This window comes from Oratosquilla oratoria, chromosome 42 (assembly GCF_046742065.1).
Source record: "Oratosquilla oratoria isolate Oo_2021 chromosome 42, ASM4674206v1, whole genome shotgun sequence".
Lineage (NCBI taxonomy): Eukaryota > Metazoa > Arthropoda > Malacostraca > Stomatopoda > Squillidae > Oratosquilla > Oratosquilla oratoria.
Window position 1 is genome coordinate 9316961 of NC_134818.1, and position 122409 is coordinate 9439369.

Here is a 122409-nt window from a genome sequence, read left to right on the forward strand (position 1 = left end):
AGGGAACAAGGTGGGCCATGTTCACCCAAGATTCCTTATTCGATGACAACATAGCGTTATCCGTCTGCTAATATATGACGCCCTAATGGTTACATGCTATGTTGCAAACATAACTCACAATTATTACTGTGAAAAACAATACATATACATACATATATGTATATATATATATATATATATATATATACATATATGTATATATGTGTGTGTGTGTGTGTGTGTGTGTGTGTGTGTGTGTGTGTGTGTGTGTGTGTGTGTGTGTGTGTGTGTGTGTGTGTGTGTGTGTGTGTGTGTGTGTGTGATTCACCCTGGTCTTTGGATCACGTATTGGACTCGTGATCGACAGCTATTTCCCTCCCGGAAGTGAGCTCAGAGCTCGCATGACCGATCTATGGGTAATGCTGTGACCTTACACGCACACGCAACTCCCCGCCCACGAGATTTGGAGTAACGACTCGAAGCGCAGCGATACTGAAATTATTTCATCCCTGCGCAGGATTCGAACCCGGACCGCCGTAGTGACAGTCGGGGACTCTACCAGCCGCGCCACAGAGTCGTATGTGTGTGGGGGGGGAGGATGAGTCAGTTGGTAAGAGTGAGATATGATCTACATCTAGGCCGGAAGGATAAAGGGGTAGGTATTCTTTGAGGCCAGGGCGGAAGCCCCACTTCGCCCCCCAAAAGGACGGAAGTAGCAGCCGGGTATACGCTGGCGAGAGGAAGAAAACAGCTGGGCAGGATGGGGAAGCGTGTAACAGCTGGGCATGCAACATAAGGCGTGGCGTGGCCCAGCTCAGATCTTCCTCTTCCTCCTATCCCCCCACCCCCCCTCTCTCTATGGCCTACAAGACATTCAATGGAGACGTTGAAAAAGGTTATTACGTGAAAGGGAAACATAAAACGCACACAATGGAGAAGAGCTGCGATGAAGACGACACCCATTGTTGATTCCTTTTTATCATTAAATTTCTTCAAGGTGAGGAATAGTCCTCTCGGGTTGGGGGGTGGGGGGCGTCTCAACGTGCGTTGGGAGATCGGGGAGATGTGGGAGGCATGGGGGGTACTATACATGTCTAATAAAGAAAGAAAGGAATAATCAACTAAGGTCTATGCTGCAATTTACATATTTTATGCGAAGCGTCGGGTGAGGAGGGAGGGAGGGAATAGTTAAGAGGGTTGCTACAGGTAAATGAGTTGGGGTAGGGCAGGTTAATCGAGTACAATAGAAAATGGGAAGGAAACGTAAACAAACATTTGAAAAAATGAAAACGGGAGAAAGACGAATGATGGAATAAAAGATATGGAAAGGTGAATTTAGACGGAGAGTAATATAATATATACCTGGATAAGATGTGCGAACGTAAGAATGGGAGAGGGAAACGAGAACAAGATAAAATGAAACGAAGAAGAGGTGAAGGGAGAAAATTAAATAATGAAGGGACGAAGAGAGGGAGAAACGAAAAGAAAGGAAGATGGGAAAAGAGAAGAGATGGGGAAGGAAAAAGAGGAAGTTGTTGAGCAGGAGAGGAATACGCCACAGACTACACCGTTTTCTATGACCAAGTGAAGACTCCTTCACCACTGTTGCCAAATGGCAAGTTTGCATTTTCTCTTTTTCAACGCTTTACGTTCGTTTGTTCAAATGCCCTAACGTTCTCTTGGTGTTCATTACTTCGCCAGGAAGACCGACTTTACAGATTTCGTTCTGGTCTCTGCCAGGCGATTTTATTTAGCTGTGGGCGGAGCCTCGCACCAAAGTGAAGGAGGAGTAAAGTTCGTCTAGGTTTTTCAGCGAAATACAAACACGTCTTTGTTCACCCGAACACAGCGAAGTTAAAATTGAACCGATTTGAACATGGACTGCCAAAAAGGGCACAGGTGTCACAAGTGGCAGAAAAGCCGACAGGTAGGCCAGCAGGCAAGCAGGCAAAGAAAAGGTCACGACACTAATCATTACCCGAGGCGAGAATGGTAGTGCAACCTGCACAGGGGCGAAGGTAGGGAGAATATGAAGGAGGAGGGGAAGGGAGGGAGGAAGGGGGTGGAAGAAGGGATGAGGACGAATCGGGAAGGCAGGAAGAAGGGATGGGGGTAAGAAGACAAAGGGGGATGAAAGGGAGAACGTGAGTTGGAAAGGAAAGAAGAGGAGCAGAGCATTCAGGGTCTGCAGTGCAAAACATTAAGATGAAGAATGCAGATTCATCCAGAAAGCTTAAAAAAAATCCCGGAGTTCAATTCATCCAGAAAGCTTTTACAAAGAAAATAAATTCCCGGAGTTTGTAATCAAACAGTGCAAAAGGCGGAAAAAGTAATGGACAACCGTCATCAATGCAGTGAACCAGCCAATAGGATTATTCTACCAATCAGTGACACTGCCATAATTTCTTTTGGGTAGTAATTTGTCCATCAAACATGAAACACCGTGTGATTGGTCGGTACGGAATGTAACTAAAATCTCTATATATTAACTGTGTAGAACTTTTTTTTTTTTTTGCTACCTCCCTTGTAAGGGGGAAAAGCCTTTGGTATATGTATGTATGTATGTTGCCTCTTTCCCTCTTATAAAGGAGAGGCAAGCACCCACTCTTCACCAGTCTGCTTCTTTGCAACTGATATGATTCTGATCAATAAAATATACTAATATCTCATAAATAATGGAGGATCCCTTTTACATATTTTCTTCCTAGTTGTCATCCAATTCTGTCTAATTGTGGGAAATTCAGATCATTTACAGGTTAGAAGTTATTTTGATTAACAGATAAATGGTGGCAATTTTCTTATACAGTACATATTTTTCTCTACTAACCAATTCTAACTGGCTTGGGAAACCCTTACCATTTAAGAAAGTTTTTTTTTCTGCTACCATATCTGGTAGCAACCATTATATTCAAATACAAATTTTTATATTCTATACAAGTACATATACATACCAAAAGGCCTTTTCCTCCTTGTAAGGATGGTGGCCAAGCATAAACCTACCCTGCATCTATCATCCATCCAAAAACCATTCCTTGTCCTTCCGATCTTAGTACATCATGGATTATGGATTACTCGTGTCCACTGCCAAGCTAATTACTTCAAAAACAATGCAACAAGACTCACCAATTAAAAAGCAAGGCCTCACAGCCAGAGCTGGTGTGTCATCACTGTTTCATTGTATGGTGACCCACCCCCATTCATCTGCTCAAGAAATTTATGGAACAGGGAACGTCCCCTTTGTGCTGTGTCACTTTCGCATCCATTTACAGTCACTCTCCATTAACTCCAATCTTTTACACTGTCTCTTCCTTGCTCAACAGACATTTCTCTTGGATCTAATGCCCCCTTCACCCCATCCATCCACCTCCTCCTTGGTCTTCCCCCCCCCCCCAAGTTCAATTCATCAACCTCTACTTTCCTCACTCATTCTTTCCACATACCCAAACCATCTCAGCTCTCTTTGACCAATCCTATCTGATAACTTTCTATCCCTGTTCTCCACTTCACCCCTACATTTCTCACTCTATCAATCCTCATAACACTCACCATATTTCTCAAACATTTAATTTCAAACAATATTTAAGTTTTTCCTTTCTCCTTCCTTCAGATTCCATGTCTCTGCTCTGTGCAATGCCATATATACAATGACTACCTCATAGTCTCATCTTTGTGTTCATCCCCACATACCTCTTTCTCACATACCTTTTCAACCCACCCACCAGATGTCGACTTCCTTCCTCTAATTTATAACTTACCTCCACCTTCATTCCTCTCTTCCTTGCCACATGTGACCCCAAATACTTTACACTCTCCACTTCTTCCTGCCTCTCCCCATCTAACCTCACCTCCAGTTCCCCACTACCATCACTGTATATACATCTCATCACCTCACTTTTGCCCACCTCTACTTTCAATTTTTTTCTTTCACACACCCTCCCAAATTCCACCGCCAACTGCTTCAGTCTGTTTTCTGATTCAGTCGTGTGTGCAGAGTCATCTGCAAACAATAGCTTCACCTTCCACTTCCTTCCACTCTCACTCACCAACTCAAATCCCCTGCCTAGCTCCATTTTTTAACCCCTCTCACCATCCTATCCAAACACATGCTGAATAACCATGGTGACGTTATACAACTGGTGTAGTACTTTGTAAAAAAAATTTAATAACATGTAAACCAAGTGAAAGCTAACAAAATAAATTAATTAGTACAGCTCATGGTCCCAATTATGCCATAATTTACATATCTAACTTTATTTCTGGCCATTGAAATATAAATAAATATATATTTCATACTGACAGTGCATGCACACTTTCACATGATCCTCAATTTAACAAGATCCTATTCAGGCAGATACTCCTCTAAATCTTCCTAGTTAAACTGAGTTGCCTAGTATCTGCTACAACAAAATCTATGAAATACATCAAAGGCAGAGGCGGAGCATGCCAACAGGAGACCTTTTGGTACTAATGTAATTGTACCCAAAAAAATATCAACATATATCTGTGTGAAAAGTGACACCAAACTACTCATCTTTAGAAAATAGCATAATATAATATAATAAAAGGATATCAATGGTCTCTTCTAAGTCTTCCAAATCCCACTCAATGGATCTAAGTGAATTGCGGAGTTCAGTGTTGGTCCAGTCAAGCTCTTCCTTGGATGTGGCAACAACACAAGTGCCTCCACCGTTGTCCTGAAGCTCACCCCACCTCTGGTACAGTCCACGCGTCTTGTTCAGAGCCTTGCACACCTCACTAAAAGAGAAGAGAACAGAATGTTGACCATAATGCCTTTGTAGGTAAAAATGATGATGATGATGATGATTCGGTTTAATGCTGCAAACTCCCCTATCAGGAGGCTAGTATGGTGCCCCTTACAGAGTACTTTGCAGCATGAAATTTAGTAAATCAACTCTCCCACAGCAGAGTTCGAACCATCATCACGTTGACCTCTGTTGCAAGCAGTGATGCCTTAACCTGTTCGGCCAGCAGGCATCCATAGACAAAGAAAAAATAAATAAAATAAAATAAAATACTTACAATATGGCACATAATTATAGGTATACAAGAAGAGTTTGGTACAATGACTATACATATCATCTGGTAAAATCAATCAAAACACTGAAACAAATGCATCGAGTTTTACTGACTGGCTGGAAACATGTACTACTCAGCATTGGTCTTTGAGCTCTCTCACAGATCCTTCAGAAAAGAAACTTTGGACTACTGTATACGTTGTATTAGTGCAGATTTGTTTCCATCACTGGCTTGGAGGAAGAGGAGGACAGCAATTGCTGGTTGACAACTTTATTTACATTACATACATATACATATATATGCCAAGGGCTTTTTCCCCCTCACAAGGGAAGTAGCCAAGTCAAAAGACATAATTCCACTCCCACATACTCCACTCTCATTCACCCCCCCCTCCCTCTTTTCTTGGCTCCTCTTGGATGATGGGTCATCCCTGCATCTTGCCCATTCCCCCTGGGTTTGAAGCAATGCAGCAAGACAGCACATGCACAGCTGTCTAATTCTCAGAAAGAGAGAGAGAGAGAGAGGAAGAGAAAGAGAGAGAGAGAGAGAGGAAGAGAAAGAGAAAGAGAAAGAAAGAGAGAAAAAGAGAGAGAGAGAGAGAGAGAGAGAGAGAGAAATTTGACATTACAAAGTTGGGGGAAAATAGTCACAGTTCATAAACATTTTTGGCCTTTTCTTATAAAATAAGATGACAACTGATGACTGCTTCCCTCCTACTAATACTGTACAAGGAGTCATTGACACTAATGTCCCACACTTATAAACACATAAAACATTGTAAAATTTCTTTCAAGAGAGATCTCTAGGAAGACCCAAAGACTGTCACAAGCTGCTGTGCAGCTGTGAGTTGCATTGCCTGTCAGTGAAACTTGAAGCAACAGTTATTATTACAATATCCAATTTCATTCCACATAAGATCAGAGACAAATTGAAAGAAGTTAAATCTATGCTTTTCTCTACGTGCGCTTTGACAATCTTAGACGAGTAACTTTTGAATACAAGTCTTATAATTATACAAGATTAACTTCTAGGAGCTGAAAAAACCTTAATCATGATCTTACTTGACAGATGAACAGTACAGAAGATCAATGAAACTGGAGCCTCGGCGTTTAATCATGTAATGAATACTTGCTCTTCTGGTAATTTTTCTTTTCAGTGCAATACTGTGATCAGTTGGTGAGGAAGATGGAGCTATGGTAGCCATTGCAAAGTACTAACACCTTCACATTCAACTATTTGATGATGTATCACAAAATGAAATACATATGGGTCTTGCAACCACTATTACACCACATTTTAACCTTTGAATTGTGTAAGAATGAAAACATTTTGTGATATATAAGGATAAGAAATCAAACAGACTGACAATATCTGTCAACCTATAAATATACTTCACCAGCAGTTTCCTCTGGGCACTACCTGAGAGCCGTGATGTGCCCTTGTCCCCTCGTGTAACTTGGATGAGGCATACAGTACTACAATAAATTCCCTGATTCAAAAAATCCCCTTTTAAAAGACAATATCTGAGCCTTTTCTAAGAGTAGTTTACGACATTATATCAAATCAAATAAAGTATTATTAAATTTCAATATATCCAATGTATTAAGTTACTATTTGAGTACAATCATACTCTTTGGATATGCTTGAAGAGGATCAAAGCTTGTGGTGGCAGCAGTAAGTGTTGTGCATTATAAATTATGCTATTAAACTATATATACTGATATATATATATATATATATATATATATATATATATATATATATATATATATATATATATATATATCCAAAAAAGGTCACCACAGTCTTTAATGACCCATGTAAACAAAAATGGCTTCTCTCACATGATATCTATTGTTGGATTGATCTTCCTTGCATTTGAAAACCCAACCAATATATTCTTTTTACTCTTTAGCATCACAACCTCATTCTATAGCTGTTATGGACTGTAGCTTACGTGCATTTCTATTCAGAGCCATTAAAATGTCAGAGGACTCAGAAATCCTACAGAAAGACTTGGGTAAAGTCTACAAATGGGCCATAAATAACAACATGAAATTTAATGGAGACAAGTTTCAATATGTTAATTTTAGCTGTGGTAGAAACTCTAAAAGAAGCTATCTGGATCCAGACCAATGCAACAGATCATGTTCAAAACCTAGGAATTACATTTTCTGCAAGCTGTGACTTCACTGAGCACATACACAGAGTAATAAATGTTCTCAATTAACAGGCTGGATATTAAGAACATTCAGGTCATGAGATAAATTTACCATGCTAACTCTTTGGAAATCCCTTGTTTTGCCAAGATTAGATTACTATTCACAGCTGTGGAGCCCATCTAATGCAAAAGATATTATAGAGTTAGAAAAAGTTCTAAGACATTTCACCAAATGTATTGAATTCCTAAAAGATCAGTTATTCTGAAAGACTAAAATCTTTGAAACTCTACTCTTTGGAAAATATTAGAAAAACAAATACCTAATTTGTCTTATGAAATACAGGAATACCTCACTATACAATTGAGTTGTGTTCCCAGCTGACTGGTTGCAATGCGAAAATTTGTATATCGAGGTGGGTTTTACATGTAAATAGGGGGGTTGTGTTCATGGACTCTGTCAACCCCCTCCTCAATTTTTGCCTGGGGCTTTCACAAACACCCAACATTTGTTTTACCTACTTTATAGCACTCAGTCGTATAGTGAGGTATTCCTGTAGTTGTATCAGTTTCAAACAGAAGAGGGCATAACTGTTTAGTACAATCAGTGCCCAAGGTTATAGCTTCAGGTGGAAAGCAGTGAGATTATTTAATTGTGTTCCAAGATACATCAGAGATATGACAAATTGTTATGTAGAAACCTTTAAAATCGAGCTGGGTGAGTTTTTGGTCCAGTTGGAAGATAACACAGGACTCCCAGAAGGGCAGAACTCCCTAATCATAGTAGAGGAGGCAAGGTGGTGGACATTCCGTGATGGCCCAGTAGATTGAAGTAATCTACTGAACTACACCAAATAAGTAAATCCATGTTGATAAACTACCCGTCCACAACAACAATACACTACAGTGGTGATGCTACAGATTAGTGCATTCAGCCTAAATACTAAATTTCTTTCCGAAATAATGAAAAATTGTCACTGTTAAAGGTCTACAACATTAAAATTCCTTACTACACTCAATGCACATCATACCATAAGACTTTTTTTTTTCTGGATATGAGAAAACAAATAAACACAATCACTGGAAAAATTAAAAGAAAACTGTCTTCTTCGTATTCACTATCATTGTGTATGGTACACAAATATTTCTGCTACATAATTTCATTTGTTACTATTTCCAATCTGTCCAACTGAGAATGTGTATATAATTTTTTGACTTGTCAATTAGATTACAAAGTTATTTCAATTTTCACAATCTATTAAAATTCCATAAACAATATTTTGATTAAAACTTTACCACTAAGTCATTTTTCTGTTTCTTTGTCTACCCATACACAATAAATACAGAGTTCATTGGCTCTTCAACACTTCTCTATCACATTCTTAATTTGAAAAAAGTAAGACACCTAGAATCTGCACTTCAAATTAACCCAGTAAATACTAAAGTTTGTTCAAGTGGAAACCATTCCACACTTGTCTATAAACAAAGGCTACACTGCCAACAACAAACTCAAGCAACCAGACTGCCCAACTCGCTACATGCCCACCCTCTTAGCAGATGCAGGTGATGAGGCTATCTCCTGCATAACAATGAGCCTCCAGGTAACCCAATATGGACCCTAGTAAATACTGGTGGTCAGTCCAAGCTAAAGGGGAAGTTATTCATGACAGCACACAGTTTTACAATTCAAGGTGTTAATAGCATAATTGCATGAAATATTTTTATGCACATCAAAGTAATTTTAAATATGTACTGATGAACAACCTACAATTTCTTTCAATCTGGGGAGTAGTTTCTATAAGCTACTTTAGTTACAGATAACAAGAAATCACCATTCAAAAAATAAATAAATAAATAAAATAGGTTGTATGACTAATATTTCTGATAAAGAACTCAAGATAAGCATGTCAGTATTTCCTGCCTAAGGAAGACTATACCATGGAGTTCATTTTGATATGACCAATTTGCTTTACATAAATAAGAAATAGTTATGCATACTAGTTTACAATATCAAAGTTCATATAATTGAGTAACTGTAAAATATGAATAAGAATACAATACTGTACTGTATTGTACTGTACCAGAAATTAAAATTACATATACAATACCAGTTGTTCTAGTACCAGTAGTAACATAATGAAATGCTACTAAAATATTTGGGAAAAAAAAGCATAAGATCAATTTCATGTCTCAAAAATAGCAACAATAATAGTTAAGATAGGATAAACAGATAAAAAGCAAAACAACTACACAGGGCTCTGCACTGGCTACCTGGTCCCCAGGGTCAGATTTAATGATACCCAGCATGGCGGAGGCAAGGCTTGAGCAAGCAAAACAATAACTCCCAAGTTTTGCAACCATGCACTAGTGTCTTGGCACCTTTATTTTCTGACATGGACTACTACCACTTTGCATATATGCATGTGTGTATGTTACAAATATATATGAGATGTGTGAATCACCATGGTCTAAGAATGAGTGTTGGGCTTATTATTAACAGCTATCACCCTCCTGGATGAGAGCTCAGCTCATATATAGATTAATCTATGGATAATACTATGACCTAAAATGCACATAACCATCCCCTTGCTCAAGGACAGTATTGGCTACTTTTCTTCCTTAGCATGAACACACAAAATGTTTACATACCTTATACATTAGCTGCTCCCTACACTTTTTGAATTGCCAATCTGTGATGCCATTAGGCCCCAGGGCTTTCCCACATCTGTTGCCTACAGCAATTTTTCCATGTTCACATCACATAATCCCATATTTACAGATACCCCTTACTTTTCTCTCTCTCTCTCTCTTAAAAAAAAAAAAAACTCTTTAGTACACACACTTTAGGTTACTACTCACTATTTCTACTTGTGCTTTGGCATCCTCATACACTGTTCCAACCTCTTTCAACCTTGTGATTCCTTCCGTGCTTAAGTTTACTATTAACAAATTTGTAGAACAGCTTTGGTTCATCTCTACATTTGTCAAATCAAAACCTCTTTTTTCATCTTTGTATACTTATTCCTTATCTTACACTTTTCCCTCTATCTAACAGTTCCTCTCTTTCCCCACCTTTCCCATGCTCTATCTCTATTTCTGCTGAATTACATCTTCAGTTAAACCATTTTTTTTTTCAATTCTCTTCTTTTCAGTCTCATTACTTGTTTATTCCCAAATTGTAGATATTCAAAAAGATGTTCCATTTATGCTATATATCTTTTGACTCTTAATGCCCTTCAACCCTTTCTTACAAAAAATCTCCTTGGTTCCGTAAAATCTGTTTTCTTATGTTGGGTACTCAATCTGTATGACTCCCCCCTTAATTTTACGTTTCCTGTAATTGGCTAGAGATGCCTACAGCTAACCCTTCTCCTCAACCCCGTTTCGGCCGTGGCATTCCTTTGGGAGATGGGACTGCTCGGACAGACAGTCTATGGAACAACAACAACAACCCTAACATTGCCCTTTTGAGGCTGGCACCATTACTGTGGCCAGAGGCAGAATAGTAGGCACAATTTTCACAATTAACCTCACCAATGCCTGAACACCTAACCTCAGCTACCATATCTATTCTAAGCCTCCTAATATCTACCAATTTGCTTTACATAAATAAGAAATAGTTATGCATTCCTTGGTGACCAGAGGGAGAGCCTGATAAGGGTTCAACCCAGGCCTGGCTCAATATGTTCATGCCTTGCTTCCACCACACTAGTTACCTGAGCTTGGTGGATTCTATGGGAGTAGGTTACAAGCCCACCTCCACCCTTAACCTCTTCAATATGCGTCAAATTCTTGCGGGCAGTATCAGCTGCTTGATGTGCAATGATTCAATGATGCACCACAATACTTGTGTTATGAAATATAAAGTTACAGCTGTATTACTCATTCTCTTTCACTCTGGATATCAATAACCACAGAAAATATGATCAAGCCAGTTCACAGAATATAGGAGTCAATAAGCTACAACTACAAAGTAAATATAATCAAGATGGCAATGCCAGTATCCTCACGCCTCATGACGCCTACATAGGCATCACTGTATGGAAGGGGTTAATACCAAACCTGGATGCTGCCACAAACACAGATATAGATTCATTCTCCCAAAATAGACCTATGAGCTATGAGGATGCACAATTGATGTCTCAGAACCTCCACCTGCAGTCCACAAACAAGCATCAAGTCAGCCATCCACCAGATCTTTTATTGAGACCTTCCTGGTCGGATGCCCTTCAGCTTACATCAGAGGTTCCCAGCTTCCCACCAACAGACAAGTATTCCAGTACTTCCTTTATCTCCAAAGTTTACCAGAAAATACAGGGAAACCCATGGTTCAAGACCTCGCCTATGAAATGGTTGAAGCTATCATCCCATTCTGGCAGATGGCTAGGATCAAGACGATGACCAGACAGAACTGCATGAAGCTCTTTGTGAAACTCCATGACAAACACTGAGCACCGATGAAGAGCAAAGGAGGAGCAAATGACTCTGGAGGAAAGAGGAGTGCATTTGCCTTGGAATTGGACAGCCTGTTTGACATAGAAGCTCCAGATGCTGTCCAGGATATAGAGAGCAACAGATGTTTATCCAGGAAGAAGAGAGATGAGGACATGATGTTCTACCAGGACCAGAGGATTGAGAGGAAAGGTTGCATATTGGGTCATGACAAGATCTTTGAGACAAGATCCCAGCAACATGTAGGTTGGACTGAGAGGCAAATGCAGAGGCAAGAACAAGGTAATCATACTTTCATACTTTTACTAATCGCACGAGGTTGAAAGTTTTACATGCTTACCACATTGCATTATTTTGCAGTTTTACAAGCTTACCACATTGTATTATTTTGCAGCTGCAGCAGAACAAAAGCTGACTACAAGGAAATGACTGAGCTCACAGTGATTGTTCTTGGAGGCACACCTCCCCATGGGATTCACTAGTCAACCAGGGGCCATTCAACAGGCCAGATGAATGGCCAGTAATTTGTATTCCATGAAGATGCTGTTTTGTGGCCAGCTTGAGTATGATGAAGAGACTGTTGCAAAGCTGGAAAGACTCAACATCTTCCTGGCGCTGTTCTACACACCAATGTGGATGATGTCAACAACTGCTGCAGATGCTGCTGTGAATGATCTTCAGCTCATCCAGGAGATGTTGAGGTACAAGAGATAAGACCCAGAGGTTGCTGAAGCAGTTCTTCAGAAGATGGAAAATCACAAGTGGTACTTGACACAGGAGGTCATGTCATTCGCGCTCTTCAGCAGCAGGCTGAGTGACAAGCAGAAACAGGGCATTGTTGCTCAGCTGCATGCCACTCAGAAGCCAGACAGCCAAGACCACACTAGTAGATATCATTGGTCTGGAATCCCACCTCCTGTTAGACATCCTCAGCATTGGACCTGACTGGCCCCTGGATCAGGTTGAATCATGGCCAGAGAAGGAGGACTACAAGAAAGCCTTGGAATATGTGATAAACCTCAGAGTAGTGAATGACATCCCTGAGCATGGAGCTAAAATGATGAGTGATTTTGCAAATGTCATCACCACAGATCCCAAGCAGAGGGAATATCTCCTCCATGCTATGAATTACAACAGACAGTGCTTCAAAAGCTTCAAGAAGCAAACACTTAACAAATGACTGTGTAACATTATTTTGATATATATAATCATGATTATTTTGGTACTTTCAGTTGATGGTTTGACTTGTTGCAAAATTACTTTCCACTTTATATGATATACGTCAAATGTATGGAATTTTCTATTTTTCTGTAAATATTATAAATAACAGACAATTTCTATACAGTGTTAATCAGATTGTACACATTCAAAAGGGCATTACAAATGCTTTAATTTGATACGTATTTTGTTGCTCTATCTTGCTCCATGCAAAAACCATGTCTCCAGGTTAGCAAAAAAGTCAGGATTTTCAACAATTTCATATCTATTAAAAGTCATGGGAAAAATTAATCAATTCTAACAGTTAATATATGTAGAGTAGATCCTGCTCGTTCATTTGATACCTAATGTGTTGCTCTACCTTGGATATATAAAAAAATTATACCACAAAATATGCTTAGAAATGCCTCAAAATTGGCCCTTTTGGCAAGAAAGATAGCAAAAAACTTAAGCCTCCATACGTCCTAGACAAAAAATGGATGTGACTTTTGACTTTTTCAGGTCAAAAGACATGGGAAAAAGTACAGTAACATATGAAAATATGAAAAAGGTTTTTTTTGAACAGGTCTACTCCCATACCCACACCCACCATAGAACATGAAAAGGGGAGACTAAACATTAGATTTATGACCCAACACAGGATTCACAGGTGAGTACACACATCCACCACATTGACACTAAGGATGACAGCCACTGGCTGTATGTTTGACTCAGGGCAAAAATGACTCAAAAATTCAAATTAGACAGCTCAACTGGTATGCTTCTACAAGCTAAGGGGGAAAGGGTAGTCATCTTCTCCTGAATTAGGGACCAAAGAAGTGTACTGCTAGTCCCTGGGAGGCACTTCAGTATTGCTCAACCACCAGGAGTTCCATTTCCCAGCTCTGTTGGGCACAATGCAAACACATAGATTTGTAACCCGTAATAGGATTGGATGGTCTGTATCCAACACAACCTCTTCAATGATAGGAAACAAGAAGGAGAGTTGGTTTGGTCACCAACCATATAATGGGAAGTTAAAGTAGCTCTTCCTGAATCTGGTCATTTTATGCCTACCTAGGTATATTGATCCTACTCTCCTCTTCTTTGGCTTTCTCATTTCAATCAACTGCTTCTAAAAGTTTCTTATTCTTTTTTAAAATTCTCATGTATCCCATCTTCATCTCTCACTTTTACACTTGCACTGAGTCACTTTCTGTCTCATTCCTACATCTCTTAAACTCCTTTCTAATCTTCTGTTTAACTTAGTCTATAGCTACTGGAATATAATCATATAGGAGTCTTCTTATTTTGTTTATATGTCCTCATTTCATCATAAGTTGTAAGAAAGGGGTTTTGAAGCAAAACCTAATGTTAACAAGTAATCAGTGATATCATCCCACATATTTTCAAATCCTAATCTTAATGCTTGAAAGTTCAGTTAACGAATTTATCTGATAGCTATCAATTTTTTACCCCAAAAACCTAGAATTCTAAAAAGAAATCTCATATTCCTATAAGAGCATGCTTTCACAGCACAATATCTTTATCACTCTTATCTTATCCATACATGACATTTTTTAAGATAAGAACATCTTTGTATGAAATTCACAGAAATTAAGTACACATCTGTCTACCAAGTTAAGACTTCTCCTCACAGGTTGTACAAAAACTACAATAAATATCAATGACTTTGTGACTGTAACAAAATTATAAGCAAAAAACATGGCAAATGTGATGAATCTGCACGGACAAATGAGTGAACAGCACAAGGCTGCATCACTCTTCTTTGTCCTATCACCCCTTGCAGACATCCAACCTTTCTTTAACTTCTTCCAAAAGCTGCAATATATGCTCTAAAAGAGTGGCACTCCTTAGACTCTTAATCAAGGTCATCTCTCTGGATATGATTTTGAAAGGAGGGTTGATAACTGGTATACATTCTATGATATAAAGTAAATAACTGTTTTATCTCAATTTATATCAATAGCTAGTCACTACATTGGTGTTCCATAATTCTGTGTTGAAGAAGTGTAGGTATGCAATAAAGCTCAAAGTAAGACTTAATATATTCTATCCATGTGGCAAGACCAAGATCATGATGAGTTTTTGAAAGAGGATCTAAGTTCTCCAATACAGGTGCCTTCACCACAAGATAATATGATCAAAACCAAACAATTCATAACTCTGTATATTATTCTCGAGTCTTTCACCTGCTTCCAGTTTTCTACAATAACTGAAATTAATCTGTTGTCCGAGTCTTTGAATACAATGTTAATCACTGTTCTGCTGTCTTACATTTACAAGATGGCTGGCAGATTCTATGATGTTATGATATGCAAGAAACTAAATTGAGCTAAAGGTAAGGATGTATTTAAGACTTTCATGGATTTGGAGAAGGCATATGATTGGGTTGACAGGAAAGCATTGTGAGAAGTGTTTTAGATATATGGGAAAGCTGTTGAGAGTAGTCAAAAGCTTTCATGCAAGTAATATAGTTTGTGTTAGGGTTACAGAGGGAGTGAGTGGTTGTTGTTATTTCAGACCCATCTCCCTGAGGAACACCGTGGCTGAAATGGATAATTGTGTACAATGAAGTCTTCCATAATGTGTTGTATAGTATCAGGTGAAGTGTTGCATTCTGGAGAGTTATCTGTGTTGCAGTCATCCAGCTTCCTCTGGTAACCTAGATGGGCTGGATAGTGGCTGTACTGCAGTCTGGTCAGGTGGACTGTCCTTTCAGGGAAGAGAGGTTTCAGGGGGATGGATGTTAGTGGGTCAGGTATGCAGCAATGTGCTGTCTTTCAGTTTGTTGATAGAGCAGTGACCGATATAATTATGGGTATGCTTCTGGAGGCAGATGTCTGGTGGTTGCATAGGAAGAGAGTATTTGTGATTTGTGTGATATAGTTATTTGGGTATTGTTTTGATGTTTCTCGGCATGTGTGGGTGTTCTGCCATATAGTGTAGTAGGAGGGATGTGTTTGTGAAAGCTGTAGAGAGTATTTGTGTGCCTCATGTCAAGATGATCCTTGACTTTGAGGACTTTTGTTTCCTAGTGTAGATGATCTGTAAGTGTTGTATCTGTGGAGCCTGTAATATAATACCTACAGTGGTTAGAGGTAAAAGTGGGACTGTGCCAGGGTTGTGTAATGTCACCATGATTGTTCAATATGTATATGAATGAGGTTATATAGGAGGTAAATTTGAAAGTCTATAATTCTTCAGAACCAAACTTGACTACATTTGCATAGCATGGTTGCCAACAATCATGGCAATATAGACACCTTACAAACTATACAAAACAAAGCATAAAGATACACAACTATCCAAACAGAACAGTTGTGCATAAAACCATAATCCAAAATCTTCCCCATGAAAAAGATAGGTACACAGTTGTGCAAGAGCCCTCAACTCTATTTACTAATCACTCTCATTATCAAACAAGCAAATTAATTGAATGTAACAAAAAAGCTACACTGGCAACATACTACCTCTACTAAAATGCACCCTCTGTACCACACAATGCAGCCACACAAAAATACAATCACCTTTAGATAAAAAAAACAAATTCTTCAAGACCAGCCACCAAATGCCTTATTCCATCTACCCAACCCCCTACCCCAAGATATCAGCGTCACACAAAAATCCCTCATAAGAGATGCAAGAACCACACTAGCACACTTACATTAAGGCCATTATCCTGCATTAAATATCAAAAGAGAACAGGCATGACTACAAAAACAGACTGACCAATATGCAACCATCACAAAGTGGACACCAAACATCTTATTCAACACTGCCCCACCCAGACAACAAAATATCTATTCCTTAAGTGATTTATGGACCAATCCAGTAGCTATTGCCAGATACCTGGGAAGAAAGACATGGGGCAATAGACTGAATGACTGACTGATATAGCATACCGGGCAATCTTAGATTGCACTGCCTTCAAATTGTGACGGGACAGTTTTTTGAACTGTCTGGGTTGATCAGAATAACATTTGATTGGTTAATGTCAGCCAAAATGTAGATGATTATGTTGCTTTTGCTACAGCAGGTCTGGGCAAAAACAACACAAACATAAACAAGTACACCTCATCCAATATTTACCATTTCCACTTTCATGGGTTCACAAATTTTTTAATAGGGTTTGCTTTTAGTGATTTAAGTCTATTCCAGTGGTGGTTCTTTGATTATGGCATAGAGTTTGTGGGGCTTCAAAATTATTTGCAGAAATTCCACATTTGTGTGTGTATGTGGGGGGGGGGGTGTCCCCTAACCACCACAAATGTTGGAGGTTTGATATGTTTTTTTTTCTTCCTTTCTTTCTTGTATGACAACCCACTAAGTATTTTGTATTTGTGTCACCTGTGATAAAATGCGCATCCTGAGGAAACAATACTGTCAATCAAGAAATTAAAATCACATTTCTATCACTATGTCAACAATGATTCTGGCGCATTCCAGTGGTGGTTCTCTAAATATGACATGGGTTAGTGAGGCTTCAAAATTATTTGCAGAAATTCCACATTTGTGGGAGGGGGGGGGAGGTCTGTATCCCCTAACCACTACAAATTTTTGGAGATTTGATATAATGTCTTTTTTCTTTCTTCCTTTCTTTCTTTTTTTCTTCCTTTCTTGTGCCATAACCCACTTAACTATTTTGTATTTGTGTCATCAACGATGAAATGCACATAGTTGGAACATCAATGAAACAGTATTGTCAATTGAGAAATTGAGATCACATCTCTATCACTGTGTAAACAATCAAAACCAAATCAGTATAATCTATTATGACAGTATTCTTTAAATTTCACATTATATTTGGCAATATCTATCCTATCCTAACTTAAACCAAACTAAATCAGAGGCCTAAAAAAAAAAAAACAATATGAAGACAATCTTGGCCACAGACTCAATTTGAATCTAAAAGTTTTTAAGAATCCTTATCAATACCAAGAATTATCTATCCTGGTAAATTTTTAGAAATGCACACCTATGCGATATAGCAATAGAAATTTCAATATTAATTTTGTAAATTATAATACAACAACATAACATACATTTTTCTTGGCAGAAATCAATAACAGAAAAAGTTGCTAAAAGTGATACACAAACGAATATAGCCACTGCAACTGCTTAAGACACCATCTTTGTTTTGACAGATGCAGAGGTCGAAGAAATTAAAGTATGATAAATTCGTCTATTCTAACCTAACCTACTAACCTGCATTTAGTAATGCAGCACCTATAATCCAAGGGGTCATCAGGGTCACCGTTGTTGTCTTCAATCTCTGAATCTATCAAAACAAAGATGGCATCTCAAGGAGTTGCTTCAGCTTCATTCATTTCTGTATCGCTTTTAGCACTGTTTTCTGTTATTAACTTTCGCAAAGAAAAAAGTATATTACACTGATTTATTATAATTTACAAAATTTATATTTAATTTTCTAGTTCTATATTGCATAGGTATGCACTTCTAAAAAAAATATTCCTATCCTAAATTGATAAAATACCAACTGGCTTTTTTTTTTTAGGGGGGAGGGGGATTAAATTAAGGCAAGAGTATCACCACCACTTTCTGACTTCAAGTGACCAAGGAAATCCACAAGATTATCAATACATCATCACATTAATTTTTTCTTTCACTACCTAGTATTAAATGCAATTTTAATTGACCAAACATTATACCACAAATTAGATTTTAGCTATTTCTTGTTTTTTTTTTATTTTGCAAGTGTATGTATAGGTACAATGATACACTGCATTAAAATTGCAAGGATGGCACAAAAAAAGCACAACACTTATTTCCATTGAGGTCCTCTTAAAAAACAAAAATCCAAATATATTTAAACAATATTATAATTAAGAAAAGACATGTTAAATCATAATAGTTACTTAAACTAATAATCTTTGACATGACTCTTTATGGAGACAAAGAAACAATTAAAGAATATAGCTATGGTCAAAGCATGTAGTAACAAATAATAGCCTTTGTCACAACTCATTATGTAGAGAATAAAAACTAAAGACACCTATAGTGTTAAACAAATAAGATTTTGTAGTATTAATTATAACAAAAAAGAAAATAATAATAACAATAGAATATAATGATAATAATGATAAATGGGTAATAGTGATATTGATAACTTTGGACCAATGAAAATAGACCAAGCATTAGGGTCACTTTCCATTTCATTTGATAAATGTATTACAAGCTTCTAAAAAATTTATTAGATTGTTAGGCTACAAGGTTAAGTTTGTTTAGGGTGCTATTTGTTAGTTTTCCTGGCATTAGATGATTAGAAAGCACAACATATAAGAGGGAAGAAAGAAGGCCTCTCAAACATATCAGAATTTTGTTACGCAGACTTTCTGGTTAAAACTTGCCATAGTGGCTAATCATAAAGCACTCTTTACAAAGTGGCAGATACCCTCATCCCAATTTACTGTTTATTCCACCAAAAACACTCATTTGGTGAAAATAGCATTCTATGCTATAATCACCATAATATCTTCCAGTATATATCCAAAGACTAAAATCTAAAGGAACATGGAAACAATTTTGAATAATGCCAATGACTGACCCAAAACCTTCCGAAATACGTCACTCCTTCAAGTACACAAAAGTTTATATCCTTCAAGGTCATATTTAATTAAGTATCCCAAAACAAGTTGCTTCCTTCATTTCACCTATCGAGGAATTTGTTTACCAAAGTCATGGTGACTGAGATTATTTTTCATACATCGAACACTTCTTTTCGACATACTAACTCTAGTACATTTATGAAAAGTCATCACAGTTCTTGATGTGGGCTAGGTAAGACGTGTGACGATTTAATAAGAACCTACCAAAATTCACCACTTGGGGATTATGGGAATCTTATGATACACAAATTATCCATACTTACTCTTTCACAACAAAGAATGGGTCCTCCAACGTCATATCCTCATATGGCTTTGAAAATACCTAGAGTTCAAATACTGTTTTACATCCGTCCGATGTTTATCAACTTCAAGAAATGAACTTTGCTCAACACAAATGTAAACATTGAACTGTTCCAATCATCGGTATCATATCTTATTGAATATATCCTACAATATTTATATACCATAATATTTTTGTATGTGTATCATATTTATATATTGCACAATTTTATATAAAGAATATTTTACAATTAAGCAGGCAATAGTAAAAGTTAAAACTATAAAATATTTACAAGACTTTAAGTTATTTGGGCAAGTGAATAAAAGTATTACTTCCCATTTTCATTCATTTGATTTCCAAAGACAGGTGTAATACAGGTGTAGGTTGTCTTAAATCAGTATCCTGGAATCTTTACAATTTTTATTGTGGTTTACAATAGATAATTTAATTGTACTATGTATGACTCCTAAAGGGAAGTGACTAAAGCTAACTCGATTAACCTCTTCCGCATTGAGGGTACTTTTCTTTCCCCTGCCTCCAGTCCTTCTTATCTTTATCTCTATAAAGTTAGTGAATGTAAGAATATATGCACCACAGGCACAAAAAAAAGTTTCCTGTTAGAGTTCAGTGTAATGAATGATTTAGAATTAAATAGAAAACCGCAGTGTTGAAGTATAAAAATAAGGATAGGCACCGAATGTACTATATTAATTATTTGCTGTTTTAAAGTGTTTGTAATGAATAAGATCATGATCTATGTGCATTGCAATGGGAATGGTTATTGAGGGCATGTATTTCAAGAGGAAACTCGGGGTTATGGGGCAATCATAGTTAGACCTGGCTTTCATAGATTTCGTGTTAGCAGGAGAGAAAGAGCGGAATGTAGGAAAATAAAATAACAGTCGTGCGCAAATCTTATTACTGTCAGTGAGGAGCTATACAAACTACACGAAGAAACATGTATTCCTGAAGCAACAGAAGAAAACCTGATCTGGATTTCCGACCAATCCTTATCGATGTTGCACATATTTGTAGAGAAGACAAGAATTAAACGCTTCCTGTGCGCAGATTCATACTCTTCGTAAAAAAGCATGGGGAACCTACAAAACTGCAAGAAGCTCCTATGGCAGACAGTCCGAACAAGCCATACAAGCCCTGGCACACTATGACGGCATTAACACCCGATTCCACAATTTCTTTATCACCAAGCAAATTAAACATGAAAAGTAACTGATTCAGCAACTGAAACAATCCCCTAAGCTATTTCACCAGTATATTCGGAGCAAGAAAGTTGGGACACCCTCGGTTGGCCCTTTGAGGATGGACTGTGGTGAACTAACTAGTGACTGTACCCTGATGGCCAACACCTTTGCCTCTCACTTCAGCTCTGTATACCCTAGACAATCCTGCAACAATCCTTCTCCGCACCAAATCTTCAATGGGACTATGGACAGAATTTCCCTAAATCTGGAGCAAATTCAGAACAGGCTCAAGGCACTCGACCCAGACTCCAGCATGGGACCAGACGGCATACATCCCACTCTTCTCAGATCCTGTCCCGCTATCGTTCTTCCATTGCTCCTACTATTTCAAAAGTCTCTCACCATGGGAAAACTACCAATGGACTGGAAAAATTCCACCATCATACCGATTTTCAAGAAGGGCTCCCGCTATACTCCACTTAACTACAGACCTATCAGCCTCACATCTGTCTGCTGTAAAACACTGGAACGATTTATCTCTGAAGCACTGTACAATTTTCTGGACTCTAATGGTATTCTTTCAAATGACCAATACGGATTCCGCCAAGGCAGAACAGTCGATGACCAACTACTACTTGTACAGTATATAATGATGCCACTGCATGGCTGGATGCTGGATACATAGTCGATGTTGTGCTCTTCGATTTTAGTAAAGCCTTCGACGTAGTCGACCACTCTATACTCATAGACAAACTGAGACTATTGGGAGAACACGGCCCATTGCTGTCATGGATCATAGATTTTTTACTTGGTCCCACAATGCAAGTCTCAGTTTCAAGGTTTACCAGCTCCTCCAGAAATGTCCTCAGTGGGGTCTCCCAGGGCTCAGTCTTGGGCCCCTCTTGTTCCAAGTGTACATTAACTCCCTGCCAACATATATCCAATAAAAATGCAAATTCTTCGTGGATGATATGAAGATCTACCTAAAGCTACGAAGAGACTCCAGTTCCCCTTCAGCCGAAGACATAGGAATCTGTCAGAGGGACATAGATACAGTATACAGAGTTGCTGACTCCTGGGGCTTGCGCTTCAACCTGGACAAGTGTGCTGTACTACGTTGCCAAAGAGGCTCAACAGACCAATCCAGGTCCCCAGCATCATTATATAATGGACACCACCGCCCTCTCTATTGAGACTGCACATAAAGACTTGGGTATCACAGTTGATTGTAACTTTAAATTCCATACTCATATTTCAAAAACCGTAAAGAAGGCAGCAGGTCTAGCAAATGACTTACTAAAATCAACACTCTGTCGTGATAAGGACTTCATGATGACCCTGTTTAAATCCCACATCAGACCACTGTTGGAGTTTGGATCCACTGTATGGAACACTGGATACCTAAGTGACCTTACGCTCCTGGAATCTACGCAACGCAGGTGGACTAAACAAATAATTGGAATGGCAGAGCTTAGCTATGCAGACCGTCTGCTAACTTTAGATATTTATTCAGTCCGTGGCAGATTAATCAGGGCAGATCTCATAAAATGTTGGAAAAAAATTCACAAGTAGTCCTCTATTTCACCCCAAGATCTTTTTTCCTTATTTCCAACAACACACACCAGGGGTCACAGATTTAAGCTAGCCAAACCCCATACATCTCTAGAGTGCAGACGTAGATTTTTTAGTGTTAGATGTATTGACCTCTGGAACTCCCTGTCTGATGATGCTGTTAGCTGTGACTCAATTACATCTTTCAAAAAACACCTTCACATACAGGTGGGCCAAACACTCTTTGAATATGTTGATTAATCATTATCCAGATATTCATTCCTAGCTGTCTACTTTCTGTGCACATGGCACACAACTCAGCCCTTTACCCTGTACTTTTCTACCCTGATATCGAACAAGGGCTGGCGTGCCAGCAAGATGTGGGCTATCCCTGTGTACCCAAAGCTTATCTCCCTCGAGCAGTATGCTGGTCTAGAACGGGGTGGCCAACGAGGTGAGTTAACCAGGTGAGTCAGAAATTAGATGGAGATTCAGGCAGTGGCGTACATAGTGTGTGTGTGTGGGGGGGGAGAGTGTAGCCCTGGGCATCCAAATGGGTGGGGATCATCCAATCAGAAAGATTTGTGGAAAAGAACTGTGGAGTGAATATGTTGAATGTGGTGCAGACAGGGGTGCACAGTTGGCACCCCTGCACGGGGTTAAAAAAGTCACGGTGTAGGAAGGAGGGCCAAGGACGCACGACGAGATACGCAGCAGTGTGTGTGTGTGTGTGGATAGAGAAGAAGCAAGGGGAACTTTAAGTAGGATTAGGATTAATCTAGGTACTGGTTTTAGGTAAAGTAGATCACAAAGTGAGAAAAGTAAGTGCGTCAGGTGGATTAAAAATAGAAGAAGCAGCCAGAGAACCGGGAAACCACAGAAATCAGGTAAGTGATCAAAAAGACTTACAAGAACTTAATATGTTTTATTTACATCTAAATCGAATATAAATATATGTTTCATTTGTGTTTACATATTCAAAATATCTTCCTTTCTTATAATATTTCTCAGTACTAGGCCTTATATGTGAATCTTTGGGATATACAGTGAAGGAATTGGCCCTGGGCGTCACCAGACCACTGCACGCCACCACTAGACTCAGGGCTCCAAAATGCCCGGCCAAAAGACTGGATATATACCTGACCAGCAACTCCAATGTGGACACATCTGACTTGAGACCCCCGTTGACATTTACACCAAGAGGACCTGCACTCTTATGAGGGTTGGCATCACACCCCAGTATACCCAAGAACGACAAAGACCCAGCTACAGAGTCAAGATAGTAGGCATAGACTTCGAAAGCCAGGGGCTTAGCAATGCTTAAAAACACTCATCTCGATCTTCAAACTACTCTGAAGCGACTGCAAGAGAAACCAATTAGAACCGGCCTGCCAACGCAGAAGTTGTAGAAAAAGGCTACTGGAGAACCTGACGACCGAACCCTCAGCTCCAGTCCGCTTTCAGAGGATCGACAGATCATTCCAGACAGTAGTCCTGGAGAAGCTTCCAGTCCTGATAGAGACCACAGATCTCATCAGCATAATTCCAAAAGTAACGAGCGCTGCCCTGAGGTTGAAGTACAATTCACTATCCCAGATAACCCCTCTCACCCCCCCCCCCCCGGCCACTACCATCGTGAAGGTGACCTGGGCCAGGAATACCCTATCAGCCTCAGTGAAGTGTTCTGTCATGGGCCCTTTCGCTATTTGCAGATACGTGTTATAGATGCCAGAGTCAGCGTCATACAACCAGAGTCCATTTCTTTTTATTTTTTTATTTTAGGATCTTCGGTGATCATTAACAGACATCTATCAGATCTATGTCCAGTTCGAGACAATCCCGAGACCTCTATTATTGTCTGCGGTGAAGTCAACGCCTACCACCTGGTCTGGGGCCTCACACAGATCCGCAAAGAAGAGCAGTAGCCCGAACAAGTTGAGAAGGCCTGTGACCACATCATCATAAACACTTACAAGTCATCTTATATCTGTAGTTCGGGGAAAGATATTACCACCACCTTGAATGCCATCGCAGCCAAATCCATCTAGGTCATCCGCCTCTACTAAGCCAGCGATCACCTGGCAGCCATGTAGGACAATGAGGGAAGGTATCAGCAAACATTCGCAGTCACTCTGGCGTGACCAAACATTGATTTATATTATCTTAAATTTCCCCCCGTCCTTCCTTACTGTGAGGTTACTGCCGCCAACATGTAACCATAATCTCACAGATTACAACACAATGGAAAACTACACCACAACATATATACACACAGACCACCAACCTCTTCCTTCACGTGACCAAACTGTGAAGTACCCCTGATTCCTAAGAACACCTTTTACTCATACACAATATATTATGTAATTTAGATTAATAACCATAATATATAGATAAGTAGAAATAACTATACATTCTAATTATTGTAAAATAAAATAGTATCCAAAACTTGTATCACCAAAATAAAATGTAAACTATTTATAGTCTGTCAACTGTTCAATATGCTGGAGCATTCCACCAACAAAGAGAAGAGCTGTCAGTCTTTAGGTGGAAAGCAGGCCGGGACGGTCTGCTGGTGTACTCTTTGACAATCAGACTTTTAAGAAGTCTTGTGGTCTTTGATTTATCCACCAAAAATAAGAACATTACACTACATGAGGTCAGATAATTAGTCGTGGAGTCGACCTCACCAGGCAGGAGGTAGGTGAGTGACCGCGGCCGGCCGACTACCACCATAGGCCGCTCCTGATAAGGTTTGTTCGCGCTTCGCGCGTGATTGGCTCAATCGCACATCGCTTGAGCCGATAGTTTGTATGAATAGCCTGTGATTTTGCTAACAAAACATTCTGGATTTAACCGTCGTCTTTATAAAACCTTACCTGTAGACATGCCGCTACATTTTGGTTTTCGTAATTGTTTCATCTTGGTGATCGATAAGCATTCCAGATTTACGCCTTTCTGTGTATTGAAACTTCTGCGTCTACTGTTATGAAGCATGTAATTTGTTTTCCTTATTTGGTGTATTGTGAGATGTTCAATTCAATCATGATTCAGCTCTTATGTCTAACGAGTAGACATTTTTTCATTCGAGAATCTTAGCTACAACCCGAACAACTGTCTTCAATTCTCAAGGAAATGGACAGGTGAAGCACTACAATGACAACATCTAGAAGAATATATGTTTAGCACTGATTTCTACAACTCTTCCGACCATTCACTAGGAGTTTGTTCTGGATGACTCCCACCATCTAATCCAGTCAATATTGTTAACATCAACTAAAACCTCATGAGCTGTTGTTCAACTTTCTGAGGAAAAGAGCTTCTGGATATACTACATCAGTGTTGATCATTGGTGTAAAATTGACTTCATTGAAGTGTCATGTATGGGTTAACACGTATGAACCTCTGATCAAAGATATTCTCGATGTTAACCCTAGCTATGCTCATGAGACTTCGTTGTGGTCAAGAATCTATGTTTTCTCTTTGCCACTTTGCTCATCCAGTAGATAAAGACCACTCTTAGATTTATGAAGTCATATTATATTGTTCTGGACAGAAGTTCATTTCTATTAGACCTGTTGGGGTCCGATTCACTTTCTTCAACTATGGTGATTCCATCTGTTAGAATGGCAGGCTATCATCTGAGAAACATTACATTTGAAAAGAAATATATTGATGGGTCTTCATTGAGAAAACTTATTATAGTATGGATTACCAAACTACCAGCCAAGGAAATTACAGTATATTATGAACAGGGCTGCTATAGTAATAAAAGGTGTGGCAAGACGTGACAAAATTTCACGTGCACTAATAGAACTTCATTGGTTTCCTATTAAAGCTAGAATTATATTTAAAAATTGTGTTATGGTATACCAGATAATTAGATATGAGAAACCAGATTATTTAAGACAAATGCTAGAAGATTATCAACCTGGACCAGCTGTATCACTTAGAAGTACTTACTTACTTATACTTTTGATTAATTCCGTCAACTAAGGACACAGTTGAGGTGGACCTCCACTGCTGCCAGGCAGATCTGCCCCGCTTCTTTCAATGAATGAAGAGTGTAGGGAGTTTTTGTTTCCACCGGGATAGCCCGGTGTAGAGGGTAAGTCGGGCACTGTTTTCAGTCATTTGTCCAACCGATTCTTGAAACTGTCTGTGGATATGCCTGTCAGGTTCCTGATACTTTTGGGAACAACGTGAAATAGGCGCGCCCCGTTGTAGGTGAAACTGTGGTGAATAATGGTTTTTATTCTTTGTGATACACCATCTGTAGTCTTGATATAGCAGTGGCGCCCGCGTCTTGGATGGAGGTGCTTCTCTAGGCCCACATTTGGAACACATTTTTCCAGGCAGTTCCAGCAATGAATGATGATACACCTCCCTCTACGAAGAAGTGATGATCCTTTAATGCTGGTTGAACCAAGATGTAATCTTCAAATGGGATTTAAGGCCTTCAGGATATCTGCCCCGGACTACTTAATCGACTTCCCAGGTGATAAAATAAAGTAATAATGATAATAATTTCAAGAAGAAATTGAAAACGTACCTGTTCAAGACATGCAAATAGTGAGTTTTATAAAGTGTAATCAATAACCAGAATGATGATATAAGGTGTGACTCCAGAGCGTCGGAAAGACGGAGCGGGAGTCGAGAATAAACATACAGAAGTAAAAGTAAAAGTAGTATAATTGTTCAGAAACTGTCTGCATTATATGCAGGTTCTCCTACCCACCTGCCCATTCTCATATGGAGGCAGATCCATCTCACCGGAAATGAATATGGAATATTCTCGTGTACTCTCCTGTAAACTACGCCAGTAAAGATCATTATGCAATATATAATTCAGCATATTAATTCTTATACATTTTTTGCGAGTTAGCATTATACGACAGTATATAAAGGTAAGAAAGTTCTTTAGCAGTGCTAACAGTAAAACCCGCCAATCTGTGTACTGTAAACAGCTGCAACTTGTTACGGTATTAGTTGGTGTTAATAATAATTAAGTGTAAAGAAGTTTAGGACCCGTTATTGAACAATATGGATGCAGGAGAAGGTAGGGCCTAGAAGACGGATGTTCTCTTTGTAAATTATGATGTACTTAACATGTGGGTTTTGTTAATATGTAAAAAAGTGCGGTACAAATTCAAATCAAACCAAGTCCAAGAGCCACTTTCAGACCTTGGCTTGAGAATATTTTACTCTTACGTGATACCTTATGTTGATTTTGGACAGTCGACATCAGATGCAGAAACTACCTCTGTATCCTCAATTTGGCACTGAATGTATAGAATGAGGTGGTCCAGTCTGTTCTATTGGGACCAAGTCTGGTATGAACTAATGAAGGCATAGCCATAGCATAGGAGGTGTCTTCAATTTTCTGGAGGAAGTTGTCAGTTCTTAAATACTATTCTGCAGACTGACATATATCTTACACTCTGAGGAAGACTGTTAAGCAGCTTTGGCCCTGTCCTGCTGAAACTGCTAGCCTTGAGTGAGTTTAGGCTTTTAGTTTGACAGCAAGTTTTAGGACCTTTAATATAGCAGGCTCTTCTTCATGTCTTGTTAAGGCTCAGGTACTAGACCCTCCATTATAAGGGCGAAGAAGCGATTGATAGATGGATTTGTCATGTAAACATCTTATTTTTCTTTTCTTTTTTTATTATTGTTATAATTATTATTCTTTATTTTGTGGTCAATATGGTATTTTGTATACTTCACTTAATCTTTTAGCATTAAAGCTTGTTCTTATATATTTCTTCTGATATTTAATATTAAATTGCTTAATCTATTGAGTAAACATGCTATTTGATCATTCTTGTGTAATCCTTCCATCATTGTTGATTATGGTAGTTATATCACTGTAGATTCATGATTATTTAAAGATATTCTCTTGCTTTCAGAATATGATCTAGATTCTTTAGTTGGCATGTTGGATTCTGACATGGATGAAGATGTTGAAGGAAGTCGAGAAAAACAAGGGGATGTCGATGATGGAGATCTTGAAGCACTTGCTAATTTGGTGGATTTTGAAAGTGAAAATAGTCCAGCAGTTGAAATTAGAGGAAGACAAAATGGGACTAAAGAATCACACATAGAATCACAAGAATTAACAAATATTAGTTGTTCTGAGCTGGGGCTGGAAATGTCTGATGATGAATGTGAAGAGACCAGCAAATCAAAACCTGCCAAGAAATCAAAAATGTCTGCTTTTGGAAATGCATTTGTTGGATCTAAATTTGCTACTGCTTCTCAAGAATCTGATGTGGATCCTCTAGAAGCAGAAATACAAAAAATGGAAGCTAGAATGTCAGAATTGAAAAACAAATTAGCAGATAAGAAAAGGTTAAGTTTAGACTCAAATGATTCAAAAAGAAGATTTACAAAGCTTACCAATGTTCAAGAAACTTCAAAACGGCGGTCTCGTCAGCTGTCAGTGAATGAAAAAGCTAACCTTTTGAAAAGTATACATGATAAGAAAAGTGAACTCCATGCTGGTGACACAGATTCTGAAGATGATGAAGACAAAAGAAATCCATTTGAGCCTCATCTAACTGATTTTGGCAGACATATCAAGAAACGCATAGCTCATGATCCCAGTGCGATGGCACCCTCTGCAGTTCCAAAGCCTAAAGAGTTAGTAGATCGATTGAAAGGTGCAGGAACAAGCAAAGCAGGATGGAAAGATACATCAGGGTCATTAGTGGGATTGAGAGGTGCAGCTGAAGCTGTATCTGCTCAGGATAAGAATGTTTCTGTTGATAGCTTTTCTGGCATTAGAATTATGTAAGTATATATTCTTTTTTCTTTTTTTTATAATTCTTTAAAGAATTACTTGATAATGAGAAATAAGCATACAAATGTAAAAAATATTAGGTTTATTTATTTATGATGAAAAATTAACAATTTTCATTATTGTCAGTACATAGGGTATCCTGGCCCAGCTTAGCAAACTAAGCAACTGTTGGGGGACTATTTAATGAAAATTTAACTTCTTTCTGTTTACTTGTACATAGCATGAACTCATGATCAAACTATACAAGCTCAGTCACTGCTGCATCATGCTCACCACCATGATGGGCTTCAAAATTAAATTTTGCATAGGGCCCTGCAAATCCTAGAGCCAGCTGTACACGTAAACTTATTTGTAGGTTAAAGAACATATTTATCAATGTTTTGCATATCAGTGGTATTAGTTTTAAGTGTGTTATTGCTTGACGTAAATATTCTTTGACAGCTTGTTAAACATTTTCAGAAACCCAGCTGTCTCAACTGATGTCATGAAAGAAAGAATGGAAGGTCGGAAGATGGTGCACATGTCTACCATACCCCTCCATGTCAGGGGTGGAGAAATTGAAGGGGACTGGGTCACCATTGGTGTTCTTGTCTCCAAAACTGGGCAGAAAACATCACAGAAAGTAAGGGATGAATAATAATATATAGATGCATTCACCAAAAGGCCCCTCCTCTTTGTATGTTGGATGGCCAAGTCAGAGCATACACACCCAACACCCATTCCACATCCATACAAAAACCTCTTCATTGTCTCCCTTATCTAGGCTCCTTGCAAATGAAAGGTCATCTCTCTTCCCTGCCTCAGTGCCTGGGTCATATGCAATACAGCAAGCCACATCACCTCCACAGCAGGGCCTTACAGCTGAATCTGGCTCCTTCCTACTGCTTCATTCTATAGCTAACCCCCTTCACCTACTTTGGCATCTTATAGACCAGACAAGAAGAAATCTCTATAGGTCACATTATTTTTTCACCCATTTACAACCACTTTTAATTCACACCCATCTTTTGTCCTTTCCCTTGCTTAATGCTTAACACATTCCTCTCCATCCACTTCTGCTTTATGCACTCTGCTTATCTTTCCCATGTGCCCAGACTATCTCAGCACTCTGATCCACCTTATCTGCCAGCTCTCTCTTACTACCCCTGCTCTCCACCTCACCTTCACATTTCTCACTTTATCCATCCTTATGATACCCACCATACTTCATAAACACTTAATCTCAAACGTATATAGGCCCTTCCTTTCTATCTCCTTCAAAATTCCTTGCCTGTTCCACACAGTGCTCTAGGTATAATCACTCATTTGTAGTCTCCTCACTGTGTCCTTCTCTGCCTGTCTCCCTTCTTCTCTCCTCCCTCTCTCCTGTCATTTCTTCTCCCATTACATCAGTACCATTTGTCTTTCATCTTGACTCCCTCCCCCCTCACACATTCTCTTCACTTCCCTTGAAAACATTTGTTTATTTTCAAAATTCTCCATGAAACACCTACCCCACTTTACATCCACGTACTTCTTGGCCTCTCTCACCTTGAATTTTGCTTCCACCCTCTTTATTATCTACCTCTCATATGGTTCACCCTCAAGAGACTTTCTTCTATACCATAAATCCACAACATACAGCATAATGTCTCTGTCAACCCTGGTATATGCCTTCCCCATTTTGCAGGGCCATCATTGATCCTTAAGGAATTGTATGATAGATGAAATATGAAAAATATATTCTGAGTGTCATTTAATACTCCATTAAAAGAAAAGTCTTGTATCATTGAAAAAAAATTAATCCTGTCCCCTTCTTTTGTTATTAATGATATTTGGTATGGTTTATAACCATTGCAGGGTTCACAATATTCCATTTGGCAGCTAAGTGATCTGAAGGATTGTACTAAATCAGTTGGTCTGTTTCTATTTGGAAGTTCACATCAGCATCTTTGGAAAACCAGCATTGGTACTGTTGTAGGCATCCTTAATCCACAAATTATGAAAGAAAGGTAATTCTGTTTATTATGTTGCAGTTGGTTGCTAGTATTTGTTTGATGGGGCCATAGTGTAAGGGAGTGTTTACTATGACACATACAGAGCATGTTGACGAGATCTTTCAGTCTGGAACAAAATACTGTACAGTAGTTGTACCTATGTGTGGCAAAGCAAATAAGTTTATCAGATTTCTTTGATGCATATGTACTTACCAAAAGACCCTTACCCACTTATAAGGGAGGTGTCAGAGTCATAACATATACTCATCCCACACCCATCCAGTATCCATATGTTACTCCTCCCATCAAGTATTTTCATAGTCATATAAACTTACACCTTTTATTTTTACAGACCAGGAGAGAAGACTTCCAATATAATAACATTATCAGTTGGCAATCACCATGCAATAATGGTAATGGGAGCCTCTAAGGACCTTGGTTTGTGTAAAGGAAGGTAATGAGTGTTGTTTTCTCAAATTAAGAATTTTTAAACAAATACATATTTTGATTCATATGATTCATAATGGTGTTGGTTGTTTGTTTAAAATAATTCAGTCACTATTTGCTTTCCTAGGACGAAAAAGGGGTCACAGTGCCATCAGTATGTAAACAAAAATACATGTGAATTCTGTATATATCATATTCAACGAGAATACCAGAAGTCTTCTGCCCGAAGAGCTGATATTCAGTCCTCTTTCACAAGGGTTGATCCTCGTAAGAGACTGCAGGAGAAGGTACTTGGAAAAGAACAGGTAGGTAGTTTAATTTTGCTGTACAATAGTTTACAGTGAAAGAAATGCCATGAGAGACATTTTAGTCCATGATTAGGTTTGATGCACAAATAAAGAAAAAGAAATTAGTTCATGAATAAATAAACAAACACATAACTAAACCTGGGGAAAAAATACCACTTGAGAGACATTACAGCATATTACTTGGTGTTTACCCAGCTTTAAACTGTACTGTGTTCCATCACTTCATGTAATAGTCAGTTTCATGTAAAAATTAACCACCTACCTGTAGCCAAAGAAATCATGAATATTTTGTTTCTATCTATATACCCTCGGCTCTAAGGACTCCAACTGTGGGTAGGTATGGATTTATGCCTTTTGACTTTGGCTACCTCCTTTGCAAGGGGGAAAAAGCCCTTGGTGTGTGTGTGTGTGTGTTTATATATATATATATATATATATATATATATATATATATATATATATATATATATATATATGTATATGCTTGTAACCACGAGGAAAAATAAAGATCGGAATACTGAACGTTTTCGCCTATTAAGACATTTTCAAAGTACTTTGAAAATGTCTTAATAGACGAAAACGTTCAGTATTCCGATCTTTATTTTCCTCGTGGTTACAAGCATAAATCTTTATTCACGTGTTTTATGTGATTACTGTTGCATATATATATATATATATGTATATATATGTATATTATATATATATATATATATATATATATATATATGTATGTATGTATGTATGTATGTATCTTTATACCAAAATGCATGTACCCTCCCCTTCTCATCCATGCAATACTTCATATACTTAGTGTAATAGTTTACCCTAATTTTTTAGGACTCCTTATCATATATGCAGCCAAGTACTATACTAATATACCATTACATTTTTAAAATAGTTTCAGACACTGAAATTTGATAATGATCTTGGTATTATCAGATAAGTTACAGAGTAAATAATATACTAAAAATATTCTGTGAATTATATAATTTCAGGTATTCTATGGGGGACAACTGTTTGTTGGGCAAATACAAGGGTCAAAGAAGGTTGCAGGAAAACCACAGCCACAGGCTAGCAAAGGAAAAGATATGGCCACACTCAGTTCACTTAAACTTAAATTAAAAGCTGAAGAAATAAAGGAAGAGGATAGAAAAAAATCATTTGTACTGAATCACATGGACACGAAAGAAATAGATGCAGTTAAAGATATGGTGCAGAAAAACAATAGCTTGTGAGTAGATCTATCAATTTATTCATCTGTATACCAAAAGGGAGATAGCCAGCCAGATCAGTTTTACAATTAGAATTTATTTTTGCATTGGGATATTTGTATTTTATTAGTATTTACTTGATTGTAGTTGCTCGTTCTAACCGTAATTTAATTTTAGAGGCGAGATGCTATTAGCTCCAACTCCTGGGTCCAGGAATTTACTTCGTCACATGGTTAAGGAAGACACGCAGAAAAAAGTAGAGGCTGGTGTTATCAAAAGTGTATCAGCCAAAGATTTGTTGAAAATGACACATCAGCAGGTTCAACAGCAAAAGAAGAAAGTAAGTGGATGGATTATTTCTTTTTGTCTTGTTATGTTTTATGAGAGTAGTAGAGCCTGTGTTAGAATCAGAAATGGGGAGAGTGAGTGGTTTGAAGTAAAGGTGGGACTTTGCCAGGGATGTGTTGTGTTGCCTTTGCTGTTCAATTTATACATGGATGGGGTGGTGTGAGAGGTAAATGCAAGGGTGGGCTGGGGATTGGAGATGGTTAAAAAAAGTGGAGAAAAGTGGGAGATAAGCCAATTGTTGTTTGCTGATGACACTACATTTGTGGCAGGATCAAAGGTGGGATTAAGGAAGTTAGTAACAGAGTCTGGGAGGGTATGTGAAAGAAGGAATTTGAAGATAAATGTGGGTAAAAGTAAGGTGATGAGATATACAAGGGGAGAATGTGGCAGTAAATTGGAAGTGAGTATTAAGGGAAAGAGACTGGAGGAAGTAGATAGCTTTGGATACTTGGATGCAAATGTGGCAGGAAGGGGAGGAATGGAGGTGGTAGAATGTAGATTGAGGAAAGCAAGTGAATACCTTGGGGAATTCAAAAGTGTAATGAGAATAGACGTATGGGAATGGATGCTAAGAGGAGACTGTATGTATGATTGTGCTGACAATATTGTATGGGGCAGAAACATGGAGCACAAGAGAGGAGGAATTTGGATGTGTTTGAGATGAGGTGCCTGAGAAGTATGATAGGGTTTACTAGGCTGGATAGAGTGAGAAACGAGGATGTGAGGAGGAGAGCAGGGATGGAAAGGGAGTTGGGAAATAGGGTTTATGAATGAGTATTGGGATGGTTTGGACACATGGAAAGAATGAGTGAAGAAAGATTGGTGAAAGAGGTCTGGAAGGTGGAGGTGGAGGGAGTGAACATGAAGGGGTGACTGAGGGTGGGATGGATGGGATAAAGGGGGCACTGGGAAAGAGGGGAGTGTCTGTTGAGGGAGGAGGGGAGAAGGTGAGGGATAGTGGTAAGTGGAGAATGGGTGTATAAGGATGCTGCTGCGATGCATGGAAGTGGGTAAGGGATGGGGGGGGGGTGATGGAGTACATGTGAATGATATTTTGATGCAGCCCAAAGGGATTTCTCCCTGTCTTCTCTTTTTCTGCATGAGGTGATGGAGAGGGGGGGGGTTTGCCGATTAAATGAAGCAGCCTTGCTGTGGATGTGCTGTATCTTTCTACACTGCTTCTTACCCAGGACAATGGGTGAGATGCAAGGATGACCGATCATTGAGAAGGAGCCAAGAAAAGAGGGAGGAAGGGTGGTGAATGGAAGTGGAGTATGTGGGGATGGAACAGGTGGGAGTGGATTTTATGCCTTTGTTTTTGGTCACCTCCCTTGCAAGAGAGAAATAGCCATTGGTATATATATGTTATTCACCCCTTTTATTCTGGCTACTGGTATGTGATTTTATTCAGGCATGTTGCATACAAACAGAGTCAAACTTACCTTTAGATAACCTGTTTCATATTAAAGAACACTTACCCTTATGTTTTGGCTGTATTCAGGCAGTTTTATTCACTTATGTGGCATCCTTTTAGTAAGTATAGGGTTACTGCATTATACATTGCCAAAAAAAAATTGAATGGAAAAGATCTTGTGTCTAGTTTGTTAAAGTTTGTTTTTAATGCTGTATAGTAAAATTACTCTGTGGAGATAATGATTTGTTTATTTTATTTATTTATTTATTTATATTTTTTATTTTATTTGTATTTATTTATTTATTTATTATTATTATTTTTTTTTTAAGAATTTTTTTATTTTTCATGTTTTATATACTGTGAAAAGTACAAAGGCATGTTATATTGTACTGATTCATTATTTATTACTCCAACAGAATTCATTTTCTAAACTGAGTCAGGCCTTTTCACCTCAGCTGGGAAGGGGCTCAGAGCCAGGTCAAGAAATAGACCTTGATATTTCACCATCAAGAAGAATTGATCCAGCCAAGGTGAGTATCTGTATTCTTGTTTGCTGAAGATCTCAAATTTTACTATTTCCCCCAAGTTATGATTATATGGTTTAATGTCACTCACTCCCCCCTATCAGGAGGTTAGGATGGTGCCTCTCACAGAGGGCTTTGTAGCATGGAATTTAATGAACCATGCCCTTGGTTCAACTTTGCCGTTGGCAGTTATGAATCTGTTTCAAATCTTGAAGCCCTCTCTAAGAAAAGGGAAGCAAAATCTTAAGGCAGGATTTGGAGGCAAGGTGAAGGAAACCAGGTGCTGCCTTACAACGTCTATGTGGTGACTCTGGGCTTAATTCCCATTCAGGAATTGATGCTGAAATTGAGACTGGCAATGTATTCAGTTAGCGTCAAACTTTCCCCTACTTACTGACAGTACAGGAATATCTCACTATATAACCGAGTTGTGTTCCCAGGTGACTAGTCGCAATGCAAAAATTTGTATATTGAGGTGGGTTTTACATGTAAATAATAGGGGGGTTGTGTTCAAGGACCCTGTCCCCCTCCTCAATTTTTGCCTTCTGGGGCGTTCACATACACCCAACATTTGTTTTACCTACTTATAGTACTCGGTCGTATAGTGAGGTATTCCTGTAACCTGATTTTTCAAACTAACAGCAACATTCTTTCAGTGATGGTGGGGCTGGGAGAAAGTGATCTTTGGAAGCCCAGTCAGTAAATCTTGAGGCAGAAGTTATACTGTTTTTAATTAATTTGTTTACATGTGCATATATTTGTTTCTTTACTTGTTCTTTTTATCTGGCCTCATTATTTACCAAGAATCCTTCTCTGGCATAACATAACATTGTAATACCTATTGGATTGTAAGGGAGAGATTAAAAACTTTTGTGTGAAAAAATAATTTTGTAAGGACACACTTGTACTATACTTTCTGTAGGCAAGAGCATTGGCATTATTAAAGAACAGTGGACGCCTGGAGCCTAAGAAACCAAATGCTGTCAAGAACAAAATTAAGTCTCAAGATCCTAAATATTTAGAGAAAATAAAAAGTAAATTGCAAGTTACATCTGAAGAAGGTAAGAAAGGTAGTTAACTAGTGCTGAAAGAAGTAAACCTTGAACTAAAAGTAAACCTTATGAATATGAGTAATTATATGCGTGTTAGTCTGACACTGGAATTTTTTAGCAAGGTATTTTGTTATGAATATTCCATGTAAATTCTTTCCTTGTCACTGATCCTAAAAAGTTCAACCAGATGTGTTTTACAAATGATGTTCTTTTGCTACATATAATCTGTTACAAAGGATTACAAAGGTGGAGCATGCCGACAGGAGACCTTTTGGTCCATATCTATGTTGGATGTGAAAAAAAAATCATAATGATAATAAATGAATAAATAAAAACTATAATAATGTAAATAACAAATAAAATACATAAATAAATGCATAAGTATAGTTAAATAATAAACAAACAGGTATATAGATAATAATAATAAATTGACATATAACTATTATGGCCAGCTTATTCTTATTTTACAGAAGATAACAATGGTAAGAGAATGATCAGTGAAGGAGAAGGTGATTCTTCATCCTCTAAGAGACCCAAGCTTGGTTCAGTTAATGTTAATTCAGAAAAATTTAAAGCAATGATGGAGCAGAGATCTCGTCACACAAACCTAATAGATGTAAGACTTATATTATTATATTTCCATTGCTGTAATAGATATTATTATTGGACAGTATCTTAGGTCCTTCTTCATGATATTTTGATTTTTGTATATAATTATCATATTCAGGAGTTAGATTAATCTAGATATCGGTACAAGTAAAACTAAGTTGGAAATATTTGTTCTTCAGCAAGTTGAGAATGAGGCGATGGATAAGTATTACATGGGTCTAGAAAAAAAGGAAATGCTGGAAGATAAGATGGCAAGCACGATGGAAATTCCTGTAACAGCTGTGGCATGTGTTAAGGTAGGCACCTAGATATATAGTTTTCGTTTATTTTTTCATTTATCTATTTATTTTTTCCCACCACATTTTCACCCAATTATCTAAAGCCATCCACTTCCTCCAGTCTCTCTCCCTTTATAATCACTTCCAGTTTGCTGTCACATTCTCCCCTTTTACATCTCATCATCTTACATTTATCCACATTTATCTTCAACTTCCTTCTGTCACATACCTTCCCAAACTCTGTCACTAACTTCTTAATCCTTCTCTGATCCTGCTACAAGCACAGTGTCATCAGCAAACAATTGGCTTATCTCCCACTTTTCTCCACTTTCTCTAACCATCTCCAATAACCAGTCCATTACCCTTGTGTTTACCTCTTACACCACCCCATCCATGTATAAATTGAACAACTAAGGCTACATAACACATCCCTGGTGAAATCCCACCTCAAACCACTCTCTCTCCATTTCTGATTCTAATACAGGCTCTACTACTCTTGTAAAAACTTTTGACTGCTCTTAACAGCTTTCCTCCTATCCCATATATCTGCAATACCTCCCACAGTGCCTTCCTGTCTACCCTGTCATAAGCCTTTTCCAAATCCATAAAGGTCCAAAAATCATCCTTACCTTTCCTAAAGCTTTCTTACATATCTGCTTTACAACAAAAATCTGATCCACATAACCCCTACCTGTCCTAAATCCACACTGTTCCTCACCAATTACTCCCTCTATTCCTCTCCTAATCCTCTCAATCAAAACCCTCCCATAAGCCTTCCCAGTTACACTCAAACTGATCCCTTTGAAACTACTACTCACACTTGTCCCCATTTCCCTTGTAAAGTGGAACTATACATGCACTCCTCCAGTCCTCTGGCACTCTACCCTCTTTTAAAAAAACATAAATAACCTCACCAGCCACTCCACCATCACTACCTCCCTTTTTTAGGTATTCCATATGACACCCATCCAACCCAGGTGCCTTACCTGCTCTCATCATCTTAACAACTGCCTTCGCCTCATCTTTTTTTATTTCTCCTCCATTTTCCTCACTCATCATTGTAATTTTCTTAGTGCTTCCCACTGCAATTACCTTTCCCTTTCTATCCTCTTTCACATTTAGGTAGAATTTAGATTGAGAGAAGCAAGTAAATGCCTTGGGGGATTAAAAAGTGTAATGAGAAATAGACATTTGGGAATGTATGCTAAGAGGAGAATGTATGAAGGAGTGATTGTGCTGACAGCACTGTTGGGCAGAAATATGGAACACAAGAGAGGAGTTTGATTGTGTTTGAGATGAGGTGCCTGAGACATATGATAGGGTTTACTAGGCTGGATAGAGTGAGAAACAAGGAGGAGAACGGGGGTGGAAAAAGAGTTGGGAGATAGGGTTGATGAAAGAGTATTGGGATGGTTTGGACACATGGAAAGAATGAGTGAAGAAAGATTATTAAAAGAAGTATGGAAGGCAGAGGTGGGGGAGTGAACATGAGGGGATGACCAAGGATGGGATGGATGGATGGCATTGGGAAAGAATGAAGTGTCTGTTGAGGAAGGACGGAGAGGACAGAATATAGGGATGAATGGAGAATGGTTGTATATGGATGATGCTGTGATGCATGAGGGGGTGAGGGTATGTGTGAATAATAATTTGACACAGCCCAAAGGGATTTCTCCCCGTCTTCTGTTTTTCTGCATGAGGACAGAGAGGGGGGTTCCCATTAAATGAAACAGCCCTGCTGTGGATGTGCTGTGTCCTGCTACACTGCTTCTGGCCCAGGGCAGTGGGCAAGATGTAGGGATGACCCGTCATCCAGGGGGAGCCAAGATAAGAGGGAGGGAGGGGGTGAATGGGAGTGGAGTATGTGGGGATGGAATGGGTGAGAGTGGATTTTATGCCTTTGTTTTTTTGCTACCTCCCTTGTAAGGGGAAAAAAGTCTTTGGTATATGTATTTTTTTTTCCATACATATATACCAAATTGCATTTTTAATCTTTATAAAGAGTTACAAGGTTGGATAGAGTGAGAAACAAGGTGAGGAGGAAGGTATGGATGGAAAAGTAGATGGCAGATAGGGCAGATGAATGAGTATTTGGATGGTTTGGACACAGAAAGAATGAATGAAGATAGTAAAAGAAGTGTGAAAGGCAGAGGTGGATGGAATGAACTTTAGGGGACAATCAAGGATGAGATGGATGGATGGGGTAAAAGGGGAATTGAGCAAGAGCGTAATGTCTATTGAGCAAAGAAGGGAGAAGGCAGGAGATAGGGGTGAATGGAGAATGGCTGTGTATAGATAATACTGTGATGCAAAGGAAGGAAGGAGGTGGGGGATAGGGAGATAGGGAGCAGTTATGTGTGAATGATAATTTGACACAGCCTGAAGGGATTTCTCCACATCTTCTCTTCTTCTGCATGAGGGGATGGAGGGTTGCTGATTAAGTGAAGTTTCCTTGCTGTGGATGGGAGTGGGGTATATGCCTTTTGACTTCGGCTACCTTCCTTGTAAAGGGGAAAAAACCCTTGTTGTATATACGGATGGTATTTTCATATATACATACATACCAAAAGTCCTTTTCTCCCTTATAAGGAAGATATGCTCAGTGGAGTGTATTCAGGGATGGAATGGGTGGAAATTTTTTTATGCCTTTCCCTTTTTAGCTACCTCCCTTGTAAGGGGGAAAAAGCCTTGGTATATGTATGTACGCTCAGTCAAAGAATACACCCACTCTACAACCATCCAAAATCTCTTTATCCTTTACATTCAACAACTCCATGAAATACTATGCCTACCTTCCTCTTAAAGCCATTGCTTTCATTAACATCCACATTCTCCTTTGCAGCATCACACAGACCCGTATAAATTCTACCATGGAATTGTCAGATTCCCTTCCTTTCCTTCTGTTTTAATTCCTATAATATTTTCATGCAATGAAGTGTTATAGGCACGAGTAGTTTGGTATGACTTTTTTTTTTCTCTCTTGGCAGTGTAAGTACATTGCTCTGTCTGCATCAGACTTTTGTAAAAGTGAAAATCATCATCTGAAGGCAATAAAATGCAAGAAAAGATTCTTTGAGTGCCGTAATTGCAAGAGAAGAACAACTTCGTTGGACAAAATGCCTCTTAAAGCCTGCTCAGTTTGTGAAAGTACATCATGGCAAAGAGTAGCCATGGGAAAGGTGAGCAAATATATTGTTAATTACCCACATAGTACTATATATTAGCTAACATGTCTTAACTTGTATCAGAATTCATGCTGTTGTAATGTTAGTCTTAGAGCACCATGGTTGTAAAATTTATCTGGTGAACATCAGCTATGCATTGTATTGTAACAAGCCTTCTTGTGCTCTCTTTTGTCATACTGGACAAATATTATTTCTACTGGTTGCATGTCATCATACAAGTGTACTTAATTTTGAAGTTGCCTGTACTATGTTTACTGCTATTATTGTACTAGTTTTCTGTTGCATCATGAATAATAACTCTTTTTATCCTTTTAATTGCCATTTCAGTTCTTCAATTTCACTGTTGACATTTTATGTCCATGAAAAATAGCTTTATGTTATTATATTTTTATTATTGTTGTTTTTTAGTGTTCTCACATTCTTATTTTGTCTTTCAGCCAAAGACTGGGCCGAAGCTTGAAAATGAGATCCTTTCTCTTCGTGGAAATGAATTGAAGGGCTACGGTGGTGCTAGTGATAAAGTGTTTCTTAACGTTGATTAGTTATAATGAATTTTATTTATTATTGTTATTTTAGATTAAGAGAACATTAAAACTTAATATAGATTGTAAATAAATTTACATACATATGCCAAGGGCTTTTTCCCTCTTACAAGGGAGGTAGCCAAAGTCAAAGGCATAAATCCACTCCCACCCATTTCATCTTCATATACTCCACTCCCATTCACCACCCCTCCCTCCCTCTTTTCTTGGCTCCTCTTGGGTGATGGGTCATCCCTGCATCTTACCCACTGCCCTGGATCAGAAGCAATGCAGCAAGACATAGCACATCCACAGCAAGGCCACTATTTAATTGGCAACCCTCCCTCTGTCCCTCCTTGCAGAAAAAGATATGGGGAGAAATCCCTTCAGGCTGCATCAGAATATTATTTACATATACTTCCTAACCTCCCCATCCCCCACCCACTCCCATACATCACATCATCAGCCATACACAACCATCCTCCTCTTTCCCAATGCGTCTTTTACCCCATTCATCCATCTCATCCTTGGTCACCTCCTCATGTTCACTTCATCTACACTTTTTTAACTAATCTTTGTGAATATTTGATTTTAATAAATTTAAAAAAAATTAATGGAACATCATTTGATTGAGACCCATACATATTAGATATAATTAATCATTGTACGACTTAAGGAAAATCAGAGCTGTATTCCTGTTGCTCAGTAATTATTATTTCCTTTTTTAACATGTTTGTACCCATGTTGTATTTTAGAGATTCTATTGTAATTATTATTGGATGAAATTGTTAAGCTGAGGAGGAACACACCATGACTCATCATAACCCCTATTTTTTCACCCGAGGTGTAAATACTTATATCCAAGTTTTTTTTTTTTTTTTTTTTTTTCCCTCAGGGCTTTGGGTCACCATGACATGAAGCAGTGGGATAAACCAGCTTAGACAGTCAGGCCCTGCTGTGGTGCTGTGTCATGCTGCATTGCTTCTGACATGGGCAGAGGGCAGGGAACAAAGATAACCCATTGTCTATTGAATTAAGTTAAAATGGAAAACAAATGGATGGAAAATAGGTGCATGCTTTGGCTGGCCACCATATGTATGAGGTGAAAGGGCCTTTCAGATGTAACATACTCATTTATTATTATTATTTATTATTTGCATTAAGGGAGAGCAACTGGAGGAAATGGATAGTTTTAGATACTTGGGTGCAAATGTGGCAGGAAAAGGTGGAGTGAAGGTGGAGGTAGAATGTAGATTGAGAGAAGCGAGTAAATGCCTTGGTGGATTAAAAAGTGTAATGAGGAATAGACATTTGGGAATGGATGCTAAGAGGAGACTGTATGAAGGAGTGATTGTGCCAACAGTACTGTATGGGGCAGAAACATGTAACATAAGAGAGGAAGAGAGAAGGAGTATGAATGTGTTTGAGATGAGTTGTCTGAGAAGTATGATGGGGGTTACTAGGCTAGATAGAGTGAGAAATGAGGAGGTGAGCAGGAGAACAGGGGTGGAAAGGGAGTTGGGAGATAGGGTTGATGAAAGAGTATTAGGATGGTTTAGACACATGGAAAGAATGAGTGAAGAAAGACTAGTAAAAGAGGTATGGAAGGCAGATGTGGAGGGAGTGAACATGAGGGGACGTCCTAGGATGAGGTGGATGGATGGGATGAAGGGGGCTTTGGGGAAGATGGGAATGGGTGGGAATGATTTTATGCCTTTTCCTTTTTGGCTACCTCCCTTGAAAGGGGGAAAAAGCCTTGGTATATGTATGTATTTTTTTTGTCTGCTATAAACATTAAACCATTAGATTTTTCATGCACAGGCCAAGAGAAGTCATTTCATAATTCATAATTTACATAACCCCTTTGCCAGAGTGATGCCCTTGACTGATTTTGGCGAAGGGTGATTCAGTTTAATGTTGCAAGCTCCCCCTTACAGGGGACTTTGTAGAGTGGAATTTAATGAACCATGCCCTTGGTTCAAGTTGCTGCCACCTCAACCTCTGCCGTAGGTAGCGATGCTCTAGCCCACTTGGCCAGCAAGCAGTAGTAAATGATTTAATTACACTGAAGATAAGACTTATGCTGAATGGGTTAAGGGACCGTCAGGTTGCTTTATAAGGGAGCATGTCCTATAACTTTTTGAATCTCTTTGATGAACTTAGGTATAATTACCATTTACATTTGTCTATAATTCCCCTGGGTATTGTATTCCTCACATGTATATATAAAGTGTAGTGAAGATATAATGAAGTTATAATGAAGTTTAATGAAGCTGTAATTAATCATATGGAAATCCTTCCACATAATTAAGCTTGGTATATATTGCAAGCTTAGATTCTGGGGAATATTTGTTATATTGTACATTTGACCAAACTTATACCTCTGATTTTTTGTGAATTTTCTTTTCTGAACATTTCAAAGATGCTGCAAAATTCAGGTTTCATAAATAGAAAAAAAAATAAAAATAAAATTCTTTTATTTTTTAATATAGGAAATAAAGAGCATAATTTTATCTTTCAAATGAAACAAAAATGACAAAAATCCATCAAGAACAACCGAAGAAATAACAACAAAAAGAACAAAAACATTAAATGTACATGAGAAGGCATTTAAATTTTGCGCGACATTTTTAAAAGGCCCCAGCCCCATAGTCCCCGCTTTTGGTCACTTTACCACTTTTACTTTTCACTTTTTTTCTCCTCTCGTTTCTTGTCTCTTCTTTCGAGGGCAGACTTATGAATATGGGTGTAGGGTTCTTCAAGAAGAGGAACAACAAATCCTTCTTTATAACCAACATTGTTGGATGCTGTCCTCTTTGTTTGTTAGTTTTTTTCCTTCTCGTTGTTCACCACAACAAATGACAAAAATCCATCAAGAACAACCGAAGAAATAACAACAAAAAGAACAAAAACATTAAATGTACATGAGAAGGCATTTAAATTTTGCGCGACATTTTTAAAAGGCCCCAGCCCCATAGTCCCCGCTTTTGGTCACTTTACCACTTTTACTTTTCACTTTTTTTCTCCTCTCGTTTCTTGTCTCTTCTTTCGAGGGCAGACTTATGAATATGGGTGTAGGGTTCTTCAAGAAGAGGAACAACAAATCCTTCTTTATAACCAACATTGTTGGATGCTGTCCTTTTTGTTTGTTTGTTTTTTTCCTTCTCGTTTCTTCATCTGGCACACAAGGGCCTTCACTGCATTCTTCCTCCTTGCTCGCTGGCTTTTCGTCAATCTTGCCATGATTACCGCAAGAAATTACAGTGAGGAATCAAAAATATGAAGCATGGTGAGAGCTTCAAAAGAACGTGACCTCACTTTGACGTTTGGATGGGTACTGATGCCCTGATGTGTGCTATTTCTGGATCTACGCTTGTGGGAGGAGTTGCTAAATACCTCCATAAACACAATTCCGTAGCAAAAAACAAAATAGCTATAGAAAAAATTAACGCTATTCCAATATACAGAATATTTGATACGCAATGGGGTTGCCAGAGGTTGCCAATAATTTATCTATTTTATTCTGTATAAAAAGATAGAAACGAAATACAGCTCTATAACTTTGTAGGAGTGTTGCCAACATCATAGAGATTCTTTTTAAATGTTTTCCTAAAATTCGTTCATGTACCAGATTTTTTCGAATAATTGCCCCTGACGGACCCTTAAAGGAACTGTGTCTTAATTAATTTTCTCTGCACTATTTTCAATTAACATACATACATATACCATGGCTTTTTTCCCCCTTACCAGGGGGTAGCCAGACAATTTTCTTCACATAAAAACATGGCCCATGCTGAAGGGATCATCTTCTATAAACACAAGTATTTAGATATGTAAATAGTGATGCACATCATGATAAGAACTTTCATAGTTCGAAATAGTTTGTTTATTGAAGAGTCCATGGAAAAAGAGTTGAACATCAATCCACATACCATATCCCTTAAAGGAAATGGATTACCTTTGTTTTCTTTGAGAAATGATGATGTTTTTCAAGGTCAGGTGAGTAGGGGGTGTGGGGAAGAACAGTGATTGAGTGTTTGGCCAAAAACTCATGAGTTCTGAGGGCTGAATGGGCTGGAGCATTGTTGTAATGGAAAAACCAGTTGCCACTCCTCCACATTTCTGGCCTTTTGCGATGGATGGTGTCCCTCTGACATTTCAGAACTTTACTGTAGTAAGTCTGGTTCACTGTGGAGCCTTCAGGGAGGTACTTGTGGTGAACAACACCCTTAGCATCGAAGAAAACTGTCGGCATCACCTTGACCTTGGATCAAATTTGGCAAGCTTTTTAGGGTCTGGGGGATGTTTCACTCATCCACTGGGATGATTGGACCTTCGTTTCAATGTCAAAACCATAAACCCATGATTCATCACCTGCTATGATCCTGGACAAGAACTTTTCATCTTCTGAACGATCAAGCAGTTCCTGATGGGCTTTTTGTTCATCCATCATCAGGCATGGCACAAATTTTGCAGCAACACGGTGCATCTTCAATCTTTTTGTCAAAATCTCGTAACAAATCCAACTGATATCCCATACTCTTCAGCAAGCCCCCTGACAGTCAGACATAGATTTGCCCACACCAGGGTGTTCATTTTGTCAATGTGTGGATCAACGTTTGATGTGGAAGGATGTCCAGGACGTTCGTCATCTTCAATGGACTGTTGAGCATCCTTAACTTCCTCATGCCACTTGAAACATGCCATACACTTTATAGCAACATCACCGTAAGCCGTGTTAAGCATAACAAAATTTTCAGTTGTAGATTTTCCAAGTTTAACACAAAATTTCACACCAAATTGCTGCTCCTTCACATCATTCATTCTGAAATCCACAAAACGAAAATATCACACTTCACTAAAAACCGCATAGTTAATATACAAATAAAGATATCTGCAATCGGGAAATGGCGTCATAATCAGCTGATCTGTGTGAACCTAGCAACACCAAGTGAATTCCCCTGGAACCAAGCAATTCAAACAGTCTGCATATTTTTTTTTTAGCAGACCTTGTATATAGTGGTAACCAGGAGAAGAGTAGGGGAATATCAGATAATTTTCTGGTGGAAGTAAGTTGAGAGTGGAGGATAGATGGAGAAAGAGGAAAAGGACAGAAGATAGGGAGGTGCTTAGAGTAAACTGCTTAAATGAGGAAGAAAAGGAGGAGTACAAGAAGCTGAGAGAGGAGTGGGAGGGAGTGAAGGATAGAGGAGAACTAGGAATGGAAGAGGAATAGGGATGATTCAAGGAGGGAGTCACAAGGTTTGCAAAGATGGTGTGTGGAACAAGAAAGACAGGAGGAAATATAAAGAAGGGTAGTGAGTGGTGGGATGATGAAACAAAGAAGGTTGTAGAAGAGAAGAAATGAGCATTCACAGATTGGTTGCAAAAAGGTGACAAAAAGAAACCAAATAACTACAGCTTGACTTCAATCGTAGGAAAAATTATCATCAGAGATGCTATTGAACACCATTTAGAAAGTAACTGACAAATGATAGCCAGCATGGTTTCGGATTGAAATGTTCTTGTGTGACTAAATCGAATTTTACAACAAAGTCATCTCGGCAGGGCTGTCAGGAACCAACACAAGAAGCATGCAGCAGGTCTGGAACTCATGACCATCTGCTCATGAGTTTGACATGGTATCCACTAGGCTACCACAGCCCTGCTCTATATGGGACAATAGGTCAGAATTGACAATTGAGTGTCCAGGAATTGCACCCTATAAGCACAGATCTTATTCTTTATACCACAACTATTTAAAGACAAACACACCAGAAGCCCTCTCTCCTCTAGTAGGATGGAGTGGCCAAGTCAAAGCACACATCCATTTCATGCACACTTCAAACCCATTTATCACTGCTCCCATCTCAGCACCTCATGAATGGTCATCCCTGTCCCCATCATGACACCTGGGCAAAGGACAATGTAGTAAGACACAGCTCTTCCATAGCAGGGCATGACAACTGGTGCCAAGATAAGAGGGTGGAGATAAGTGGAATATATTAGGGATGGAATAGGTGGGAGTGGTTTTTATGCCTTTGTTTTTTGGCTACCTCCCTTACAAGGGGGAAACAGCCTTTGGTATATCTATGTATATATTCTATGAAGCAAATGAGAACATCCTTTTATTCATTCTCAACCTCCTTACATTCCCATTTTTTCTGTTTTCTTTTTTACTCAATAGACACACCTCATGCTCTAAGACCTCTTTCATCCCATCCATCCACCTCATTCTTGGTCTTCCTCTCTGGCTCACTCCACCATCTTCTGCTTGCCACACACTTTTTACTAGGCTTTCCTCATTCATTTTCCGTATACCCAAACCACATAGATTCAAGGTGACCAAAACATCATTGTTCCATTAATAAAATGTATTATAGGAATATTTCAATATATTTCTCATACAAGAGTACAAATAATGAACACCAATATTCAATTGTCTTCAGAGGGGAAAACCGAAATTTCATAACCTTACCCAGTGATTTCCTTCATTAAGTGACATGCATGACAACTTGTTAAATTGTGATTACAAATTGTTAAATTATCACATAACTGAGCAATTTGTATATAGATGGATATAGACAAATTGTTCTGTATTTTTGCATTTATATGGCACAACTTACACTATACATATCTTTCCTATATAGCTTGGCTAGATAACATCACTTGTTTATCATACTTATTATTATTTCTTCCTAGGCACTAGGATTAGATTACACATTAAGGTTGGACCAAACAAAAGCTAACCATAATTTTCTGAAAGAAGTCAAATTAAATTTTAAAATAACTTCAGTCCTACCTATACAAACTAAACAGATGTGTGACAGGAAGTGCAAGAAAGAATAAATCAATAACTATTTAGCCAAAATATAATCTTCTGTCAATAAAAATCTTTAAACATTACGACTACTATATTCAAGCATGGTTACCTCCCTTACAAGGAGAAAAGCTTTTGGTATATAGACAGATATCCAATCATATCACAGATTTTCCATGGGAGTTATTTTGTATAAATAATTGTGACTATAAGAAAACTAAAATGATTTACAGTGAAATATAATTCTTGAAAACAATAATAGAAAAAAAAAGGAGGCCTACACTAGAATATTACAGCTAATAATAATTTTTCCCAGCAACATTTACCATCCTCCATATTCTCTATTCTGCCTCTATTCTAATGGCATTGGCCTACTAATCAAGTGCTATTAGTTTTGCCAAGCTAAAGCATCCATACATATCTACCTTTAAAACTGTCCATTAAAATATACATCATCACCTTCACCAATTTTAAAAATTATTGGACACTATACTGTGTTCACTATAGCTATATACATGTGAATGAAACAGTTGCACTGGCCCAATAAAAACAGTGTTTAAGTTGATAGGGCGAGCTGGATTAGTCTGTAAATGAGTGTTGTGATATACTTTTTATGATGGCAATGTGTTGTACATATTACCACCGTGCCATCATGAATGCTTAGTTGCACAGTAGAAGTGTTATAGTTGATTGTATATATAGGGTGAGCTGGATTAGTCTGTAAATGAGTGTTGTGATATACTTCTTATGATGGCGATGTGTTGTACATATTACCATGCCATCAAGAATACTTAGTTGCACTAGCCCAGTAGAAGTGTTATAGTTGATTGTATATATAGGGTGAGCTAGATTGGTCTGTAAATGAGTGTTGTGATATACTTCTTATGATGGCGATGTGTTGTAGATAGTACCATCATGCCATCACGAATGCTTAGGGCATACATATGGTTCAGCATTACGTGGTTTGGCTCTGGGAGCAAGTTCGGTTCACACTGAAATAAAGAAACCAAAGACAAGAATGAGAGATTTTCCTTTGTCTAAACAACTGTTAGATAATCATTTGCAAGTTAAGAAGGAGAGAGCTCACTACCCCTATGCCAGCAAGCTGGTGTGGGACTATTTGTATATCACCAAGTTATGGTAGTAGGAGGGGAGCAACTGTTGCTTTCAGCTCTACTTATGTTGATGGGTTATGAAGATGCTGGACCACCACTTGCAAGTACTTATCACTGGTTCCTTGAATGTATGTACACATCTAAACAGTACATTACTTCAATATTAGCATACCTGCTAATATGTCCTAATTTTTTCCCTGCATATTAATAGGAAAAGAATAAACATAAGCTAAGTTCATACAATGGAAGACACAGAGAGAAAGGTCTCCATTTTATCTGAAATAATTTGTGTCCCTCTCCTTGGGGAAAAAAAAACTGACTGGAAAGTGGAGTCTGATAGGTGGTCAAAGAGATTTAAACAGTGTAGCAGAATGGAGAGATTGTAACTGAAAGTGATCATCTTTCTTTTTTGAGGGGAGTTTAATCTCCAACTGCAAAAAAATGCTGCAAGGCATAACTGTAGACAGAGAAAAAGAGAGGGAAGGGGGAGGGGTATCATAAGATGAGAAAATTACAAAGTCCATATACTCCTAGAAGCAGAGAAACAAATTGCTGGGATGGACAATTGCATGCAAGACAAGATATAGAAATGTTGAGATAAGCCATAAAACTAAGAGGACACTAGATACATAGCCTCCATGATGAAAAATTAATTACCACACAAGATAAATGGAGTGAGGTATGTCTGGCATGAAGATGCAAGTAAAGTTGAGCATTCATGTTTTATCCTACTATCTGGATGCCATCAGTGGGCAGCTTTAGCATATTGGAGTGTGAATACCAACACAGAATAGGACTGGCCACAGGAACAAACTACACCAGATGCAATAATCACACAGATAACATCAAACACCTCATCCTACACTGCCCCACCATAGCCTTACCTAGACAAAAACACAATATTTCTTCATCTAATGAATTACAGGCAAATCTGTTGGCTGTTGCCACATATGAGGTGTAGTCTCCTGGAGGAGATACCTAGGGCAATGGACTGATTGACTATATATGTTTTTCTGCAAGAGTTGCCTCCACAGGCCTAACCTCACCTTAAAGAAAAGTACATACACTCTCCAATATGCTACAACTCTATAGAACTTGAATGTGTAACATTACAAGAGTGAGATAGGGAGAAAAAATAAATAAATAATAATAACAATAATAATAATAAAAAAAATATGGGGAACAGGGGTAGAAGACTAACTTACCGAAACAGGAATATCCTTATTCAGGATAACTTGGTGGAGATGTGGGGGAAGCATAGGAGGTCCCTTCATCTTCTCCCATTGCTGATGCTCAGGAATCTCTTGGCTATAGTCCTTGTCATCACCTGGTATAAAAAAAGGTTTTGAAATAAAAACAAAAGGCACTTAACAACAATATTGTACATACATACATATACCAAGGCTTTTTCCCCCTGACAAGGGAGGTAGCCAAAAAGGAAAAGGCATAAAATCACTCCCACCCATTCCATCCCTGAATTGAATACACTCCACACCCCTCCACCCTCCCTCTCATCTTAGCACCTCCCGGATGACGGGTCATCCCTGCACCTTGTCTACTGCCCTGGGTCAGAAGCAGTGTCGCAAGACACAGCACATCCACAGCAAGGCCGCTTCATTAAATTGGCGACCCCCCCTCTCCGTCCCCAATAAATATAATAAACTTAAAATCTTTTCATACTCTAGTAGGAAAAAAATACAAACCCAACTACACACCAGAAAAAAGTAAACAAAAACTCTCAACAAGAAAAAGAACTACTACAACAGCTAAACAATGACATCAGAAAACTAATAAACAAGAAAATGGGAAAAACACATACATACAACAGATGGGAAAACAAGTAATAAACAAGAGAATTAAAATATATATATAAAATCTCGAAGAACCCACAGTCGGAAAAAAAAGGAAATCTAGAAGAAAGTATGACTTCTATATTTCGGCTAATAGCTCTCTTCAGGAAAGTACAGGTTAGAAGAAATGACAGAGACATAAATACAATTGAGATATGAGTAGAATTGGAACAGGCAAAGCTAAAAACATGACAATCCGTTGTGCAGAGCAGAGTCAGAAGGGAGGGGATATGTGAGGTCAGAAGGTGGGGAGCAGGGTCAGGAGGGTGAAGATTTTTAACCAAATGGCTCACAGCTAGCCATGAGATTATGTCCGTGGACCAATGACATTTGGAGATGTTCAGGTTCGGACATTCTTCTATTAAGGCGGATTCAACAATTTTTCTTCTAAAGCTGCAGTTAGACTTAAACAAAATTTTGGACTTGTCCCAGTCAAGACTATGATTTTTGGTACTGACATGTTGGAACACAGGAGAATTTTCCTGGGTATATCTAATGGATTTTTTGTGTCTTACCTCATTACACGTGTCCGGGATCTCTGTGTAATGATGTAATACACCTCCCTATATTAGAGGCATTACATCAAAGAGTTGTCCCTCAATCTTAACATTCAAGCCAGCGACCTGTGAGTCTTACCTAGCATAAGGCATACGGCAGCGGACAATCCAGATGCCAGCGATCTGTGGGTCTTAGCTGGCATGAGGTGCACGGCCGAGGATCAATCAAAAGATGCAATTACTGGTTTCAGCTAAGCAGGAGTGTGGATGAATACCGGAGAAGCCAGTGATCTGTGGGTCTTAGTTGGCATAAGGTGCATGGCCGTGGACCAATCAGAAGACACGAACACCGGTCTCGGCCAATCAGGAGAGGACGAACACCAGGGTCCCCATTGAACCAGTATATTAACCAGGACAACTCTGCACAGAACCATTCTCCTACCACCACAGAGTAAGGACCACACCAACAAGAAGAACACCATCACCACTGACGATGGCTCAAGGGAGCCGAAATCCAGATTTGGCAATGATGACCAACTATGGTAGAGTCATCTCTACACATCCAAAAAGAGATTAAGACCCTGAACAATCCATCACATTCAATGAAATATGCATTAGAGAACCTCCTGCCCATATATATATATATATATATATATATATATATATATATATATATATATATATATATATATATATATATCAATCCATCCCACCCATGATGTAAATGGAGCAACCAAAGGAAAAACACGAACAACAAAACAGCAATACAATATTATGAACTAACATTTCTCCAAAACAAGTTTCACACCAACAGGTCATCACCACAAAACAACAACACAGAATAGGTCTACCCGCAAACTCCAGATGTCATGCTGCCATCACCAAACTGGAGAGACAAAATAGATCTAACAATGGTCACCACTTAGCCACTTCAAATAAAATTAATCTTTTTCTTGAGTGATTTATGGACCAAGACTGGTTTCAAAAGGGTCATGGGTCTTCTGAAAAAAAGATCTGAGGCATCTAGCACAATATATATATTGCCCTGAGAAATTTATCAATCTATAAAATTCTCGCATGGGAGAAAAAGACCTAAAGTATATTATGTTCTCACCAATTTGCTTTTGTGAAGTCTGATTTCGACTACTTGAGTACATCTCCTTCTTATCCTCTGGATCTTTTAGCAAATCATTTTCAAATTCTTCAAAATCCTTTGCTTCTACAGTGACTACATTATTTCTTGTTCCTAGGCCACTCTCTGTGGTTCCTTCATTCTCATTGAATTTCCATTCCCCATCTACTAAAAACTTGTACTCGTGCTTTCCTTGTGGTAGATCTACAATGGCTACAAAGTTGTCTTCACTGAAAAGAAACAAAAAATATTCAAACATAATTCTAACAATTCATTCAGAACATTTAACATGTGATAATACACATGTTATGCTTCTTTTTTCAATAAGGAGTTTGAAAAGTAAAAACTGAAAAACGAGAAAAAAGCTAAATGAATTTGTCATCAATAAGCAGCATATTTGAGTAAGCTCATACAGGGTATTGCAAAATTATTTGAAACATTTGTAGGTCCAATAAAGGCCAAATAGAGTAAAGAAGTTTCTTTTTTCTAAATGTAAATGTATTGACATTTTGTTTCATCAAAAGTGCCTTTTTTATATTATATAATTTTTAGTTATCTACATGAAATGGATGGGTAAGCATTATGCATTCATTGTTAAAATGTTTATCAAGAACATCGAATCCGTAACTGCAATACAAAGAGCATTCTGGGTGCACTTCAGGCTCGATAGACAATCCCATACCTACTTGAAACACAATTTTGTTATGGGTTACCAACTTCAGAGCTTGTGGCTCAGCATTGAAACAAAAATTGATTGGATGATCTCAGACCACCAGAACTCTAGAAAATGTGGCAGTGGTATGACAGTAATGGCACCCACTTGACAGATTTAATTGTTAAAACCAAATGAAACAAAATAGCATTATACATATATTTAGGAAAAAAAATAAAAAAATAAAATCTTTACTCTATTTGGTTTTTATTACACATACAAATGTATCTGATAATTTTGCCACATCTTGTATATGTATAAACTGCATATTATTGTGTTCTCCACTATAATTACTTATCACAAAAAGGACTTACTTGAACAAAGGAAAATAAGCTAATCTCTCCCTTACCTCTTGACCATGGGAACACTTTGCCACTGATTAAATGTTCCTGCAATACATACTTCTTTACCACCTCCAATCCATTTTAGAACAACTGGCAACACTTTCTTATTTCCCTGCTGCAGAAGAGGATGTGGCTTCAACTGAGGAACATTTTCATCTCCCTCTTTTCCATCTGTTGGTGACTGCATTGAAATAAATGAGGAGCAAAATAATTTTATGACCATAACATTTTTGAATATTATGTAGCTGAGGCCAGATTATATAGCAGCTTTCTATAATGAATTCAGCCTTATCCATGGTCTATAACTAATTCATAATTTCCTTTTCCTGAGAAATAGTCAAAATACCAGAGGAGGAGGAGAATGAAGTAACAGAAACATACTGTAAATTCACATTACCTTAGGACCTTTACAAAACACTGGTTCATGTTCCTCTTCTGAAGTCTGCATAATCAGCTGCTTATGTTTGTGTTTGTCAAAAGTAAAAGCTTGTCCATCAAGCCTGCCTGGGGAACATGCTGGATAAGCATCCCCTGACTTGTGACGGTCCCGCCTTTCTCCTGAAGACTGGTGGTTCCCCATTTTCTGCTTGCACTAGCTATAACAATAACAGCATCACTAAACAACAGACCGATTTTTAATCTTGTCATTACTGTTTTTGTTTTACATTTCTGTGCTATTTGAAAACCAAAATGTGACAAATAGTGGGAACTTCTTAAGATACAAATCATGACAGTCTATGTATGGAGGAAAAGACCCTTTGGTATGTATGGTATATACACTTGAAAGTCTATCAGGCCATTGTTAAAGTTCACCTCTTGGTGAGTTCTTCACATGCAAAAATTAGCCCACAAGGGGTATATGTTCAAAATTATACAGACCTATTTTCATTTTTCCCCCAAACTTTAGACAAAATAAGGGGAGTTTTCTCAATAGAATGTTAATAATTGTATGGGTGGGGGGGGAGGGAGAAATTGTATTTGCTGACAGGACCTTGTCTTGCAGATTTTGGTGTTAACACCATGGCCAATCTGAGGGCACACCACTCCCACATCTTTACTCAGGCCTCTTGTATTACAACTGGTCTGCAATTGAGTTTGTAGCCAGTCCTCATAAGGTTGGGCCATGTAGGGTTGGAGCCTCATCTAGGATGTATTTGTCTTGTCTTGTAGGTAGGTTCTGGTGTCAATACCATGGTCTGTCTGGGAACACACCACTCCCACATCTCTACCCAGGCCTCATGTAATAAAGCTGGTCTGCATTCAAATTCATTGCTGCTCCTTGTGAGGTTGGGCCATGTTGAATTGAAGGCTCATCTGGGATGTTGGCCAGGAATTTGTCTAGTCTCCTCTTGAAAGCCTCTGTGCTGACTCCCATTAGGACCCTTATCTCTCTTGGAAGACAGTTGAAGAGTCTGGGGCCAGCCCTGGTAAAGCTTTGTGCCTGGATTGTCTTCAGTTGCTGGGAGAAACTGCTTATGGGCCTTTTTCCATAGGTATTACCAAAACTGGGATAGCGTTTCCCTCTGATACCACCTTCTTTTTGTGATGGGTTTGGTGCTGTGCCCTCCAGAACTTTCCAGATGTAAATCACTATATAATGTTCTTTATGTCTCTGCAGTGAATAGAGCTTGAGGGTTTTCAGCCTTTCCCAGTAATTGAGAGTCCCCAACTAACTTCCTTGTGAATACCCTCTGGACCTGTTCAAGTTCTTGTATTTCCTTGACTTTGTGTGGAGACCATAGCTGTCATACATACTCCAGCTTTGACACTACAAGGGTTTTCCACAGAGATAGCAAGTGCACAGGCTTCCTGGTCTTAAAGGTCCAGAGGATCCACTCACTCATTTTATGTGCAGCACAAGTGGTATGGAATACGTATGCTTTGAAGCCACAGTCACCATTCATCCACACCCACAGGTCTCTCAGTATTTCCTTTGTTCTTATTTCTTCCGTACCCACTGTGTAGTACTCTTTTAGATTTTCATTTGGCCCATATCTTATCAATTCAAATTTCATGCTGTTGAACACCATGTTGTTTTCACTTGTATAATGCCTCTAGACCTTTTTGTAATCTTTCAGAATTCTCTCTAGTTGTGATTTCTTGAGATCCTGGTATCATCCACAAATGAGGGCACTTTGGATAATCTAACCCCTTGATCTATGTCACTTCTCATGACCAAGAAGAGCAGTAGGCCAAACAGCCATGTGGCACTCCACTGATTACTATTGAGCTTTTTGACTGGGCTCCATCCAATATTACTTTTTGGTTTCTATCACTTAGGAATTTATGGAGCCATAGTCCCAGTTTTCCAGTCATGACTATATTTTTCACTTTGTGTAGTAGCACCCCATGGTCTACCTTATCAAATGCTTTGGAGAAGTCTAGGTAGACCACATCAACATTTATTCCTGTGCTCACACTGTTTATAATGTTGTTGTGGTGGTTTAGGAGTTGGGAAAGGCAAGACCGTTCTTTCCAAAACCCATGTCATCATGTATTGAACTGCCCTGTCCTGTCTATAAAGTTCACTACCTAACTACTCTCTCAAACACCTTTGTGAGGTGTGAGGTGGGACAAATGGGTCTGTGGTTAGCTGGAAGGGCTTGTGTTTCACCTTTAAAGATGATGATTATTAATCCTTCTTTCAGTTTTGTTGGTATGACCCCCTTATTCAGTGATTTTCTCCAAAGTAGGTAGATTGGGGTAGCTAATGCTTTGCCTTTGAAGAAGTCTAGGTAGACCACACCAACTTTATTCCTGTGCTCACACTGTTTATAATGTTGTTGTGGTGGTTTAGGAGTTGGGAAAGGCAAGACCATTCTTTCCAAAACCCATGTCATCCCATATTGAACTGCCCTGTCCTCTCTATAAAGTTCACTACCTAACTACTCTCTCAAACACCTTTGTGAGGTGTGAGATGGGACAAATGGGTCTGTGGTTTGCTGGAAGGGCTCCTGTTTCACCTTTAAAGATGACTATTAATCCTTCTTTCAGTTTTGTTGGTATGACCCCCTTGTTCAGTGATATTCTCCAAAGTAGGTAGATTGGGGTAGCTAATGTATATTTACACGTCTTTAAAACATTGCTGGTATGCTATCTAGCCCCCCTGATCGGTTGAGTTTTATTTCATTTATGGCTTCCACTATATCACACCCTGAAACTAATATCACTGGTAGTATTCACATTTCTTTGAAGATTTCTCTGGGGTTCACGATTGATTTTTCTGATAAATACTCACAGTACACACCTCTATTGTATTTCTAACATGTTTACAATTTTTCCTGAGTCCTCAACTAGTTCTCTATTTTGATCCTCCAATGGTCCAATTTTTACACAAGATCTAATTTTCTTTTGAGTGTATGCATATAAGTATTTTGTATTGCACTTTATGGTCATTAATCCTCCTTGAATCCTGTGCCATATGAACAAATATTCCCCAAAATAATGAGAAAATTTTGAAGAGAATTTATGACACATTTAATACAGTAATTTCATTAATTAGGGGACCTCAATGGAAATAAGCACTTTCTTGGGCTTTTTGGAGTTATCCCTAGTATATTAGGTCAATTTTTACAAGTACACACTTATGCAATATAGTATTAGAAAATTAAATATTAGTGTACATAAAAAAAAAAAAAAAAAGTTGCTAAAAGCGATACACTAATGAGTGGAGCTGCAGTGACTGCTTGAGATGCCATCTTTGTTTTGAAAGATGCAGAGGTCAAAGAAATTAACATATGATAAATTCATCTAACCTAACATGCATTTAGTAATGTGGTACCTAACATTTTAGAGGTCATCAGGGTTGCCGTCATCGTCAGGATGTTGATGGCCAGTTTTGGCATCCAATCAGACAGTGGGGTGCATAGTAGTTTCATAGCTTCAAGAAAAGCATGAAGCTCAGCTCCATAGAACGGTTTTAAAAATATGTAGCTTGGTGATATCACATGGAGTGGGAGAACATCCAGTACACAACACCAATACCATTGTCAAACTGACATTGATGGGAGTGGACAATTGGCAACAAAGTGTCTCTAACCTATCATCACAGCTCTGTTCAGTAGTGCATTTGCTTTAAGCAAGGTTTTTTGCTATTGATTTCTGGCAAGAAAAATGTATATGTTAATGTATCAGAATTTACAAAATAAATATTTTTCTATTGCTATATCATCTAGGTATGCACTTCTAAATATATACTGAAATAAGCCCCTTATTGTGCTTTTTTGAGTTATCCCTAGTATATTATCATATTTTTACTTGAGACTAAATCTATATACTTTACATTTGCATTGGATTTTGGATTGATTTGCTGCCTACATACATATTACAAATGCGAACTTTTGTAACAAAAGGATAGCCAACCAAATAATTTAACCTGGTAATTCAGACACTATTACAATACAGACACATTATGTCAGTCACTAGGTTAAAACAAGATATTAGACTTGAACCACTTGAAACAAGAAGACAAATACATGGACAACAAATGATGTACAAGATCACAAACAATTTAGTTGACATAAACAAAGAAACTTACACCCAACAAATACACAAAAAACTAGGTCTAGAGATAGTCAAAACCTAGTATAATACCACACATACCAAACAAATGGTAAATCTTCAGTTGTGCACAATGTGATATAGCAATAGAAAATTAATCATTAATTTTGTAAATTATAATATATCAACATAATATGCAATTTTGTTGGCGGAAATGAAAAACAAAAAAGTTGCTAAAACAGATTTAGTAACTAATGAAATCGCGCCGGACGAATGGTATGCCACATTTTTTTTATAGATCCCTAGATCGAAGAAATGAAAGGATGATAAATTTGTCTATTCTAACCTAACCTAACGTGTATTTAGTAAATTGGTACCTGTAATTTAAGGTAATCCGGATCGTCGTCTTTGTCATGGATGTTGGTGGCCTGTTCAATCACTCTTTCTGATTGCAGGGTATATAGGTTTCTCATAGCTTGAAGGAATGCATGGATTTCAGCTCCATAACATTACTTCAAGAATATATACCTTGCGAGGTACTGGTGGAAGTACTGAGGGCATACACCAGGCCTCAACTGGACCAGGCAGATAACACACTTGACAAATGACAAGATGGCGTCCTGATCCTATGCTAATGACTTCCTTCGTTACTATATTTGCTTGTAGCAAAGTACCTTTTATTTTTATTTCTGCCAAGAAAATTGCAATTACGTTTATGTACTATAATTTACAAGATAAAATTTAATTTTCTAATGCTATATAATATATTGCATAGTTGTGCACAACTGAACAAATACCAAACAAACACCAACACATTTATGTAATTATTTTCTCCCGCAGCATCCAAGAGTGAAATAATCTTCCATTCCATGTAGTTAAGAGTCCCACTCTTCTTACTTTTAGAAATGGGATCACACATCAATACAGTACCTCCCTCTCCTCAATCCAAATCCCAGTCCTGACCCTAATTCTGATCCCATCCTTAACCCTTATTATCTTAACCTCATTCCCAGTCCAAATCCTGTCCCCCGCTCAGCGCCCACAAATTATGATTATCCCTCTGCGGATTCCCGCAAAGAAAGAAAATAAGACTGAAAGATCACTCCCTAATTATGATGTACAAGTAACAAGTCAACTGGCTGGAAAACTAGTTATACTTCCTAGTTTTTTCTTCTTTGTTCAACAGACTTTAGAGTAGCTTATCAGTTTCCATATTGACTACCTACTATGAATCACAGCCTTTAAAAAGACTAAATATTACCTTACTTCGAGCCAATGTTGATTACTAGCTTCCACACAAACTTCCAAATTCTCAATGACGACTTTGGTTCACCCAACCTTTGTTTTGGTTTACAACGCCATCTGACTGAGCCTATCGTTTTCGATGTATTGTTCAAGTTTTTTCTGGTGTTGCTAAATACTAAACATGAAAAATTGCAATATTTTTGTATTGATAATTATATGTTCTCTGATCTAATAAATGATAAAATGCGTAAGTTTTATAAATTTCTCTTCCGCTTCATGAGTGAGGAAATCGAACAGGTAAACAGCTGATATTTGGCAACATACACGAATCCTGTTAACCCTGAAGCTAACGAACAGCCGTCTTACCTTGAATAGAATTTGCAAGGAACGGGAAGAGGAGGAGCACTCAAGAGTTCAAGGGTAGCTCTCCATGTAAATTTTATTTTTATATTATTTGGGGTTGGGTATAAAATGCGAATGAAAGGAAACTGCGAATTCAATGCATATTGAGGCGTTGATATCTAATCTGATTATCATTATGCTGATAGAGTAAATAATGTAAAGATGTGTTGATATTATTTCCATACAAGTAGCACAGGTAACATGAAGCATGCAATTTGTTTGGTTTTCAACATGTATGCTGAATGTAAGTCACACAACCAGGAGATACCTGAAACAAACCCTACCAACCAGTCAAGAAATAAATGATGTCCACATAACTGCTGCAGAGGTTAGGAAGAAATTAGAGGCCCTAGATGCAAATAAGGCACCTGGACCTGATGGCATTTCCCCCACCGTATTGAAAGAGTGTGCAGAGGTATTGTCAGAACCACTAGCCGAGATTTTCCATTCATCCCTGACAACAAGCGACGTACCCGAAGACTGGAGAAGAGCCAACATCACGCCTATCCACAAAAAAGGGAATAGGAGCACAGCACTTAACTATCGACCAGTGTCACTCACAAGCGTAGTCTCAAAGGTGGTGGAAGGCTTTGTTAGGGAGGCACTTATGGCCCATGTGAATAGAAACCGGATCCTATGCAACGCACAACATGGCTTCAGGTCTGGACAGAACTGCCTCACCAACATGTTGACATACCTGGATGACGTAATCAACGCAGTGGACAACCAGTACTGGATAGATTCTATTTACCTTGACTGTGAGAAAGCATTTGACAGAGTTCCTCATCAGAGACTGTTAGCTAAACTGGAGGCAATTGGGGTAACAGGTAACACCAAGAATTGGATTGCCAGCTTCCTGAGGGACAGATCACACCGGGTGGGCATAAGGGGTACTTTCTCGGAGTCGCTACCAATGAAGAGCGGAGTGCCACAAGGATCGGTGGTGGGACCAATTCTGTTCATCGTCTATGTTAATGACCTTGTTAATAATTTGGAATCATCGGCAAGTCTGTTTGCAGACGATGCAAAAATATATAGGAACATCAAGACCCGGGAAGATGTCGAGGCATTACAGAGAGACTTAGACAGAGTAGCTGAATGGAGCAGAAAGTGGTTACTCACCTTTAATGTAGACAAATGCAAGACAATGCACTTCGGCCATGGGAACCCCAGAACAAACTACAAGCTTGGAGAAAGGAACCTGGATAAGTCAACGGAAGAAAAAGACCTAGGAGTTTTTGTCTCTACAGACCTGAAGTCCTCCACACATGTAGCCATGATTGCAGCCAAGGCAAATAGCAGACTGGGCATTATCAAGAGGAATTTTACCTACATGGATCAGGAGATCCTGCTCCCTCTCTACAAGGCGCTGGTTCGACCGATATTAGATTATGCATCCCAGTGTTGGTCGCCATACCTAGTGAAGGATATCAAACTACTGGAGCGAGTGCAACGCAGGGCTACCAAGCTAGTGCCGGAATGTTCAGAGCTGCCCTATGAAGAGAGGTGCAAATTCCTTGGCTTACAGATGCTGGAGGACAGAAGAAAACGCGGAGACACGATTGAAGTCTATAAGCTTCTTCACGGATATGAGGACATTCCCTACACCAAATTTTTCAGCCTCAGCACAACTGGACTCAGGGGCCACAGTTACAAATTAGTTGTTCCGGACCACTGGAGAACTTCGCTCAAGGGAAACTGGTTCACAATCCGTACATTGCGTGAGTGGAATCATTTGCCAGATCATGTAGTGACTGCACCGTCAGTATCAACTTTTAAAACTAGGTACGACAGGCACAAAGGGTATGAGCAATCAAATACCAGCGCAATATTTTAAGAGGTGGGGATCCAACAAGAAATATTCTTATTTCCCCACTAACCAATACTAGACAAGATGAATACTAGACAAGATGTATTGTTGCTTCAATCCTTTATGTATCATGCAACATGCTGATTTTTATGTTGAATGCCACAAAACCTTTTCTAACAAGACCCAAGTCAACAAAAAACAGAGCCAACGTTAGTCTCAGAAGGCAAATGCTGCTGCTGTATATTTTGTGTAGTTTATGGCCATGAAAAAAGTAAACACTAGTGGGAAAGAATTGTTTGAAAAGTTACTAGCTGATTGCCAGTTAGTAGTTAAGAATTTCTCTCACTTGATTACCTTTTTGACAAAATTTGTCAAAGTATTAGGAAGAGTGACATGAATTACTGGGAGGTCAAACCAGCAAAAATAAAACTTAATGATATTGTACTTGATAGCCACTAGGAACATTACAAATCTATTGTGTACCTCCTCAGAATTTGTGTCGACAATATCTAGGTATAAATTTATTTATGATATTACTGCATGATGTTTCATATAGCCTACTCTAGTTGACTCAATTGTATAGAAAACTGTCATTCTATCCATCAGATATTTTTCAGTTTTGACTTCTAATTTTAATTATCTAAATTGAAAAGAATAGATAATAAGTAAATAAAAATAGTATATGAATAATGCTATCATGTCAGCCTTTTCTTTTTTGCATTGATAATGATAGATCTATAGTTTCTATATATTTTTTTCATTCTTTATCATCGTATTACTTCACATTTTCAGGTGAATTTCAAGTCATTTTGGGTTATTTCATAATATACAATGTGTACATTTTTTATATAATTTCACAACTAAATGTGAATGGTTTATTTACAACTTCATGAATTATATAATTTGCAAGCTATGATGATGAAGCATATGAAGAAAATAGAGAAAGAAGTACAGGACAACTTTTCCAAGCCATTAACCCAAAAATTCTATCTGGGTTAATTAAAAAAAAAAAAAAAAAAAAAAAACATTAATTGATTGTACAGGGAAATAGAAATGTAAAATGTAGACTTTGAATATAAGGTGTTGACTCACACATGAATTCAGACTTATAAACTTCAAGTTGGACTCGAACTGTGGATTCAGACATGGTGTGACTTGGTTTTGGCCTTAGATGTGGAATCAGATTTGGTCTTTGACTCAGCAGTTGTGGAGTTAACATCATATTCATTTTATTAAGATAGAAACTGAATAAAGCTGTTGTTATTTGTTTCTGATAATTTATTGTTCAAAATAATTTCTTTTGTAGGTGTCAGTACATTCTTACTGAGAGGAACTAATGATGGACAACTGCTGGTGGTGGTCCTACAAGGTAGACATAAAAAATAATAATAATAATAATGATAATAATAATTTTCCTTCTGCCCATTTTCAGAACTCATCAGCTCCTTTACCTCCATCTGAAGGTGCAGCTCTGAGGGATTGGCACTTGTTCTCTGGACCAAACACAAGATCTCTCTCTGTCAACTTCAACTTTTTCCTCCTCCTTTTCACATAAGGAGAGCTGACAACTAGTGACTGTTTCCTAATTTCTACTACTTTCAGCCAGAGATGGAAATAGTCCCACATTGATATAACAGAGACAAAAGCCAGAAGTTGTGAACATTGTAAAGATCATCAACCCCACAGTACCCATATAAAGATAAGCTACCCCAAAAATAAGCTTTTAAATATAAATCACCCCAATAGTGATGATCATTTGATTGAGGGTAGATTAGGTTAAGCTTGTTAAGATCAGCCACCCAAAATGTTAGCCTGTAAAGATAAACAATTCTTAGGTACTCTGTATTTGTGGGTCTTTACAACATGCTTAAAAGTGGCAGTCTGCCGACAAGATTGACTAGATAAACACCATATGAGGACGGAGCCTTTATTTGTACGACGTTTCGCTTATTACAGCTTTTTCAAGTACAAGTTGAGATACAAATTTATGCTTGAGATTAAAATTTCCAGAGTTTCTTTTAGATAATTGCAAACAGCATGCCGCTAAGATTCGGGAAAGCCGTAGGCAGCAGGACAGCACAACTAGACGTCTCGTGTTGCCAACCGGCGATGTTGCCACCAACCTGACACGTCTTTTAAGAACCACCAACTTGGAAATAGTGTGCCAGACAAGCAGAACAATAAAAGATATCACGAAGACGGAAACACACAACAACCAGACACCGGGCACCAAAGCCGGTGTTTATCGTATTCCGTGTTCAGGATGTGATAAAGTTTACATCGGAGAAACGTCACGCGACCTGAATACACGAATACGTGAACACCGTTACGACGTCAGGCATGATGTCACCACCAATGCATGTGTGACACATAGAAACAAGGAAAACCATCTTATGGACTGGAAGAATGCAGAGCTGCTGATGCGGGAACCAGACAAAATCCGCAGGAAGTGTTTAGAAGCAGCAATCATTCAAGGAACGAACACTATTGAACAAAACAGGGGCATGTTTAACATATCTCTTCACATTATTCCCCTAATACCCATGGCCAGCAAAATATTAAATATTTAAACCACCCTTTGTGGACATTTCGCCCACGGACGTTTGGGCCAGCATTCTCATCCTTTCCCAGTGTCCAATCCCCCCCCCTCCTCCTCCTCCTCCTCCTCCTCCTCCTCCTCCTCCTCCTCCTCCTCCCCCCCCCTTTTTCTCTCCCCGTTCCCTCCTTTCCCCTTATTTAATCTCAAGCATTTGTATCTCAACTTGTACTTGAAAAAGCTGTAATAAGCGAAACGTCGTACAAATAAAGGCTCCGTCCTCATATGGTGTTTATCTAGTCAATCTTTACAACATCTGCAGGTTCTTCCCAAAGAGATTTATAGGAGGGTTCATGGACTGCTACTGGCTACTGTGGGTATGCAGGTTACCAGTTAGTAAAATTTGAATTAACAATTATTATTGATAATTGGGAATGGATGCTAAGAGGAGACTATATTTACCTATTTACCTAGTTGTATTTACCTAGTTGTATTTTGCGGGAAGGGGAGCTATGCTCGTGATGTCCCGCCTTTGTATCTTGCAGTGTCTAGTTTGTTTTTAAACTCATGAATGGTTTTTGCGCATACTATTCCATTGTCCAGTTTGTTCCAAGTGTCCAAAACTCTATGAGGAAAACTGTTTTTCTTCAGTTCTCTTCTATAGCTATGTTTTTTTATTTTCTTTCCATGTCCTCTTGTGTTTCTTTTGTCCCAGTTAAGTTCTCACTATCGAGTACCTCTGTGCCTTTCATGATTCTGTAGATGGTCAATAGGTCACCTCTCTCTCTTCTTTGCTCCAGTGTCGGTAACTCCAGTTTAGCCAATCTCTCTTCGTATGATAGGTTTGCAAGTGCAGGTGCCATTTTTGTAGCTGCTCTTTGGATTCTTTCTATTTTCTTTATATTCTTTTTGGTACTGGGGGACCACAATGTCGCTGCATACTCTAATCTAGGCCTTATCAATGTAACCAATATTTTTTTCATCATGTCTTCGTCCAAGTATGTAAACGCCACTTTTATTGATCTTAGCAAGTTGTAAGTCTCCCCGACAATTTTGTTAATCTGTATATCATAGGACAAGTCGTTCGTGATAATTACTCCCAAATCTTTTTCGGATCCTACTTTCTTTACTTCTTTGGTTCCAATTGTATATTTTCCTGATGTTCTGTTTTTGCTTTTTCCAAACTCCCTTATGCTACACTTCTTAGTATTAAAGTCCACTTCCATTTCTGACTCCAGTTCCATACCCTATTTAGGTCTGCTTGCAGTGCTTCACAGTCCTCATCAGTTTCTATTTTCCTTAGCAGTTTGGCGTCATCGGCAAAGAAGCTCATGTAGCAGTTCACGTCTCATCCATGTCATTCATATAGATAGCAAACATTATTGGTGCCAGCACAGATCCTTGCGGTACTCCACTGATCACCTCTTTCCAGTCTGAATATTTTTCTCTGAGCACTACTCTCATCTTTCTACCAGTCAGAAAGTCCTCTATCCATTTTAGTAGGTTTTCCTGTATTCCTCCTATGTGTTCCAGTTTTTTTAGTAGTTTTCTGTGTGGTACTTTGTCAAAGGCTTTTTTGCAAGTCTAGGAAGGCTCAATCAGCCCATCCATTTCTTTCTTGCACTATGTCTATTAGTCTTGAGTAAAAGCATATTAAGTTTGTGGAGCATGATCTTCCTTGTCTGAATCCGAATTGTCTTGGGTTTAAATATGTCATTGTCTTCCAGATGTTTTACCATCTATTCTTGATTATTTTCTCACAAATTTTGACTATGGTGCTTGTTAGTGATACTGGCCTATAGTTGGTGGGTTCTTCTTTGTTTCCTCCTTTGTGTATTGGTACAATGTTAGCGTTTTTTCCAGTCCTCGGGTATCTTTCCTTCTTTGAGTGAGCTGTTTATTAAGATGTGTATTTTGTCTGTTAGTTCTTCTTTGCACTCCTTTAGAATCCAATTTGCAATACCGTCCGGGCCATGTGATTTTCTGACATCCAGCCTTGATAAATGTTCTGATATTTCCTTTAGTGATGCTGTAAACTCATTCATGAGGGGAGATTTTCTTGTTTTTGTCTATGTCACAATTTGGTATTTTCTCTCTGGTGAAAACAGATTTAAAGTGATTGTTCATGACTTCGGCCATCTCTAAATCTTCTGTGTATTCTATGTTTCCTTGGGCATAGTTTCACCAATTCCTGTTTGTTTTTAAGTTTACCATTCACATACCGATAGAATAGTTTGGGTTGCTCTTTGCATTTGTCTATAATATCCTTCTCATGGTTCCTTTTCTCCTCTCTTCTCACATTAACATACTCATTTCTATAGTTAACATAAATTTGCCATTTGCTTTGTTTTTTGTCTTTTCTCCACGTTTTCCAAGCTTTGTCCCTTCTGTCTTTTGCCTCACTGCATCTTTTGTTGAACCAACATTTAATGTACTCTCTGTCTCGCTTTTGTCTTGGTTCATGCCTGTTTACGGGTTCATTGTAGTTTTTCCATCAATATATTCCATTTCTCTATTCCACTGCTGTTTCTTTCCCTGTAAAATATTTCCCAGTTTGCATTCCGGAAGAATGTCTTTAGTTTTGTAAAGTCTGTTTTGTTGTACCTCAGTCTTCCTTTCCTATGCTTTTCGTTCCTCTCTATGTCTATTTCTTCCTTTAGTATAGTTTCAATGAGTACATGGTCACTCTTTCCAATTGGTGTCTCATACTGGACTTTATGCACTATTTCAGGCTCTGTTGTAAATATTAGATCTAGTTTCGATGGCTCTTCATTATTTCTGTACCTTGTGTTTTCACGGACCCATTGGGTCATTGTGTACTCCATGAATGAGTGATTGTGCCAACAGCACTGTATGGGGCAGAAACATGGAACATAATAGAGGAAGAGAGAAGGAGTTTGAATGTGTTTGAGATGAGGTGTCTGAGAAGTATGATGGGGGTTACTAGGCTGGATATAGTGAGAAATGAGGAGGTGAGGAGGAGAACGGGTGAAAGGGGGTTGGGAGATAGGGTTGATGAAAGAGTATTAGGATGGTTTGGACACATGGAAAGAATGAGTGAAGAAAGACTAGTAAAAGAGGTATGGAAGGCAGATGTGGAGGGAGTGAACATGAGGGGACGTCCTTGGATGAGGTGGATGGATGGGGTGAAAGGGGCTTTGGGGAAGAGGGGAATGTCTGTTGAGGAAGGATGGGAGAGGACAGAAGACAGGGGTGAATGGAGAATGGTTGTATATGGATGATGTTGTGATGCATGAGGTGGAATGGGCAGGGGGATGGGGGGTGAGGTTAGTATGTGTGAGCAAAATTTGACGCAGCCCGAAGGGATTTCTCCCCGTCTTCTCCTTTATGCATGGGGGGGGTCGCCAATTTAATGAAGCGGCCTTGCTGTGGATGTGCTGTGTCTTGCGACACTGCTTCTGACCCAGGGCAGTGGACAAGGTGCAGGGATGACCCGTCATCTAGGAGGTGCTAAGATAAGAGGGAGGGTGGAGGGGTGTGGAGTGTATTCAGGGATGGAATGGGTGGGAATGATTTTATGCCTTTTCCTTTTTGGCTACCTCCCTAGTAAGGGGGAAAAAGCCTTGGTATATGTATGTATGTATTATTATTGTTACTGTTATATATTTTCCTGCAGTTTATTTTATATAATTACAAATTTCTTTGATTTTCTTTTTCAGAACTACAATTTATGCTGAAATCCCCATGATGTACAGTGCTGGTAAAAACGTTAGATTATTGTCAAGACTATTAGAGTGGAACAGAGTTGCACTGTGTGAAAGAAGAACTGACTTTACAAAATATTTATTGCCTTTACATATTCACGTGCCATTCTTGTTTGAAAATGGATTGTACAAGTTAAAATCAGATTTCCCTGTTTTTAATGGTATCCATGAGAATTTTTTTATGTTAGGCTGTGATGTACAAAATGAGAGGTTTCATACCAGTGCTCAAATTGGGAAACAAATAATTGACAGAACTAAGGTCCCAGAACTAAATGAGAATGATCTGAAAGAAGACTTTGTGCGTGGTGGAGGCCCAGGAGGACAGAGTGTAAACAAAACAGCTAGTGCTGTTGTTTTAACTCACATACCAACAGGTATGTTGATGCTAGAATTGGTCACTATTATTTATTTTAACTTTTTTCCTTCAAAACTTAACTGTAGAAATAAACCATATTTTAGCAAAAGAAAACATTAACCCTTTAATATATATTTATTTTCCAGGTATTGTAATTAAAAACCAAGAAACAAGAAGTCTAGAGAGAAACAGAAAATTGGCTAGAGAAATACTTATAAATAAATTAGATAATCTGATTAATAGAGATCAGAGTATTGAAGCACAATTGAAAAGGATTAATGAAAGAAAAAAGATGAAAGCTAAACAGAAAGCAAAGAAGAAACAGGATTTGAAGAAGAGGTGGAAAGAATCAGAGAGTGATCCATGATTTGCATCCACAAGATGTCAATGGTTGCAAATTTAGTAAATATAGTGACATATAAACCCAAGTAATAATGTTGGTAATTGTTGCTTTGAGTTTCGTTGACTGGAAATCTGTTGTCCCACAGTGATTTGGATGGCCCTCAGGCCCTCCCGTAGATCTTGCAAGGAAAATTGGACTGATGTACATGTTGCAATAGCATGGGTCGTCTGTATCACTGTCTGGTAGGAAGAGGCTGTGAGTATCTGTCAGTTATCAAGTTTCCACTTGAAAAATTGAAAAAAAGTCAAAGTTAATAAGGAAACTTTGGGCCCAGTTCAGGGACGGTATGCCAGCCCCTCGGGGTTTTATGACCAATGGAGATGAGGATGATGATAAGGTGTGAGGGGAGATTTGTCTTACATGACATCTATTATGCAACACTACCACATGTATGCCCATTATTTTATTGACACCTGAGGTGGGCTCTTTCTATGCATTGTGAGGTTAGCATATTTCTTTATAGTGTGTTCGTCATGGAAAATACATGAACTGCAATAACAAGTGGAATTTTATTTCCTTCTAAATATGTATAATAAAACATTGCAAGTATCAGCGATGTAATTGAAATAAACCCGGCCGTCGCGAGCCTTGATCACGTGTCCACCTGAGCAAGAGTCCCGATCGCTACTATCTTGATACACTGTATAAAATATTTGAATATCATATGTAAAGCACAGTTGGTTATAATCTATGGAGATCTTACATCTTATGCCATTTATTTCGGGTGATGTACAGTAAACTTTCACTTATCCGAACTCCAAGGGGATTAGAAATGTCCGATTAACCGAAATGTTCGGTTAATCCAACTTTGTATGTTTCATTCCCGTAGAATTTTATCGGTAATGTCGGCTGCAATATTCGTACCTGTAAACTTAACATACACATGGAAATGCTTATAATAGTTCATAAACATATTCTATAGAGTATAAAAAGAAAATGTTTAAGGAGAGCTTGTGATACTGTATCGTCACCGAGAGGACTCGCGCAGCGGCGGCGCCAGGAATTTTTAGTTGGGGCTGAGCAAATTTTTGGGGGGGCTGAGCAAATTTTTTGAGGGGCTAATAGTAATATGATAATACACATATATTATCCTTATTTCAAAAGGGGAGGGGGTTAATGGTTGGGCTAGCACTGATGGCTGACAAATCTTTAGCCCTGGCAATTAAAAAATCCACTTGATAAAATTATTTCAATGAGTGTTTTGAATTTTCAATTTGCTCATTTCAGTTTGGGCTGGCCACTTTTTGGGGGGGGCTAAAGCCCCCCCCCCGGCGCCGCCACTGGACTCACGAATGTATGTACCGCCAAACAGCCGATCAGGTGTAAACATGGAGTGTGCTGCCACCGTGTGAACACACGCGGGGGTGGCGGAAGAGGCGGCGGGGGGTTTGAATGTTCGGTTGAGATCCAAATACGTTCGGTTAAAGCGATGGCTACCGTATTGAGAAAATGTTCGGTTAATGCGATTATTCGGTTAAAACGCGTTAGGATAAGCGCGAGTTTACTGTACAAGGAACCGCCATAGGTAACTTCATGTTCCTGCAATACATCAGCGACATTGGAGACATGATTGGCAGCACTCGCACCAAACTACTGTTCGTCTCCTCTTGCCATTCAATGTATTTACTTAGTTTACTTAGTGAAGTTCCGAGGTCGATCCTCACAGCCGTAGAGGACTACCGCTGCTGCCAGTCCTGTTGTCCCTCCTCGCGAGGGCCAGTTGGTCTGGTATTGAGTTTGGAGAAAACCTACTGATATCTGACATGATTTTTAATCCATGAATATGCGAATCTATGCATACGATAAAAAGTAGATTTTTTTTAACCGATCATATAATAAGAGTTAACCTTAAAGTAGTAGATCGTTGACATTAAGCGCCCCCTAGACGTTCAATATTATTGCGCAATATTTTGGTTTGTGCAATATAATTGATCGTGTGTGGGCAATATTGAAAGGTGCAATATATTGTGTGATTTTCAAAAACTTGAAAATATATTGCGCAAACGGGATAACATTGTGTCGTCTGTAGACTATATTGCGCAATATCCTGTCAGTGTCTCTCCAGCGGTCGTGTAAGGTGGTTGTGTCTCTCCTCAACCTCGCGTTATCATGAGTGACAAGAAAGCCGAAAAAGAATTCATTGCTGAATTTATTGAGGTGTACCGTACGAAGTTGCGGAAATCATTCGGTTCTATCACTCTCAGTTCATTTAGTAATCTTTCGTGTGTGTACTTCTCCCTATCAACAAGCCACTGTTTGTCCCATTTTCTGCCCTTCTGCGAGCCTTTTTTCTTTCCTTATGACTTGCTGCCATAGCAATGATCACGCAACAGAGATCACCGTTAGTCAACATGTTCACGTTATGACGTTCTGGCAAGGACTGACTGTTTGCACAATGTGGTTGCACGTCTGCGCTCACGATTGCGCAATATATTGCACAACCTTCAATATTGCCTCCATACGGCACAATCTTTTGTTCAACCCAAAATATTGTACAATAATATTGACCGTGTAGGGGCCAGCGCCAAAATATTGTGCAACACACATTGCGCAATAATATTGAACGTCTAGGGGCCGCTTTAGCTCGGAGTTTATATTTTAAATAGTATAGCATGTTGCAATCACAGAATTAAGAAAATCTACATTTGACCAATTGGGGCTATCAAGTCGCATATTGAGCATCACTTTCGGATGATATATCGGGAGGTGTCACATGTCATCGTGCGAAGCGGCATGTTTTCACAAACTCGCATCGGGCTTTCTGTGTAGCATTAGCTTATCTAGAAACCGAGAAAATATGTTTAGCTAAATGTCCCGGAAGGCACTCCTAGACTGTATACATCACCATTCCCATGCAACACCACTCGATGTCCAACCTCACAGTCTGACTGGCGCCTACCATATCCGCTCAAATCGCTGAGTTTGCATGTTACCAGCCGAGCGCCCACAAACGGACTCACGAACACACACACATAATGGATGCCATTAGACACGACCCACATAACACACGGAAACATTACATATTAACGAGCCACCCCCTGGATATGTATATATTATGACTTATATAAAAAATATAGTAGGTAATTAGTGGGTTGTCCTAGCCATGTGAGGCGACGGACTTTCAAGGTAGAATTATTAAACAAAAGGATAAAACGCACCTCAAACTTTGCTTAGCCAGCCGTTTCCGGTCAACAAAAAGGCCGTGCATGTCTCGAGAGACAGGTTAGGTGTGAGGTGCTCCAGAGATTAACTCAAAAGAACATTGTGTAAGGTGGTCTAGAGACAAAAATGTATAACCAAGAAAAACGTGTGCCAGTGATGTGTTGTAAAAAGTGACTATAGTGTATACGATGGTATCATGATAAACTCTAATTATAATAAAATAATAAGAAAAGGAGTCGTTGAGAGTTTATCTTGCCCGCACTAAGTCCTGCCTATGTAACCTCCAAGGAAAGGAGGTTACAAGACACTATTTCAATGTTTATTTATCAACAGGGTTTTCACTGCTTCTAGACTTATTTTCAAAACATACCAGTAAAACCTATTTACAAAATATTAAAATAAAATTAAATATATATACATCACGCATACTTCTAAAATTACCCAGATATGAATATAAATATCAATATAAACATATGTATGAATACTGCGACTGTCAAATCAGTCAACATATTCTAGCCTTCCAAGGCGAAAACTGACCATAAACTTGTAAATAATTTGGCGTCCACTGGCAGCTGAAATTAATGACAGTTCTCATTATTACGCAAAGTCTCGCCCTAGATAATTTTTTGTTCACGTTTATCTATAAAAATTGGCAAATTTTCAGGGTGTTAGTATCTTTTCATTGGATTAATGTCGCCAAACTACTGTATATAACAGTATATCGTGTATCATTGTGCCCTTTTCTCTATATTTCATAACTAAAGATGTAGTGATACGAAACCCTTTTGCTTCGTTAAGTTTCTCTTTCCTTGTGGTTACTTCTAAATTCTTGAACATGAGTCACCAGTGATTCCTATTGCAAGGCAACTTTTTGACATGACAACTACAGTAATGCTTCGTAGATGTCTGCCAGTTTCGTTGTTGTTTACATACAGCTAAAAGACAATGGAAGTAAACATAGAACGATTACCCAATGAAATATTATTAAAAATATTTAAATATTTGCCACATGAAGATTTAATCTGGATTGGTACAGTGTGTAGAAGGTTTGACGATTTGTCAAGTGATAAATCTGTTATAGAGTAAGTAGTCCTTAAACTAACAAGAATATCTGTAAGGGTACGATGGAGATATGCCCAAAAATTATTATCTGAAGACGTTTAGGTGTGCAGAAGTTGCATTTTATCTTAACAATAGAGAAAGAGGTAATCTAAGACGACGAATTCACCGTTATATCCTGCATTGCTGATGCCTTTGATATACAACAAGTCAATCACCATATCAAAATTGGAAACAGTAGGCCCTAGGGTAAAGTTTCAGAATTACACAAACTGGATATTCAATATAAAACTTTTGTTGTCCAATAGATCTTAACTTAATATAACCTAACATAAGAGGAAACCAAAGGGCAGCAAAAACCAGAACAGACACAGATAAGATACAGATGAAGTTCTGGAGGAGGCTCACGCCTGTGATTCCAGCTCAATAATCTGATTGCCGTCATTCCTGGCATGTACAGTGGTGGTGGAGATTATTTGTGCTCTGTAATTAAATTTCTGTTCCATATTTTATCTATTCTTGATTCAAATTTTAGAACAGAGGTGGATAAAAATGCTAATGATGTAAATGTCCAATCAGAAACATTTAGAAAGCAACCAACAGCAGTGGCCTGAAAAAATGGCTAATGAAATTTAGGTAAATCCATAGTTTCACCCAACAAACGATTTTGTGATGTGGCTTATGTGTTTCTTGTGGTGAGATATGTTGTGTATTGAATGGTGTACATCATTTCTGTTGCAAATGCGTACTTTTAAAGTAATTATTGAAGTTATGCACTTAAACCTACATCTACCCAACGATCTGGGGGGACCTATGGGAAATCGGGGGTTTTGGGTGGGGAGCACTAATAAATCGAGTAATGTGCGTTGCAAAACAGGTATAGGTGTGGTTATGTTGTTTGGTTAGGTTAGGTTAAGTTTGGTTTGGTTAGGTTACATTATGTTAGGTTACGTTGGTTAAGTTAGGTTAGGTTTGCTTAGGTTAGATTATGTTACATTAGGTTATGTTACGGTAGGTTACGTTCGGTTAGGTTAGGTTAGGTTAGGGTACGTTAGGTTAGGTTTGCTTAGGTTAGGTTAGCTTAGGTTTGGTTAGGCTATGTTACGTTAGGTTTAGTCAGGATAGGTTAGGTTATGTTAGCATAGGTTAGGTTATGTTAGTTTACAGTTAGCAACTCCTGCGCGGGTGGAGTGGCCTTCGCTAAATGTAGTAGATATAGCGAGAAATATTTCGAATCGTTGGTAAACAAACATGGCTATGTTTTTTATATCTTTTTTATGTGTTCTTGTTAATTTTATACCTGTTTTGCAATGCGCATTACTCAATTTATTTGTGCTTCCCACGCAAAAACCCTGATTTCCCACAGGTCCCCCCAGATCATTAGGGAGGAGATGTAGGCATAAGTGCATAACTTCAATAATTAATTACTTGAAAAGTATGCATTTGCGATGGAAATTATGTACACCATCATTCAAGACACAACATATCTCACCAGAAACACATAAGCCACATCACAAAGTCGTTGGTTGGGTGAAACTATAAATGTCCGAAATTTAACTGCAAGGTTATACACATGGGTGAAAATAACAGTAAGTACGATTACAAGTTATTTAGAAATTTGTTAACAAAAGTGGATAGTGAAGAGGATCTCGGTGTAATTATCAGTAATGATCTCAAATCATCTAAGTAGTATATTTCAGCCTCTGAGAAAGCAAATAAGATTCTAGGACTGATTGTGCGATCTTTTGACTTCAAAAAGTCCATCTCACATTAACAAGCTATATAAATCATTAGTTTGTCTACATTTGGAATATGTTCTTTCTGTATAGTCACCGAATCTCATTAAAGACATTGACAGATTGGAAAAAGTGCAACGGCAAGACACAAAACTGATTCCAAATATAAAAAATAAATCATGAAAACGACTAAAACATATGAATCTAATTTCCCTAAAAAGGTGTAGACTCAGAGGTAACTTGATACAGGTCTTTAAGATTCTAAAGGGAATTGACAACTTCAGAATTGACAAAATTTTCACATTGAATGAGAATCAGACAAGCAATAATGGTCTCAAACTCAGGAAATAGATTTAATTTGGAAGTGGGTAGAAACAACTTCACCAACTGTGTAGTTAATGAATGGAATAAACTTCCTGCAGAAGCTGTGCAATGTAATTCAGTTCAAAGCTTTGATTCATTTAGATAAACACCTAAGCAAGATGCTGTAATCCCTGTCTGTACAGGTTGTTTTGTGTATGTAAGAAATATGTAGGAGCCTAGGTTGTTTTCCAAGTCACTGGCTAGGAGAAGGTATGGGAGGACAGGCAACAGAGTACTGACCTCCATATATGAGAAAACAAATTTAAAGTGGTGAAGATAGATCAGAAGGAAGTGGGAGAGTGATAGTGAATGAGTTTCTAAGTTTGTTCTGGAGACTGAGTACAATAGAAATTGGTGTTTGAAGGGAATGGTACTCCTCTGATGGCATTGTTCCTTCTGTAAAGTCAGTGTCACTTTAAGAAAGTGTGTCAAGTTATCACCAGAAGGGATTTAACAATATTTTAAAGTTTTCATGTTTTTAAAACATAATAGGTGGTATTTTTATAAAACCATTCATCAGAAGGAATTTAATGATAAAGTAAGTGGTTTTGTGAAAATAGAGATTATTATACTATAAAAACATGGAAACTTTTAAATATATTGACAATGTAAATTTTGTTTTGGGTTAGGTCTGGTTAAGTTTGGGTAGGGTTAAAAAAAAATCCGATAGGTTTCTTGTTGATTTGAATGAATCCAAGATATGTTAGTGTCTTAAAATAACTTTTTTGTTCATTTTTCCTCACCCAAAATATTTGGTTCCCAACATGAGCCCCCCAATTATTGAAATTAGGAGAGAGGAATATAGAATGATTCCCAATGTAAATGAACATAAAATTTGTGTGAATAAACAAGAATAATTATAATTATTATTTTATTTATTTATTTATTTTTAGAAAACTTTGCAAAGCAAATAACTAATTTTCATCAGGCAGGGGTCTTGAAAGTAGCTGATTTTGACCTCCCAGGAATCAATAGAACTATCCAGGGAGTCACAAAATTGCTGAGGATCAAGAGGGGGTTGATATAGAAGATGATATATCTCAGTCTGGAACTATACTCGAATTTAGAATGAGGTACAATAATTGGAAAAAGAGGTGTGACCCCACAAACATAGCTCTCTTCCTTTCCATTACAATTAAGCACATACAACACATATATACATCAGTCCAATGCTTCTTCCCAGAGATTTTTGGTAGAACTCATGAACTTTTGCAGGCTAGTGGGAGTGAAAACTTCAGGAGTTATTACTGAATATAGTATTAAGTTCTATCTATTTTTGGACCCTGACAAATTCTACATGTCAGATATATCTGGTTTGAGCTACTAAAAGACTATATAATATGGAATATATCTGATTTTTTCAGTGTTGCATGAAAATATGGTACTATAATGTGAATTGTACTCTACTTCCAGAAATGTCAACCTTGATAAGAGCCAGCAGTATATTGAGAAGGATTTCATATGCTTTTTTAGTAAAAAAATTAGATGTCTAAATATTAGACGCATCTCACTTAATAATATATATTGGGTTAGACTACCTAGTTTAGTAGTTAAATTAAACAATTTAGAAACTCTTCATCTTGTTGGAACAACCTTAACATTCCTGCAGTTCAAATGGATTCTCACATCATGCCCAAAGGTAATATTATTACATTTGATTCTACAGCCTTGAAACTTTTAAAAATATATGCTTTTCTAGGTTATATATTTTAGAAAAGATATGCTATTGATTAATATTTTTTTTATATATTGTACATATAATAATGTTTTTTCACCAAAGTGCTATGGAAGCTGCTCATTACAGTGTCATAATAGTAATAATGATAATAGTAATAAAATATCCAGTAAGTTTCATATTAATATTGTTATATCTGCTGTTTCTCCTTTATATATTATACATATAATAATGTTTTTTCACCATAGTGCTATGGAAGCTGCTTATTACAGTGTGATAATAGTAATAATGATAATAGTAATAAAACATCCAGTAAGTTTCATATTAATATTGCTATATCTGCTGTTTCTCCTTTATAAGTCATTTTGTTATATTGTTTATGAGGAAACAGTGATGGGCACCTGTCAATAGCATTCCTGAGAGATGATCACTGGGGGAACTCATCATCCCACTGTCCATTTTCATAACTCAAAACCAATTAAAACACACTAAAAGGGATAGATTGCATCAACAGAAGAAATCTCCTGATTAAAGATGGGAGGGATTTAAGAGGTCATGGGAGCATGTCTAAAGGATGTGAAGAAATACAGTTTTCCATATATATGCATAAATATGTGGAATAGCTTATTAGGTGATATAGCCCAAGCTCAAACAATATATGAGTTAAAATCTAAATATGATAATTGGAAATCAAGGATATAGATTAGGTTGGAACTGTGTATGAATTTGAACCTAAGTATGATAAAAAAAAATAGAGAATAGGTGATGGTACCCTGTGAGCATTGCTCCTTTTCTGTGTACTACAATTAGGTAAATGGAATTAGATAAATACACACACATACTTGTGTGCATGTACATACATCAAGTAATAGATGTATTGATGAACTATGTGTACTTCACAGTCATCTTATGTTGAATTTGGGGGTTGTGATTCACTGTGGTTGCTGGTCGGATATTCCTTTCCACTCTAAGAGCTTTGGGTTATTGGAAGTCTGTCCTCCTTCCCTCAACCCAATGTCATCTCTCGAAGTTGTGGGTTTACAGAACTTATGTGTTGAACTAGTTGCTGTAGCTGCAGGTCTTGTGCAAGAGAAAACCATGGCAATAAATGAACTGGACTTTTATACTATAATTTATTAATTTGTCTTTATCATCATTACAGCTCAAGAAATTATCAATAAGTTGGCCAGAAGACATGCAGACTTATAATAAAAAACTATGGTCTGGTGGTCTTAATGAGGTCAGTGAAGTTCTGAGCCATTTAACATACATCCAGGTCTTAGTGCACACTGATCCATTTCCCTTATTGGTCTTGCTAAACTTCTGCCAGGGCCTGGAAGATATCATTATCACAAATCATCATGCCCGAGCTTCTTTGAATACTCCAGGCATACTGAACAGTAAGTATTAGTATTAGTGAGAAATGTGGAGATGAGACAGAATGGGGCTGGAGAGAGAGCTGGGGTTGTTTTTGTGTTGCATACTGGGCTTTGTTTGAGTGATATGGTGTGAGAGGTGGATGGATTCAAAGGATCTTGCAAAGAACCATGTGCCTATGATTCTTATATGCTACTCTATGGGAAGGATATTGGTTTCTGAGTATAGATGTTCTATTGGTGTTGTTTTAGTGGAGCCAGTTACTGTTCTTGATGCTGTACTTTTATTTTGTGTTGTTTGTAGGCTATCTTTATTTTCATAGTTATTGGATACCATGCTGTAGGTATCTGTATAAGTGTAGTTCTTATAGTTTGATTTCATAGTTGGTAGTACGACTTTCTGTTGTCTGTGACTTTTCTAAGCACATTCAGCTTCGTATTTTCTTCACTGTAAGGTCTCTCATGTGTCGGGGTTAAAGTTATGTATCAAATGGGAGGCCAAGTATTAGGATTTTTGTCCTTTTGGAGACATTAATCATTGAATCTTACCATTGGGTGTTTCTTAGATTCAAGTTAAGGATGCAGACATTCTAATTTACATCAGCCATCATTCTAGCTCATTAGATTAAGTTTGAGTTCATTTGGTAATTGTTTTGTAGTTGTGTTATTGGTTTTATTATTTCTAGGGTACTACATATATGAACAGGTTGGTATTATTGTTTGGGTGGGGAGATTGTGTGGTAATAAGTTGAATAGTGTTGGTGATAGTGTACTGTTGGTGCGAGTCATACTATTAGTGGAAAAATATTTCTCGAAACTCAGTTTTTGAGGTGAGAAATCACACTGGGTGCAAAATAACTATTTAGCCAAGTATAGTACCCACCTCAAGGTTTCCTAGTTAGGGCACATATGCTTTTTAAGGGTTTGAAAATATTTTTGATTTTGTATGGGTCGCCCCCCCCCCCCCTATTTAGTGGGTGACCCATACTGAGTGTGGTGCAACATGTACAATTTAATGAATACCTCTTATTGCATCTAAGATGTAGTTTCATTGAACGTAACAACATATATTTTGAAGAATTAAAAAAAAAAAGTACTGATGTCTCGGGCACCATTTTCTGTGTGGTATGTTATTTCTGTCTGCTTGTGGGTGGACAAGGAGGGAGGGTCATCATGTAAGTGAAGCAGTGGGGGTAAATCAGCTTTGGATGTTGTGCCTTGCTATGTAGGTGCTGTGCCTTGCTGTTTTGTTTCTGACCCAGGCAGTGGGTCTGGGGCAAGGATGGGCCTTTATCCACAAAGAACTGAGATAAATGCAAAAACAAATGGGTGTGGGATGGGTAGCCTTGGTTGGCTACCTCCCTTATAAGCACAAAGAAACCTTTTGGTACACATATATATATATATATATATATATATATATATATATATATATATATATATATATATATATATATATATATATATATATATATATATATATATATACAGAGAGATCGAAAAGTCGCGCACATCAAAAAGAAAACACATCTAAAATATGTAAAATATTGGTTAAACAAAAACTATTAAATGTAAAAATTTATTCAATATGTATGAATCAATATGTACAAATTCAAAAAGGATATTACAACATATGCTCAAAATGGCCACCATCTTCATTAATGCATGCCCGAACTCTTTTTACCATATTTGAGGCTACTTTACGAAGCGTGTTTACACTAATGTTGTTAATCTCCGCTGTAATATTCATCTTTAGTTCATCTAGGGTGCGGGGCCTATTTCGATAGACCTTTCCTTTAAGGTAACCCCACAAAAAAAAATCTGGTGATGATAAGTCAGGTGAACGTGGGGGCCACAGTCCCTTAGAGATGATCTGCTCGCCGAAAAACTCGCGTAAAAAATCCATACTTGCTTTGGATGTGTGACATGTAGCCCCGTCTTGCTGCAACCAGCAATAACGCTCACTTTCTTCCAGCAATGCAATAAACTGAGTAATGATGTCCTGGTACACATCACTGTGATACAGCACACCACACTCCAATTTTCTCACAGTGGAAAGGTTTTTCGTGCAAGGAATGAGGATTTTTGGCAGACCAGATTCTTGTGTTTTGGCTGTTGACGTAGCCGCTAAGGTGAAACCACACCTCATCAGTGAAGAAAACACAGTCAAGCTCTGCGACTCCATGGTTATCAACAAATGACCGAAACCATCTACAGTACTCTTTACACTTTATTTTATCTGGTGGCTTCAATTCATGAACACAGCGAACATGATATGCACGTAAATTTAACTTTTTCATCGCTTTCTGAGCACTTCCATATGAAATCTGAGATTGTGCTGAAAGTCTCCTCAAACTTATTGAAGGCGAATGCTGCATCGCATCTCTAACTTCACCAAGTTTAGCATCAGTCAGAATTTTTGGTCTACCGGTTCTCTTCTTGTCAGCTACAGATCCTGTTTCCCGGAAACGGGCTATTAATCTTGTGGTTGTGGAAATTTTAGGCACTTTGACACCTGGATATTTTTCACGAAATTCATTTACAACACATGCATATGAACGACTAGAAAAATAATGTTCAACAATAAAAACTCGCTGCTCTTGGGAAAACGACATGTCTACTGTGCATAGAACTTCACTATGCTCACAACACCATGTGACTGAACCAATACAAATCACGTGCATGTTTCTTGTTGATACCCCTGTGGTGCCATCTTGCTGTAGTAGATGGAACTAACTCGATTAAATTTCCCTATACTAGCTATTTTATTTTGATGTGCGCGACTTTTTAATCTCTCTGTATATATATATATATATATATATATATATATATATATATATATATATATACATATATATATATATATATATATATATATATATATATATATATATATATATGTATAAGTAGATGTGATGGGAGAGGAGAATGGAGGAGAAATAAAAAAAGATGAGATGCAAGTAGTTTGTTGGTGAGGTTTAATGTGTATCTAAGGGTAGAGTGTTGGAGGACAAAAGTGAGTGTAGTAGTTTCAGAGGGATCAGTTTGTTGAATGTAGTTGGAAAGGCTGATGGGAGGGTTTTGATTAAGAGGATTAGGAGAGGAACAGAAGGAGCAATTGGTGAGGAATAGTGTGTGTTTAGAAAAAGTAGGGTTTGCGGGGATCAAATTTTTGTTTTAAGGCATTTATGTGAGAAAACTTTAGCAAAAGGTAAGAATGTTTTTTGGGCCTTTATGGATTTGGAAAAGGCTTATGATAGGGTAGACAGAAGAGCACTGTGGGAGGTTTTACATACATGGAATTGGAGGAAGGCTGTTAAGGGCAATCAAGAGTTTTTACAAGAGTAGTAGAGTCTGTGTTAGATTTGGAAATGGAGATAGCAAGTGGTTTGAGGTAAAGGTGGGACTGCAACAGGGATGTGTGATGTTGCCATGGCTGTTCAAAGTGTTTATGGATGGGGTGGTGTGGGAGGTAAAGGTGAGGGTAATGGGCAGGGGACTGGAGATGGTTAAAGCAAATGGAAAAAATGGGAAGTGAGCCAGTTGGTGTTTGCTGATGATTGCAGTAGAGTCAGAGGAGGGTATAAGGGAGTTAGTGACAGCTTGGGAGGGGTATGTGATAGGAAAAAGTTGAAGGTAAATATGGGTAAAAGTAAGATGATGAGATGTACAAGGGGAGAGGATGGCAGTGGGTTGGAAATAAGTCTTATAGGAGAGAGGCTGGAGAAAGTGGATAGTTTTAGATATTTGGGGTTACACGTGGCAGGAAAGGGACGAGTGGAGGTGGAAGTAAATTGTAGACTTAGAGAAGCGAGTTAATGCCTTTGGGGGGTAAAAAGTGTCATGAGAAATAGGTATTTGGAAATGTATGCAAAAAGGAGACAGTACTATATGGGGCAGAGACCTGGAATTTACGAGAGGAAGAGAGGAAAAGTTTAAATGTGTACAGGATGAAATGTCTTAGAAGTATGGTAGGGATTACAAGGTTAGATAGAGTGAGAAATGAGGTGAGGAGGAGAACTAGGTTGGAGAAGGAGATTGCAGATAGGGCTGATGAAAGTGTATTTGGATGGTTTAGACCAGTGGTTCTCAACCTTTTTTTGCTCATGCCTCACATAATCACCTTTAAAATCCTGATGTCCCCCATGTGGTGATATACAATTCTTATCATTTAAAAAAAAAAAAACTCCCCTTCAGCTGAAAAAGCATAAAACCTTGATTTAAAACCAGTTCCAAAGATCGAGGCATCAATGAAAAATAAAGAAACAAAACAAATTGAATAAAATAAAGATTAAAATATTTTTGACCCAGACTTCCTCAGTTGCCTTCAATTGCCCATTAAAAATCATATTGCCCACCTGAAAAACCAAATTACCCACCTGTGGGGCTTATGCCCCATATTGAGAAGCACTGGCTTAGCCACATAGAAAGAATGAATGAAGAAAGATTTGTGAAAGAGGTGTGGAAGGCAGAGGTAGAGGGAGTGAACTTGAGGGGGACAACCAAGGATGGGATGGATGGATGGGGTGAAAGGGACATTGAACAAGAAAATAGGGGTGAGTGGAGAATGGCTACAGTATAGATGATACTGTGATGCAAGGAAGGGAAGGGGTGGGGGATGGGAGGGGTAGGGAGTGGGTGTGTATGAATAATATTTTGATCCAGCCCAAAGGGATTTCTCCCAGTCTTCTCTTTTTTCTGCATAAGGAGATGGGGAGGGGGGGTTGCCAATTAAGTGAAGTGGCCTTTCTGTGGATATACTGTGTCTTGCTGCATTGCTTCTGAACCAGGGCAGTGGGCAGGGTATAGAGATGACCTGTCATCCATGAAGAGCTAAGATGAGAGGGAGGAAGGGGTGGTGGATGGGAGTGGAATGGGTAGGAGTGGGTATTTGCCTTTTAACTTGGTTACATCCCTTGTAAGGGGGAAAAAGCCCTTGGTATATAGATGGATATTACCCATCAATACAGTACATTGCTCCCAGGTAACTGGCAATAGCCACAAGATTAGCTCACAAGTCATTCAAGGAAGAAATAATGTTGTGTTATGTGGATAAGGGTAAAATAAGGTAGTGTAGGATGAAGGGTTCAGTGACCTGTTGGTGACTGCACATAGATTTTTTTTTTTTTTTTTTTTTGTTTGTATTGTTTTAAAGCTGGATGGTGGCCTGAATGTAGTCATGTAATTGTGGTTCTTTTTTTGTCAAATGAGGCATATAGAATATGATCTTTTTTATTATGATGCAATATTCATTCATATTGTAATGCGAGTGCTCATGAATTCAACTGAAGAACTGGCACTCAGTAATATAAAACACCAAAATATTATTATGTATTGTTATTATAACTAATATTAAACTTTGTTTCTAGTAACTAAAGCCGTACCTGAACTTCCAAACTTGAAGCGTTTGATTATGGATCTTGCTGATGGAGATTTTCGTGTACAGCTTGCTACGTAAGACTGCATTTGATAAATATGCATTATTTGGATACAGCATTGATATATAGTTTTCACAGCTTTCATTACATTAAAACCCATGTTGCTTACAATGCTGCCAACTTGAATTTTGATAAAATTTATTTTATGCAGCCATGTTGCTCAATTCATATTAGATGGATGCAAAAAGTCATCAGAATGGAAAACTTTTTGGATCAATGGCCATCACCAAATCATCATAAGTACTCCAGGCAAGTATTGATACCTTTTCTTTTATCTTGTGTATTTGATTTTAACTATGGTGATTTATCATTGGATGTATGAAGAATGTCTGTTGAAGGAAGGGAAGGGACAAAAGGTAGGTGTGAATGGAGAATGGTTGTAAATGGATAAGGAAATGATGTGGCCTGAAAAAATTCCTTTTGTCCTCTTTATATATTTCTTGTCTATTCAAGACAAGAATTATATAGAGAGGACATTTGGGAATGGATGCTAAGAGGAGACTATATGAAGGAGTGATTGTGCCAACAGCACTGTATGGGGCAGAAACATGGAACATAAGAGAGGAAGAGAGAAGGAGTTTTGAATGTGTTTGAGATGAGGTGTCTGAGAAGTATGATGGGGGTTACTAGGCTGGATAGAGTGAGAAATGAGGAGGTGAGGAGGAGAACGGGGGTGGAAAGGGAGTTGAGAGATAGGGTTGATGAAAGAGTATTAGGATGGTTTGGACACATGGAAAGAATGAGTGAAGAAAGACTAGTAAAAGAGGTATGGAAGGCAGATGTGGAGGGAGTGAACATGAGGGGACGTCCTAGGATGAGGTGGATGGATGGGGTGAAGGGGGCTTTAGGGAAGAGGGGAATGTCTGTTGAGGAAGGATGGGAGAGGACAGAAGACAGGGGTGAATGGAGAATGGTTGTATATGGATGATGTTGTGATGCATGAGGTGGAATGGGCGGGGGGATGGGGATGAGGTAGTATGTGTGAGCAAAATTTGACGCAGCCCAAATGGATTTCTCCCCGTCTTCTCCTTTTATGCATGGGGGGATGGAGAGGGGGGGGTCGCCGATTTAATGAAGCGGCCTTGCTGTGGATGTGCTGTGTCTTGCGACACTGCTTCTGACCCAGGGCAGTGGACAAGGTGCAGGGATGACCCGTCATCCAGGAGGTGCTAAGATAAGAGGAAGGGTGGAGGGGGTGTGGAGTGTATTAAGGGATGGAATGGGTGGGAATGATTTTATGCCTTTTCCTTTTTGGCTACCTCCCTTGTAAGGGGAAAAAAGCCTTGGTATATGTATGTATGATATATTTCTTTAGTGGATGAGGGGTAGGGTTCCCATGTAATGAAGCAGTGGGGATAAACCAGTTTCAGCTGTTCAGCTCTACTTTGGAGCTGCTGTGTCTTTCTTCAGTGCCTCTGACATGAGCAAATGTGATAGGGGACACACACACACACACACACTTCAACGAACGGACAGCTTAGAAGACGTTCTGAAGAAAATTGAAGTTTCGTGGATCCCAACGCAAAGAGAAGTGCCTATTGTATTTACAGGGTGGGGGGAAATTGCTCGTGGGGTAGTGGGAAAGTAGGGAAAGAGGAGAAGGGGAGGGATTGCTGAAGGAAATGAGGAAGGAGAGGACTTGGCCCAGGCAGACAGGCGAAAGGTAAACAAACGGCCCCCCGACCAGCTGAGCGATGATGAAATGTCTAATAAAAATGTAAAGATTAGAAGTATAGATAAGAGCAATACAGTAGAAAGTGATGAGAATATTTTCCAGGGATTTAAAGAGGGTGGGGGGGACACAAACCCCCCCCGACTGATAAGACTAGAAGAAAAGGTCGATAAGATGATCGAGGACTTGGAGCGTAGGTTCGGTCATGTTAACAACATTGTACGGAGGGTTGAAAAATTGGAAGAACTAGAGAAGGCGAACAAAAACTTAACTAAGGAAATTGAAGAATTAAAAAAACAGTTAAAAGAAGTAAAAGAAGAGAATAAAGTCTTAAAGGAGAATAATAAGGAGAACAAGGAGGGTTGGAAAAAAATCCTAGAAAATAGCAAAGTTGCATTCACTGACATAATCAGACAGCAAATGAATGAACAAACTGAAAACTCAGTTATTAAAGTGATGAGACAGAAGGAGAATATAGTAAGAGACTTAGCAGACAGAAAGAAATGTATAATTATATTAGGAGTGGAAGAGAAACATAACCCAGATAGAACCACAAGAATCAAAGAGGAAAATGAAAAAGTAAGAAATTGACTAGAATTAGTTCAGGAAGATGAACCAGAAATAATGAAACAAATCGAAGAGAAATTCAGGCTCGGGAAATATAGTACAGACAAGACCAGACCAATTAAGATTAAATTCAGGTCACAAACTACGGCTGAGAATATCTTATCCAAAACAGGGAAACTAGCAACAAGTGAACAATATAAAAAGATATGGATAAAAAGGGAAATGAATAAAGAGGAAAGAGAGGAAAAAAAACAGAAAAGACTTGAAGCTAAGGAAAAAAACGAGAGCAGAACGGAGTCAGAAAAAGAGAGATTCTATTGGAGAGTAGTGAATATGAAACTAAAGAAAGTCGACATACAAGAGAAAAACAAAAGGGAAACAGAACACAATGGAAGTGGCAGAAAACTAAGAGTGTCTTACACAAATATAGATGGATTAATAACAGGATTGAATGAGCTGAATGATTATTTGAACGAAAAAGTACCAGACATAATGGGAATTGTAGAAACAAAATTAAAAGGTCCACTACCACCCAACAGTGTAGGACATGATGCATATAATTATTGGATTAGAAACAGAGTGAAAAAGGAAGGGGGTGGAGTTATGTTCCTGACTAAGAAGGATATAAACGTGAAGTGTGTCACATATGGAAAGAATACAGTAGAGATGATAATGATGGAAGTAGAAGACAGAGATAAGAAGAGCAGAAAGTTTGTGATAAATTATGTGCCCCCGAAAACAGCCTCATGGGAAGAGAGTGAACATAAAAGTATGTTAGAGGACAAAAAGATAACATTAAACAAGATAATGGAAGAGGGAGGAAAAATAGTTATGATGGGCGACTTTAATTGCAAAGAAATCTGCTGGGAAGAAATGACAGTAAAGGGTGGAGACGGCTCATGGGGAAATGCTCTACTTGAGATGGTTACTGACCTTACAATGACACAATGGATACAGGAGAACACTAGGTATAGAAATGAAGAAGAGCCATCGAGACTAGACCTAATAATTACATCCGAACCTAGAATAGTGGACAAAATTGAATATAAAACACCAATAAGTAAAAGTGACCACATATTGATTGAACTGGAACTTAATGAAGAAAAATATATGAAAAGAAATGAACAATATAGAAAAGGAAGAATGATGTATGAAAAAACAAACTTTGATAAAATAAGAGAATTCTTTCAAAAGGAAAACTGGGAAGAAATATACAAAGAAGAAACAACAGTAGAAGAGAAATGGAATATTTTGACAAAAATTTACAAAAAAGGAGTGGAAAAGTATGTCCCAAGACAAAAACAAGAAAAAGAATGTGTAAAATGCTGGTACAACAAAAGTTGTAGGGAGTTAAAAGACAAAAGAGACGAAGCCTGGACCAGATGGAAAAAAGACAGAAGACCTGAAAAATGGAAAATATATACCTGTTATAGAAATGAATATGTACAAGTGTGCAGAGAGGAAAAGAGAAAATATGAAAAAGATATCATAGAAAAGTGTAAAGATCAACCAAAACTGTTCTACAGATTTGTAAACAATAAACTGAAAAACAAACAAGACTTGGAGAAATTAAGACAAGAGGGAGTTGAATACACTGAGGAAATGGAAATGGCGGAAATTATGAACAAACATTTTAAATCAGTGTTTACAAGGGAGAACATACAACCTGAAGAGAACAAATGGAAAGAGAAAGTCCCCCCTATGGAAGAAATAGAAGTAACAAAGAATGAAATATTAACACACTTGAGTAATCTTGATGTCAGAAAATCGCATGGACCAGATGAAATAGCAAACTGGATACTGAAAGAATGCAGGAATGAACTGGCAGACAAAATACATAGCATACTAAATAGTTCCTTGAAAGAAGGAAAAGTTCCAGAAGATTGGAAAAAAGCAAATATAGTACCTATATATAAAGGAGGAAATAAAGAAGAACCTACCAACTATAGACCAGTCTCTCTAACAAGTACAATAGCAAATATTTGTGAAAGAATGATCAAAAGTCGATGGGTAAAATATTTAGAAAAAAACAAAGTGTTAAATCCAAGGCAATTTGGATTCAGACAAGGACGATCATGCGTCACCAATTTAATATGTTTCTATTCAAGGCTAATAGATATAATACAAGAAAGAGATGGATGGGCGGACTGTGCATTTTTAGACCTAAAGAAAGCTTTTGACAAAGTACCACATAAGAAGTTGCTTAAGAAATTAGAAACTGAAGGAGGAATACAGGGCAAACTACTAAATTGGATGGAAGACTTTTTGCAAGAAAGAAAAATGAGAGTAGTGATAAGAAACCAGCACTCAAAATGGGATGAAGTAATAAGCGATGTTCCGCAGGGAACAGTTCTGGCCCCAATAATGTTTGCTATATATATTAATGATATGGATGAAGGAATTGAAAGCTATATGAGCTTCTTTGCAGATGATGCAAAACTACTGAAAAGAGTGAAAACTGAAGAAGATTGTGAATCACTACAGAGAGATCTAAATAAAGTACAAGAATGGAGTAGGAAGTGGGAGATGGAGTTCAATACAAAAAAGTGTAGTACAGGTAAACGTCGACTTACGATGGCCGCGACTTACGATTGTTCGACTTTACGATGACGACGACGACGACGACGATATGATAATTTAACCCCTTCCATACGGTGCCGCACACGTATGCGTCATGAGGAGCAAGTGGATTCGTGACGCTGCCATATCGGCGTCTTGATTATATTTATTGTAGTCGCCCCTGTGTTTTTACATTCTCTCAAATGATTCATTCTCTGTGGTTTTCAAAATTCGCGGGTGAAAGAGAGAACGATCGATATAAGCGGTGACTATATTTTATGATGCGAGTATTATTACGTCACGTCGTACGGCTGGCATTGGCTGCTGCCCGCGAGATTTAAGTCCCGTACTGAAAATACATATTATAGTGTTTGAATATGGTAAAAAGGATAAAAATAATTAAATAAACTACTGTACATGTTTAATAGGCTATATTCAGTATCTCTGGTGGTTAATATACAGGTAGGCTAGGTACAGTGACCACGGAACAGAGTGGGGATCGACTTACGATGAGATCGTCTTACGATGGCTCTATCGAAACCTAATGCCATCGTAAGTCGACGTTTACCTGTATAATGGAATTTGGAAAAAGCAAAAACAGAATAACAGGAGCATATAAATTGGGAGAAGAAGGAATAAAAAAAGTAGAAAATGAGAAGGACCTGGGAGTCATTGTTATGAATAATATGTCACCTGAGAAACATATAAATAAGATTTTTGGAGAAACTCATAATTTAATAAGAACAATCAAAGTTGCATTTACATACCTGGATGAAGAAATGGTGAAGAAAATCCTAATCACCCTGATAAGACCAAGATTGGAATATGCAGCAACGATATGGTCACCAAGTACAAAAAAATGTATAAAAAAACTTGAAAGAATACAAAGAGCAATTACAAAATTGGCACCAACACTCTCAAAACTATCATATGAAGAGAGACTAGAAAAACTTGAACTACAGACACTAGAGCAAAGAAGAGAGAGAGGAGATTTGATAGCTATTTACAGAATCATGAAAGGCATAGAAATTACTGATAGAGAGAATCTGATAAAATGGAATGACAGAAATACAAGAGGACACGGAAAGAAAATAAAAAAAGACAGCTATAGAAGAGATTTGAAAAAGAACAGCTTTCCTCACAGAGTAATAGACAGTTGGAACAAGTTAGATGAGAAAGTGGTGTGTGCAAAAACAATACATGAATTTAAAAATAGTTTAGATAAAATGAGATATGAAGACGGGACCCCACGAGCATAGCTCCTCTTCCCGTAAAATACAACTAGGTAAATACACACACATTTATATGTATGGCTTGACAGTGCAGTGGTAACATTCGCAAACTCTAATCCAGTGGTCCGAGTTCATTTCCCACCCAGGGCTGAAATAATTTCAGTATCTCTGCACTGCAAGCTGGCACTCCAACTCTTGTAACAGGGAGTTGGGTGCATGTGTGTAAGGTCACAGTATTACTCATAGATTGGTCATATACGAGCTCTGAGCTCCCATCCAGGAGGGTAATAACTGATGATCAAAAGTCCAACATGTGATCCAAGACCGAGGTGAATCACATATATGCTATACACATACATATGCCAAAAGGTTTTTTTCCTCCTTATAAGAGGGTGGCCAAGTCAAGCCCACCCTATACTCATCTTACATCCAGAAACCCATTTGTTATCCCTCCTATCTTAGCACATACACAATCATCAACCCCATTATATCATACAATATGTATACACAAGCATATACTTAGCTCTCAAAATAAGCACTTCTTAATGGACTGCCAAATTTCATGCTTCATCCCTAACAGAGAAATCTTTCTTAAGACAAGTAAAAATTGCTTTGGCATTGCTGCATATGGTTCATTATCCTGCAGTAAAGCAATACTAACTCAGAGCACCTTGTACTGCACTGCCCTACACTTTTTCCAGACAATAACACAAGTTTTGTGGGAGCCATGAGCCTCTTGCAAGAGAGAATTAGGGCAATAGATTGATTGATTGATTTTTCATTATGATGTTATTATTTTTTCTTTTTCTTTTTCTACACTTGATACACAGCTGTGAATATGCTGCAGACTTGCAAGAGACTTCTTGTTAATTTGACACCAGATATGGTCAGCACATTACAAAAAGTAGAAAGCTTGGACTCACTTGAAACTCTGATGGTAAAAGGCCAGAGTCCTCACATTGTGAATTTGACATCCCTCGTTCGATCATGTCCCAACTTGAAAAACTTTCATGTTCTAGATGGATTGAATCTTTCATTTGTAAGTATGTATTGTAATTTTTACAAGAAAGAAAATTAGTTGTTATTTTAATTGCTTTATAACATATTTTGATAACTCATCAGGACTTGAACTATTGCAGGACATGAGAAAAATTTGTGACAGTTTACCTAACCTAGAGAAATTAAGCATATGTTGCCAGCCTAGCTCCAGCCCACTGAGAGTGAGTGAGTCTATCGCTAAACTTAGAAAGTTGACTCACCTCAGTGTTCCTACATGTGTCCTTATAGGTATGTATCTTTAATATTTCTCAAAGAAGTATAGAAGTGTGAAAAGATGGTATAGATTCCTTCAAGAAAAAAATTATCATGTGTTTTTGGTCATAATATAGTAGGGACCTCCTCAGGGCAAAGGTATGCTTTGATGCAGCCTCTCCCCATATAAGGGAGTTCAAGATCTTTGTATATGTATGTGCACAATATATATACAATATATTTACACAAGACATCCATAGAAAAATACATTCACAATGCAGTCACACAATACATCCATATAAAAATTAATTTGCAATGCAACCACACAGTACATGCATATAAAAACATATTCACACTCAGATCACAAAGCAAGTACTTAAGACTGACCACCAAACTCTGTAACTCCATCAAACCCCTCTAGACATTAGCTCCTCAGAAAAGTCCCTTCCAAGAGAAGCAGGAACCACACAAGCATAACTATATTCAGGTTGTGATTCAGCACTTAAACAATATAAACACAGAATAGGCCTGGCTAAAGTAACAAACTGTCTAGATGCAATCATGACATAGAAGACACTAAACATCTTATAGAGACACACAATACATGGTATATGTATGTATGATTTACTTGTGTTCTTGATTATTTTTCTCAGAATTTTTATTTATTTTATTTATTATTTATTTATTTTGATGATTTGATTTTGGTTTAACATCACAAACTCCCCCATATCAGGAGGCTATGATGGTGCCCCTTACAGAGGACTTTGCAGCATGGAATTTAATGAACCATGCCAACTTTGCCAGTGGCAGGGTTCGAACCACCATCCCCTTGACATTCGCTGCAAGTAACAATGCCTTAACCCACTCAATCAGCGAGCTTCCATTTACTTATTTACTATTCTTTATTTATTATGATGATGCGGGGCAATGGGCAAGGTGCAGGAGGAGCCAAGATGAGAGAGAGGGAGGGAGTGGTGAATGGGGGTGGAATGGGTGGGGATGAAATTGGTGGGAGTAGAAGTATGCATTTTGACTTTGGCTACCTCCCTTGTAAGGGGGAAAAAACCCTTGGTATATGTATGTATGTATATTTTCACTATTAACCCACTATCGGAGAAATAATAACGGAAGTACAGGGAAACTGTATATTTCGACTACTATCTGTAGTCCTCTTCAGCAGAATGCTTACAAGAAGTTAAGGTACAAGTATATATGAGGACAGTTGGTGGTATTTTGTCCGACCGCTCTTGACAAAATACCACCAACTGTCCTTCCTTGACCCAACCATTTTAAGGGCATGTAACCTGAGTCCCCCCGCTTTTCCCATCCCCTTTTATGTACCCCTCACTTCCTCATATATACTTGTACCTTAACTTCTTGTAAACATTCTGCTGAAGAGGACTACAGATAGTAGTCGAAATATACAGTTTCCCTGTACTTCCGTTATTATTTCTCTGATAGTGGGTTAATAGTGAAAATTTACAAATGTGTTATAACATACCAATTTCCAATATATGTATTCTGACCCAGAGCAGTGGACAGGATACAGGGATGACCTGTCATCCACAAGGAGGTAAGATGAGAGGGAGGATAGTGTGGTGGATGGGAGTGGAATGGGTGGGAATGGGTATGTACCTTTTGATTTGGCTACCTCCCTTGTTAGGGGGGGAACAGCCTTTGATATATAGATAGACTAATTTATTTATTCATTTATCATTCATTTACTCTTTCTTTTTCTCTCTACCTCATACATACATATACCAAAGGCTCTTTCCCCCTTACAAGGGAGGTAGCCAAAAAACAAAGGCATAAAAACCACTCCCACCCGTTCCATCCCCAACATACTTCACTCCCCTCCACCTTTTTCCCTCCCTCTTATCTTGGCACTTCCTGGATGATGGGTCATCCCTGCATCTTGCCCACTGCACTGGGTCAGAAGCAGTGTCGCAAGACACAGCACATCCACAGCAAGGCTGCTTCATTAAATTGGCAACCCCCCTCTGTCCCCTCATGCAGAAAAGGAGAAGACAGGGAGAAATTCCTTTAAGCTGCATTAATTTATTTCTCACACATACTCCCTCACCCCCCATCCTTCACCCACTCACCCTCATGCATCACAGTATCATCCATACACAACCATTCTCTATTCACCATTATCTTTTGTCCTCTCCCATCCTTCCTCAACAGACATTCCCCTCTTTCCCAATGCCCCTTTCACCTCATCCATCCATCTCATCCTAGGTCACCCCCTTATGTTCACTCCTTCCACCTCTGCCTTCCACACCTATTTTACTAATCTTCACTCATTATTTCCATATGTCCAAACCATCCCAATACTCTTTCATCAACCCTATCTCCTAACTTCCTTTCCACCCCCATTTTCCTCCTAACCTCATTTCTCACTCTATCCAGCCTAGTAACCCCTATCATACTTTTCAGGCACCTCATCTCAAACACATTCAAACTTCTCTCTTCCTCTCTTATGTTCCATGTTTCTGCCCTGTACAGTGCTGTCAGCACAACCACTCCATCATACAATCTCCTTTTAGCATCCATTCCCAAATGTCTATTTCTCATTACACTTTTTAATCCCCCAAGGCATTTACTTGCTTCTCTCAATCTACATTCTACCTCCACCTCCACTCCACCCTTTCCCGCCACATTCGAACCCAAGTATCTAAAACTGTCCACTTCCTCCAGTCTCTCTCCCTTAATACTCACTTCCAGTCTGCTGCCACTTTCTCCACTTGTACATATAATCGCCTTACTTTTACCCACATTTATCTTTAACTTCCTTCTTGTGCACACCTTTCCAAACCCTCTCACTAACTTCCTCAATCCCTTTCTGATCCTGCTAGAAGTGCAGTATCATCAGCAAACAACATCTGGCTTATTTTCCACTTTTCTCCATTTTCTTTAGCCATTTCCAATCCCTCACCCACTACCCTTGCATTTACCTCTCGCACCACCCCATCCGTGTATAGATTTAACAGCCAGGGCAACATAATACATCCCTGACAAAGTCCCACCTTTACCTCAAACCACACACTCTCTTCATTTCTAATCCTAACACAAGCTCTATTACTCTCCTAAAAACTCCCTCATAGAATCTAAAAATTTCTTCTCCTGAGTATTTTCATTCACCAGATACTGTGAATAGCAACCAGCCAACCCAATCACAAAATGATGGTGGATACCCCAATTTTACCCATGGTTTCAAGAGGCAACGTGTAGGAGTAACACATGTCTTTAAGGTTCATGACGCTGCTTTCAACAGTGTGCTAGAAAACTGCCCACAGCTGCAGTTATTAGAAATTGGTTTCACAACAAGGTATGATGTTATGATAATATGTTACAAACTCAGTATAATGAACTAATTCAGCCAAGGCCAGGCTCATTGTAGAAAAAAAGTTTGCTATCTTAGGACTTTGTTATTGACACACACACTGTCAACAAGTGCTCTAGTAAGCTGCATCCAAAAGATGAAATTTCTCAATAATACAAGGAGAACAGGAGACCAGGGTTGTATTGAGTGGGAAGGGAAATGCTTGTGGTTGCCCGAGATGGTATACTGCAGTGCTGTTAGTGTCTAGTGAACAAAAATGGAAGGGAATCAGGGCAGAATGAGGAAAAATGGCAGTGAGATTGAGCTGAACATAAACACAAGCATAAAGTCCTCTAGTGGTGCAAAACTGAAGCTTAATGTAAACAGAGGCCTTGAAACTCCAAGGTGGTTCCAAAAGCTAAGTGAAGATGAACCTTTTTCTGGATTTGGTAAGTACGAGAGGAAAAATTTGAGTCAAATCATAGACATAGAAAAAAGAAATGATTTTTAGCTAGAATTCATGGCCTAAAGAAATCATGGATGTAAAGAAAGAGATTGTGATTCTAAGAAAGGAATACCTTGAAGTAAACAAAGAGGTGTGTGATTTAAAGAAAAAGAATGCTGAAATAAATAATGAGCTAAGTGAATTAAAAAGATAATTGAGGTAAAATGTAAAAATGAAAGGATGAAAAACAAAGATACCACCAATAGTGCGACTTTAAAAAAAGAGGTAAATGATAAAATACAGGCAATGTCTGAAAAAAATTAGGAATTAAGAGAGGAGAATTTGCTAAAGATTAAAAAAAAAAATGGAAAGAAAACCAAGAAACTGAAAAGATAGTCTTTAAAGAAATAGTACAATAACTAATGCAGAAGAATACAAAAGACACAATTATTCAAGTAATCAAAGAAAAAGCAAATTGGGTAAGAGATACAGTGGATAAGAAAAAGTGTATTGTAGTATATGGACTAAAAGAAAACATGGTCGTTAGGTACTTCAGAGCAGAAGAAAAGAAATAAATAGCAAGAATAATTCTAAAAAGAGTACAAGATGGAGATCAAGAAATAGAAAAGGAAATAGACAAAGTATATAGAATGGGACAATACACAAAAGAAAGAAATCAACCTCTAAAGATAAAATTAAGGTCACAAATGGTAGCAGAAGACATAGCAAAATCAGGAAAGTTAGCAAAGAGTGAACACTATCAAGATATATGGATATAAATAGAAATGAATGTTGAAAGAGAAAGAGAAGACACTAAAAGGTGAAGCTAAAAAAAAAAAAAACAAGAAAAGAATAGAGATTGAAAAAAAGGAGTTCTATTGGAGAGTGTTAGACATGAGGCTGAGAAAATGGTATATTCAGGTAAGGGAAATGAAAGGAACAGAAAACGAGATGGAGAAGGAAAAAATTAAAAGTGGCTTATACTAACATAGATGGATTGATCTCAGGATTAAATGAACTAAATGATTACCTGTCAGAAGAAAAACCAGACATAATGGGAATTGTGGAGACAAAATTAAGGGGTCCACTACCACCAAATAGTGTTGGACATGGATCATATAATCACTGGATTAAAAATAGAGATGAGAAACAGGGTGGAGGAGTCATGTTTTTGGCTAAGAAAAACTTAAATGTGACGAAGGTTACAGATGGTAAAAACAGTGTGGAAATGATCATGATAAAAGTTGAAGATAGTGACATGAAAAGTAGAAAGTTTGTGGTGATTCATGTGCCCTCCAAAAATGAGCTCTTGGAAAGAGAGCGAGTATTCTAAAATGTTAGAAGATACAAGGCATTCATTAAATGAGATGGAGGATGGAGGAAACCTGGTACTTACGGGAGATTGTAACTGCAAAGAAATTTGTTAGGAAGAGATGATAGTGAAAGGTGGAGAGGATCTATGGGAAAATGTATATGACATGACTACAGAACATAGAATGACACAATGGATAAAAGAAAATACCAGATATAGAAGTAATGAAGAACTATCAAGACTAGATTTACTATTTACATCAGAACCTGAAATAGTCGATAAAATTGAATACAAGACACCATTTGGGAAGTGTGATCACATATTGATAGAATTTGAACTAGAGGAAATATGTAAAAAGAGAAATGAGAAATACAGAAAAGGAAGACTGATGTATAACAAAACAGACTTTGGGAAACTTAAGATTTTTTTTCAAAATACGAGTTTGGAAAATTCTACAATGAAGAGATACATGTGGAAGAAAAGTGGATGATTTTGATGGAAATTTATAATGAAGGAGTGGATAAATACGTACCAAGACAGAAACAGGAAAAGGTGCAGTGGGGCAAAAGATAGAAGAGAAACCATGGAAAAGATAGAAAAATATAAAAAAACCTGGAAAGTGGCAAATATATATAAATCAAATGAATGAATGTGTAAAAGTGCACAGAAAGGAAAAAGAAACTATGAAAAAGACATAATAGAAAAATGTAAAGACCAACCTAAGCTATTCTATAGATATGTGAATGGTAAACTCAAAAACAAACAGGAAATGGTGAAACTACATCATGGAAATATAGAATACACAGAAGATTTAGAAATGGCTGAAGTCATGAACAATCACTTCAAGTCAGTTTTCACTAGAGAAAATGTACAGCATTGGGATGAAGGGTGTGAAGTGGGATTCCCCCCCCCCATGAGGGAAATAATAATAACACAAAAAGAAATAATGGATCATTTAATGAACCTTGACATCATAAAGTCACACATCTCAGACAGAATTGCAAATTGGATACTAAAAGAATGTAAAGAAGAACTAATGGACAAAATATATAATATTATAAGTTGCTCACTCAAAGAAGGAAAAATACCAAAGGACTGGAAAAATGCCAATATTGTACCAATATATAAAGGAGGAAACAAGACTCAACAAATTACAGACCAGTTCCCCTTACTAGCACTGTAGCCAAAATTTGTGAAAAATTTAATAACAGATGGATAAAACATCTGGAAGAAAATATACTAAACCCGAGACAATTTGGATTTAGACAGGGAAGATCATGTGCCACAAATTTAATCTGTTTCTACTCGAGACTAATAGGGACAGATGGGCTGATTGTGCTTTCCTAGAATTAAAAAAAGCCTTTGACAAAGTACCACATAAAAAATCATTAAGAAAACTGGAAACCATAGGAGGGATACAAGGTAAACTACTGAACTGGATGGAGGATTTCTTGCATGGAAGGAAAATGAGAGTAGTGCTCAGAGAAAAGAGTTCAACTTGGGAAGAGGTGATTAGTGGAGTTCCACAGGGATCAGTATTGGCTCCAATAATGTTTGCTATTTATGTGAATGACATGGATGAAGATGTGGAATGTTACATGAGCTTCTTTGCAGATGATGCAAAATTGCTGAGGAAAGTGAATACTGAAAAGGATTGTGAATCGCTGCAGAGAGATCTGAACAAGGTTTGGAAATGGAGTCAGAAATAGGAAGTGTACTTCAACATTAAGAAAGTAGCAGAATGGAATTTGGAAAAAGTAAAAAAAGAATATCAGGCCAATATAAAATCGGTACAAAGGAAGTAAAGAAAGATCTGAAAAAGAACTGGAAGTAATCATCATAAATGATATGTCTCCTGATAAACAGATAAACAAAATTGTTGGAGAAGACTACAACTTGCTAAGATCAATAAAGGTGGCTTTTACCTACTTGGACGAGGAAATGGTGAAGAAAATACTAGTCACACTGATAAGGCCTAGACTGGAATATGCTGCAACACTATGGTCACCCAGTACCAAAAAGAATGTAAAGAAAATTGAAAGAATTCAGAAAGCAACTACAAAGATGGCCCCAACACTTTCAAAACTGTCATATGAGGAGAGATTGTCAAAACTGAAATTATCGACTCTGGAAGAAAGAAGAGAAAGAGGGGACTTGCTAACCATCTATAGAATCATGAAAGAAAGGCATGGGAGCCCTTGATAGAGAAGACTTACTAAATTGGGATAAGAGAAATACAGGGAGACATAAAAAAAAAAAACTCGAAAAGGACAGTTATAGAAGAGACCTAAAACAAACAGCTTTCCACACAGAATGGTGGATGTGTGGAACAAACTGGATAAAACAATAGTGTGTGCAGGAACTATACACAAATTTAAGAGCAAACTAGACACTGTGAGATACAAAGATAGGACACCACGAGCATAGCTCCCCTTCCCATAAGATACAACTTAGTAAATACACACACACACACTTCTTGAACAGAAGAAAAATGAGGGTGGTACTTAGAGATAAGAACTCAAATTGGGAAGAAATGATAAGCGGAATCCCTCAAGGCTCTGTATTGGCTCCAATAATGTTTGCTATTTATATAAATGATATGGATGAAGGCATGGAATGTTATATGAACTTCTTTGCAGATGATGCAAAACTATTAAAGAGAGTAAGTACAGAGGAAGACTGCAAATCTTTTCAAGAAGACCTGGACAAAGTCTGGAAATGGAGTCAGAAGAGTGAAGTGAACTTCAACATTAAGAAATGTAGTATAGTGGAATTTGGAAAAACCAATATAGAATCTTGGGTCAATATAAAGTTGGTACAAAGGAAATTAAAAAAGTAAACTTGGAAAGGGACCTAGGAGTAACTATCTCAAATGACATGACACCAGACAAACAGGTCGACAAATTGGGCGGGGAAACTTTTAACTTATTAAGATCAATGAAAGTAGCCTTTGACTACATGGATGAAGAGATGGTAAAGAAAATATTAGTTACACTGATAAGACAAAAATTGGAATATGCAGCATCACTATGGACACCTAGTACAAAAAAAAACATAAAGAAACTAGAAAGAAATCAAAGAGTATTGACAAAGATGGCACCAACACTCTTTACAATTTGACATACAAACAAAGATTGGATAAACTAAATTTACCAACCCTGGAACAAAGAAGAGAAAGAGGTGATTTGCTAACCATTTACAGAATTATGAAAGGGATGGAAATTCTTGATAGGGATGACCTACTAAAATGGGACAGAAGAAATACAAGAGGACACAAGAAGAAACTTAAGAAAGACAGTTACAGAAGAGATCTGAAAAAGAATAACTTCCCACACAGAGTGATAGATATCTGGAACAAACTGAATGAGGAAACAGTGAGTGCTAAAACTATACATGACTTTAAGAAAAAACTGGATGCGGAAAGATATAATAGCGGGTCACTATGAGCATAGCTCTCTTCCTGCAAAATACAACTAGGTAAATACAACTAGGTAAATACACACACACACACCTGTAACAAAGAAGAAAAAGAGGTGATCTATTGGCCATTTACAGAATCATGAAAGGCATGGAAATCCTTGACAGAGAAACCTTATTAAATTGGGGTAGAAGAAAAACAAGGTGACATGAAAAGAAACTCGAAAAGCACAATTATAGAAGAGATCTGAAAAAACAAAGCTTTCCACACAGAGTGGTGGGTGTCTTGAACAAATTGAACAAAACAATAGTGTGTGCAAACACCATACATGAATTTAAGAACAAACTAGATGTTGCGAGATACAAAGACGGGTCACCACGAGCATAGCTCCCCTTCCCATATAATACAACTACCGTATGTACTCATGTATAGGTCACACTTTTTTTAACTAAATATTTTGCCAAAATCAGGGGTGCAACCTATCCACTTAACATTAATGAGGGACACTACTCTGTCACTGAAGTCACAACAATTGGCAATTTCAATGTGGTGTTCACAATACATGCATTGGAAAGTTTTTCAAGCCTTTTGTATGCGTAAAATATATATATCAAAGGTTCCTACTGACTCGCTGCTTTAAACTGAACTATTGCTGTTAGAAAATTGTATATCAATTACAATAAAATTGTAATATATTCTCTTTTCCAACTCTTTCATATATACTGTTGTATAGTGTTCAGTTGACAGTTAAACTATTGATTTTTTTTTGTCAAGTTGACTATAATGTTTTTATGCAAGTGCATTTGTTTACAATTATAGTTTTAGAAACGCAACTGTTGTTTATGTAAGTTTGCATTATGCACATTATGCACACATGTGACAGTTGGACAATCTACATGTGTTCTGATATTAAAATTTTGTGAGTAAAGTTTTAAAATAAAGGTAAATATCTGATCATTTTTATGTTTGAATGGGTCTTGTAAATCACCAGATTATAGTGCGACCTATCCATGGGTCAACTGCAAATAACCACTTTGACAACCACAAATTAGTGGAGCGACCTATCCACTGGTGCGACCTATACGTGAGTATATACAGTAGGTAAATACACACACACACCTGTATGCTGTAGTAAGCATACTCTTCCTCTGGATAGAGCAGGTCTCCATTATCTTTTGTGATTACTTAACAAAGATGAGTTTTCTACAATTAATTTTGAAAACAAGACTGAACTAGTAATTTAGTGGAGAAGCAAAAAAAAGGCATTTTAGTGTGTGGAAAGCTGTTTTTTCAGATCTCTTCTGTAACTGTCTTTCTTAAGTTTCTTCTCATGTCCTTTTGTATTTCTTCTGTCCCATTTAAGTAGGTCATCCCTATCAAGGATTTCCATCCCTTTCATAAGTTTGTAGATGGTTATTAAATCACCTCTTTCTCTTCTTTGTTCCAGAGTTGATAAGTTTAGTTTGTCCAATCTTAGTTCATATGTCAACTTGCAAAGTGTTGATGCCATCTTTGTCAATACTCTTTGAATTATTTCTAGTTTCTTTATGTTTTTTTTTTTTACTAGGTGTCCATAGTCATGCTGTGTATTCTAATTTTGGTCTTACCAGTTTATTTAGTATCTTCTTTACCATTTCCTCATCCATGTAGTCAAAGGCCACTTTCATTGATCTTATTAAGTTGTAAGTTTTTTCATAATGCATGTATGTATTATGTTGAATAAAGTACTTTCCCCTATTACATATGTTACGATATGATAAAGTATTTTCCATCATGAATATAAAATTGTTTCAGGATATCCTGCAGTCCTGCAAGAGTTAATTGGGAATGCTTGGAAAATATCAAGAAACTGCATAATTTGACACATCTCACTCTTGACAGTTTATCAATAACTAATGGAAACTTCTTTATATTGGTAAGCATTCATTATTTGCTTTTTTCTAAAAAAAATTAATTGTTGAAAAAAAAATTATTTTATGATATTCATATATGTTCATAAATTGACAGCATCCATACGGTTTTGTAATGATCTTATTCTATTCTATATACTAAGGGGTTTTTCCACCTTACCAGGGAGGTAGCCAAGTCAAAAGGCATATACCCACTCCCACCCATTTCATTCCTACCCACTCTACTCCCATCCACTACCCTTTGCCCCCTCTCATCTTAGTTCCTCATGGATGATGGGACTTCCCTGTATCCCACCCACTGCCCTGGGTAAGAATCATTGTAGCAGGACATAGCACATCTACAGCAATCCTGGCTCACTTAATCAGCAACCCCCATTTTCCATCCCCTCATGGATAAAAAGATAAGGAGAGATCCCTTAAGGCTGTGTCAAAATATCTTTCACACATAACCACTCCCTAACCCCCCCTTCCATGCCCTACTCATTTCCTTGCATCACAGCAACATCTAAATATATCCATTCTCATCTCACCCCTTTCTCTTGCCTTCTCCTTTCCTTGCTCAACAGACATTCCCCTCTTACTCAATGCCCTTTTCTTCCTATCCATCCATCTCATCCTCTGTCATCCCCTCAAGTTCACTCCCTCCACCTCTGCCTTCTACACCTCTTTTACTATTCTATCTTCACTCATTCTTTCCATGTGTCCAAACCATCCCAGTGTTCTTTCATCAGCCTTATCTGCCATCGCCTTTTTCACCCTAGCTCTCCTCCTCACCTCATTTCTCACTCTAACATTGTAACCCCTTCCATATTTCTCAGATATTTCATCTCAAATACATTCAAACTTTTATTCTATCCTCTCTCAAATTCCAAGTCTCTGAGCACAGTCATCTCTTCATATAATCTCTTCTTTCCATCCATTCCCAAATGTATATTTCTCATTTCTCCACTCCTCCCTTTCTGGCCACATGTGACCCCAAATACCTAAAGCCATCCACTTTCTCCAGCCTCTCTCCTTTCAGACTTACTTCCAACTCACTGCCATACTCCCCCTTGTGTATCTCATCACCTTGCTTTTACCAATATTTACCTTCAACTTTCTCTTGTCACATACTTTCTCAAACTCTGTCAGTAACTCCCTTAACCCTTTCCATACAATGATGCCTACGTAGGCATCATGAGGCACAAGTGGGTATTTGAGGATGCCAGTAGTGCCATCTCGATTATATTCATTTTTTAATTGTAGCTGAATGACCCCTGTATTCTGTGAGCTGACTTGATCATGTTTTCTGTGGTTATTAATATTCAGAGTGAAAGAGAATGATTAATACAGCTGTAACTTTATATTTTATAACACGAATACTGTGATGCATCTTCGAATCCTCATACACCAAGCAGCCAATGCTGCCCATGAGAATTTGACTCATATTGAAGAGATTAATCCCCCCTCTGAGCATGTCCCACAAAAGAGGACACAGTGTTACACCCAGTGAGGGCATGAGACATTGGAAGTGCATGTGCCTTGCTCAGACCCAGAAATGAAGCTATTTCATGAGTAGCCAAGAAATGGAGGTGTTTGCTTGTCCCAAAGGCTATCCAAAGTTTGTCTTCATTTGACAGTGACAGAGCTAGCTTCACTGCCAGAACTACCATATCTATATCTACAGTTTGAACAAGAATTTGGTGGTAGCTGTACTGAGCAGCATGGCATGCATGTAGCATCATGCAAGTATCTGTCTCTGTGTATACACAGAGCAAGTGATCCTGTACTCTCTTGAGCTGGTGCAGAGAGTAACTGCTATCTATCTGTCATCACTAGCACCTTGCTACTACCATCATCAAAGGAGTCAATGACAACCTCAGAAAGGAAATGGATGAGCTCCATTTTGTTGCTGTCTACATGCAAGAAACTGCCAATTTCTTGGAATGGTTGCTGACTTGTCAACATACCTTCTCACACCTTTTCTGTGTTTCTCTCTGGCTGTGGATTTCAGTGAGTCAGGATTGTAGTTGTCCCACACAAGGTCAAGACATGAACAGTGTCAAAGCTGTTCTTGGATGTAAGGGATGAAAATTTGGTTTGCACATTCTTCAAATGGCTTGGATGTACCAGATTTCAATATATGCATGACCACAGCTCCATCAAGAGCCTTGGCAGTGACAGTGGGTGTATCTGATTGTGTCTCTGAATGGTCTTCCAGACATCTAAGCAAGTCACTCTTCATCTTTAGATGGAGTTTACCTGACTCTAGGGCAGGGGGACATGCCTGATTCTCATGTCTAAAAAAAGCTTCCAAATTGTCACCTTGTGTTTGGTAGGTTATAAAGTCTTGAAAAGAGTTCCACATCACTTTTGAGAGAAGAGAGAGTTCATCTGCTTCATGATTTTGGTTTGTTGTTGGGTTTTGGTGCCAAACAAAGGTAACTTGTTGCATTGACTTAGTTCTATCTATACGACACTCTCTAGTGAATCCATCAAACTGCTCCTGACCAATTTGTCTGACAGTACAAATGGTCTCCACTGCTGATGCATCTGGAATTTCTGTGGTGTCAAGGACAAGCAAGTCCTGGCTGTCCTCTTCAAAGAGATTTCCCAGCTTCTCGATAACTTTCACGAGTAAGTGTACATCTTTTACAAAAGACTTCTGTACACTTGGAATTTGCTCATAATGCATTGTGTCCTTTTTCTGGTGCTGAACCTTACTTTCAAATTTGTCAGTCAGTCTGGCAGCCTCTGGTCCAGAAATCATCAAAAGTGTGGTATAGTGTAGGACTAATACAAATTTATGGCATAGTGTATTGGACATAAGACTAAGAACTAGTGCAAGGGTGGAGTGCTGCATGCCCGACCCCCTAGACACTCCCCACATAAGTGTCCCATTCATACTTATATCAAAGCTCTCTTTATGTATGTGTGCTTACAGCACCTAGCACCTTTGCCCACGGGCAGTTGTACTGCATGCCCGACCCCCAGATGCTCCCCACATAAGAACCCCATTCATACTTATATAAAAGCTCTCTTTATGTATGTGTGCTTACAGCACCAAGCACCTGCGCCCACAGGCAGTTGCTCTGTAGACCTCTTGGGTACTTGATATGGCCCCTCTGTACGCATAACCTACTGATTAATAAACCCACAAACTATACACCCTGTTTCACTGCTGCCCTTGCAACATGCTTGCAAAGACAAAGCTGCAAGGCACTTTGATTCACTGTAAGGCCAATGACTCCTCCATCACTTATGACATAAGCATTGTTTTGCTCATGCACTTGACCGATGGCAATGCATAGAAAGCTTGGTTAGTCTTCTGTGCCATAAAGTGGCCAGCACTGAATTCCTTGTAAATCTCTGGGTGTTTCTGTGAAAGCTGAGCCATGTCTCTCAGGTGCACAGGTATCCAAACAAAGTATGCAGCTTTTTCAGTTATATAGTATAATAATGATAATAATAATAATGATAACATTGTTAATAGGGTTTTTGAGCTGATATTTTATCTTTGTTACATTGCACAAAATAATCATAATTTCTACCCATCATGATAAGGATTGAATGCACTCTAAAGGGAAATGTCTACCAAAACCAGTGGCATATGGGAGCCATTTTGGGAAAATGGCTGCTGTGGCTGACAGACATAATTTCAAGTGCCCCATTATCTGAAAATGATCATGACATATTAGTCTACATGTTTGCCAATTTTCATGCTTTTATCACAAAATGAACAATTGTCCTAAGATTCTGAGCTATGCCCCCCAGACTAAATGCCTATCTCTTCCCTTCTACTCTCATTTGTGCCATACCCATGCACATTAAAAGACCCAAACCTTAGGGTTCTGGTTGGAAACTCCTCTCAGACCTTCTTATGCCTTGACTTCTTGTAGGAGTGTACCCATTAGGGTTACAGAGAGCAGGATGCCTAGTCCCATCACTCCATCCCATTTTAGCTGCCTTTTAAGACCCGAGTGGGAAAATGTGGTGGCAGTATTCTTTCTTCCCCCTACCACAGTGGGGTATAGGAGAAAAATAGAAATATATATTCAGAGAAGTGGTACAGGGCAATATCATAAGTGGGGGGACAGAATAATGAAGGCACAGTCACAGTACATTAAAGTAGCATGATTCCTCTAATAGATAATTCCTCTTAAACATAGGGGTGCCCCATATAGACCCTAAAGTATCAGCTGCAGATTTTACTGAACAATAACATGTAACCAATACCCCAGATGGGGAGATTAATGTATTTCTTTACTTACCTTACTATATACAAATATAGATCTCCCTCATTTTCATATGTCCAAAAATATCTCGGCAATTTTTCTGCCTACCCTATCCAACAGCTCTCTTTCCATCCCTACTCTACCTCACCCCCAAATGTTTCATTCTATCCATCCTCAGATATATATATATATATATATATATATATATATATATATATATATATATATATATATATATATATATATATATATATATAACTGAATCCAGCATAGCTAGGTACCTTTTATTTCCTGTGAGTCAAGGTTAGTAGTCTCTCAGGTGAGATAGTATCGAAACTCTATAAATAGTCCAGATATGGTTAATCCACCCAATTTGTTTATCATAGTATGAAGTAACTCTTGCCTTTGACCCTAGCAGTATAGTAGGGGAGGGGACAAGAGTGGCCCTTCATCTGTGAGGTGCTAAGATGGGAGGAACAGTAAATAGATTTTGGATGGGTGTGGGATGGATGCAGGATGAGTGTATATTTTGACTTGGCAACCTTCCTTATAAGGGGGAAAAGGCCATTTGGTATATGTATGTGATAATAATGTATGCATCTATTTTTCGTTTTTCTCCATCCAGATAGCTGAATCCTGTGTGAAGCTTTGCCATCTCAGAATAAAAGATTTGGGATCATCAGCAAAGTGTTGCTATAAAGCTCATTTGATTAAAGCAATACCTGCATTTAAACAGTTGCAGAAGTTTAGGTAAAAGACTATTCACAGTTCCTATTTCATATGATAGGAGGCAGATATTTGTGCTCTTTACAAATATTGTAATTTGAGATTATTAGCTATGATTGCATTGTAGCACTTAAAAATTTCAGATGTAATGTTCCATATACATTTGTGTAATTACATAGTTGTAATATATGGTATGTGTTTGTACATTTCATATTTCTTTTGTACATACATACATATACCAAAGACTCTTCCCCCTTACAAGGGAGGTAGCCAAAAAACAAAGGCATAAAATCCACTTCCACCCATTCCATCCCCACATACTCCACTCCCATCCACCCCCCTCCCTCCCTCTTATCTTGGCTCCTCATGGATGACAGGTCATCCCTGCATCTCATCCACTGCCCAGGGTTAGAAGCAGTGTCGCAAGACAGCACATCCACAGCAAGGCCACTTCATTAAATCAGCTACACCCCTCTCCATCCCCTCATGCAGAAATGGAGAAGACAGGGAGAAATCCTTTCAGGCTGTGTCAATTTATTTTTCACACATGCTCCCTCACACCCCATCCCCCACCCACTCCCTTTCATGCATCACAGCATCATCTATACCCAACCATTCACCATCCACCACTATCTTCTGTCTTCTCCCTTCCTTCCTCAATAGATATTCCCCTCTTTCCCAATGACCTTTTTACCCCATTCATCCATCTCATCCTTGGTCGCCCCCTCATGTTCACTCCTTCCACCTCTGCCTTCCACACCTCTTTTACTTATCTTTCTTCACTCATTATTTCCATGTGTTCAAACCATCTCAATACTCTTTCATCAACCCTATCTCCCAACTCACTTTCCACCCCTGTTCTCCTCTTCACCTCCTCGTTTCTCTGTCCAGCCTAGTAACCCCTATCATACTTTTCAAGCACCTCATCTCAAACACATTCAAAATCCTCCTTTCTTCCTCTCTTATGTTCCATTTTTCTGCCCCATATAGTCCCTTCCCATATAGTACAACTAGGTAAATACAATCTCCTTTTAGCATCCATTCCCAAATGTCTATTTCTCATTACTTTTAATCCCTCAAGGCATCTACTTGCTTTTCTCAGTCTACATTCTACCTCCACCTCCACTCCTCCCTTTCCTGCCATATTCGCATCCAAGTATCTAAAACTCCACTTCCAGTCTTTCTCCCTTAATACTCACTTCCAGTCTGCTGCCACCTTCTCCCCTTGTACATCTCATCACCTTACTTTTACCCATATTTATCTTCAACTTCCTTCTTTTGCACACCTTCCCAAACTCTGTCACTAACTTCCTTAATCCCTCCTCTGATCCTGCCACAAATGCAGTGTCATCAGCAAAGAACAACTGGCTTATCTCCCACTTTTCTCCATTTTCTTTAACCATCTCCAATCCTTGACCCATCACCCTTGCATTTACCTCTTGCACAACCCCATCCATGTATAGATTGGACAGCCAAGGCGACATAACACATCCCTGGTGAAGTTCCACCTTTACCTCAAACCACTCACTCCCTCAATTTCTGATTCTAACACAAACTCTGGAGTTGTGGGTTTGAAACTTGTTTTGAGGAAGTGTTGCTGATGATATTGCATTGTTGTTTTAGTAATGGTATCTTTATTTGAATGGCTTCAGCTGCTTCATAGGTGGGGGATGGGTTTAATTTTGAATATATGAGGATTTTTATAGTTCTCAAATTTTTTTTCTGATTATTGTATTAATATATTGTATTCCAGACTAGAACAACATCACCTGGCACCTGCAGCTGATTTATTTCAAGCTCTTAAAAGCTGTTCCAAACTTGAGCAACTGTTTATCCATTCAGAACGTGACAGCATGGCTCTTGATACTGATGCTTTGTGTTCATTGATTGACCAGCATACTTCTCTTCTGTTTGTCTTTGTTGTTGGTGCAGGAACCACAAAAGCCAAGTGTACAATAGTTACCAGGAAGTATAAAAAAACGTAAGTATCAAATATTTTTACTTTGTTCATGTATAAGTCAATATAGTGCAGGCAAATATAATAAATGCATTTAAGTACAATAAATGGAGTTCATACATCATAAGTAAATACAATTGAATGTGTAAGAAATAAACTCAGTAGGGAAGGGAACCCAGAAAATCATAGTTACTAATTTCAAATTAGAAAAGGAAGTTATATAAGTCATTACAGGTCGTTGAATTTATGAAGCGGCCTTGCTCTGGATGTGCTGTGTCTTGCGACACTGCCTCTGACCCAGGGCAGTGGACAGGATGCATGGATGACCCGTCATCCAGGAGGTGCCAAGATAGGAGGGAGGGAGGAGGGTGGAGGGGAGTGGAATATTGGGAAATGAAATGGGTGGGAGTGATTTCTATGCCTTTCTCTTTTTGGCTACCCCCGTGTGTAAGGGGGGAAAAGCCTTTGGTATATATATGTACAAGTATACACAATGCACTAAAGTTTAGGAGTCAAACATGAGTATATATGGGAAAGGGTGGGCGATGAAAAGTTAGTTGATAGGGCATTAATTGACTATGTAGTGATATCCAAAGGAAGGAAAGGAAGAATTCTGTATGTCCATGTTCTCTTGGGAGAGAGTGGTGAAGTGTCAGTTTAATTTTTTGGTAGAAAGAATATTGAGATTGGAGGATAACTACAGAAATGGGAAAAGGGTGGAAGGTAGAGAGGTGCTTAGAGCAATTAATTTGAATAAAAAGGAAAAAAGAATGATTGCCTGGAAAAAAAATTCTTTCATGGTAAAGTAATAGATCCTTTTTGTCTGATTCTTTGAAATCCTTTTTTCTGTTCTAAATATCATCATTATACCACCTATCACTATTTTCATTTCTCCAATGTGGGTAGTCCCAATTTTTCTAGTCTACTTTTCGTATGTGGTATTCACCCAAATAACCAAAGCTACTCAAAAGGGATTGGTGCCACCTGCATAGAGCTGGTGGCAGGGGATTTTTTGTGGCCAGTTGCCCCCCTCAGTACTATTACATTGACATTTCTCCCTAAATCCTCTATGCACTCATTTAAATCTATCCAAAAGGCCTCCCTTTCTTCTACACTCTTCTCACTGCCGGGCCCATATGCACTTACAAAGACCCACATCTCCTTTCCCAGTTTCACCTTCATCCACATTATCCTTGAGGAAACCTCCTTCCACTCCACTACACGTTTACCTATCTCTTCACTTACTAGAATAGCCACCCCTTCCCTCCCTTGCCCTCTCTTCACTCCTGATAACCTCCCACTTACACTCCCAAACTTACACTCACCCTTCCCTTTCAACTTAGTTTCACTCAAAGCCAACACATTCATCTTTCTTCTCACAAACATACTACCTATCTCTTCCCTTTTACTCTCATCTGTACCACATCCACACACATTAAAAGACCCAAACCTTAGGGTGCTGGTCGGAAAACTCCCAGACCCTCTTATGCCATTACTTTTTCTTTTAGGAATGTCCCCTGTGGGGCTACAAGGAGAAGGATGCCTAGTCCCAATCCCTGTCCCTTTCTTCTCGCCTCTTACGATCCAAGTGGAAATACTTGGTGGCAGTATTCTTTTCCCCCACCACAGGGAAAAGCTATAGGAAAGGGGATGGATGTTTTTTTGGCTTTTATGGATCTGGAAAAGGCTTATGATAAGGTAGACAGAAAGGCACTGTGGGAGGTTATGCAGATATACGGGGTAGGAGGAAAGCTTCTAGGAGCTGTCAAGAGTTTTTATGAGAGTAGTAGAGCTTGTGTCAGGATTAGAAATGGAGAGAGTGAGAGGTTCAAGGTAAAGGTGGGACTTCGTCAAGGATGCATTATGTCGCCCTGGCTGTTCAACTTATTCATGGATGGGGTAGTGCGAGAAGTAAATGCAAGGGTAGTGGGTCAGGGATTGGAGATGGTTAAAGAAAATGGAGAAAAGTGGGAGGTGAACCAGCTGTTGTTTGCGGACAACACTGCACTTGTGGCAGGATCGGAGGGATTGAGGAAGTTGGTGACAGAGTTTGGGATAGTATGTGATAGAAGAAAGCTAAAGATAAATGTGGGTAAAAGTAAGGTGATGAGATGTACAAGGGGTGAAAGTGGCAGTAGACTGGAAGTGAGCATAAAGGGAGAGCAACTGGAGGAAGTGGATAGTTTTAGATACTTGGGTGCAAATGTGGCAGGAAAAGGTGAAGGTGGAGGTAGAATGTAGATTGAGAGAAGCGAGTAAATGCCTTGGTGGATTAAAGAGTGTAATGAGGAATAGACATTTGGGAATGGATGCTAAGAGGAGACTGTATGAAGGTGATTGTGCCAACAGCACTGTATGGGGCAGAAACATGGAACATAAGAGAGGAAGAGAGAAGGAGTTTGAATGTGTTTGAGATGAGGTGTCTGAGAAGTATGATGGGGGTTACTAGGCTAGATAGAGTGAGAAATGAGGAGGTGAGGAGGAGAACAGGGGTGGAATGGGAGTTGGGAGATAGGGTTGATGAAAGAGTATTAGGATGTTTTGGACACATGGAAAGAATGAGTGAAGAAAGACTAGTAAAAGAGGTATGGAAGGCAGATGTGGAGGGAGTGAACATGAGGGGACGTCCTAGGATGAGGTGGATGGATGGGGTGAAGGGGGCTTTGGGGAAGAGGGGAATGTCTGTTGAGGAAGGACGGGAGAAGACAGAAGACAGGGGTGAATGGAGAATGGTTGTATATGGATGATGTTGTGATGCATGAGGTGGAATGGGCGAGGGGATGGGGGGTGAGGTAGTATGTGTGAGCAAAATTTGACGCAGCCCAAAGGGATATCTCCCCGTCTTCTCCTTTTAGGCATGGGGGGACGGAGAGAGGGGGTTGCCGATTTAATGAAGCAGCCTTGCTGTGGATGTGCTGTGTCTTGCGAAACTGCTTCTGACCCAGGGCAGTGGACAAGGTGCAGGGATGACTCGTCATCCAGGAGGTGCTAAGATAAGAGGGAGGGTGGAGGGGTGTGGAGTCTATTCAGGGATGGAATGGGTGGGAATGATTTTATGCCTTTTCCTTTTGGCTACCCCCCTTGTAAGGGGGAAAAAGCCTTGGTATATGTATGTATGTATGTAGTTGCCCCCCAACTCTTAGGGTTGGGGGGCTAGTCCCACAATGAAGACGTTGCCACACCAGGACATATAATGTCATAATGGCCATTCATTGCACACCAGAAACACAAAGAATGGAGTACCATAGGGCTCAGTTCTATCTCCCACACTCTTTAATCTATACATGCACAATATACCCACATGTGACACCTCAGAAATATAAATCCCTTCCTCCACAGATGACATAACAATTACATGCACACACTGTAATCCAAACAAAGCTGCAGAAATACTACAACCATACTTAAACACACTCAACACACTACATATAGCCCCAACCAAATCTACTTATCACCAGCTGGACAACAGAACACAAATACATATCACACCTCTATATCAACAACACTCTCAGGACCTGGAGCCGCAGCATCTATGTCGTGGGACCACCCCCCAACCTCAAGAGTTGGGGGCCAAACGGTGGCAACCAGCCCTGGCCACCGGCTCTACGCAGGTGGCACCGATCCCCAAGAGGAGCTACGACTGCCTTGGGGAGTACCACAATCCTTTTTCTCAACATGCAATGTTACGTTTTTTCTGCACCGAGGGGTGATTTTCCGGCGATCACCCCTCTTCTTCTACTTTTAGCCGGAGATGTAGAGAGCAATCCTGGACCCACCACAAAATACACATACCCAACATGCTCTAAATCCATTACCTCGAGTAGACAGACAAAGGGCTCAGTTTAGTGCAATATGTGCAAAAACTGGGCCCATCTCACTTGTACAACACTTGCTGACACAAACCAATACACAAACACTTGGACATGTTCTACCTGCCCTCCAGTAACCCCATTCCCACCTCCCCAACCACAGCCAGCACCCTTACCCACTCCCAATTTCCCTTTGCCCTTATCCCCAATCAGTACTCCCCTTCCTTTGTCCCCAATCTCTCCTTTCCCCCCCTCTAACCCAGATCCTATACCTTCCCCATTAACACCCCAAACTCAACCCCAAACGGCAACATACAACACATACAGAACACACAACATCAACATATTACAACACAACATTGATGGTATTAACACGAAAAAACATGAACTCGAACACTTTCTTAAACAACACAACATACACATTGCAATTATACAAGAAACAAAACTAAGACACTCACACAAAACACCATCATTTCATAATTACACCACCATCAGACAAGACTGGACCGACGGCAATGGCGGTGGACTCATCACCCTGATCCACCACTCCATCTGTTTTGTGGACACAAGTGTCACAACCAAAATTCTCCTCCCTACCACAGATAACACTACAGAAATCCAATCCATTCGAATCTGCACAGGCAACAAATCAACACTGACAATAGTTAATATGTACATTCCCCCCCAATCATCCCCCACAGTTCCAAACACCTTCAGGCCTCAATTTAGCCAACTAGCCTCAATCCCCAACCTGATCATGGGTGGTGACTTCAACGCCAAGTCGTCTGCGTGGTATGTCGACAACCCTGACACAGACAGAGGGCTTGATATACAGACTCAGTTTCACTCATTGACTATCATGAACAACACACATAATCATACACATATCCCACACCAAGACCTATACACTCCCTCCTCTCCTGATATCACCTTCTACTCCCCCTGGCTAACCCCAACAACATCATGGAGAGTGGTCGGAACCCTTGGTTCTGACCACCTTCCAATCATCATCACCACCAAAACAAGATGCACCCCAGTTGGCCACAGACACACATACACCAATTACAAGAGAGCTAACTGGGAAGCTTTTACTGAAGAGACAGAACAACATTTTGAAACACTTAACAGTACACCAATCACAAACATAAACAATGCTGTGCACACTTTTAATACAATCATACAAAACGCAGACAAGAGATACATCCCTAGAGGCAACAGAAAATCACACAACCCCAACTTCACACCAGAAATCCAAGGCCTCATCAGACAACGAGACACACTTAAACACAATACCCCCACACCTATCCCTCAAAACATAGCAGACCAGATACAAACACTAAACACTGTGATTGCCAATAAAATACACAAAAAACACAAAATTGGCAAAACTTTATCAATACACTTGATCACAAAACAAACACCAGCAAATTGTACAAAACACTCAACATCATCACATTATCCAACAGTAACACAACACGCTCTCACGCAGCAATAATCACAACAACAGACAATCTACCCTCAAACAGACAACAAGCAAACACACTCATAAATCATTTTGCATAGACAAGCCATCTCACTTCTCACCCTGACGTCTAACGCACTATTCGACGTAAGAAAGACTTTCCCACAGACTCAGACTATACACCCTTCATAGACAGTCAGACAAAACAAATAATACATAATCTCAAGCACTCATCTGCCTGTGGCCCTGATAACATAAGTAACATCCACCTAAAACACATTGGACCACAAGGTATACATGCACTCACAAACATTGCAAACTACAGCTATTCACACAACACTATACCCGACATCTGGAAGCATGGTAAAATAATCACCATTCCAAAACCGAACAAAGACCCAACAATCCCAACATCGCACTGCCCAATCACACTTCTCTGCACCCCCTCTAAATTCATTGAATGCCTAATACTTAAACTTGTCACACCACATATTCCCCTTGCTGACTCACAACATGGTTTTAGGCCACTACACTCCACAAACACTCTTCTGATAAACCTCACACAAAGAATTTTAGATGGCATCAATTCAGATAGGCCCCACCACAGAACACTTCTTATAACATTAGACATTAGTAAAGCTTTTGATGCTATCCCCCACCACAACCTGACAAATAAAATATATAACACAGACATGCACAATAACACCAAAAGATGGCTGGCCAATTATCTGGCAGGTAGGAATGCTTACATGTCATATAATGGCCAATCATCGCACATCAGAAACATTAAGAATGGAGTACCACAGGGCTCTGTTCTATCCCCCACGCTCTTTAATCTATACATGCATGACTTACCCACACCAGACACCTCAGAAATACAAATCTCTTCCTACGCAGACGACATAACAATCACATGCACACATCGTAACACAGACAAAGCTGCAGAAATAATTAATCCAACCATACCTTGATACACTCAACACATGGTTCATCACAAACAGACTCAAAATAGCTCCAACCAAATCTACAGCCCCACTTCTCACCAACTGGACAAAAGAACACAAATACATACCTCATCTCTACATCAACAACACTCTAATACCACACACAAACACACCGAAAATTCTTGGTGTAACATATGATACATCCATGTCTTTCAAACAACACATCACAGACATAAACAAATGTACACCTAGACTTAACGCACTTAAGTCAATCGCTGGAACAACATTTGGACAAAACAAAGAAACTAATACAACAATATACAAACAATGCATACGCTCAGTGATGAATTATGCGAGTCCTGCATGGGCTCCTAATCTCAGTGAGACACACCACAACACCCTTCAAATCATACAAAACAAAGCCCTAAAAACAATTACAGGCTGCACAAATACAACACCTACAGACCATTTACACCATGAAACAAAAGTCCTCTAAAGTCAAGGACCACCTCGACATGAGAGGCACACAAACACTTGCCGCAGCCACCACAAACACATCACACCCGCTACACTACATAGCAGAACACCCACACACACCAAGAAACATTAAAACAACACCCAAAGACCTGTATCACACACAGATAATCTCTTCTCTTCCTCCACAACCACCAAATACCAGCCTCCGGAAACATATTCACATAATCATATCACTCACCGCTCCATTAACACACTGAAAGACAACGCACTGCTGCATGCCAGACCCCCTGATATCCACCCTTCTGAATCCTCTCTCCCACGAAAGGACAGAGTCCACCTGGCCAGACTGCGGTGTGGCCACCACCCAGCACTTCTAAGCTACCAGAAGAGGCTGGATGACCGCATTGTGAACAGCTGCCCAGGATGTAACACTTCACCCCATACCATACAACACATAATGGAAGACTGCATTATACACAATCATGCACTCAAACAACACAACATACACTCTATAAAGGATTTGTGAGAAAACCCAGTTTCGGCTGTGGCATTCCCTGGGGAGACGGGACTGCTCGGACAGACAGTCTAGGGAATGACAACAACAACAACAACAACAACACAACATACACTCTATAAAGGATTTGTGGGAAAACCCAGTTTTGGCTGTGGCATTCCTTGGGGAGACGGGACTGCTCGCACAGACAGTCTAGGGAACGACAACAACAACAACAACAACAACAACACTCTCATACCACACACACACCCTTGGTTTGACCTGACTACAGATTGAAACATATGTAGTCAGGTTGAAGCGAGGGAGGCAAGGTCATGCACCCTCCCCATCTGTTCAGTCTCCCCTTCCCCCTTGTTGTTCCCATATACCCATGTTCTTTTCCTACATTTGTATTTGAATAGCCTTGTATCTGCCTTATTTGTCTGAAGATGTAATATACAAAAGTACTTACTTTCTACAAGTGGTTATATTGCATATATATGTATATATTATATATATATATATATATATATATATATATATTAATATATATGCGGTGTGGAAGGCAGAGGTGGAATGAGTGAATATGTGGGGGCAACCTACGATGAGATAGATAGATGGGTAAAAGGGGTATTGGGAAAGAGGAGAATATCTGTTGAGGAGAGATGAGAGAGGACAGAAGATAGGTGTGAGTGGAGAATGGTTGTGTGTGAATGATGCTGTGATGCATGAGGAGGAGTGGGTGAGGGATAGGGGGTGAGGTAGTATGTGTGAAAAATAAATTGATGCAGCCTGAAGGGATTTCTCCCTGTCTTCTCCTTTTCTACATGAGGGGATGGAGAGGGGGGGGGGAGTTGGTGATTTAATGAAGTGGCCTTGCTTTGGGTGTGCTGTGTCTTGCAACACTGCTTCTGACCCAGGGCAGTGGGCAAGATGCAGGGATGACCTGTCAACCAGGAGGTGCCAAGATAAGAGAGAGGGAAGTGGGTGGATGGGAGTGGAGTATGTTGGGGATGGAATGGGTGGGAGTGGATTTTATGACTTTGTTCTTTGGCTACCTCCCTTGTAAGGGGGAAAAAGCCTTTGGTGTGTGTGTGTATTTACCTAGTTGTATTTACCTAGTTGTATTTTACGGGAAGGGGAGCTATGCTCGTGGGGTCCCGTCTTCATATCTCATTTTATCTAAACTATTTTTAAATTCATGTATTGTTTTTGCACACACCACTTTCTCATCTAACTTGTTCCAACTGTCTATTGCTCTGTGAGGAAAGCTGTTCTTTTTAAAATCTCTTCTATAGCTGTCTTTTTTTATTTTCTTTCCGTGTCCTCTTGTATTTCTGTCATCCCATTTTATCAGATTCTCTCTATCAGTAATTTCTATGCCTTTCATGATTCTGTAAATAGCTATCAAATCTCCTCTCTCTCTTCTTTGCTCTAGTGTCTGTAGTTTAAGTTTTTGTAGTCTCTCTTCATATGATAGTTTTGAGAGTGTTGGTGCCAGTTTTGTAATTGCTCTTTGTATCCTTTCAAGTTTTTTTATACATTTTTTTGTACTTGGTGACCATATCGTTGCTGCATATTCCAATCTTGGTCTTATCAGGGTGATTAGGATTTTCCTCACCATTTCTTCATCCAGGTATGTAAATGCCACTTTGATTGTTCTTATTAAATTATAAGTTTCTCCAAAAATCTTATTTATATGTTTCTCAGGTGACATATTATTCATAACAATGACTCCCAGGTCCTTCTCATTTTCTACTTTTTTTATTCCTTCTTCTCCCAAATTATATGATCCTGCTATTCTGTTTTTGCTTTTTCCAAATTCCATTATACTACACTTTTTTGTATTGAACTCCATCTCCCACTTCCTACTCCATTCTTGTACTTTATTTAGATCCCTCTGTAGTGATTCACAATCTTCTTCAGTTTTCACTCTTTTCAGTAGTTTTGCATCATCTGCAAAGAAGCTCATATAGCTTTCAATTCCTTCATCCATATCATTAATATATATAGCAAACATTATTGGGGCCAGAACTGTTCCCTGCGGGACACCGCTTATTACTTCATTCCATTTTGAGTGCTGATCTCTTATCACTACTCTCATTTTTCTTTCTTGCAAAAAGTCTTCCATCCAATTTAGCAATTTACCTTGTATTCCTCCTTCATATTCTAATTTCTTAAGCAACTTCTTATGTGGTACTTTGTCAAAAGCTTTTTTTAGGTCTAGAAATGCACAATCAGCCCATCCATCTCTTTCTTGTATTATATCTATTAGCCTTGAATAGAAACATATTAAATTGGTGACGCATGACCGTCCTTGTCTGAATCCAAATTGCCTTGGATTTAGTACGTTGTTTTTTTCTAAGTATTTTACCCATCTACTTTTGATAATTCTTTCACAAATTTTTGCTATTGTACTTGTTAGAGAGACTGGTCTATAATTGGTAGGTTCTTCTTTATTTCCTCCTTTATATATAGGTACTATATTTGCTTTTTTCCAATCTTCTGGAACTTTTCCTTCTTTTAAGGAACTGCTTATTATGCTATGTATTTTGTCTGCCAGTTCATTCCTGCATTCTTTCAGAATCCAGTTTGCTATTTCATCTGGCCCATGCGATTTTCTGACATCAAAATTACCCAAGTGTGTCAATATTTCATTCTTTGTTACTTCTATTTCTTCCATAGGGGGGACTTTTTCTTTCCACTCAATCTCTTCAGGTTGTATATTTTCCCTTGTAAACACTGATTTAAAATGTTTGTTCATAATTTCTGCCATTTCCATTTCCTCAGTGTATTCAACTCCTCCTTGTCTCAATTTCTCCAAGTCTTGTTTGTTTTTCAGTTTATTGTTTACAAATCTGTAGAATAGTTTTGGTTGATCTTTACACTTTTCTATAACATCTTTTTCATATTTTCTTTTTTTCTCTCTGCACTTTTGTACATATTCATTTCTATAACCAGTATATATTTTCCATTTTTCAGGTCTTCTGTCTTTTTTCCATCTGGTCCAGGCTTTGTCTCTTTTGTCTTTTAACTCCCTACAACTTTTGTTGTACCAGCATTTTACATATTCTTTTTCTTGTTTTTGTCTTGGGACATACTTTTCCACTCCTTTTTTGTAAATTTTTGTCAAAATATTCCATTTCTCTTCCACTGATGTTTCTTCTTTGTATATTTCTTCCCAGTTTTCTTGTTGGAAGAATTCTCTTATTTTATCAAAGTTTGTTTTTTCATACATCATTCTTCCTTTTCTATATTGTTCATTTCTTTTCATATATTTTTCTTCATTAAGTTCCAGTTCAATCAATATGTGGTCACTTTTACCTATTGGTGTTTTATATTCAATCTTGTCCACTATTCTAGGTTCAGATGTAATTATTAAGTCTAGCCTCGATGGTTCTTCTTCATTTCTATACCTAGTGTTCTCTTGTATCCATTGTGTCATTGAATGGTCAGTAATCATCTCAAGTAGAGCATTTCCCCATGAGTCATCACCACTCTTTGCTGTCATTTCTTCCCAGCAGATTTCTTTGCAATTAAAGTCGCCCATCATAACTATTCTTCCTCCGTCTTCCATTATTTTAGTTAATGCTATCTTTGTGTCCTCTAACATACTTTTATATTCACTCTCCTCCCATGAGGCTGTTTTCGGAGGCACATAATTGATCACAAATTTTCTGCTCTTCTTATCTCTGTCTTCCACTTCTATCATAATCATCTCTACTGTATTCTTTCCATATATGACACCTTTCACGTTTATATCCTTCTTAGTCAGGAACATAACTCCACCCCCTTGCTTTTTCTCTCTGTTTCTAATCCAATAATTGTATGCATCATGTCCTACACTGTTGGGTGGTAGTGGGCCTTTTAATTTTGTTTCTACAATTCCCATTATGTCCGGTTCTTTTTCTTTCAAATAATCATTCAGCTCATTCAATCCTGTTATTAATCCATCTATATTTGTGTAAGACACTCTTAGTTTTCTGCCACTTCCATTGTGTTCTCTGTTTCCCTTATGTTTTTCTTTTGTATGTCGAACTTCCTTAGTTTCATGTTCACTACTCTCCAATAGAATCTCTCTTTCTCTGACTCCGTTCTGTTCTCGTTTTTTGTCTTAGCTTCCAGTCTTTTCTGCTTTTCTTCCTCTCTTTCCTCTTTATTCATTTCTCTTTTTATCCATATCTTTTTGTGTTGTTCACTTGTTGCTAGTTTCCCTGTTTTGGATAAGATATTCTCTGCCGTTGTTTGTGACTTGAATTTAATCTTAATTGGTCTGGTCTTGTCTGTGCTATACTTTCCGAGTCTAAATTTCTCTTCGATTTGTTTCATAATTCCTGGTTCATCTTCCTGAACTGATTCTAGTAATTGGCTTACTTTTTCATTTTCCTCTTTGATTCTTGTGGTTCTATCTGTGTTGTGTTTCTCTTCCATTCCTAATATAATTATACATTTCTTCTTGTCTGCTAAATCCCTTACTATATTCTCCTTTTGTCTCATCACTTTAATAACTGAGTCTTCAGTATGTTCTTTCAATTGCTGTTTGACTATGTCAGTGAATGAAATCTTATTTCCTTCTTGGGTTTGCTTCCAATTTTTACTTTCTTTAGCTATTGTTTCTCTGTTTTCTTTACTATTCTTCTTCAATTCCTCATTCTCCCCCTTTACCTCTCTTAACTGTCTTTTTAGTTCTTCTATTTCATCAGTTAAGTTTTTATTCGCCTTTTCCAGTTCTTCCAATCTTTCAACCCTTTTTAAAATGGTGTTCATATGACCTAACCTACTCTCCAAGTCCTCGATCACCTTATCAACCTTCATCTCTAGTCTTGTCAGTCGGGGGGGGTTTGAGTCCCCCCCACTCTCTTTAAATCCCTTGAAAATATTCTCATCACTTTCTGCTATATTGCTCCTATCTATACCTCTAATCTTCACATTCCTATTAGACATGTTATCATCCAACTCGTCTTGGGGTCTTTTGTCTACCCGGCGGCCCGTCAGGGCCATTTCCTCCACCTCCTCATTACCTTCCATTTCCCCAGTAATCCCTCCCCCTCTCCTCTTTCCTTACTTTCCCACTACCTCACGAGCAATTCCCCCCCCCCTGCAAATACAAAAAGGCACTTCTCTTTGCGTTGGTATCCACAATCTGCACTTTTCTTCAGAGCGTTCGTCAAGCCGTCCGTTCGTTGAAAGTGTGTGTGTGTGTGTGTGTATATATATATATATATATATATATATATATATATAATATATATACATACATATATACGTATACATATATCTGTATGTATATGTGAGTGGTGAATAGAAATCCATGTGTTAACTCATTACTGCAATTGAATATTTATATAATATAGCACTTTCTTTTTCTTTTTCAATACAGAAAGAGGCCTGCACTAATAGTTCGATTACGAAATGTCTTGTGGGATGTTTTTGATCCTAAAAATGTGGACAATCGGAATATACCTGCCTGTTATTACAATGAAATGATTACCTACAGAAGCTGGGCTTATGACTACTGGAAAGAGGAATATTCTGCGACTGAAAATCCACCGTAGCAATAATTAAGGCCAATAATCCATTTCATCCTCATTAAGAACCAGGATTATATTAATATTTTGACAACTTTTTGTTTACTTATGTTATTAAGTTTACTTGGAAATGTCATGGTGTGCATCTGTAATATCTTTAACCTTTGAAGGCTCAAAGGCTAGTATGACCTTGAATTTCATCTGTCCTATGAAACTGGTGATATGTAAATACAGAAAAAAGTAGGGACCAATTACAGGAAGCTGCAAAAGGTGGTCCTGCAAGATGGATGACAGATAACCATTTCCCTACTGCTTATTTGAAGTTACATCCCCAAGGAGATAACACTTGGTCTCCAGGCTGAGCCCTAAATCTATATAAACTTGAACTGTATTGCTTCCACCTTTTCACATTAGAAGGGCTGACATTTGGCAACAGTTTTCCTCCTGCTGACCCAGTGACAGTGAAACAGCTCCAGTGTAATACAACATAGCCAGCAGTCCAGTGCTTCTTTACAGACATCTATGGAAGAGCCTAAGGATCATTATCAGCCACTCTGAGGTTCACTATCTAGTCAGTAAACTCAAGGCTGTAGTTATTATTATGCAATTATCTGGGAGTTGTGGAGAAGGTATAATTTCCAACCTGTATGAAGCTGAGACAAATTATCAGTCAGCTGTTTCTCCTAGATTCTCTTGACTGGAAACCCTCACTTGCTTGTAGTGGTCCTCAAGCCTTCCATAATTTTTTTTCAAGAAGAAATATTGTACTGCCATATTATGAGTGATACAGCTACTTCTTTATCACCAGCTAGTAGAAGAGCAGGTACTAATTGTATGCATGTGTGTGTGTGTATATATATACATGTATGTATATATAATATACATTTTTACTATATGCATGTATATATATATATATATATATATATATATATATATATATATATATATATATATATATATATATATATATATATATATATATATACCCCATGTAGGGGGAAAAAGCCTTTGGTATATGTATGTATGTACATACATACATATACCAAGGCTTTTTCCCCCTTACAAGGGAGGTAGCCAAAAAGGAAAAGGCATAGAATCATTCCCACCCATTCCATCCCTAAATACACTCCACACCCCTCCACCCTCCCTCTTATCTTAGCACCTCCTGGATGACGGGTCATCCCTGCACCTTGTCCACTGCCCTGGGTCAGAAGCAGTGTCGCCAGACACAGCACATCCACAGCAAGGCCGCTTCATTAAATCGGCGACCCCCCCTCTCCGTCCCACCATGCATAAAAGGAGAAGACGAGGAGAAATCCCTTCGGGCTGCGTCAAATTTTGCTCACACATACTACCTCACCCCCCATCCCCCCGCCCATTTCACCTTATGCATCACAACATCATCCATATACAACCATTCTCCATTCACCCCTGTCCTCTGTCCTCTCCCGTCCTTCCTCAACAGACATTCCCCTCTTCCCCAAAGCCCCCTTCACCCCATCCATCCACCTCATCCTAGGACGTCCCCTCATGTTCACTCCCTCCACATCTGCCTTCCATACCTCTTTTACTAGTCTTTCTTCACTCATTCTTTCCATGTGTCCAAACCATCCTTATACTCTTTCATAAATCCTATCTCCCAACTCCCTTTCCACCCCTGTTCTTCTCCTCACCTCCT

The 122409-nt window shown here is 38.5% G+C and overlaps 5 protein-coding genes across 21 annotated transcripts in view; 3 read left to right on the forward strand and 2 right to left on the reverse strand.

Moving 5' to 3' along the window:
* Positions 1–19895, reverse strand: part of Syx6 (Syntaxin 6) — a 71835-nt gene extending 51940 nt beyond the window's left edge. The window contains exons 1-2 of one of the 2 annotated variants that reach the window (XM_076179121.1): positions 19737–19895; positions 4550–4734 (exon numbers count right to left, since the gene is read on the reverse strand). In XM_076179121.1, coding sequence (XP_076035236.1) covers positions 4550–4734; positions 19737–19771 — 220 coding nt within the window. In that variant the 5' untranslated portion in view covers positions 19772–19895. Of the gene's footprint in view, positions 1–4549; positions 4735–6077; positions 6318–19736 lie in introns of those variants that run through there. The other variant, XM_076179120.1, reaches the window with a different exon arrangement.
* A 3199-nt stretch (positions 19896–23094) lies between these two features.
* Mcm10 (minichromosome maintenance 10 homolog) lies at positions 23095–41789 on the forward strand. 6 transcript variants are annotated; one of them, XR_012965995.1, is made up of 16 exons: positions 23095–23393; positions 23554–24613; positions 28410–29292; positions 29762–29924; positions 31142–31293; positions 31631–31732; positions 31853–32030; positions 33029–33264; positions 33422–33584; positions 35423–35536; positions 36453–36591; positions 37053–37198; positions 37371–37487; positions 40457–40648; positions 41092–41565; positions 41642–41789. XR_012965995.1 is itself a non-coding variant. In XM_076179055.1 (15 exons), exons 2-15 carry the CDS (start codon positions 24529–24531, stop codon positions 41194–41196), a joined length of 2775 nt encoding a protein of 924 aa, XP_076035170.1. In that variant the 5' UTR covers positions 23095–23393; positions 23518–24528; the 3' UTR covers positions 41197–41789. The 6 variants fall into 6 exon arrangements, 5 of the variants coding, with proteins under 5 accessions (XP_076035170.1, XP_076035171.1, XP_076035169.1 ...); XM_076179055.1 differs by having other exon boundaries at positions 23518–24613; positions 41092–41789; XM_076179056.1 differs by having other exon boundaries at positions 23554–27562; positions 41092–41789.
* A 5742-nt stretch (positions 41790–47531) lies between these two features.
* On the reverse strand, positions 47532–59544 carry alc (5'-AMP-activated protein kinase subunit beta-1). 2 transcript variants are annotated; one of them, XM_076179061.1, is made up of 6 exons: positions 59407–59544; positions 54043–54241; positions 53651–53826; positions 52572–52819; positions 50316–50437; positions 47532–48987 (listed from the first exon to the last, which is right to left on the reverse strand). In XM_076179061.1, the coding sequence occupies exons 2-6, from the start codon at positions 54223–54225 to the stop codon at positions 48841–48843; spliced, it is 876 nt and encodes a 291-aa protein (XP_076035176.1). In that variant the 5' UTR covers positions 54226–54241; positions 59407–59544; the 3' UTR covers positions 47532–48840. The 2 variants fall into 2 exon arrangements, with proteins under 2 accessions (XP_076035176.1, XP_076035177.1); XM_076179062.1 differs by having other exon boundaries at positions 59412–59543.
* A 129-nt stretch (positions 59545–59673) lies between these two features.
* LOC143021503 (mitochondrial translation release factor in rescue) lies at positions 59674–69122 on the forward strand. 10 transcript variants are annotated; one of them, XM_076179064.1, is made up of 4 exons: positions 59690–59810; positions 63035–63266; positions 67819–68237; positions 68365–69122. In XM_076179064.1, exons 3-4 carry the CDS (start codon positions 67844–67846, stop codon positions 68583–68585), a joined length of 615 nt encoding a protein of 204 aa, XP_076035179.1. In that variant the 5' UTR covers positions 59690–59810; positions 63035–63266; positions 67819–67843; the 3' UTR covers positions 68586–69122. The 10 variants fall into 10 exon arrangements, with proteins under 10 accessions (XP_076035182.1, XP_076035179.1, XP_076035180.1 ...); XM_076179065.1 differs by having other exon boundaries at positions 63035–63065; XM_076179066.1 differs by having other exon boundaries at positions 59695–59822.
* Positions 69123–72566: 3444 nt separating this feature from the next.
* Positions 72567–121568, forward strand: LOC143021501 (uncharacterized). Its single transcript, XM_076179060.1, has 12 exons — positions 72567–72865; positions 76355–76580; positions 77779–78016; positions 83362–83446; positions 83582–83679; positions 90291–90499; positions 90600–90747; positions 93859–94042; positions 101006–101126; positions 105961–106085; positions 107815–108042; positions 120584–121568. Exons 1-12 carry the CDS (start codon positions 72729–72731, stop codon positions 120756–120758), a joined length of 1974 nt encoding a protein of 657 aa, XP_076035175.1. The 5' UTR covers positions 72567–72728; the 3' UTR covers positions 120759–121568.
* The last annotated feature ends 841 nt before the right edge of the window (positions 121569–122409 follow it).

Bases quoted from the DNA above. Each gene is read 5' to 3' on its own strand.
- alc (XM_076179061.1), bottom strand. From the start codon at position 54,225: ATGGGGAACCACCAGTCTTCAGGAGAAAGGCGGGACCGTCACAAGTCA. The intron at 52,820-53,650 runs GTAAGGGAGAGA...GTTTCTTTTCAG, and splicing joins AGTGTTCCCATGGTCAAGAG to TGAAGACAACTTTGTAGCCA. The intron at 48,988-50,315 runs GTAAGTTAGTCT...TCTTTATTTCAG, and splicing joins ATAAGGATATTCCTGTTTCG to TGTGAACCGAACTTGCTCCC.
- Mcm10 (XM_076179055.1), top strand. From the start codon at position 24,529: ATGCCATCGCAGCCAAATCCATCTAGGTCATCCGCCTCTACTAAGCCA. The intron at 33,265-33,421 runs GTGAGTAGATCT...ATTTAATTTTAG, and splicing joins GTGCAGAAAAACAATAGCTT to AGGCGAGATGCTATTAGCTC. The intron at 37,199-37,370 runs GTAAGACTTATA...TTTGTTCTTCAG, and splicing joins GTCACACAAACCTAATAGAT to CAAGTTGAGAATGAGGCGAT.
- LOC143021503 (XM_076179063.1), top strand. From the start codon at position 64,492: ATGGACTGCTACTGGCTACT. The intron at 64,512-67,818 runs GTGGGTATGCAG...TTTCTTTTTCAG, and splicing joins ATGGACTGCTACTGGCTACT to AACTACAATTTATGCTGAAA. The intron at 68,238-68,364 runs GTATGTTGATGC...TTTATTTTCCAG, and splicing joins TTTAACTCACATACCAACAG to GTATTGTAATTAAAAACCAA.
- LOC143021501 (XM_076179060.1), top strand. From the start codon at position 72,729: ATGGAAGTAAACATAGAACGATTACCCAATGAAATATTATTAAAAATA. The intron at 76,581-77,778 runs GTAATATTATTA...TCATCATTACAG, and splicing joins TTCTCACATCATGCCCAAAG to CTCAAGAAATTATCAATAAG. The intron at 101,127-105,960 runs GTAAGCATTCAT...TTCTCCATCCAG, and splicing joins ATGGAAACTTCTTTATATTG to ATAGCTGAATCCTGTGTGAA.